The sequence below is a fragment of the Lutra lutra genome, chromosome 14 (assembly GCF_902655055.1).
Source record: "Lutra lutra chromosome 14, mLutLut1.2, whole genome shotgun sequence".
Lineage (NCBI taxonomy): Eukaryota > Metazoa > Chordata > Mammalia > Carnivora > Mustelidae > Lutra > Lutra lutra.
The window spans coordinates 22,756,098-22,877,993 of NC_062291.1; the positions used below are offsets into that span (position 1 = coordinate 22,756,098).

General features: G+C 40.4%; 1 protein-coding gene across 2 annotated transcripts; it reads right to left on the minus strand.

Annotated features, from left to right (window-relative positions):
• Window positions 1-60,495: 60,495 nt before the first annotated feature.
• Window positions 60,496-114,509, minus strand: SLC16A9 (solute carrier family 16 member 9). Of its 2 annotated transcripts, XM_047702803.1 has the most exons (6): window positions 114,118-114,504; window positions 90,571-90,804; window positions 79,117-79,260; window positions 66,428-66,523; window positions 63,051-63,968; window positions 60,496-62,624 (listed from the first exon to the last, which is right to left on the minus strand). In XM_047702803.1, exons 2-6 carry the CDS (start codon window positions 90,764-90,766, stop codon window positions 62,446-62,448), a joined length of 1,533 nt encoding a protein of 510 aa, XP_047558759.1. In that variant the 5' UTR covers window positions 90,767-90,804; window positions 114,118-114,504; the 3' UTR covers window positions 60,496-62,445. The 2 variants fall into 2 exon arrangements, with proteins under 2 accessions (XP_047558759.1, XP_047558760.1); XM_047702804.1 differs by lacking the exon at window positions 79,117-79,260 and having other exon boundaries at window positions 114,118-114,509.
• Window positions 114,510-121,896: the final 7,387 nt, after the last annotated feature.

Here is a 121,896-nt window from a genome sequence, read left to right on the forward strand (position 1 = left end):
ACATTAAAAAGATTATCCACTATGACCAGGTGGGATTTATCCTTGGGATGCAAGGGTGGTTCAACATTTGCAAATCAATCAATGTGGTAGAACGAATCAAGAGAAGAGAGAAGAACCACATGGTCCTCTCTTGATGCAGAAAAAACATTTGACAAAATATGGCATCCGTTACTGGTTAAAACTCTTCAAAGAAGGGGTGCCTGGGTTGCTCAGTGTGTTAAAGCCTCTGCCTTCGGCTCAGGTCATGATCCCAGGGTCCTGGGATTGAGCCCCACATCAGGCTCTCTGCTCAGCAGGGAGCCTGCTTCCCTTCCTCTCCCTCTGCCTGCCTCTCTGCCTACTTGTGATCTCTGTCTTTCAAACAAATAAATAAAATCTTAAAAAAAAAAAAAAAACTCTTCAAAGTATAGGGATAGAGGGAACATTCCTCAACTTCATAAAATCCATCTATGAAAAACCCACAACAAATATCATTCTCAATGGGGGAAAGCTGACAGCCTTCCCTTTGAGATCAGGAACACGACAAGGAGGCCCACTCTCACCATTGTTGTTCACCATAGTACTAGAAGTCCTAGCAACAGCAATCAGACAATTTAAAATATCAGACAAAAAAGTCAGGCAATAAAGGGTATTCAAATTGGCAAAGAAGTCAAACTTTCTCTCTCTTCACCAAGGACATGATACTTTATATGGAAACCCAAAAGACTCCACCCCCAAACTATTAGAACTCATACAGCAATTCAGTAATGTGGCAAGATACAAAATCAATGTAGAGAAATCAGTTGCTTTCTTATACACTAACAATGAAAATATAGAAAGGAAAATTAGAGAATCAATTCCATTTACTATAGCACCAAGAACCATACGGTATCTTGGAATAAGCCTAACCAAAGAGGTAAACGATCTGTACTCGAGGAACTATAGAACACTCATTAAAGGAATTGAAGAAGACAGAAAAAGATGGAAAAGCATTCCATGCTCATGGATCAGAAGAACAAACATTGTTAAAATGCCTATACTGCCCAGAGCAGTCTACACTTTCAATGCCATCCCAATCAAAATTCCACGGGCGTTTTTCAAAGTGCTGGAACAAACAATCCTAAAAGTTGTATGGAAACAAAATATCCTGAATTGCTAAGGAAATGTTGAAAAAGAAAAACAAAGCTGGGGGAATCACGATACCTGATTTCAAGCTTTACTATAAAGCTGTGATCACCAAGATAGCATGGTACTGGCACAAAAACAGACACAGGGACCAGTGGAACAGAGTAGAGAGTCCAGATATGGACCCACAACTCTATGGTCAAATAATCTTCAACAAAGCAGGAAAAATATATCCAGTGGAAAAAAGACAATCTCTTCAAGAAATGGTGCTTGGAAAATGGGACAGCTATGTGTAGAAGAATGAAACTCGACCATTCTCTTACACCATACACAAAGATAAACTTGAAATGGATAAAAGGCCTCAGTGTGAGGCAAGAATCTATCAAAATCCTAGAGAAGAACATAGGTAGTAACCTCATCGACATCAGCCACAGCTACTTCCTTCAAGACACATCTCCAAAGGCAAGGGGGGAATAAGTGAAAATGAACTTTTGGGAGTTAATCAAGATAAAAATCCTCTGCACAGCAAAGGTAACAGTCAACAAAAAAAAAGAGGCAACCCACGGAATGGGAGAAGATTTTCACAAATGACAGTACAGACAAAGGGCTGATGTCCAAGATCTATGAAGAACTCCTCAAACTTAACACCCAAAAAAAAACAGATAATCATGTCAAAAAATGGGGGCGCCTGGGTGGATTAGTCATTGAGCGTCTGCCTTCGGCTCAGGTCGTGGTCCCGGGGTCCTGGGATCAAGTCCCACATCAGCTCCCTGCTCAGCAGGAGGCCTGCTTCTCCCTCTCCCACTCCCGTTACTTGTGTTCCATTCCCCCTCTCACTGTCTCTCTCTCTCTCTTTCTGTTAAATAAATAAATAAAATCTTTTTTTAAAAATGGGCAGAAGACATGAACAGACACTTCTCCAAAGAGGACATACAAATGGCTAAGAGACACATGAAAAAGTGTTCATCATCATTGGCCATCAGGGAGATTCAAATCAAAACCACATTGAGATACCACCTTACACCAGTTAGAATGGCCAAAATTAACAGGACAGGAAACAACAAGTGTTGGAGAGGATGTGGAGAAAAAGGAACCCTCTTATGCTGTTGGTGGGAATGAAAGTCAGTGCAGCCACTTTGGAAAATAGTGTGGAGATTCCTCAAAAAATTAAAAATAGAGCTTCCCTATGACCCTGAAATTGCACTACTTGGTATTTACCCCAAAGATACAGATGTAGTGAAAATAAGGGCCATCTGTACCCCAATGTCCATAGCAGCAATGGCCACAGTCGCCAAACTGTGGAAAGAGCCAAGATGTCCTTCAACAGACGAATGAATAAAGATGTGGTCCATATCTACTATGGAGTACTATGCCTCCATCGGAAAGGATGAATACCCAACTTTTGTATCAACATGGACGGGACTGGAAGAGATTATGCTGGGTGAAATAAGGCAAGCAGAGAGAGTCAATTATCATATGGTTTCACTTATTTGTGGAACATACGGAATAACATGGAGGACATTAGAAGGAAAGGAAAAGTGAATTGGGGGAAATTGGAGGGGGAGACAAAGCATGAGACACTGTGGACTCTGAGAAACAAACTGAGGGTTTTGGAGGGGAGGGAGGTGGAGGGATGGGTGAGCCTTGTGGTGGGTAGTAAGGAAGGCATGTATTGCATGGAGCACTAAGTGTGGTGCATAAACAATGAATCTTGAAACACTGAAAAAATAAAATTAAATTTTAAAAATGTTATTGATCCATAAAAAACATAAGTAAATAGATAGAGAGAGAGACAAAATAATGGATGAAAGAGGAGAGATCACAACCAACACCAAAGAAATACAAACAATTATAAGAATATATTAGGAACAATTATATGCCAACAAATTAGGCAATCTGAAAGAAATGGATACATTCCTAAAAATATGTAAACAACCAAAATTGAAACAGGAAGAAATAGAAAACCTGAACAGACCCATAACCACAAGGAAATTTAAACAGTAGTCAAAAATCTCCTGACAAACAAGAGTGCAGGGCCAGATGGCTTCCCAGGGAAATTCTACCAAACATTTAAGGAAGAATTATTGCCTATTCTTCTGAAACTGTTTCAAAAGAATCAAAATGGAAGGGAAACTTCCAAACTCTTTTTATGAGGCCAGCATTACCTTGATCCCAGAACCAGTCAAGGATCCCACCAAAAGAGGAGAATTACAGACCAATATCTCTGATGAACATGGATTCAAGAATTCTCACCAAGCTACTAGACAATAGGATCCAACAGTACATTAAAAGGGTTATTCACTATGACAAAATGGGATTTATTCCTGGGCTGCAATGGTGGTTTAACATCCACAAACCAATCAATTTGATACACTACATTAATAAAAGAAAGGACAAGAGCCACAAGATCTTCTCAATAGATGCAGAAAAAGCATTTAACAAAGTACAGCATCTCTCATGATTAAAATTCTCCATAGTATAGAGATAGAGGGAACACACTTCAACATCACAAAAGCCATATGCAAAAAGCCCACAGCAAATATCATTCTCAATAGGGAAAAACTGAGAGCTTTTCCCATAAGGTCAGGAAGATGACAAGGATGTCCACTTTCACCATTGCTGTTCAACGTAGTATTAGAAGTCCTAGCCTCACCAATCAGACGACAACAACAACAACAACAACAAAAAGGCATCTGACTAGGCAAAGAAGAAGTCAAACTTTCACTATTCACAGATGACATAACATTGTATGAGGAAAACCCAGATGACTCCACCCCAAAATTGCTACGACTCATACAGGAATTCAGCAAAGGGGCAGGGTATAAAATCAATGCACACAAACCAGCTGCATTTCTATACATTAACAATGAGACAGAAGAAAGAGAAATTAAGGAATTGATCCCAGTTACAATTGTGCCAAAACCCATAAGATACCTAAGAATAAACTTAACCAAAGAAGCAAAGGATCTGTACTATGAAAACTATAGAAAATTCATGAAAGAAATTGAGGAAGATACAAAGAAATAGAGAAGCACTCCATGCTCCTGGATTGGAGGAACAAATATTTTTTAAAATGCGTATGCTTCCCAGAGTAATCTATACATTCAGTGCAATCTTAACAAAATACCATCAATATTTTTCACAGAGTGAGAACAAATAATCCTAAAATTTGTATGGAACCACAGAAGACCCCAAATAGCCAAAGAAAAGTTTTTAAAAAACTAAAGCCGGTGGCATCAAAATGCCAGACTTCAAGCTATATTAAAAGCTGTAATCATCAAGACAGTATAGTACTGGTGCAAAAACAGACACACAGATCAATGGAACAGAATAGACAACCCAGAAATTGACCCTCTACTCTATGGTCACCTAATCTTTGACAAGCAAGAAAGAATATCCAATGGAAAAAAGACAGCCTCTTCAACAAATGGTGTTAGGAAAACTGGACAGCCACAGGCAGAAGAATGAAACTGGACCATTTCCTTATACCACACACAAAAAAATAGACTCAAAATGGGTGAAAGACCTAAATGTGAAATAGGAATCCATCAAAATCCTTGAGGAGAACATAGGCAGCAACCTCTTCGACCTTGGCCACAGCAACTTCTTCTCTTGGTGATCACAGCTTTGTAGTAAAGCTTGAAATCAGGTAATGTGATGCCCCCAGTTTTATTTTTGTTTTTCAACATTTCCTTAGCGATTCGGGGTCTCTTCTGATTCCATACAAATTTTTAGATTATTTGCTCCAGCTCTTTGAAAAATACTGGTGGAATTTTGATCGGAATGGCATTAAAAGTATAGATTGCTCTAGGCAGTATAGACATTTTAACAATGTTTATTCTTCCAATCCAAGAGCATGGAATGGTCTTCCATCTTTTTGTGTCTTCTTCAATTTCTTTCATGAGTGTTCTGTAGTTCCTCGAGTACAGATCCTTTACCTCTTTGGTTAGGTTTATTCCCAGGTATCTTATGGTTCTTGGTGCTATATAAATGGAATTGATTCTCTAATTTCCCTTTCTGTATGTTCATTGTTAGTGTATAAGAAAGCCACTGATTTCTGTACATTGACTTTGTATCCTGCCATGTTGCTGAATTGTTGTATGAGTTCTAGTAGTTTGGGAGTGGAGTCTTTTGGGTTTTCCATATAAAGAATCATGTCATCTGCGAAGAGAGAGAGTTTGACTTCTTCATTGCCAATTTGGATACCTTTTATTTCTCTTTGTTGTCTGATTGCTGTTGCTAGGACTTCTATTACTATGTTGAACAAGAGTGGTGAGAGTGAGCATCCTTGTCGTGTTCCTGATTTCAACAGGAAGGCTGTGAGCTTTTTCCCATTGAGGATGATATTTGCTGTGGGTCTTTCATAGGTAGATTTTATGAAGTTCAGGAATGTTCCCTCTATCCCTATACTTTGAAGCATTTTAATCAGGAACGGATGCTGGATTTTGTCAAATGCTTTTTCTGCATCAATTAAGAGGACCATATGGTTATTCTCTCTTCTCTTATTAATTTGTTCTATCACATTGATTGATTTGTGAATGTTGAACCATCCTTGTAGCCCAGGAATAAATCCCACCTGGTCATGGTGGATAATCTTTTTAATGTGCTGTTGGATCCTGTTTGCTAGGATCTTGTTGAGAATCTTAGCATCCATATTCATCAGTGATATTGGCCTGAAATTCTCCTTTTTGGTAGGGTCTTTGCCTGGTTTGGGGATCAGGGTAATGCTGGCTTCATAGAAAGAGTCTGGAAGTTTTCCTTCTGCTTCAATTTTTTGAAACAGCTTCAGGAGAATGGGTGTTATTTCTTCTTTGAAAGTTTGGTAGAATTCCCTAGGGAATCCATCAGGTCCTGGGCTCTTGTTTTTTTGGGAGGTTTTTGATCACTGCTTCAATCTCGTTACTAGATATCGGTCTATTCAGGTTGTCAATTTCTTCCTGGTTCAATTTTGGGAGTTTATAGTTTTCCAGGAATGCATCCATTTCATCTAGGTTGCTTAGCTTATTGGTGTATAACTGTTGATAATAACTTCTGATGATTGTTTCTACTTCCTTGGTCTTAGTTGTGATCTCATGGAGAATCATTTTTAACAGATGTTACTTGATATTACAACAAAATACATGCTATGCACAGATTAAATAAGCAATGTTCACATCAAATTTCAAAGCATTTATATATTTTCAAAAATATTTCCTTGAGCAATCAAAGGAATGATGTGTTTATCACTGCAGAGCTTCCATTCTAAAGAGTTTACACCACTGAAGAAATATGAAGAAAGAGGAAGGAGAGAATATGGATTTAATATTTAGTAGTCAGTAATATGATGTCACTATATGCTATATGTATATAGCACATCACTTTATACTCTATGTATAGACTATATACTATATTTCATATATATGAATATACATATATACATATATGACTACATAGTTATTCCACAGGGTCAAAATCTTCCCTAGAAAAGCTCCATATTTTTCCAGTTCACCATTGTGCTGCCAGTCCCTAGTACTGCACCTGCCATGTAAATAATAGTCACCCAGTGAATATTCTTATAATACTACAGACTACTGCAGGATATAACTGAATGCTAAATTCCAGCATATAGCTTCAAGTGATGGAGAAAGACTAGGAAATAGGAAGATAAATATAGCCTAAATAATGAGAGAAGTTTTGAAAAGGAAGTTGGGCTTAAACTGAGTTTTTAAGAATTTTAAGCCCTTAGACAGCTTTTCTTCCCTCTCCTCCCCTTCTCGTTCTTCCTTTTTCTCCTCTCTCCTTTGTTTACAACCACTCCTTGGTAACCTCATCCAGTCCTATGACTTCAAATACCATCTATACTATACCAATTCCACATTCCTATTTCCAGACCTCAATTCCCTTGAGAAACCCAGACTCACATATCCAGCTACATCCATGACATGTCCATGTAGAGATCATTCATCATTGAACCCTTAATATACTCCAGCACCCACCAGCCCTGGCAACCCTGCTCCTGTCCAATCTTCCTCATCTTGGTAAATATATTCTTCAAGTTGCTTAGGCCCAAAACACTGTAATCACCCTTGACTCCTTTCTTCTCTCAATCCCCACTTCCAAAGGCAGGTCTTATCGGTTCTATATACATAACAAATCCATAATCTGACCACTGCTTACTAACAAAATCATCTTCTGTCAGGATTTCTTCTGTGACATCCTGACCAGCCACCTGTTCCCAGTCCAGCCCATTTTCTACACAACAACCAGAGGAACTCATTAAATATCTCACAACCATGGAATTCCTCTGTTCAAAAGCCTTCACTGATATCTCATCTCATTCAGAGCAGAGGAACACCCAAAGTCTTTACCATGATGCCTATCTGATCTCACTGACCTGTCTCCTTCTACCCCTTAATTCCTGGATAAGTTCAAGCCATGCTGACCTCTTTCTTATTCTTTGACTCTTCCAAGCACACTCCAGGGTATGGGTCTTTTTCTTGCCATTCCTTCTGCCATATAGATTCCTCCAGATAGCCCGTTGCTCACTCCTGACCTCTTTCGGGTTTTTCCTTAAATCTCCCTGAGCACATTATTTTAAAATAGCACCCACTCACCACCATGACTCTTACCCACTTATCAGGCTTTTACCATCTCACATTTTATGATTTGTCCACAGAATTATGAATCCACAAGAGCAGGGACTTTGTTGTATTCAGTGCTGTGTACCCAGCCCCAACAGCAGCACCTGGCTAGCACATTGTAGGTCCTCAATAAATATTTGTGTAAATAAATTAACAAAGGATGAATATATGATTGAAGTTTGGTGAAAAAGAAGATAAAGCAAAAGTCACAGGATGGGACTATGAGTGATATGGGGAACAGATGGGGAAGAACAAGTCTAGAATGTGGTGGAAAGTTTACATTAATATACAGCTGAACCTGGTTGAGTTTAAAATAAAGTTCTAACAAGATATATTGAGATAAACACTGTCTAGATTATCAAAAAGATTACTGCAATATACACATCCTAAGCAGAAAGAATGTGTATGATATACATAACTGCACGTGAAAAGAGAGAAAAACTTGCAGAATATTAATAAAAGTTACCTCTGGGGGCACCTGGGTGGCCCAATTGGTTAAGTGTCCCACTCTTGGTTCCCACTCAGGTCATGATATCTGGGTCTTGAGATTGAGCCCAGGGTTGAACCCCACATGGGGCTCCATGCTCAGGATGGATTCTGCTTGTCCCTGTCCATTTCCCTCTGTCCCTCTCCTTCTCCCTGTCTCCCCCTCGCACATGTATGCATGTGCACTCTTTTTCTCTCTCTCTAAAATAAATAAATAAATTCGTTTTAAAAAGTTACCCCTGGTAGATGTTGTTATGGGTGATTTTGGTTATCCTCCTTTTCTTTCCCATGTTTTTCAAATTTCCTTAATAAGCATAAATTAATTTTATAACTAGAAAAAATTTCTAAAGTTGCTTTTGTTTTCTAAAGTGCTGAAGGATAAAGTCCTCTGGAAAATCATTATTCTCCGTATGAAATATGACCATTTAGGGAATACCATATATATTTATTTAAAAAGCAAAGATGGAAGAAGAATTACAAGATAAAAAAGATTTCAGGATTCTCTAAGAGGTAACTTTTGAGCTAGTCCTAAGTGATAACATGAACCAGCCATCAAAGGGTGAAGAATTTTCCAAATTTTCCAGGCAGAGGGGGTAACTGGTACAAGGCTTCAAGGCGGAATGAACTTGGAAGTGTTTGATGTCCAGTGAGCTTACAGGATCCGATTTACATTCTTGTTCTGCTATGCGAAAAAGGAGAGGAATGAGGGTGGGAGGGGATGAAAGGCAAAAGTAGAAGTGTGGAATGCAGCTTGGAAGTGATTCTGTAAACATAAAATGTTGACTTGGTCTGGGTTAATAACAGTAAGGGGGCACATGGGTGGCTCAGTTGGTTGAGCAACTGCCTTCGGCTCAGGTCATGGTCCTGGAGTCGTGGGATTGAGTCCCACATCGGGCTCCCAGCTCCATGGGGAGTCTGCTTCTCCCTCTGACCTCCCTTCTCATGCTCTCTCACTCTGTCTCTCTCTCTCTCAAATAAATAAAATCTTTAAAAAAATTTAAAAAAATAATAACAGTAGGGATAGAGAAAAATGGAGAAAGTTGGGATATATGTTAAAGGCAGAGCTGACCCAACTTGCTAATGGATTAGTTGCAGGAGGTAAAGAAAAAACAGAAATGAAATTACTGCCAAGTCATATGGAAGCTATCCTAAGCAACCAACAGTCTCTGAAGGCATACTGAGTAGTGTATGAATAGAGCATGACATTGAAGCACCCACATTATTCCCCCAAAGACAGCTACACCCCAAAGAGAGAAGTGTCAGTTACTCATTGTTATCAAGCATCCAAGTGCTAACATTCTGCTAGGAGGTCCAGTAAAACATAGTATAAAAGAAACAGAAAGGATGAATCTTTTTCTCTTAAAGTTTATGAATTTATAGGTGAGGAAAAATAAGAATAGATAGATAGATAGATGTCACTTTTTCACATGCTTAAGCACTGACATGAACACACTCTGACTAACCAGAGGCTGATGTGCTTATGGCAAGTTCATCAAGAATTATGGCTCTAAAAGACAAATATCATATGATTTCACTCACATGTGTGATTTAAGAGACAAAACAGATGACCATAGGGGAAGGAAAGAAAAAATAAAATAAGATGGAAATAGAGAGGGAGACAAACTGCTAAGAGACTCTTAACTCTTGGAAACCAACTGAGGGCTGCTGGAGGGGAGGTGGGTAGGGTATGGGGTCACTGGGTGATGGGCATTAGGGAGGGCATGTGTATGTAATGAGCACTGGGTGTTATATGCAACTGATGCATCACTAAATTCCACCTCTGAAACTAGTAGCACACTATGTGTTAATTAATTGATTTTAAACTTTAAAAAAAGAATTATGGTTCTAATAAATTACACTCAAAAATCCAAAAATTACAAGATCAGGAAATGATCACAGCTAAAAATATCAATACATAAATGGAAGTCAGTTTCACATGCGCATCTTTAGCCTTCATATTTATATAATAACATGTCACTGTGAATGACAGGATCATTAGTCTATTTTATTCTACAGCTGTACTGACCCAGCACCAAAAAGAAAAGGCCATCTGAAAGATAGGCTAAGTTTTCACTTGTCACACAACTGTTTTGAATTCTGTAACATATTACTTTGTTCTGTAACAGAGGGAAATATGAGAAACTTGCCTTCTGGGGAAGCTACTAAAGACTAATTTTCCATCAAATGAACCAAAGATAGAATTGGAAGAACTTTCGATAATTAGGTGTCACCTGGAGCTTGTCACATGTAAACATAAACTTAGAATAGAGCAAATGAAAAAAGCCTAGGTGATTATGGTATTGTTTCTAAATTGAGAACCATTTGATACTGATAAATCATTAGATTCTGGGAAATTTTATTTATGCCCATAATAAAACCAGAGAATGAAAATAATCATCAGATCCAGCAGATTTTTTTCTTCTGCGTAATTTATACCTATTGAATCTCAACAAGCTTCGACAAATGACTAATCAGTTTATAACTTTTCTTTTTCTCTCTTGGATTAAACTATGATTGCTAACTTTATTTTTCGTGTTTTCATTCAGTACTAAGAAGAATAAGAATTTGTCAGCTTGTTCAGTTGCCAAAGAGCCTACAGGCCGATGTATTAATTTTATCAGGAAGATTTCCTTCCTGGAAAATAAGTGTCATACAGCCTTTGAGGAATTGCATTCTGTCAAGTAGGAACTGCTGACAAAGGATCAATGCAGAGCAATGGTTAAGAGTACAGGAACTGAGTCAGATACTGAGTTTTGTTTGTTTCAAGTTTTTATTTAAATTCTAGTTAGTTAACATATAGTGTAATACTGGTTTTAGGAGTAGAATTTAGTGGTTCATCACTTGCATACAACACCCAGTGCTCATTACATCAAGTGCCCTCCTGAATAATCATCACCCATTTAGCCCATCCCCCACCCACCTCCCCTCCAGTATCCCTCAGTTTGTTTGTTCTTCATAGTTAAGAGTCTCTTATGGTTTGCCTCCCTCTCTCTTTTTTTCCCTCCCTTCCTCTATGTTCCTCTGTTTTGTTTCTTAAATTCCACATATGAGTGAGATCATATGGTGTTTATCATTCTCCGACTAACTTAGTTCACTCAGCATAATGCCCCCTAGCCCCATCCACATTACTTCACTACAGATGGCAAGATTTCATTCTTTTTGATGGCTGAGTGATATTCCATTGTATATGTATATATGGCACATATATATACATATACCATATACCACATCTTCTTTATTCATTCATCAATCAATGGACGTTTGAGTTCTTTCCATAGATTGACTATTGTTGATAATGCTGTTATAAAGATCGGGGAACATGTGCCTCTTCAAATCAAATACTAGTAGTGCGATTCCTGGGTCATAGGGTAGCTCTATTTTCAACTTCTGAGGAAACTCCATACTGTTTTCCAGAGTGGCTGCACCAGTTTGCATTCCAACCAACAGTCTAAGAGGGTTCCTCTTTCTCCACATCCTCACCAATATCTGTTGCTTCCTGCATAAACTACTGAGTTTTAAGCCATGCTACTCTGTGAACTTAAAATGGAAACATTGCCACATTACTTAAACTCTCAGATGGAAAGTGGGAATTCTAAAACCCAACCCATAGTGATTAAGTGAGATTATGTATGGCATACATGTAGAAAATGTTATAAATTGAATAGGATTATTCAAGAAGCTCTCAAACTATGTAGTTTACTATTACTACTGCCTTCTCCAGGCTACCATAGCTCTTTTTTTTTAAAAGATTTTATTGACTCATGAGAAAGAGAGCAAGAGAGAGAGAGCATGCACAAGCAAGGAGGGGAGCAGAGGCAGAGGGAGAAGCAGGCTCCCCATTGAGTAGGGAGCCCAATGTGGGCCTCAATTCCAGGACCCTGGGATCAGGACCCCAAGCCGAAGGCAGATGCTTAACCAACTGAGCCACCCAGGCTACCACAGAGCTTTAAAACATGCTCATCTCTGTTCCTTTGTTTATGTTTTCATTTATTCAACAATTGTTTGTTGAACAAATAATCATGCCAGATAGTGGGTTAAGGGCTAAAGACATAGCTACAAACAAGATAAAAGAGTTCTTCTGGTTTTACAGCCTTCTTAGGGTTTGAGTCAATATGATATACTTGCCGGGGCGCCTGGGTGGCTCAGTGGGTTAAGCCGCTGCCTTCGGCTCAGGTCATGATCTCAGGGTCCTGGGATCGAGTCCCACATCGGGCTCTCTGCTCAGCAGGAAGCCTGCTTCCCTCTCTCTCTCTCTGCCTGCCTCTCCGTCTACTTGTGATCTCTCTCTGTCAAATAAATAAATAAAATCTTTAAAAAAAAAAATATGATATACTTGCCTTGGTGTAAGAAATTTAAGGTACACTTAGATCCCCTGGCACAGGTAAAGTTGAAACCTGTACTTGAGAGTCAGGAAGATTTTCTTGTGGACAGAATATTTAAGTTGCAAATAAAAGGGGAAGCAGGAATAACAAAGGAGAAGGGAAGAAAAATGGTATTTCAGGTGGAAAAAATCATTATGAGCAAAAGCCCATGGATGAAAGATGTTGGTAGAGTAGTCATAGTGGTAAAAGTGCAAGAAAGACCCTGGAGATGGCTCTGGAAAGACAACAGAGCCCAATCACAAAGGCCATTATTGGTTTTTTTCTGCCTAGGGACCACCCACCTGCCTCCCACTCTACTTACATGGTTTTCATAGGGACCACCATGTTTTCACCAGACCCCACTCCCGTTCTACAGCTTATTGGTCCAGGAGTAAGGATCTGACCTGAGGGCTGCTGGTCTTGCAGGTGATCAGAATAGTGTTGTTCTTTCTCTACTGGACGAAATAGTAAGATATAAATTTAGGAGCCCCCAGCTCTTGTTTTATGACACATGGAGAAAGCCATGCTATGACAAGAGAAAATGTTGAGAGCAGAGATACTCAGAGATGGAGCAGAAATTGAGTCTTGATTATGTTCTAGTCCCTATTTCAAACTGTTAATCCTAAGGCTCGATGGCCTTAGAGGTGCCCCGATGTTACCTCTATTATCTACATGGATGCCTCTCTTCATGAGTACCCCAATATCTTCCAATAAATGTCACTTTTTACTTATCCCAGTTTGAATTGGGTTTCTTTTGTTTTGTTTTTTTGGGGGGTTTTTTTGTTTTTTGGTTTTTTTTTTAGCAAACGACAGTTAAACACATACACATTTTAAAAATTGTTTTGAGGCCAACGACCATCGGATGGACAGGGTGGCCGGGGGCAGATGCTACAGCTGGTGGAACTCTGTGTGTCCCATAGGGATGATGGGCCCCTGGTGGAACAAAGATGTCTTTCCCACTGCCCAGAAGACCAGAAAAAGGAATACCCTATTTGCCTTCTGCCTACCTTTCCTGTCCCCTTTGGAGGCAGAGATCACCTGTGGGTCCCTGACCTCAGATGCCAAACCCCACAGAGGGGCTGTTCAGAGGTAGCTCACAGTGAGTGGCAGCGACCTGGCCATTGGCTGGAGAACTGAGGGTCCTCACCTCCTTCAAGTTTCCATCATCAACTTTCTTGACCAGCTTTCCCTGGTGATGCCGACCGTGCAGTGCTAAGCCTGGGCTGGGGAAATGGGGCTAAGGTCGAACTTTGTGTCCCTTCCTAGAACAGTGATCCTGTAGTAGCTGCCACGTTATTACAGGGGCCTAATCTTCTGCCTGTACTGGCCCTCAGGCACTCAGAGTCTAATTATTTTGCTTAGCACTTAAATCTTGGTTTCTGCAGAAAATGAAACTGACCTTCGCTTTTACAAAAATTGATTTGAGAATTTTTAAATCCAGTTTTACCACTCAGTTGTCTATTTCAAAAGAGGTCCCATTTTGTGTTAAGGTCATGGACAGTTCTTGTTCAATAATGGAAGTAAAGTATTAGACAATAGGAGTTTTCTCTCCAGCCTGACTTATAAAAATAATAGAGATCAGAACCAATCTCCACTCCCCATCCTCTGAAAAAATTTCTTAGGGTGAAGTATGTTAGTTTGTATAAAACTAGCTAAAACTATTTCCTCAATTATCTGAGTCTCTGATATATGTATGGTTACATATATGGTTATGAGAAAGGATACATTTTGACTAAAAGATTCTCTGACAAATTGTCCACTATTGATATCAGTCATCATAAATTATAAACTTTGAAAAATGAATGTTGTTAGGAAAAGACTGGGAAATATATCCTGAGAGCTTGAAGTTCTGATAGATTTTTTTTAATGTATTCAAAACTCTGATTAATGATTTTACTTACTCTTGTTGCCTTCATTTTATAAAGGCCTATAAAAATTAATTTTCTAAAAAAAAAAAATTAATTTTCTATAATGCTCCAAAATCAATTGTTTCAATCCCATCCAAACTCATTCGAAGGAGAAGGCAGGTGAACCTTCCTTCACAAATTCCCTGTCATGTGTTGGGCACCTGACTCAGGGCTTCCACAAATATTATTACACTTAATCCTAACAGCTCATTTATAGATGAGGAAATAAGGATTCAAAGGCATTAATCTGCTCGTTGAAGGTCATCCAATTGTTTGAATGGGGAAGATAGAATCTTTCAGATTTCAAAGCTCACACTTGAAATAATAAAGTCCTGATCATTGCTCAATTTCAATTCACTAATTGTCATTCAAAATAAATGAGTCAGTTTTCAGGTCCTGAAAAATATTTAAGAATAAAGATGGTATAGGGAGGAGTCAAGATGGCGGAGAAGTAGCAGGCTGAGACTACTTCGGGTAGCGGGAGATCAGCTAAATAGCTTATCTAAAGATTGCAAACACCTACAAATCCAACGGGAGATTGAAGAGAAGAAGAACAGCAATTCCAGAAACAGAAAATCAACCACTTTCTGCAAGGTAGGACTGGCGGAGAAGTGAATCCAAAGCGACGGGAAGATAGACCGCGGGGGGAGGGGCCGGCTCCCGGCGAGCGGCAGAGCAACGGAGCAAAATCAGGACTTTTAAAAGTCTGTTCCGCTGAGGGACATTGCTCCAGAGGCTTAACTGGGGTGAAGCCCAGGCGGGGTAAGCGCGGCCTCTGGTCCCGCAGGGTCGCAGAAGGATCGGGGGTGTCTCAGTGTCGCAGAGCTTACCGGTATTAGAACGGGGAAGCCGGCTGCAGAGACAGAGCCGAGGAGTGACTCTCAGCTCAGGGTTGCCTTGAACCAGTCGCAGGCTCGGTCAGCTCGGAGCGCGGCCGGAGGCCAGGGTGACGGGAGTCATTTGGCGCTGTTCTCTGAGGGCGCACTGAGGAGTGGGGCCCCGGGCTCTCGGCTCCTCCGGGCCGGAGACCGGGAGGCCGCCATCTTTATTCCCGTCCTCCGGACTCTACGGAAAGCGCTCAGGGAACAAAAGCTCCCGAAAGCGAACCCGAGCGGATGACTCAGCGCGGCCCCGGGTAAGGGCGGTGCAACTCCGCCTGGGGCAAAGATGCTTGAGAATCACTACAACGGGCCCCTCCCCCAGAAGATCTACGGGAAACCCAGCCAGGACCAAGTTCACCTACCAAGGAGAACGGCGGAATTCCAGAGGAGAAGAAAGCAAAGCACGGAACTCATGGCTTTCTCCCCATGATTTTTTAGCCTTGCAGTTAATTTAATTTTTTTTTTCTTTTTCAATTCTTTTTTCTTTTTCTCTTCTTCTGCTAAATTTTTTTTAACTTTTACCGTTTTCTTTTTTTAACGTTTTTTAAATAGTTTATCTAATATATATATATTTTTTCCTCTTTTTATATTTTTTCTTTATCGGCTTTCTTTTTTTTAATAGTTTTTTTTCTTTCTTTCTTTCTGAACCCCTTTTTATCCCCTTTCTCCCCCCTCACAATTCAGGATCTCTTCTGATTTGGCTAAAGCATATTTTCCTGGGGTTCTTGCCACCCTTTTAGTATTTTACGTGCTCCTTCATAAACTCTTATCTGGACAAAATGACAAGGCGGAAAAATTCACAACAAAAAAAAGAACAAGAGGCAATACCAAAGGCTAGGGACCTAATCAATACAGACATTGGTAATATGTCAGATATAGAGTTCAGAATGATGATTCTCAAGGTTCTAGCCGGGCTTGAAAAAGGCATGGAAGATATTAAAGCAACCCTCTCGGGAGATATAAAAGCCCTTTCTGGAGAAATAAAAGAACTAAAATCTAACCAAGTTGAAATCAAAAAAGCTATTAATGAGGTGCAATCAAAAATGGAGGCTCTCACTGCTAGGATAAATGAGGCAGAAGAAAGAATTAGCGATATAGAAGACCAAATGACAGAGAATAAAGAAGCTGAGCAAAAGAGGGACAAACAGCTACTGGACCACGAGGGGAGAATTCGAGAGATAAGTGACACCATAAGACGAAACAACATTAGAATAATTGGGATTCCAGAAGAAGAGGAAACAGAGAGGGGAGCAGAAGGTATATTGGAGAGAATTATTGGAGAGAATTTCCCCAATATGGCAAAGGGAACAAGCATCAAAATCCAGGAGGTTCAGAGAACCCCCCTCAAAATCAATAAGAATAGGTCTACACCCCGTCACCTAATAGTAAAATTGACAAGTCTTAGTGACAAAGAGAAGATCCTGAAAGCAGCCCAGGAAAAGAAGTCTGTAACGTACAATGGTAAAAATATTAGATTGGCAGCAGACTTATCCACAGAGACCTGGCAGGCCAGAAAGAGCTGGCATGATATATTCAGAGTACTAAATGAGAAAAACATGCAGCCAAGAATACTATATCCAGCTAGGCTATCATTGAAAATAGACGGAGAGATTAAAAGCTTCCAGGACAAACAAAAACTGAAAGAATTTGTAAATACCAAACCAGCTCTACAGGAAATATTGAAAGGGGTCCTCTAAGCAAAGAGAGACCCTAAAAGTAGTAGATCAGAAAGAAACAGAGACAATATACAATAACAGTCACCTTACAGGCAATACAATGGCACTAAATTCATATCTCTCAATACTTACCCTGAATGTGAATGGGCTAAATGCCCCAATCAAAAGACACAGGGTATCAGAATGGATAAAAAAACAAAACCCATCTATATGTTGCCTACAAGAAACTCATCTTACACCCGAAGACACCTCCAGGTTTAAAGTGAGGGGGTGGAAAAGAATTTACCATGCTAATGGACATCAGAAGAAAGCAGGAGTGGCAATCCTTATATCAGATCAATTAGATTTTAAGCCAAAGATTATAATAAGAGATGAGGAAGGACACTATATCATACTCAAAGGAACTGTCCAACAAGAAGATCTAACAATTTTAAATATCCTTGCCCCTAACGTGGGAGCAGCCAACTATATCAACCAATTAATAATAAAATCAAAGAAACACATCGACAAGAATACAATAATAGTAGGGGATTTTAACACTCCCCTCACTGAAATGGACAGATCATCCAAGCAAAAGATCAACAAGGAAATCAAGGCCTTAAATGACACACTGGACCTGATGGACATCACAGATATATTCAGAACATTTCATCCCAAAGCAACAGAATACACATTCTTCTCTAGTGCACATGGAACATTCTCCAGAATAGATCACATTCTTGGTCCTAAATCAAGTCTCAACCGGTATCAAAAGATTGGGATCATTCCCTGCATATTTTCAGACCACAATGCTCTAAAGCTAGAACTCAATCACAAGAGGAAATTTGGAAAGAACCCAAATACATGGAGACTAAACAGCATCCTTCTAAAGAATGAATGGGTCAACCAGGAAATCAAAGAAGAATTGAAAAAATTTATGGAAACAAATGATAATGAAAACACAACGGTTCAGAATCTGTGGGACACAACAAAGGCAGTCCTGAGAGGAAAATATATAGCGGTACAAGCCTTTCTCAAGAAACAAGAAAGGTCTCAGGTACACAACCTAACCCTACACCTAAAGGAGCTGGAGAAAGAACAAGAAAGAAACCCTAAACCCAGCAGGAGAAGAGAAATCATAAAGATCAGAGCAGAAATCAATGAAATAGAAACCAAAAAAACAATAGAACAAATCAACGAAACTAGGAGCTGGTTCTTTGAAAGAATTAATAAGATTGATAAACCCCTGGCCAGACTTATCAAAAAGAAAAGAGAGAGGACCCAAATAAATAAAATCATGAATGAAAGAGGAGAGATCACAACGAACACCAAAGAAATACAGACAATTATAAGAACATACTATGAGCAACTCTACGCCAACAAATTTGACAATCTGGAAGAAATGGATGCATTCCTAGAGACATATAAACTACCATAACTGAACCAGGAAGAAATAGAAAGCCTGAACAGACCCATAACCAGTAAGGAGATTGAAACAGTCATCAAAAATCTCCAAACAAACAAAAGCCCAGGGCCAGACGGCTTCCCGGGGGAATTCTACCAAACATTTAAAGAAGAACTAATTCCTATTCTCCTGAAACTGTTCCAAAAAATAGCAATAGAAGGAAAACTTCCAAACTCATTTTATGAGGCCAGCATCACCTTGATCCCAAAACCAGACAAGGATCCCAACAAAAAAGAGAACTACAGACCAATATCCTTGATGAACACAGATGCAAAAATTCTCGCCAAAATACTAGCCAATAGGATTCAACAGTACGTTAAAAGGATTATTCACCACGACCAAGTGGGATTTATTCCAGGGCTGCAAGGCTGGTTCAACATCCGCAAATCAATCAATGTGATACAACACATTAATAAAAGAAAGAACAAGAACCATATGATACTCTCCATAGATGCTGAAAAAGCATTTGACAAAGTACAGCATCCCTTCCTGATCAAAACTCTTCAAAGTGTAGGGATAGACGGCACATACCTCAATATTATCAAAACCATCTATGAAAAACCCACCGCAAATATCATTCTCGATGGAGAAAAACTGAAAGCTTTTCCGCTAAGGTCAGGAACACGGCAGGGATGTCCGTTATCACCACTGCTATTCAACATAGTACTAGAAGTCCTAGCCTCAGCAATCAGACAACAAAAGGAAATTAAAGGCATCCAAATCGGCAAAGAAGAAGTCAAACTATCACTCTTCGCAGATGATATGATACTCTATGTGGAAAACCCAAAAGACTCCACTCCAAAACTGCTAGAACTTGTACAGGAATTCAGTAAAGTGTCAGGATATAAAATCAATGCACAGAAATCAGTTGCATTTCTCTACACCAACAACAAGACAGAAGAAAGAGAAATTAAGGAGTCCATCCCATTTACAATTGCACCCAAAACTATAAGATACCTAGGAATAAACCTAACCAAAGAGACTAAGAATCTATACTCAGAAAACTATAAAGTACTCATGAAAGAAATTGAGGAAGACACAAAGAAATGGAAAAATGTTCCATGCTCCTGGATTGGAAGAATAAATATTGTGAAAATGTCTATGCTACCTAAAGCAATCTACACATTTAATGCGATTCCTATCAAAGTACCATCCATTTTTTTCAAAGAAATGGAACAAATCATCCTAAAATTTATATGGAACCAGAAAAGACCTCGAATAGCCAAAGGAATATTGAAAAAGAAAGCCAAAGTTGGTGGCATCACAATTCCGGACTTCAAGCTCTATTACAAAGCTGTCATCATCAAGACAGCATGGTACTGGCACAAAAACAGACACATAGATCAATGGAACAGAATAGAGAGCCCAGAAATGGACCCTCAACTCTATGGTCAACTCATCTTCGACAAAGCAGGAAAGAATGTCCAATGGAACAAAGACAGCCTCTTCAATAAATGGTGTTGGGAAAATTGGACAGCCACATGCAGAAAAATGAAATTGGATCATTTCCTTACACCACACACGAAAATAGACTCAAAATGGATGAAGGATCTCAATGTGAGAAAGGAATCCATCAAAATCCTCGAGGAGAACACAGGCAGCAACCTCTTCGACCTCAGCTGCAGCAACATCTTCCTAGGAACATCACCAAAGGCAAGGGAAGCAAGGGCAAAAATGAACTTTTGGGATTTTATCAAGATCAAAAGCTTTTGCACAGCAAAGGAAACAGTTAAAAAAAACAAAAGACAACTGACAGAATGGGAGAAGATATTTGCAAATGACATATCGGATAAAGGGCTAGTGTCCAAAATCTATAAAGAACTTAGCAAACTCAACACCCAAAGAACAAAGAATCCAATCAAGAAATGGGCAGAGGACATGAACAGACATTTCTGCAAAGAAGACATCCAGATGGCCAACAGACACATGAAAAAGTGCTCCATATCACTCGGCATCAGGGAAATACAAATCAAAACCACCATGAGATATCACCTCACACCAGTCAGAATGGCTAAAATGAACAAGTCAGGAAATGACAGATGCTGGCGAGGATGCGGAGAAAGGGGAACCCTCCTACACTGTTGGTGGGAATGCAAGCTGGTGCAACCACTCTGGAAAACAGCATGGAGGTTCCTCAAAATGTTGAAAATAGAACTACCCTATGACCCTGCAATTGCACTGCTGGGTATTTACCCTAAAGATACAAACATAGTGATCCGAAGGGGCACATGCACCCGAATGTTTATAGCAGCAATGTCTACAATAGCCAAACTATGGAAAGAACCTAGATGTCCATCAACAGACGAATGGATAAAGAAGATGTGGTATATATACACAATGGAATACTATGCAGCCATCAAAAGAAATGAAATCTTGCCATTTGCGACGACGTGGATGGAACTAGAGGGTATCATGCTTAGCGAAATAAGTCAATCGGAGAAAGACAACTATCATATGATCTCCCTGATATGAGGGAGAGGAGATGCAACATGGGGGGTCGAGGGGGTAGGAGAAGAGTAAATGAAACGAGATGGGATTGGGAGGGAGACAAACCATAAGTGACTCTTAATCAAACTGAGGGTTGATGGGGGGAGGGGTTTGGGAGAGGGGGTGGGGTTATGGATATCGGGGAGGGTATGTGCTATGGTGAGTGTTGTGAAGTGTGTAAACCTGGCGATTCGCAGACCTGTACCCCTGGGGATAAAAATATATGTTTATAAAGCTGTAAAAAAAAAAAAAAAGAAAGAAAGAAAGAAAGGATGAATCCCCAAGTTTTGTAGCAACATGGACGGGACTGGAAGAGATTATGCTGAGTGAAATAAGTCAAGCAGAGAGAGTCAATTATCATATGGTTTCACTTATTTGTGGAGCATAACAAATAGCATGGAGGACAAGCGGAGATGGAGAGGGGAAGGGAGTTGAGGGAAATTGGAAGGGGAGGTGAACCATGAGAGACTATGGACTCTGAAAAACGATCTGAGAATTTTGAAGGGGTGGGGGGTCGGAGGTTGGGGGCACCAGGTGGTGGGTATTGTAGAGGGCACGGATTGCATGGAGCACTGGGTGTGGTGCAAAAATAATGAATACTGTTATGCTGAAAAAAAATAAAAAAAATTAAAAAAAAAAAAGAATAAAGATGGTATAATATTCTTCAGTAAAATGAGATGGTTAAAATATGTACAATTTGGGGATGGCTTATTAAGAGCTCTAACTAATAAATCAGAACAGTTAAGACCCAAAATGAAGAAAATATTTAACTTACCTAATGATGGCTTTTTTTTAAATTGAAGTATTGAGGGTGGAGAGGGTTAGTGATGAGGTTTTTATTTTTATATTTTTAATTTTTTGTAGCTTGCTTTTAGGTTATGATACAAGCTTTATTAAATCTGCTTTAAAGACAAAGATTTAATCCTAACAAACCACAAAAAGAAATGTGTTCATTCAGCTTAAATTTTACTTCCATCTGCTCTGTCTAAAAGTATTGGTGTCACACTGGGAAGGGTGAAACTACTATTGTTAAGAGGGAATTGGAGCCAGAGATAGATAAAGAGGTTGTAACTGGGGACTTGGTGCTCTACCTGAATTTCCAGCTGGAGAAAACAAGTACAGGGATTGCAGAGAGAGTTGTTGTTAGTCATCTGTGAGGAATCGGAGAGAAGAAAATCATAATTGTACTCCCCACTCTCACGAAATAGAAGAAAAAAGTGGATTCTACAGGCTCTGAACATCCAAGAAGAAATAGAAGGCCAAATGCCATGTACCAATGGTGCTAATGGATATGTGGCTGGCTGGGAGGTGACAGAAGGAATCAAACCCTTCCCTTTCCCCCCAGTTAATTTTACCTTTGTATGTCTTGAACAAAAACCAAGGATTTGGAGCAAAGATTCATAAAATGAGCACCTGAAACTCCCTGGGAATTGAATGATTACAAGCATTCAGTCCCAATCTTTCATCTATAAGTGAAGTACACAGTAGATGAACCACTTGAAAAATCAGGTTTTTATTCACATATATATCCCTTCCCACCAGTATCCTGCTTTGGATACTGAGAGTAAAGGTTAGACACTCCCAGTTCACAAATCTGCCAGCATGCTGCTTGGGAATATAATTGAAAGTACATTACAGAACCATTTGATGTAAAATACCTCTGAAAGAGAAATTTCAGGAAGAATACGCTGGGTATGAATTAAATTAACAGGAAGGTATTACGTCAGGCTACGCAGTTTTGGAGTTCATTCCTCCAACAAGAGGTCCCAAGTTCCATGCTTCATTTGTGGTAGTGGGTCCAAGATATTTACAATGTATGAGATGAATTCTATTGTGTCTCTGCTTCATGCTGGAGAACTGTCAACCCCGTTTCAAGTGAATGTTGGCACATGGAGTCTGACTCATGCTAAGAGAGTTGAAAATTATAACCTTTCAGTAGCACATTAGTCTTCATTTCCCAGTTTATTTGTAGCATTTTCAAACTGCAAGGCATTTTTACAGCATACATATATTACTGCAGTTACATAAAAGTCACATTTCATTCTAAAGCAAAGATGGATGATAGATAGGCTGTCATTCCCCATTCCCCCAGAGAAAACAGATTGTAGAGTGTGAACTTAACAGTATAATTTGAGATAGCAATTGAAGTGAGATAAAGAGTAGTTTAGGGAGTATCCGAATTCTAAACGGGAATCAAGAGGCACAGTTGTATTCCTAAAATTCACGGTGTAACCTTGAACGTGTTAATTTTTTTATTATTCATCTTCCTTTTTGTTGAAGTGAGAATGATATTCAAATTGTATCTGTCTCATGGGAATGTTCTGATGCTGCAGGAGATGAGACAGAAGACAAGGGAGTCAGCAGAGATGCTCCAGATCTCTGCCTGTTTCCTTCCCTTTACTCTCCCATCAGAATAGCAATTTTCTCTTCAGCATTCCTATGATTCTTACTCCATGCCTTATGTTACAACATTTTCTCAGTGATTGTCTGGGTTGGTTTGATAATGTTTTGTGGGGTTTTTTCTTTTGTTCTTGGGTTTTTTTATTTTTTAACCAATGAGCTTTGTTTTTTTTAATTTAAAGGGGAAAAATAAATACTAGCCACAGTCAGTTTATAAACAGATTGTAGGGGAAAATAAACCCTGCATTTAGCTGATGCAGAAATCCACTGAACTCTCTGATACCAGTGGTAATACCATAACAAAATTGTCTCAAACTAGTGGGTTTGTCAACAACACAGTTGACTGCCCATGCTCAGTGATTCCCTGGTGCTTACCACTTCTGTGCATGTCTGCCCAGTACCTGCAGCTCATTCTAAAGAAACCCATTTTGCTCCTTCTGGGCTTACCAGGAATACCAGGGAAATGATGCTCCTCAGGACAGCTTTCAACCAATGACTGACAGGAGCTGATGAATAAATACCCCACCTCTGGCCAGAATCAGCTCTCACACCCAGAACCAATCAACTGAAGCCACTGAAGGCTTTTTCCTGTGACACTACAGTAAGTATATACAGCAGAACTTAATCCTATTCCAAAAGGACTTCTGGCCATTTACCCAGGTAGTTATACACCGAAGAGAAGATGACCAGCCCACTGAGGACTGTTTGATGCAGGGTCTGAGCAGTTCACTCAACAGCACCCATGAGAGTGATGGGAGCAAAGACTGAGCGATAAATGGAAACCCAGACCAAGTTTGTCCCTCAGGGGACATTCTCTCAGTTCCTTCATGCGTAATTAAGATATTCTTACCCCAGGTAGAACACCTACATTAGTTTAGGTCTGGGGAATAAGAATGTGGATGGCCCTATGCTGAGTGAAATGTTCCACCCGAGAAAACATTAGGAGTCCTGCTGAACACTCTTTTCATCATAGGCAGGTAAAGAAAGGCATTGCTACATTGCCAGAAATCATTGTCTCTGATCATTCTAAGGAAATAGGTATGTAGCTATATAACGAGGCAAGCAGGAGTAGATCCGGAACCCAGAGAATTCACTGGAGTCCCTCTACTTGATGCTTGCATGCCTTCCTGTAAGTGCACTTGAGCAACGGTAATAACTTCAGCATTGCTGAAACACTAACCAGGGGCTCAGGCCCCTTGGAGATAAAAGCGTGGGTTATTGCACTGCGTTAGCAACCTCCTGGCGAGCTGCCATGCCAGCTGAGCGTGGAGGGATCTAAGATGGATGGAGGAGAGAAGGATGATAAAAATCAATCATGTCTTTGAAACCGATTAAAATTTGAAACCAAATAAGTGGGGAGTGTAGCTTGTCTACTAAGTCCTTGTGACTGGCCCCAAACTTGAAGAAATGTAGGACACAATGTGAACATGGGGCCTGGGTGGATGTGTGAGGGGCAAAGAAAAGAAGAAACCATGAGTCTTATCTCTGTCCCTCAACACTTACTCTTTCCTTACTCACCTTCCAAACTGCCAGCACCTTTACTTGGTTTTCAAAAGCCCTTTTTGTCCTGGAGCTGATGGGAAGTGCCAAGAAACTTCCCCACCCTGGAATGGGGAAGTGCCAAGAAATCTACCCCACCCTGGAGCACCCATCCACCAGTAGCAAAGGGAACTGGTAGAGAAATAGCAGAACCCCTCCCCCCTCTGGTGAGATAACGCTGAGTCATGTCTTCTCCCCTGTCTCCCAGACTTCTCTGAGGGATTAAACTCCTGCTGCCATAGAGGTAGCCTATTATTAGCACATCCCTTTTTTGGCTGCCTTTTCTTCCCTGTTTCATTTGCCTGCTCTCTATAGTGATTTCTTTGACCCTATTTCAAAGAAACTTGCATCCTTGCCTCAAATTTGTTTTTGAGGGAACACAACTTACCTGAGATGTGTTTTCTGCTATACACTTGCAAAAGCAGAGGTATTTACTCTCCTATAAATAAGCAAAGATGTGCTCTTCCCCCAGGCGCAAACCCACTGTTTTTGATCTCCTGTTAGGGGATCAAAAGGAGCTATGGATTTTCCCCTGAGACCTTCATGTTTTTCTTACAGGTCTTAATAAGGAAACAGGAGTGTCTATTGAACTTTGAAATTCTTCACTTTAGGTGGAAATAATCTGAGAGTGTATGCATTCAGAAATGAAAAGGTTATGATCTTAACAAGTAATATTTATTCAGCACAAAATGTACAGATCATCTGTAAAGGGCCTTGCATACATCTTTTCTTTTTATTTTCACAGCAACTTCATGAAATACTTAGGATTGTTATCCCCACTTTACTGGTGAGAACATGAAGCATGGAGTGTTCTTATAGCTTAGAAGATTCACCTTTGGGCATGGCTGCCTTGAAATTTCATGCAGGTACTTTCCAGTCCGCTACAGAAACTCCCCGCAATAAAATAAAACAGATTTTGTACATTTCCTGGGCTTGGAGCTTGGAGTACATGCTGACTAGTGCAATCTCCAAAAACCATTAAAAAACCTGAAAAAGAACATCAATTCTCAAGACAAGGAAAATGCCTTAATAAATGCAGTTTGTGCTTACCAGGACTTTAGTTACTGTCTACACTTCTAAGCTGTACAGCAAACAGTGAAGCAGACGTCCAAGTTCACCCAACATGAGTACATTGCCCCAAGTGTGAAAACATAGGGAACTCACAGCAGTGCTCTACACAAAAAGTTTTCCTTTTAGCTGCAAATAAGCACACATCAGGAAAATAGAAAGGGATAAACAAAGTCAGACACCAAAAATGAGATTTATTAGAGAAAAAGTTAATTAAAATTTTTTATTTTATTTTTTTAAAGATTTTATTTATTTATTTGAGATAGAGCAAGAGGGAGAGAGACAGAGGGCAAGAGCAAGAAAGCACAAGCAGGGGGAGCAGCAGAGGGAGAGGGAGAAGCAGACTCTCCACTGAGCAGAGAGCCCAATGCAGGGCTCAATCCCAGGACCCTGGGATCATGACCAGAGCCAAAAGCAGAGGCTTAACCGACTGAGTCACCCAAGTGGTCCGATTAAGAAATTTTTAAAATGACTTCATCAAAAGCAAAAACAAACAAACAAACCAAAAACAAACAAACACAAAACAAAACAAAATCAACAGACAAAAGAATCCTCACTTTTGCTCTGTGAAATGTCCTATGAAAAGGAAAAAAAGAAGCTACAGACTGGGATAAAATATTTGAAAACCACATACCCAACAAAGGATTGTACCTAGAATACATATAGAACACTCAAAACTCAATAATAAGGGGCGCCTGGGTGGCTCAGTGGGTTAAGCCGCTGCCTTCGGCTCGGGTCATGATCTCGGAGTCCTGGGATCGGGTCCCGCGTCCGGCTCTCTGCTCAGCGGGGAGCCTGCTTCCTCCTGTCTCTCTGCCTGCCTCTCTGCCTGCTTGTGATCTCTCTCTGTCAAATAAATAAATAAAATCTTTAAAAAAAAAAACTCAATAATAAAAAAAATGTAAATAATAAACAATTAGAAAATGGGCAGAAGACATGAACAGACATTTCAATGAGGAGGATATACAGATCGAAAATAAACACCTGAAAATGCTCAACATTGGTCACCAGGAAAATGCTGTTAAAACCACAATGAGCTATCACTATGTACTTATGAAAATGACTAAAATCAAAAATAGTGATAACACCAACAGCCAGCAAAAATATGGAGATGGTAGATCACTCTTACATTACTGGTGGGAATGCTAAGTTGTTATATACACTCTGGAAAAGAGTATGGCAGTTTCTTACAAAACTAATCATGCATTTACCATGTGATCCAGCAATTAGTCTTGGGCACTTATCCCAGAGTAATGAAAACTTACATTCATGCAAAACCTGCATGCAAATGTCCACAGCAGCTTTATTCGTAATAATCCAAAATTTGGAAGCAATCCAAATGTCTTTCAGCCAGTAAATAATTAAACAAGCAATGGTACATTCATATGATGGAAAAATACTCAAAAATAAGATAGGATCAAAACATTGATACACGTAACAACCTAAATGGATCTCAAGGGAGTTATGCCAAGTGAAAAAAAAAAATCTCAAAAGTTTATGTCAGAAAATGGGCAGAAGATACGAACAGACACTTCTCCAAAGAAGACATATAAACGGCTAACAGATACATGAAAAAATGTTCTTCATCACTAGCCATCAGGCAGATTCAAATCAAAACCACATTGAGATACCACCTCATACCAGTTAGAATGGCCAGAATTAAAAAGACAGTAAACAACATGTGTTGGAGAGGATGTGGAGAAAGGGGAACCCTCTTACACTGTTGGTGGGAATCAAGTTGGTGCGGCCACTTGGAAAACAGTGTGGAGATTCCTTAAGAAATTAAAAATAGAGCTTCCCTATGACACTGCAATTGCACCATTGGGTATTTACCCCAAAGATACAGATGTAGTGAAAAGAAAGGCCATCTGTACCCCAATGTTCATAGCAGCAATGGCCACAGTCGCCAAACTGTGGAAAGAACCAAGATGCTCTTCAACAGACAAATGGATAAAGAAGATATGGTCCATATATACAATAGAGTACGATGCCTCCATCGGAAAGGATGAATACCCAACTTTTGTATCAACATGGACGGGACTGAAAGAGATCATGCTGAGTGAAATAAGTCAGAGAGAGTCAATTATCATATGGTTTTGCTTATTTGTGGAACATAAGGAGTAACACGGAGGACATGGGGAGATGGAGAGGAGAAGTGAGTTGGGGAAATTGGAGGGGGAGATGAACCATGAGAGACTGTGGACTCTGAGAAACAAACTGAGGGTTTTGAAGGGGATGGGGGGGGATGGGTGAACCTAGTGTTGGGTATTAAGGAGGGCATGTATTGCATGGAGCACTGGGTGTGGTGAATAAACAATGAATTCTGGAACACTGAAAAGAAAAATAAATAAATAAATAAATAAAATTTTTTAGAGTTTATGTGTGGGTCCATTCATATAGCATTCTTAAAATGACAAAATTGTAGAGATTAGTGGTTGCCAGGAATTAGGGAATGGGCAGGGAAAGAAGAAGCTATGGCTATGAAAGGGCAGCATGAGGGTTCCTTGTGATGAAACTGTTCTGTACCTTAAACATAGCCGTAACCTTGCTATTCTACACATATGATAAAGTACATGGGACGAAATATCATACACACACACACACACACACACACAAACAGTGCATGTAAAACCACTGAAATCTGAACATGGTCAACAGATTATATCCATGTTAATTTCCTGGTTGTGATACAGGACGTAATTGCACAAGACGTGACCGTTGAGAGAAGCTGGGCAAAGATATATGAAAACTCTGAATATTTTTTACAAGTCCATGTGAATCTATAATTATCTGAAAATAAAAAATTTTAAAAATTTAAATACAGTGAAAATGGACAATGTAACAATTTTTGTGTTTATATATTGACTAAAATGGAGTTTTACTTTCACAAAATGATGGGTGGGGAGTTTATTCACATTTTTGATGCCAAGGTTGATCAGTTATTTCTCTTAAGTAAATAAAGAAAAGAAATTCAGCACTGAATTAAAGCAGACTTGGATCTCAACAAGAATTCTTAGTTTTTCATACCTCACATGTCAACACAAGAGTGGTGGAAATTTGCTCTAGGTAGTTTCACCATAAGCATCTTCACCAAAAGCATTTTTGCTGCAAATATTTTCTCCACAAAACTAATTGGCCAGGGCACCTGGGTGGCTCAGTAGTTAAGTGTCTGTCTTTGGCTCAGGTCATGATCCCAGGGTCCCGGGATCGAGCCCATCAGTCTCCCTGCTCAGCAGAAAGCCTGCTTCTCCCTCTCCCATTCACCCTGCTTGCATTCCCTCTCTCGCTGTCTCTCTTTCTGTCAAATAAATAAAATCGTTTAAAAAAATAATAATAATTGGCCATAAGGGAATTTTGACATAAAAGATAAAATTACAAAAAATAAAAGGACATTAAAAAGACCATAATAAAAAAGGAAAAAAATGATTAATAAAATTGAAAAGATTTCTTTGTGAAATACCAAATATTTGAATACATTCAAAATGTGTACCGTAGATTCACAGCAATACTGCACAAATAACTGATTTCTTTTACAAATTATACTTAAACACTTACCTTCAAAATCTTTCATTCACAGTATTATACTTTTTTTTTTTTTTTTTTGGTTGTTGATCATCTCCACCTTGGGCATCTCATTTTTTCCTTTTTTTGCTAAAATTTCTTCCTTCCTAAAAAGAGGCATTCATTTCTAATACCAGGATGCATATTTCTAACTGCATTTTGTATTGTGTGGTGAAAGCTGTTCTTAGCATATCGTCATGTGTCTGTCGATAGCCATTCCAAACTTACGTGGGAAATGGGGTTCAAAACTCTGTGCCACTGTAGAGACCATTACAAGGGCTAAGACCCATAATTTAGAAACCGAGTACTGCATCAAGGGAGAAATGAAACCAAACTCAACTGGCTGATGAAACCAACAAACTGACAGCCAAAGTGTCAGACATTTATTTTTTTATCTTTCATGGCAAAAGTGCCTTACAACCAATTAGTTATGCAGTGAAATGTTTGCAACAAAAATGCTTGCAGGAAAGAGGCTTGCGGTTAAAATTCCAGACACGGTGGAAATGCTCCTAACACAGTAGTTAGGAACCCTGTGCTCTAAGTCTGATTTTGCCTCTTTCAAAGCCTAAGCCATTTTGACCTTTAGTAATAACACAACACAAACACAATTTCCTTTAAAACATCAGTATTTGGAATGTCCCTCTTTACTAAATACTGACTCATACTAAGGTATCTTAAAGCAGGTAAGAACAATTTTTTTTCCTATTTCTCCTACTTATACTCTATGACCCAATCTTTTTTTTTTTTCCAAACAAATTTATGGAGGACCTCAGTCATATTCATAAAATTTTAGACATCTGTTCAAATAGCAAAATGTCCCAAGCCAGAAACTCAGAACTTCTCAGACTTCATAGCAGACCTCATCCCTTTATACACTACTGCTAACCTAGTAGCACAGACTCTTCCGAGCAACTCAATCTCCTCAGCCAAAATCAAACTTGAATTCATTCCAAATGATTGTGTCATTAGAACACTTCTTAGCTGCACACATTGATCTAACTACCCTTCTTTTTTTTTTTTAAGATTTTATTTATTTATTTGACAGAGAGAGATCACAAGTAGAGAGGCAGGCAGAGAGAGAGGGGGAAGCAGGATCCCTGCTGAGCAGAGAGAACCTGATGTGGGGCTCGATCCCAGGCCCCTGAGACCATGACCTGAGCTGAAGGCAGAGGCTTTAACCCACTGAGCCACCCAGGAGCCCCGACCTAACTACCTTTCAACAAGAGCATAGCGTGATTAAAACAGAGAAGGAGGCACATACTGACATGGTTTCGGTTTGTTTTTGTCTTTGGCTTATATCTGGATAAAAAGTGATGAGCTTTAAAAATGCCAATCTGTGACTTTATCTTGCAATTAATGTTACTGTGTCCACACTCTTTTTTAAAAGTTTTTACTTAAATTCCAGTTAGTTAGCATAGGGTGTAATATTAGTTTCAGGTGTACAGTATAGTGATTCAACACTTCCCTACATCGCCCTGTGCTCACCACAGCAAGTGTGCTCCTTAATCCTCATCACCTGTTTCACCCATCCTCAACCCCCCCCCCACTTACCTCCCCCCTGGCAACCATTTCTTCCCTATAGTTAAGAGTTTGGTTCTTGGTTTGACTCTCTCTCTTCCTTTTGCTCAATTATTTTGTTTCTTAAATTCCATGTATAAGTGAAATCATATGGTATTTGTCTTACTCTGATTTATTTCACTTAATACACTCTACCTCCATCCACGTTGTTGCAACTGGCAAGATTTTATTCTTTTTATGGCTAATATATTATTTATGGCTAAATGATATTCCATTATATAGATAGATGATAGATAGATAGATAGATAGATATCTCACATCTTTGTCCATTCATCAATGGATGGACACTTGGGCTGTTTCCATAATTTGGCTATTGTAAATAATGCTGTAATAAACACCAGGGTGCTTATATCCCTTGGAATTAGTATTTTTGTATTCTTTGAGTAAATACCTAGGAGAAGAATTGCTGAATCATAGGGCAGATGTACTATTAACTTTTGAGGAACCTCTGTACTGTTTTTCACAGTAGCTACATCAGTTTGCAGTTCCACCAAGAGTACAAGGGAGTTTCTCTTTCTCCCCATGCTCACCAACACCTGTTGTTTCTTGTGTTGTGGATTTTAGCCGTTCTGACAGGTGTGAGGTGACATCTCATTGTAGTTTTGATTTGCATCTCCCTGATGATAAGTGATGTTGAGCATCTTCTTGTCCGTCATCTGTATGTCTTCTTCGGGAAAACATCTATTCATGTCTTCTGTCCATTTTTAATTGGGTTATTCATTTTTTGAATGTTGAGTTTTATAAGTTCTTTATATATTTTGGATACTTTATCAGATAGGGCATTTGCAAATATCTTCTTCCATTCCGTAGTTTACCTTTTAGTTTTGTTGATTGTTTCCTTCATGGTGCAGAAGATTTTTTATTTTTATGTAGTTCCAGTAGTTCATTTTTGCTTTTATTTCCCTTGCCTCAGGAGACCTATCCAGAAAAACAGTTGCTACAGAGATGTCAGAGAAATTACTGCCTGTGCTTTCTTCAAGGACTTCCATGGTTTTAGGTGCTGTGTTCATGTTCTAATACATATCTGACTGATACTATTTTTTCCTCTTCAATGTTGAATGTTGAATCATCTTGTTGCAATGTCAGGGAGATACCTTATAAGGTGGGTGCCCCTACCTCCAACACATCTTGCTTGTGATTTTAAATCAGGTAGGTTTCAAAGGAATTTTGGAAAAAGAGATGGCCATCTCTAGCAAATATAGGCAATAAATAGAGAATATAGTAGAAATCTCTTTGGATAATTGTTCCAAGAGAATATCTGTAAAATAATTTGTAGCAAATATTCTTTAAGGGGTAGCAAGCTTTGAACTTGGGCAAATACCATTTGAAACTTATGAGTAAGAGGTGATAGAAAGTGATCATTAAATTCTGAAGATCACAATCAAATTGAGATTATGTAGGATTGTATAAATAGACAACATTTTAAAGCTACCACCATAAAGGAAATCAAACTTTTAAGTCATACTGTGGTGTTTGATGGTCCAAAACACAACAGTAACAACAAAAATTTCTTGGTGTGTTGGCCAAGAATGGGTCGAATATTTTGAAGGAGCTAATACAAAGAAAGAGCAAATAAATAACTACCCAGGTGTTTCCATGTCACCAAGCACCCCAGGTAAGTCAAGCCTTAATGGGATTGTAACTTCCCCAGTACAGAATTCCTGGGGTTCTTAGCACTGGGACTTTATCAGGTAAAGGGCAGACAAGGTCAAGTCACTAGAAGAAATATTTACATGTATAAATTTCTAATCATTCTTGTCTAATCTTCTCAACACTGAAACCATTACTCTCCCACCCCTGCCATGTCAAAAATAACAACTCAGAAACAAATAAAAACAGGACGTTGACTGAAGAAGTAAAAGCAAAAAATTCCCTGGCTTTATTTCTTTAAAAGAAAATTAAGTGAAGTTGACACATAATGTTACATTAGTTTCAGGTATGCAAAGTAGTGATTTAACATCTTTCTATGTTACACTATGCTCACTACAAGTGAACCTACCCTCTGTCATCATATGCTATTACAATACTGTTGACTATATTCCCTATGCTGTGCCTTTTATTCCCATGACTTATTCATTCCTATTGGTTGCAAAGCCTGTCTCTCCCAAACCACTTTGTCCACCTGAGCCTTTCCTCTGGCAACCATCAATTTTTTTCTCTGTATTTATAGGTCTGACATTACTTTTTGTTCATTTATTTATTCATTTGGGTTTTTTTTTTAGGTTCCACATAAGACTGATATCATATGCTTTCGTCTTTTTGGTCTTATTTCACTTAGCATCTCATTCTTTTTTATGACCATGTAATGTTCCTTTGTAGATATACCACATCTTCTTTATCCATTTGTCTATTGATGAATACCTGGATTACTTCCATATCTTGGCTATTGTAAATAATGCTGGAACAAACACAGGGATGCATATATCTTTTCAAATTAGTGTTTTCATTTTCTTTGGGTAATTACCTATTTGTGCAATTATTGGATCATATAGTATATCTACTTTTAATTTTTTAAGGAATTTCTATACTGTTTTCCACAGTGGCTACACCAAGTTACATTCCCTCTTACAGTGCACAACAGTTCCTTTTTCTCCAAACCCTCACCAACACTTGTTATTTCCTATCTTTTTTATTGTAACCATTCTGACAGGTATCAGGTGATATCACACTGCGGTTTTGATTTGCATTGGATTTGCATGATTAGTGATGTTCAGCATGTTTTTATGTGTCTGTTGGCCATTTGCATGTCTTCTTTAGAAAAATGACTGTTTGGGTGCTCTGCCCATTTTTTTTTAATTAATTTTTTATTTTTTCAGCATAACAGTATTCATTATTTTTGCACCACACCCAGTGCTCCATGCAATCCGTGCCCTCTACAATACCCACCACCTGGTGCCCCCAACCTCCCACCCCCCTACCCATTTTTAAATATTATATTGTGGTTTGTTTATTTTGGGGAGTTTTTTGTTTTGTTTTGTTTTGGTATTAAGTTGTGTAAGGTTTTTGTATATTTTAGTTGTCCTGGCTTTGTTTCTTTTTCTGCAGCCCCCACTACTGGAACTGTGCAGAAATGCCAACAGCTAAACACAATTGCACACTCAAGAGGGGCCAGATTCATGGTGGTGTTTCTAATATATTTCCCTTTTGCAATCCTCTAAACCTTAGAATAGTCTTCTTCTGACTGCTGCAGCTGTATCTCACAGGTACTGTGAGAAAAAAAGGGAAGAGTCAATTGTCCATGGTGAGCTGGAATTTTAAAGAGAAGTTGGAGAGTAGTGGGAATTAGACATGATCCTAAGAGGAACATAAACGTTTGGGAAGAGTTGGGGTCATATGCTCCTGCTGCCCCATCCCACTTAAAATATTTATCATCTGATCTTTACAGAAATATTTTGGGGTGCCTGGCTGGCTCAGTCAGTAGAGTATGCAACTCTAGATCTTGGGATTATGAGTTTGAGCACCACATTGGGTGTGGAGATTGCTTAAAAATAAAAGCTTTAAACAAAATAATTTTGTTGCCCCCGATATAAATAGCAAAAAATAAAAAATAAAAAGAATGCAAAGAAATGCATACAAAGTATTCTTTGTACTAGATTTTTAAAGCTCCTTTCGTATACATAACCCTATTGATCTATCAATATATTCTCTTTGGTTTTCCCACAATAACCCTGAATGTGGAAAAAAATATGTTTTTTAAAAATATCCAAATAAGAATAGGGCTTTAGAACAATGTGTGAAAAGGGGGCGCCTGGGTGGCTCAGTGGGTTAAAGCCTCTGCCTTCAGCTCAGGTCATGATCCCAGGGTCCTGGGATCGAGCCCCAGATTGGGCTCTCTGCTCAGCAGGGAGCCTGCTTCCTTCTCTCTCTGACTGCCTCTCTGCCTACTTGTAATCTCTGTCTGTCAAATAAATAAATAAAATCTTTAAAAAAAAAAACAATGTGTGATAATTATCTAATTTACTATCATTTTCACACATTCCATTTGCTAGGAAGAGCAAATGCTAATCATGTTATTAGTTCTTGACCTTCTCAGGTCTGGGGTAAAACTAACTGCAGATAATTTAACTAGCAATTCTCCTCCTGATGGCTAGGGATGTGGCAGTGAGAGTTGGAACTGGGACCTTCACACACTGGTGGCTGCTGGCCATCTTGCCATCCCCAACCTTTGAGAAAAGACACATGTAGCAGCTACTTCAGATGGAAATCATCCATGGGAAAAGTTACAGCTTCCTATCAAACATCTTCAATGTCTTGTGCATCAAGAGTTTTTTCTTGAGATTGTTTGAAATTTTTCTTCTTTGAGCTTTTTCATATTTTTAAAATCTTCTAAGATAAATATATATTGCTTTTGTAAGCAGAAAAAAAGGCTATTTAAAAATAAATTACACAGTATCCCATTGTATTCATGTGCACTATTTAGATTATATATATGTCTTCTCAAGGAATAGCCACTGAAAAGGGGCTATGTTGTCATGCATGTTGTTCTATGGCCACCGAGGTATGTAGGGTCTACTCCAGCACAGTTGGCCCACAATGCACCTATAAGATCTAATACAAGACCTCCCAAACTTTGTTGTGTTTTTTAAAAACAGTTTATTTTTAGAGTAACTTTATATTCCCAAAAAAATTTTGAGAAGGTAATGCAAAGTTCTCATATATCCACCCCACATATAGTTTCCTCTACTAACCTCTTACCTTAGGATGGTTACCTTTGTTACAATTAATAAACCAGCATTGATACTTTATTAATTAAAGTCAAAGCATTTCAGACTTTCTCAGTTGTGGGTTTTTTTTTTTAAGATTTTTATTTATTTGTTTATTTGACAGAGCTCACAAGCAGGCAGAGAGGCAGGCAGAGAGAGAGGGGGAAGCAGGCTCTCCACCGAACAGAGAGCCCAATGTGGGGCTCGATCCTAGGACCCTAGGATCATGACCTGAGCCGAAGGTAGAGGCTTTAACCCACTGAGCCACCCAGGCACCCCTCTCAGTTTTTACCAAATGTTCTTTTCCTATTCCAGGATCTCGTCCAGGATACCACATTATATTCAATCATTATATCTTCTTAGGCTCCTCCTGGCTGTGAGAGTTTCTCAGACTTCCCGTGTTTTGATGACCTTGATAGTCTTGAGTACTAGTCAAGTATATTACAGGATGTCCCCCCCATTGAGATTTGTCTGATGCTTTTCTTTTGATTATGAATTATTTTTTGGAGAAGGATCAAAGGGGTAAAGTAGCATTTCTCATCACATCGTACAAAGGTATATGCTATTAACATAATATATAATTACTGATGTTGACCTTGATCAACTGGATAAGTAGTATTTGGCAGTTTTCTCCATTGTACAGTTATTTCCTTGTCCCTCTCACTTTCCATACAGTACTCTCTGGAAGAAATTCACTGTGCGTAGCCCACAGTTAAGGAACTGGGTGCTTCACCTCACTGAGGGTAGGATATCTCCAGAAAGTATTTGGAATCTTCCTGCATAGGAGATTCGTCTCTTCTGCCCCATTTATTAATGTATTCAATCATTTACTCATATCCATATGAACTCAAGAATATTTATCTCATATTTGAGGCTCTATGAAAATGTACTTTCACAGAGCTATAAAATAGTGTTCCAGAGGAACATAGGCCCTGCCTGTGCTGCTCAAACAATTGATTCTATATATTGGAACAATCTATTTCCAGGTCCAGCTCTGTCCCTCTGGGGATGGTTCTTCACTACAGAAAATAGAAAGGATTAAAAGTGAAATGCTGAGCCCAGCCTTTCTCATTCCAGCCACAACTGACTGTGGCTTCTGCCTGCAGCATTCATTTAAACAGTACTTGCAAAATGATTAATCAATGAAAGAGTGAGGCCCTACATCTTTCAAGAGGGCGGTCTGAGTGTCAGAGAATGCAGTAAATGACATTTTCCCTACGATGCATGGTGGTTCAGACAGAAGCCTTGACTCTCCATAGAATTCTTTTTTATTTTCCCATATGTAGCCATTAGATTATTGCCTCTCCCAGCAAAGAAAGAGATAGCATACTTTTGCCCCTGTGATTGAACTTCGATGCTGAACTAAGAATCTCACATCGATCATATGAATATTCATAGAAGCACATTTAGGTCTTTAGTTCATTACCAAAAACCAGGGATCTCTTGAGCTCAGAGGATGTCTTTCCCAGAGAAACAAAGCCTTCCTCTAAGAGGGGGTCAGGATTATGGGCAGACACAGCACCAGTACCACTAGTACCCACATACAATAAATGATAAATAAATATGTGATGAATGAATGAATGAACTCAGGGAAGGAAACCAGGAGACCAGTCTCCCTGGCCTCTAACTGGCTATCTGTCCTTGAGAAATCATATCCTTGCTCTGGGTCTCAGTTTTTCTTGGCCTGGGATCAGGAAAATCTATTCATTCCAACTGTTAAAAAGCAAAAGTATTCGAAATACTTTGTACAGGAAGTTCTTAGGCTTAAAAATATGTTCCAGGAACCCTATTGAGAAAAATGCCTTTGCTGGGTGGAAAGTAGCTAGATTGATTACAATTGTGTGACAGTCACAAAAAAATGTTTAAGCCAGCCACTTCCAGCAGCTTCAACAATTGCTCCTGAGATGAAAAGGGGAGTGAGAATAAACAGTACACCTAATCTTCATAGCTATTTCTCTAGATCAAGCTGGATTTCAACAAAATTCAAAATTAAACAGTTTGTCCTTTTTCATTCTCTCCCTTCTTTGTGTGTTAGGTTTAATATTTTTTTAAATCTTTTAAAATAACCTGTTATTGCAGAAACAGAACATATGATAAAAATGCAAACAAGTGAAACATAAAAAATAAAAACATCACATTTTTATTATGCAGAGATTTCCACTGTGAACACCTAGTACACATCATTCTGGGTCATTTTCTACATATGTATGTACATATGTGTGTGGGTTTAACTGAAATGAGATCATATACTTTTTTATGATCTATTTTTCAATCAACAAACTCTACATTATTTCTACTAATATTGACACAATATTCATATTTTCCCAACTGACCGCAAACTCTCCTCTAGCTGGCTTGTTCAAACTAATATCAAACCCAGGACAGTGGTCACATTTCATCTTTTAACTTTTCCCTTCAGTATCTTTTAACCTAGTTCGCTGCCCTCCTCCTCCTCTGAATTTGGATTTGTTGTTCCCTTGCAGTGTTTTTTAGCTGTTCTCATACAATGGAAATTCAGTGTAAAGAAATCGCATCACATGAGAAGACGTAGTATCTTCACACACCATTGGAATGCTCAGCCTGACCCCTGGATTAGTGTGATGATGGTCTCCTGTCACATCGGACTGGAAAGTATTCCACTTGCCTCTGAGCATGTGACTCTGTGCTGTTGTTCTGGCACTATAGGGACATTCAATCATCCTTCAACCATCTGCCTAATGATTTTTAACATGTCGATCTTGACTACCTGGGTCAATACTTTCATTATGGTTTCCAAAATGACATTTCCCTATTCCTTTCCTTTTTTGCACAACGTCCATTCCCCTTTGAGCATCACAATTGTCCCAGACACTTGTGGATTCTCAGGGTGCCACATCAATGTATACCCTATGCCCTTTCCGCCATGATGACCATACATGAAGGTGCAAGTGCCCACGTTTGTATCATACTGTTTAGCATGGAGAAGGTTAACCCTGGTCACATCCTCATGAAAAAGTGCCTGATACTTCTCTGTTTTATAACAACACTACTTGAAATGACATCCATGTAAGGAAGTTGGGATGGGTCATCAACTTCCTACGTGGGATCATGAATTAGATATTAAAAATAGGCATACTCTAAAGTACTTTGCCTTTGTATAGGAAATATTTAAAAGCTGGGGGGGGGGGCAGTTCCCTTATGGAGTTTACCCTCTTCCTCTCCCTCTCCCTTATCATTGACCCATCAGGCTCCTCTGTAATCTTTAGTAGAAAGGAACCAACCCTATCTAAGTCAAGTTCACTTGCCCCCATCAGTTGTCCTGTATGGCCCCCATCACCCCACTACACCTCACTACACATGTTGGGACAATAGGTTCCTGAAATTCTTGAGTTTTGGATACTGGAAGGGAAAGAACACAGTTTTATTGAGTTTATCTTGTACGCCGGGCATCCCGCTAGGAACATATCTTAGGTGAGGCAGCTATAAGAGAATACCACGCTGTCTGGGTATCTCATAAACATTAATTTACTTCTCAGTTCTGGAAGCTAGAAGTCTGTGAGCAGGATGCCAGCATGGTCAGGTTCTGGTGAAGACCCTCTTCCAAGCTGCAGGCTGCTGACTTCTCTCTGTGCCCTCACATGGCAGAAGGAGTAAGGAGCTCTCTGGGGTCTCTCCTGTAGGCATGGATGCCATTCATGAGGGCTCTGTCTTCATGACCTAATCACCTCCCAAAGGCCCCACCTCTTCCTACCACCACACTGGGGATTAAGTTTCAACATATGAATTCTGGGGGAACACACACACTCATTATACAGAACATATCAATTTTATGGATAATACCAATTTTATGGATAAAGGAACTGAGGATAGAGATATTTAGATTTCTGACCTATGTTTCAGACTTTGAGTTGAGTATCTGACCACATCACCCTTACTTCGTCATCGCTAATAGAATCTACCACCCATTCTATAGGCTAAAAATGGCACAGCTAGGGCATGGGCATGTGACCTAACCAGGCCAGTGATACTTAAGAAGTGTTCAAGGGGCTTCTGAAGTCAGTTTCCCGGGCTCATAGAAAGAAGTCCCTGAGAAGAATCTGCCCCTCTCCACTGTTTTTCTTTTCAGCCATAATCATGAAAGAATGAAACACCTGGAGCTATGGCGGCCATCTTGCTCCCATTAGAGAATACGTCTGAGGAGAAGCAAGCACACTGATGGTGGCAGAGCAGAAAGATGGACAGAACTGAGTACCTGATGGAATCAAGCTGCCTTACAAGCCTTGGAATTGCCCTGGATCCCAACTCCCTCTTACAGGAGATCATAAATATCATCTAAATAGCCTACTAATACACCTAAGAAAGCCAGGAGTGAGGGTTTGAACCCCACCCTGTCTCCTATGAAGATAGAAATTTCAACTCCCTGGTTCTCCTGGTTTGTTTCTAGGCCCTCAAATTCATAGGAGCCTCAGAGACTGCTTCCACGCCAAATTCCACCCAGCTGCCTGCAAATATGCAGCGTGACATTCAGCTCTCTACGTGACTTTGGTCTCTTCCTGAACTAGGACTTATTTTCCAATGATTTGGTCTGTGACCTGCTGCCAACATTGGCCTCAAGTCTGCCCCTCCACTGAGGTTTGAACATGCCCTTAGGATCCAGCTCTGGGAAAGGCGTCTCATGCACTAAACCTCTTCATAACTGCAAGGGCCAACAGAGGAGTTTTGTTGCTGCCTGGTAACCCCAGCCAAATAAATGCTGGGCAAATGCTTTCAGTATTCAGAATTCATTGGCCTTGCAGCTGTGCTTTCTGCTTACAGATTTGTTATCTATCCTCTATAACATATATACATATATATATATATATAAAATATATGATATATAGTCAGATATCTTTATGTCACTATATGTATAATTATATACTATATATGTATAATTATATATAATTATACACTATATACATATACATATATATGTGTGTGTGTATATGTGTATACACACACACATATATATATATGAAGGAATGTTCCTACCCTCTGCAATATTGTTTTTTGGCAAGTAAGTGCATACTATTTACCCACATCAAAACTCACCTTTCACAAAGGCCATGTAATGTACTTTTATACTAAGGTTAAAGTGGCAGATAAAAGCTTAAATCTAGGGGCGCCTGTGTGGCTCTGTTGATTAAGCGACTGTTTTTGACTCAGGTCATGATCCTGGAGTCCCGGGATCCCATATCGGGCTCCCTGCTCAGCAGGGAGTCTGCTTCTCCCGCTGACCTCTCTCCTCTCATGCTCTCTCTCTCTCTCTCTCTCTCTCTCAAATAAATAAATAAAATCTTAAAAAAAAAAAAAGCTTAAATCTACTCCCTTAGCAGAATTGTACTTTAAGGTTTTTCACTGCCTTAACCCAAAGGAAAAATTCACATAGGAACTATAGCTACTGAGGCCACCTGGTGGAAAGGAATTTTTAGTTCCGAGGCCCCTTTCCTGTGCCACCTACATCCCTCCCACAGATAACGTTGTGACTGGCATGGCAGTCCACAAGCTTTAGCAAAAAATTAACAGTGAGCCAAGAGCAGAACTCCACAGTGTTGCCTGATCCAGGAGCATTCAAAGGCTGGAGCTTGTTTCTGTTTTTATTTAGTATCTGGAATTGCAAATGCCTTCTGACCCCGTTTGGTTGGAGACTGGAGGGAGGTGGAGTAATACATTCTATGGCCCTGTTAATTACCACCATGTTCCTTGCCTTTGTTGGAACATGTAGTTAGAATACTATAGGCAGATGTGCATTTCTCTTTTTTTTTATGTTCAGTTAGCCACTGTATAATACATTAGTTTTTGATGTACTGTTCAATGATTCATTAGTTATGTATAACACCCAATGCTCATCACAACACATGCCCTCCTTAATACCAAAGCCCCTCCCCTCTGAAACCCTTAGTTTATTTTCTGTGGTCCACAGTCTTTCTTGGCTCATCTCCCTCCTTGATTTCTCCCCCTTCAGATTTCCCTCCCTTTCCGCTATGGTGCTCCGTGCTATTGCCTATGTTCCACATATGCATGAAACCATATGATAATTGTCTTTCTCTGCTTGACTTACTTCACTCAGCATAATCCCCTCCAGTTTCATCCATGTCAATGCAAATGGTGGGTATTCAACCTTTCTGATGGCTGAGTAACATTCCATTGTATGTGTCTACTACATGTCCATTTCTTAATATGGAAGGATCTCTCTGGGTCACAGGATTCCCAGCTTACTTGTCAGAAGGAAAGGGTCAGCAAGGCAGCACTCATTCAAATGTTGGGAGTCAGAGAAGCTTGGGTCCAAGACCCTGCCATCTACCACTTTTTGCCCCCTTTCCTCTCAATTAGAAGATTATCTTTCAAGGCTCTTGCACTGTTTTTCTCCCCAGTAGTCCTTGTTCAAACATCCTCAGTTAAATCTTGGGAAAATGTTAAGATAAGAAAAGATAGGATAAGCTTACCCTAGGAACAAAGCCTTAGGGTGAAATCCCAGAAGGCTGACACAGAGATGATGGGATCAGGGCTGTCCCGCTGCTCCTCAAAGTGTCCCCCCCAGCCCACTTTGGACACAATGACATTAACATTCCAAATAATGCTGTTATGGGCTGAATGTTTGTGTTCTCCTCCACCCACCCAAAATTCATAGGGTAAATCCTAACCCAAGTGATGGTGTCAGGAGGTGTGGTCTTTGGGGGGTGATTAGGTCAAAAGAGCGGAGCCTCCATGATGGGATTAGAGTCCAGATAAGAAGAGGAAGAAAGCTGCTTTCCCTCTCTGCTCTTTGCCAGGAGAGGATATGACAAGTCAGCCATCTGCAAACCAGATGGCCCTCACTGGAACCCAACCATGCTGGTACCCTGATCTTGGACTTCCATCCACCAGAACCATAAATTTCTGTGTTTATAAGCCACTCAGACTATGGTACTTTTATATAGTGACCCAAACGGACTCAGGCAAAGGCCATATAGCTACCAGCAGCCGCATCATCCCCATCAGCATCATTGTCATCACCATGGCGAGGACTACAGGGAGACCAGGGAGGCACTCAGTACCCAAGTCATCTTGCACTCTCACTCAGTCCCAGCTCAGATTACTGTCATAGTGAATATTTAGGTTGCAGACCCAATTTAAGGCCTGTAGATGTTATTAGTTTAGTGAATGAAAAGAGGAAATCGAATCACAGAAATATGACCAATAGACATTCTGGACAAGCTACATAGTTAATGAAGGGTAAAGCTTGCATTTGAATAGTTGACAATAGAGAGGTCCCCTAGGTTTTTTGTCACCACCCCAGGTTTATTGAGATACAATTGACAAATTCAAAATTGTATATATTTAAGATGTAATGTGATAATCTGACATGCCTATGCATCGTGAAGTGATTGCCACAATCAAGCCAAGGAGATGTTGGGAGACAAGGAGACTCAGGATATACACTCTATCCATTACTGAGTACAAATGCATCTCTGCAAAAACCCAATGAGTTATTTTTAATAGGAAGTTTGTGGGAGGAAGCAATGATTAAGAGTGGTAAGTTAATCAAGAAGGTTTTGCCAGTACCTAGTGGTATGACCACAAACAAGTCAATCGGCATTTGTGGACCAGTAAGGAAACTGCAAACTCACATCTTTCCAAGAGAAGTAACCAATAAAGGGATTAAGGAATATGGGTGCAGGATAATGGGAAAGCATGTGAGGTTATGGATATCAGTAAAGCTTCTGCCCCGTCTGTCGGTTTTCTAATGCCACTTACTTTCAACCTATGCTGGCCAAGCCAACATGTCTGTTGGTGAAATTCAGCCGCAGGTCAGGTTGCAGATCCATGAAGTGAGTGCAATTTCCAGGGTGCATCGTCGATGGCCAGAAGCTAATCCGTAACTTGGAGTAACTGAAGGCATTAACTCAACATTTTACAGTAACAGCTGATGGAGATGCCAAGCTCTCTGGCTGAGCCAAGTCATCTGTGAAATGTGGACACCGTTCAATTTAAATAATAGAACAGGAGCAGCCTGGATTTGTGATTCTGCATGACTCCCTGCTTCATTCAAATTGGACCCACTACACCGCCTGATTTCTCAGCGGGTGGTTTAGCCTCTAGGAGACATTCCACATCCAGCAATAAATCTTATTTCCTCTCAGACTGAAGAAGACAGCAAAAGCCAGATGGCCTTCAAAAGCTGTTCACAACGCTGGATGATCCAAGATGGATGTGGCCGACTTTTGGACTTCTTTTCCTGCACCACAAGGTGGGGCTGAAACACAGGAAATGCTTCTTAAGTGGGCAGGCGTCGCCAACTTCCAGGAGGCAAAGATTATTTATCTCCAATAGCTGAATAAGAAAGGAAACCACAGGCCTCAGATGGGCCCTGCGAGGAAGGCCTCCATGCACAGCGAATTCCTACTTCTTCCTAGCAAACCCACAGATGCCTGAGTTCCAGGAGCTCGAGGCTGCTGGTAAATGAGGCCTGAAAATTCAAAGGAGCTGAAAGAGCAATTAAGTCACACTTCGATTTTGGTAACGAACCCAGCACTAAGCAATGGGCTAGGTAATTAATATAATTGAGCTCAGAGCTGAAAAAGCCACCAAATCTATGTTGTAGATTCCACACCTGTTAAGGGCTGTGTGTGTTTGCAGGTGAGCTAAGCAGTGAAGGAAACCCTAGGAAGATCCTGCAGGAAACTGTAAATGGCTAGTCTCCTCCCCAAAAGCCAGGAATCAAAGAGAAAGAAAAGAGGACAACCTTCCCCACAGTCCTTCTAGAACAGCATTGTCCACTTGTGGCTGTTGGGTACTTCCTGAAGAGAGATGAGCTTAAGTTTAAAATACCCTAAGTTTAAAATTCACACTGAATTTCAAAAAAAAAATGTGATCCCATTAATCACGTTATATATTGACTATATGTTGAAATGACAATATTTTGGATCTACTGAGTAAAATAAAATATTAAAATTAATTTCCTGTTTCTTTCTTTTATTTGGTTCCTAGAAATTTTTAAACTATATATGTGGCTCATGTTGTTTTTCTATTGGACATTGCATCTTGGGATCTAGGTACTGGCATAAACGCACCACTTTTAAAGTAAAGTACTTTGGGGGCACCTAGGTGACTCACTTGATTGAGTGTCCAACTCTTGATTTCGGCTCAAATCATGATCTCGAGGTCATGACATAGAACCTGGCCCAGGGCTCCACACTGAGCATAGAGCCTGATTATGATTCTCCCTCTCCCTCTCCCTCACCTCCAACCCCCGCTAGCAGGTGTCTGTCCACGCATTCTCTAACTTTCTCTAAAAAAATAAAATAAAATAAAGTAGAGTAAAGTAGAGATAAAGTAAAATATTGAGATACTTCCATACCGGAAGGATGAGAACACTGCTCTAGTCCCTAAGCCCTTCCTATGTCCCCGCTACTCTGGCCTCTCAGTCCCTCGGCCCTGAGGTGCCCACCACTCCATCCGCTCAAAATTCTTCCATGGAATGTAAAATGAAAAACTGGGCGTTTCTTATAACAGAAAAAATGCATTTCTACCTCACGACCTAGCTACTCTTCTTCTAGGTATTTCTCTCAAGAGAAATAAAAACATATACCCACAAAAAGACTTGTACAAGAATATTCATAGGAGCTTTATTCATAATAACCAAAAACAACCTAAATATCACCAAACTGTGGTACACTCATACTACTGAGTACTAGTCAGCATTTAAAAAAAAAAGAACTATTTTTTAAAAAGAACTATTAAAAACACAATATGGATCAAAGTTACCAGATTTAGCAAATAAAAATACAAATATTGCATGGGATATACCTTTACTAAAAATTATTTGCTGTTTCTCTGAAATTCAACTTTAGCTGGTCATCCTATCCTTTATCTGGCAAACTTAACAGGGCTTAATCCTAAAAACATAATGTTAAGTAAACGAAGTCAGATGCAAAGAGTAGATCCTAAATGATTCTTTTTCTATGAAGTTCGTCAATAGGCAAAATTATTATTTGCTGGTAAAAATTAGAACAGTGGTTGCCACTGAGAGGTAGAAATTAAATGGAGTAGAGTCTCAAGGAAATTTCTAGGGTACTAGGAATGTTGATTGGGCTACATTTAGCGGAAGTCATCACTTTGGACACTTCATTTTACCTTAATTTAAACAACAACAATCTTCCACGGATTCTCAATACCCAAACTTGTAATAATGGCTTACAAGGTCCTTCATTCTCTTGCCATTATTTACCCATTAACCTTCCATTATCTTTAATGAATCCTACAGGTTAAGTGTGTTAAAACTTTTACTCATTTCACCCTCTGCTTTGGCTCTGTCTCCTAGAAGCTCAAGACTTGCTAAGAGACATAGACCATTCTTCTCTGGTAAATTATACCTTGCAATCTACCTCCATGATACCATTGTCCCATTGCATTATTGCCACTGCCTACACCACACTAAACTGCAAATTCCTGGAGGGCCGGGACCTTTCCTCTGTATTCATGCAGCACAAGATAAGGCACTAGTATCAACCATAACTGGAGGAACAAATCATCCAGTCTAATCTCTCTCCTTAATTCCCTATACCTATTGTATTTTTTCCAAATACAATATTAAACACATGTGCATGTAAAAAATATTCAAATGGTCAGAAGTGAATGAATGAAGGGCACAGTTTCCCTAACCAGAAGCAACCACTATGTTTTATTCTAACTCATTCCATAAATGTTCTAGTCATAAGCAAGTGTGTGCCATTTCTGCATATGTGTACATATTTATATATCCCTCCTGTTTATATAAGTGGGAGATACTGTGCACTTATTTCAAATTTGGTACTCCCATTCCCCATGTATTTTTTGTCCTATTCTTTGCCCCGAGAGGTGGCCCCTGTATACCTCATTACCCAGCCTCCTTGGTTGGCTGGTTTCCAGTTGGGTTTACCCAGTGAGAGACAATGGAAAGGGTTTAGAGGATAGGAGAGTGAAGTTTGGGTATCTCTTCTTGCTGCTTTAGCCCCATATTCCTGGTGGTAACAGCACCCTTCCACACCATAGCTCCTGCATACAGCCCCTACCTCAGGCTCCAGCACCTTCAGCCCTTTCTCTAGACTAGGTTTCCTGGAGACACACTGAGACGGAGAGGTGAATGCAGATGGCTTATTGAGGAATGCTCTTTGGATACACACCTATAAGGAAAGGAGGAAAGCAGGACTGACCAGAAGGAGAAGCTAACATGAAATGCATTTCAATGAGAACTCAGATGATACTACAAAGAGCTCTGGAGTTGGGATGGCCCTTCAGAATTGTCCCAAATTGAGAAGACGGGGCTGGGCTTTTGCATCCCTATGTCAGATAGTCATTGACCATAGCTGCTCCCAAGGGGGAATATAACCTGAATGAAGTTGTCCCCAATGAGGCTGAGGGCAATCAAACGAAGGGTCATCTGTGAGTCAACAAGGGTTGGTATTTTCAGCCCCTGTGAATGGATGCCTCAGCCCTGAAAAGGAGACCTGGATGGAGACCCTTAGGTTCTGCTCTAGGATCACAGCACCTTCCCACTGGTACTGGTACAGCGGCTAATGCCTCCACCGACACTTCTGTACATCACCCACTCATTTGTCCCATCAGGGGCAAAGTCTGTCTCCTGATGGGATCCTGACTAACATATTTACAATACACACACACACACATACTCATACTTAATGTGTAGTGAAACACATTACATCTCAGTCAGTTATTGCATATTTTTTTGCTTTTTTAAGATTTTATTTATTTATTTGACAGAGAAAGAGAGAGAGCACAAGCAAGGGAAGCAGCAGGCAGAGAGAGAGAGGGGGAAGCAGGCTCCCTGCTGAGCAGCCAGCCCAATGCAGGGCTCCATCCCAGAACCCTGAGATCATGACCCGAGCTGAAGGCAGACACTTAACCGACTGAGCCACTTAGGCACCCCAAGTTATTGTCTTTAATGGCTGCAGAACAACTCACTGTATCAATATAAATAATGTAGTTACCAAGTTCCTTTCTTAGACACTGAGGTGGTTTCTGGCTTTGTTCTTACAGACAATACTTCAATGAGCATTTGTGTACATCTTTGTACACTTCTATAAGATGAAGATACATTTTAATTGTGAAATTGCTAGATCAAAGACATGCACATTTGCGATAAATGCTATCAAATTACCTGTGAACACCATGGTGAGTATGTGAGAGAGGCTACCTCCACACTTGCTGACTGGGTGCATGCTCCCTACTTTCAAAGCAGCCTGTTTGGTTCAAGTTCTCCCCAGCATGAACAGTCCTCTCATCTGTCTCTTCTGCCTTCCCCCAGCCCACCACACCCCACCACACACACACACACACACACACACATACACACGCACACACACAGGCATGCACACATCTCTTTGTATACAAACTTACTGCTGGACTGGAGGAAGACCTCTCAGACCATGTGTGGCTTCACCCCCTTATTTCCCTCACGGTCTTTCTGACTTTCCTTCACGTAGATGGTCTCATGATACTTGCCTCTGAGGGCTATAGTGGCAAGTTGATAAGTGGAAGATTGCAGATTTTCTATCCGTCCTCTCTCCCTCCTGAGTTCAGGATGTCCTTAATAATTCCATTAAGTGTCGAGAACCAGAAAACTAGAGGTTAACCTAGAAAAATGAATCCTATCATAGGTGAACGCACTTTACTGTGTAATCAGTAATCAGACCAGCGTCTTCCATTCTGCAAACATTCAGACACTCAGTATGTGTTTGCTGCTGAAAGATACTAGTAATCTCACCTTGACACCCCTTTAAAGCCATTACAACATCTCAAAGGAGGACCGATCAGATTTCAGACTAAATTCAGCTTCATCAATTTTGCCCCCTCAGCTCCAAATTCTCCCTCGAATGCCCTCCCATCCAAGCATAACATATAGATACAGTTCATTTGTTAATTAGTATGTCAACTACACTCTCTAAAATTAGTTCTGGAACATTCTTGGAAATGGAAGAGAAGTTATATAATCTCAAGAACACAAAATGTAGGGACACCTGTCATTTCATCTAATGCTTTAATCTCTTGGTTTTAAAAGGAGCTACATTTGATTTTAACAGAAGTGGAGGTCATCCAGCATGATCTGATAGGCTTGTCACCTCCCATCACACTTCGAGGCACAACCTATGAAAAACAGACTGACTGAAAGGGCCCAGGAGAGGAGAGCAGAAGTTGCGGCACAGTCGACTTCCAGAAACTGAGGCAGGGCCGGGTGCCTCAGGCTGCAGAAGTACCATGTGAGGGCTCCATGCCATCCTGTCACCAGGAAGACATGACCCTGGGAAACAGAGCAGCTGCTGCTCTCTGGAGCCAAGTGCAGTAGGGCTAAGCTACCAGGAGAATCTGACTGAATGGGAGATAGGTGGTCAGAAGTTTTAGGTGCCCATCCCAGCTCTGTAGCCTAAAGCAGTTCCTTAGATGCTGGAATCCTCAGTCCTCTCCTCTATAAAATGGTGATAGAATCACTGCCTGGCCTACACCATGTGGCTTTTATGAGGATCAAAGGAGATATTGGATAAAAGGCACTTTGTAAGCCAAGCAGGGCTGAAGAATCAAAGGGGGTTATTATTCCCACCCTCCACCACCCCCCATAGCACCTGCCAGCCTGCAGGCCCAAGGGGAATGGCTTAACCCAGTGTGCTCAATGCAGTAGAGATAACTTCCATTGGAAATAAAGCCGGGGCTCACTGTGAGTCAGAGATCTCAAGCTCTTCTTCCAAGACCATGGATGAGCTTATAATCATCTGCCCACACTCTCGTGGGTCATCCTCAGAGGTGATTACTCCAGATTATCAAAGTCAGGAATTCATTTTTGGCCAGGAGACAAAGCAAACCAAACTGACCCTGTATTTAAACCTGACATAGAAACAGAAATAATAATTTGGGTTTAATCAGCACAGTCCCAAGTCAGTCAACAAAGCTAATGACATTTTCATCACACAGAAGAGTAAAACTGCTTAGGAGTTGTTTGCATTCATGGTCCCCCATCACATTTCCCATTCCTTGTTGAACCCACTCTAACAAGACACTTGTTAGACGGCTCCTCCCTCCCACTTATCAAGCACCAGTTTGTCTCCACACTGGGGAATCCTCTCACTGGACCCACCTGTCAGATGGCACAGGGGACTCTCCCCTCTTCCCTGAATCACCTTCTCCCCTGGGCTTCGGGGACGCCATTCTTTGTCCTCCTATTTATCCATTTGCTTGTGCCTTTTTGGCCTCCTTTGCTGGTTCCATCTTATCTTCCAGATTCCTAAATGACTAAATGCCCAGACTCAGTCCCTGCCCCTCTTCTCTATGGACAATCACTTCCTAGTGGTCTCCCCAGACTTGAGGCTTCACTTTCTCTGATGACTCCCGAGTACGTGCACAGAACTCTGACTTCACTCCTGTGAATCCATTGTCTGCTCCATATCTCTACCTGGACACTGAATAGATATTCAAACTTAACACACCTATAGCAGAACTTCTATTTTACAACCTGCAAAATTTCTCTCATCTCAGCAAATGGCAAATCCATCCTTTCAGCAACTGAAGCCAAAAGCTTTGGAATCACCCTCGCTGCTCTTTTTAATATCCCATGTCAACCGTGTCAACGGATCTTCCTGGCTCAACCTTCAAAGTATATCCAGAATCTGGTTACATGTCATCACCCCTGATCAGTTCCAATTCACCCTCATTTTCCAACTAAATTACTACAATAGCGTCCTGCCTTGTTTCTCTACTTTTTCCCTAGTCTTCCATAGTCCATTCTCAATACAAAACCTGGAATAATCTTCTTAAAACACTAGTCAGATCTTCTTCCCTCCCTCCCTCCCTTCCTCCCTCCCTCCTTTCCTTCGTTCCTTCCTTCTTTCCTACTTTCTTTCCTTCCTCCCTCCCTCACTCGGCCTCTCTCCCTCCTCCCCCTCATCACTAGGTGTTGTCAGCCTCATTTAAAGGAAAAGCCAACATCCTTACAATGGCATATAAAGCCCCATACATAAGCCTATAAACCCCTTCACTCTCTGATCTCATGTCCTCATCATTCTCTCCAGTCCACCCACCAATGCCAAGCACAGTCCTGCCTAAGGGCCTTGGCACTTGGTTCCCCCACTTTCTTGTTTGCACCATGCCTCTACTCACAAGTCACTCCACCAGTGAAAGCTTTCCCAACAATCAGAGTTTAAAAACTCCTCATACCCTGGCACTCACATCCCTCTTACCTGCCTTTCTTCTACTGTATGTGTTTGTGTGTGTGTGTGTGTGTGTGTATACACACACACGTACATGTGCACACATACACATGCATGTTCATGTGTATATATGCGTGCATATACATGCACACATACACGTGTACACACATAATAGACATATACACATATGCACATACATACACACAGTATATTTGCTGTTGTCTCTCATCCTTACTTAAAATCTAAGCTTCTACAGGATACTATGTGCCTGGCAGATAGTTGACATCTTGTTATTTTTATAATAAATAAGATATAAGTATATTTAAACATTCAACTTTCAAAATAAAAATATTACTAGCATTTCACATGACTTCTCAGCATAAGAGTCATGATTTTTAAGTTATATTCCATATAGTTATCTAGGTTTCAGATGGAGAGACAGAGAGCATCTCTGGCTTTCATAGTATGGACCTGATATATGTGAGCAATGCAGTTTCAACGTTCTATCTCACAGGAGTTTATGCGACATCACAAACTTAAAAGGCTTTATCAAAAATTCCCAAGACATGAACAGATGTTTTTCCTCAATATTTCCTTTTAGAAACTCACATGAGAGAGCTGATTAAAAAGATAAAGTATTGGGGTTCCTGGGTGGCTCAGTTGTTTAAGTGTCTGCCTTTGGCTCAGGTCATAATCCCAGTGACCTGGGATCCAGCCCAGAAATGGGCTCTGCGCTCAGTGGGGAATCTGCTTCTCCCTCGGCCCCTCCCCCTACTCGTGCATGCGCACATAGGCGTGCACACGTTTTCTCTCTCTTTCTCAAATAAATAAATAAAATCTTTTTTTTTTAAAAAGCAGATAATACAAGTTTAAAAACATGCACGTAGCTCGTATCTAAAATATATAAATTTGTATTTAAAATCAGTAAGAAAACATTCAATAAAAAATCTGTCAAACACAAAAAGATTTCAACAGGATAAAACAGATCAAAAACCACAAAGAAGGGGCGCCTGGGTGGCTCAGTGGGTTAAGCCGCTGCCTTCGGCTCAGGTCATGATCCCAGGTCCTGGGTTCGAGCCCCACATCGGGCTTTCTGCTCAGCAGGGAGCCTGCTTCCTCCTCTCTCTCTGCCTGCCTCTCTGCTTACTTGTGATTTCTCTCTGTCAAATAAATAAATAAAATCTTTAAAAAAAAAAAAAAACCACAAAGAAAAATGACAAACTGGGAAAAATCACTTTAAACTTATAGTACAAGGGGCAGATACCCCTAATATATAAAGAGTTTCTAAAAAATAGAGAATAAAAACACCATTAACCCTAGAGAAAAAGAGTTTACAAAGAATTAAATTCAAATGTCCCCTAAATATATGAAAAGATGCTTAAGCTCACACATAGTAGGAGAATGCAAATTAGAACCGCACAAATAAGCCTCAGTGAGTAGCAAGTAGGTGACTTAGTCACACAGAGAGGAACGATTTCCATGGGCTAAAATACAATAATCTGAGTGCACATCCTGATAAGTGACCTTCAGATCAGAAGAACTGCAAAGTAGTGTTTCAGTAAACGTATTACCAGTAATAATAGTAATATCATTATTTTGAAAATGTTAAACACAGGGCATGATAGAGCAAATGCGGTCATTAGCAAATCAGGATTTCCAACATCAAAGAAAAGAGTTTAAATATAAAATCAATGAAGTTAGGTTAAAAAATGTGATCCTCAATTTAAATTAGAATTATCAATATTAGCACATGATGCATTTTCTGTTGAAAAAATAAAAATATCTGTGTGGGTTTTTTTTTTTTAAGATTTTATTTATTTCTTTGAGAGAGAGAAAGATCGCATGTAGGCAAAGAGACAGGCAGAGAGAGGGGGGAAGCAGGCACCCTGCTGAGCAGAGAGCCAGATTGGGGGGGGTGCTGGATCCCAGGATCCTGAGATCATGACCTGAGCCAAAGGCAGAGGCTTAACCTGCTAAGCCACCCAGGCGCCCCTAAAAGTATCCATTTTGTAGAAACAATCCCAAGTGCCCAGATTGTGGTCTAAAAACCATCCCCTTGTGGGGCGCCTAGGTGGCTCAGTGGGTTAAAGCCTCTGCCTTCGGCTCAGGTCATGATCTCAGGGTCCTGGGATTGAGCCCCGCATCGGGCTCTCTGCTCAGCGAGGAGCCTGCTTTCTCCTCTCTCTCTCTGCCTGCCTCTCTGCCTACTTGTGATCTCTGTCTGTCAAATAAATCAATAAAATCTTTAAAAAAAATAAAATTAAAAAAAAATAAAAAAAATAAAAATAAAAACCATCCCCTTGTGCTTCTTGGAGGAATAGCCAATTCCAGATCTGGGGCAGAGAATGTACAAAATGAGTCAGGCTAAAACTTTTTGTCATAAGAAGAAGTAAAGAAACTAGCAAAGACTATGAACTTGTATCATTAGTACTTAAGAGTCAACTTGATGGAAAAATTTGGGCATCAGAAAATACCTGTAAATGCTGAAACCACCTCCTCCATGCCCCCAGCTTAAAATCCATGACTTCATGATGATATCTTCTCCAGAGGCTGGGGGTGGGGGAGGATGAGGGAGGGTGGGGGGGTGGGGGGGGACGACGGTGACTCATTGGTGACATCTGAAGGATGCCAGAAAAACCAACTTTTTTTCTGAAACTGATAAAGAATTAAATAAGAAAATAAGTGTCTTGCTTTTCTGTTCCTTGGGGGAAAATGATAGTTGACAAAAGGAAATTTCTCTTTAAAGAAGTATGTCTATATGAAGGAATGATAGAATTAGAATATCACCATTTTGCACCCTCTAATGTAATAATGAGCATAGGTAATGCTAATAACTAGCTACAAAAAAACATCAGGTGAAGAAAATATTATGGGGAAATTTATAATGGATAATCATACTGGACCTACTCTTCAATCTTAACACACAAAAAATCAGACAACAAAATATTTAATGCATCTTGACGGAAGTACACACAACCAATGAATTTTTTCTTACCAAAACAATCACACCTGAATGTGATCAGGCTCTAGGTATAACTATGTGTTTTCAGATAATACAGGGTACAAAGGAATATATTAAATAATACCAGGGAGTTACAATCAGCAAGAGAGGATATAGGATACAAATCTGATTTCTTTAACAAATAAATCAAAGGAAAAGAAAATTGAGATTCCTATCAACCAAATATAATGCATGTAAGAATTTTAAAATATATTTTTGGATAGCAATATCTACAATTGCACTGTCCAATAAGTATACAATGGGAACCATATGTAGAACCTTAAATTTTCTCATAACCACATTAAAAAAGAAAAAGAAAGAGAAATTAATTTTAATAATATATTTGATTTAACATATCCATAGTATCTTCTAATCATTAAGTGATCATGAGGTATATGATCAATATTTAAAATTATTCAGTTATTTTACTTTTTGTACTAAGCCTTTGAAATCCAGTGTATTGTACATTTTATACTTAAAACACAGCTCAATTCAGATTAGTCACATTTCAAGTGCTCAATAGCTACAATTTCTAGTGCCTACCCTGTTGGGGGTCAATAAAAAAGAACGTTTTTGCTAAAAATAAAGTTCTGCTTACATATTAAATGCCTGTTTTCAAGGGGCAGGAGTGATGTCATGAATTTCTAGATATAAATAATGATGCAGGAGAGTTCTGTTCTGAACCTGTCTCCTTCCGGCCCACAGTGTTTTCTTCTGTGAAGTCATGGGGTTGGATCAGATCATTTCCATATGTACATTCACTTCTCCATCTCCATAAAGAGGCAGGATCTGGGCCTGTGTCTGAGACACTGGCTGGGTGACCTTGAGCACATTGCATGGCTCATTTGAGTGTTTGGTCTCTTCATCTGTCCCATGGTGATGGTGGCTCCCTCCGCAAAAGCACCGTCCACCTAAACTGCCTTCCGAGCAGTAAAATAGCAATCGAGGGAGCAGGTATTGCCCAGAGGTTTGACCGGTAGCACTAAGCTGTAACCCGATCAAAGACAGTAACACACTGGGGAGAGAACAGGGGTTGGTCAGCCGTAATCCATTTACAAGAGGATTGTCATGGAGGTAAATACTGTCTGTGCCCAAGTCCGCACTGTCTAGAGGCAATTCCTTAGAGTGGCAAAGTTTGAACCAGGCTGTCTTCTCAAATGCTATTACACACACATTACTCAGTGAACTAACATGGTGCCAATCCCAGGAACCTCAAACGCCTTCCAATTAGTGGCATTTGGCTTTGCATTGGACTTAGCTACAGTTTGGAAAGGAAGACTACCAGACGAGCTGGCAGGTCCAGTCCTCTTGGCTGTTTTATTGCCCATACAAATCAGTATTTGCATTTTGGCTCCTATATCCATTCTTTTGGGAATTTTAGCATGAGTCAGAGGTGACAACTCCACTGGGACAATGCTAAGGGGCCATGCCAGCTCCAGAGCTTCCCATAGGAGCTGAGGTTTATGTTGGAACCAGCTCTGGAGCCCAGACAAGCCTCTCAGAGCCAGACTCAGCTGTGAGCTCTCAGCAGCCAATCCCAGTCCCCAGGGGAATAAGAGTGCTCAGGTCCTGAAGGGTGTCTGGGTGGCACACTACAGCATCTACTATGATAGCAACCATATATGCATACGTTTCCCTCTCCCTAGGACAATCTTAGAGAGAGAAATGGCCTTAAAGCACAATTACTAGTTAGAATACTGTGGGACCTAATTTTTGCTTTAAAACTCTTTGTCAACACAGGGACCCCATTTGTCTTGCTTATCGCCATCACCTCAATGCCAGGATACCTGCCACATGGTGCGTGCTACATAAAAATTAGTTGAGTGAATACATAAATTAACAAGAAAATTCTTAAAAGTAGGTTCTGAATTTATACTTAATTGGATATCAGTTGGTCCTACTGAACCATGAACTTCTCAGAGCAAGAACCTTTCTTACTTGTTCCTGTATTTCTAGAATCTAGGACAGCCCCTGAGAGTGATACACCCCCCCCACCCTCACCCCCCCGCCACCATACCACCACTAAGCAAACATTGTTTGCAGAATAGTTTGATTACATGCCCACATCATAACAGCAGTGTGGTAAGAATCTAATCTACCAAATACATTGTATATCCAAATTTTACTATATACTTCCTACTTGTTTATAATACTGGGATTCACTTTATGGGAGCAGAGGTTAAAAATAATCTCTATTTTTTTTAAGAAACTACTACACACTGGACATTTTGCAACTACTATTTCTAAATCTTCCAACAATACAGTTCACTAATAACAAAAATGAAGCTAAGAAAGTTTAACAAATGAAACTAAGTTTACTCACCTAGTAAGATGGTAGTTGGAGGAACCAGAGGGTCAAGCCTGCTCTGTTGGACTCCAGATGCCATGCTTTCTCCTGTATTCTGGTCTGTTTTCTTGTTAACATCTATCCCCACTGTTCAACTTACCAGGCCCCAGGTAGTTACAACAGCCCTTAGTGCTCCATGGACTTCCTGGGGCACGTTCCTATTCATAGAACTGTCCTGGCTAACTATTCGCTGAGCTGCCATCTCCTTCACTGAGAGTCCCCACCCTTCCCAAAGATTTCTTGAGGAGGGGTGGGAGAGGGGAGAAAATTCCCCTAAGGCAAAGCCAATAATCCACAAAGGAAGTTTACCTCGAACTTCCTCAAGAAGTCCAGCTGAGAGGAGGCTTCCTGTTGCCTAAAAACAACCTGGGGATTTTCAATTTTCAGGTCTTTCTGGAAAAACCAGGATGCCTCAGGTCCTGAAAAAAGGTTTTCCTCTGAGATATTTCATAACTGTCGCCTCAGTGGACTTAGGCTAAGGTAATGAGGAGAATCCCTGTCTTGAACACCCACAGCTTTACAGCTCTCTCTCTTTCTCTCTCTCTCTCTCTCTCTCTCTCTCTCACACACACACACACACACACACACACACACAAAACACACTTACTCTCAGATTTCTTTACAACATCGATTCCCAGTTCCGTCAGAGCTGCCAGCCAAGGATCCTTGATGCTTCTGTTGAACCCTTTCCTTGATTCACACCACTTCCCAGGGCTTTAAGAACAAAGCACAGAGACAGCTCTTATCCCAGCTCGTGCTTCTCTGCTAGTGACGGCTAAAATGCCACATGGAGGAAGGTCCTGAGTCAGTCTCATAAAATGCCACTTGGAAGTCATAGCTGTTTTCAATCTTAAGCAAAGGGGGGGTCCTCATATATTATCCCATTTTATCAGACAAACTGCCACTCTATAGTTGCATCCAGAAACCTTAGCTCATTCTGTCTCTGTGTGTAGCTTGGCAGTCTCCTTGACTTCAACTGATTTCTCCATCAGTCCTTGTTCACACTTGACCTTCAGAGAGAACTTCCTTCAAGACATGATCCTGCCCAGGAGTTCTCAAAATGGCACCCTCCCAGCAACCATGAACACTATATGAAACTGGACAGTTGAGCCCGGCCCCTCATCTTTTAGTGGTTAATATAACCAGTTCCATCTGTTCTTCTTTGTTGTGATGTCCTAGGGTCCTTTGGGCTACACTTAGAAATGCCCTATTAAAGCTATAGATATTGAGGTCTTTCAGATGTAAGCTGGAGGAATAACAGCTTGTATTATCACTTTAGGCATTTTCTAGGAAGGAAAAACATGCATGTCTCCATGGGTTTGTAAGTTTAAGGTGACCTACTTGACCACAATTAATTATTTGTTATAGAAAATATGCTGTTGGGGCACCTGAGTGGCTCAGTCGATTAAGTGTCCAACTCTCAGATTTTGGCTCAGGTGGTAAGTCAGAGTCATGAGAAGGAGCCCCACACCGGGCTCCATGCTGGGCTGAATGTGGAGCCTGATGGAGATTCTCTCTCTCTCTCTCTCTCTCCCACGTCCTCTGCCCCTCCCCCGCCTTAAAAAATTTGCTTTAAAAAAAAAAGAAAGAAAATGTGCTGTTTACCAATGTTTGTAGACTATCACTTAGAAAAATTTATTAAATTCTTTTTTTTTGAAAAATTTATTAAATTCTAAATATATATTATAAATATATATTTTTTTATTTTTGCAAAGAGAGAAAAAAAGTAAATGACTCTTTAGGACAAAGAATGCATATAGAAAGAAGGAACTAATGTGACAAACCTGCTAGGAATAGATTCCCAGAAGACCTGGCAAGGAATTACCCTCCCCCAAGAGTAAATCTGAAAGAGGTCGGGGGAAGGCAGAGGGAGGTGAGAGCCCTGAGCTGAAGCCAGTTAGTGTTCAATAAACAAATGCGAGCATTTCGCTTTCTGCCGAATTTCAGGCCGGCCTTCCAAACAGCTCAGATGATGAGTTCTTAAGGAAATAAATAAAAATTCAAATTCCCATAGCAATTCAATTTACAAAGTGAATTCTATTTGATTTGTGGAGGAACAGCTTGTGTTTTGTTTTGTGTCAGAGCCTCTGAATGGCAATTCCAGAAAAAATGTGCTGAGTCATGAATCCCTAAGGGTAAAAGATTTTGACAAGAACATGCGTGGGGGAGGGCAATATTGTGAGAGCTATTACCAGTTAGGGATAACAGAAGGCTCATTCTTCTACCAAATGAGGCCCTAGGAGACAAGCATTTACCCCACACCTGTGCCCAGGAACATTTGACACCTCCGTCAGATACTGAGAGGCCACACACTAAGGAATACAGATAGCAACAAAAATAATAATAGCTAATATTTACCAAACAGGTGCCAGGAATGTACATGGGTTATGTTATTCAGTTCCCCTAACAGCCCTAGGACATGGCCCATAGATAAGGAAACTGAGGCTTTGAGATGTTAAATGATAACGCTCACAAATCACCTAGCGCAGGACCTGGGCTGGGATTAGAACCCAGAAACCATAACCTTGACAAATATGTGTCCTGCATCTCTGAATATTATCCATGTACTCATACATCTCTGATCATTTTAACTGATTGTAGTTAAACTCTTGACTCAAAGAGGCATTTTATTAACTGCCATCCTTCAGCCACAATTGACTGCAGACCAAAAGGTCCTAAGATCGTTATTAATGAGGGAAAAATTGTATGGCCCTGCTCGTGTAAACTGTGTACTTGATGTGTTTAAAATAATACTTCTAAGTAAGAGAAAAAATGAGGCATTCTTTCCTTCAAAGGGGGGCTCTCCTTTATTTCCCAGAACATTTCAAGTTAAGATAATCCCAGATTGATTGCTAGAAGTGGAGGCTTTCTGAGGTCAGTGGACTTTTCCAGCCAGCAGGACACAGCTGACAGCCCCCAAGGTCATGACCTCCCGAAGCGTCAACGCCTGGTTCCTGGGAACGGTTCCTCATGGGGCTTTGAAAAGTTGGTGGCTGAAACTTCTCTCTTGATGACATGGTCACCCTAGAGAAAATTGGATAGGCGACTGGCTCCCGGGAGGCTTCTCAGAGACAGTGAGGCAGAGGCTGAAAGGAGGAGGAATTCTGCAACGTCCCCAGCACAGCTCCAGGCACTTGGAAGTTTAAAAAATACCATTTGAGTCACAAAGAAAGATCATATTCTAATCAACGTAATTTCACTGTGTTTTTTTCTTCTTCTTTTTTTTCATTAAGTGTGTTTTTAAATGTTAATTCTTGGGGCGCCTGGCAGGCTCAGTCCAAAGATCCCAAGGTTATGAGTTCAGCCCCTAACACAAACAGATACTTCAATTTTTTAAAAAATGCTAATTCAGGGCACTTGGGTGGCTCAGTGTGTTGGGCCTCTGCCTCCGGCTCAGGTCATGATCTCAGGATCCTGGGATGGAGTCCCGAGTCCGGCTCTCTGCTCAGTGGGGAGCCTGCTTCCTCCTCCTCTCTCTCGCTCTGCCTGCCTCTCTGCCTACTTGTGATCTCTCTCTGTCAAATGAATAAATAAATTCTTTTTAAAAAATTAATTAATTAATTAATTAAAAATGCTAATTCTTAGGAAATGGGCAAATCTTGAATAATTATTCACATAAACATGACTTTACTATTCACTAAAGGATTGGCTTTATAGTAACCCTCCCACTGAAGTCCCATTTCCTAGTGTGTTGGAAATCAGAGGGTTTAGTGGAAACTTTCTTCATTTTGCTTTTGGAAGCTACTTATACATGTTGTCCATATCATGATAATTATGTTTTGTAGCATATGATGAAGACTATAAAATCCCCACCTCACAAGGCTATAATGAAAGATAAATAATATAATGTGCCTAGAACTTATTAAGAAATCCGTTAATGATTGCCAAGATCATTATTAAGAATCTCGAAGAGAAATCTATCTGCTTTTCCTCAAAAGGATTCTGTAGTATTGGCATGTTAGCTTTCTGGAAGGCAATGGTCAAAATAGTTTAGCAGATTGACTTGAAAATGTTGAGGCCCAATCACCCAATTCTGGGGTCTGAAGTGAACATGTGGTAATTAATTTTTCTACATTCAGTGAAATGTCACTGCAATTTGGGGGAGGAGGATGGCCAAGAAGAGAAAAAGCAACCAAACCAATGCAAAACAAGCAAAAAAAATATTTTATTTTAACATAAAATTCATTCCCTAGACAATGGAAAATGCACACACTGGATGACATTAGTAGACAAAGGGAAGATGCATTTGGACAATTATCAACACTGATGAATGCGAGGATGTCATGAAAGTTAAATTTTTTCAGGTTATAGGATTTCCTGAATGCAGTGTTGGCAAAGAGGAACTTTCAACACTAAAACGTTCGGTTTAACTTTTTAAAATGTCACTTGTTTTATTTACTAACCTTGACAGTGACTAAAGAATGAGGTACAGAAAACTTTCCAGAAGTTTGAGTATGGAGTAGAAGTCCAAAGGCACTTTGGAGCCCCATTATTGCATTATTGAGTAGGATTAACTCAGTTATGAAATTCCCCCACACTCCAGGTTTACTGCATAGAAAAGTACTATTTACCTACCTCACTGAGGTGTGGTGGGGCTTCATGATTATAAAGTGCTTTAGGCGCCTTCCAAGAAAGGCAACATAGAAGTATAAAATCTTACATATTTCAAAAGAAATGAAAAGACAATTTTGGCAAATAGGAAGAGTCCTATTTAAAGAACCACAGTTGGCTATTTCTAAAAATCCCTCACCTCAATGGTTTATTGCTTTTTTGTGTTTTATTTAAGAGAATGACTCTTTCTCTATTGCCAGTCTTATAACAGCCATTGTCGACCCGGCTGTGTTGTAAGAATTCCTTGAAGAGTTCACTACAAATATTGATGCTTGGCCCACAGCCTAGACCTACAGAATTAAAATCTCTAAGAGTAGTTCTCAGGTATCTATATTTTTTTAAACCATCTAGAGGATTCCAACTTATAGCAAGTTTAAAAAATATATTTCTTTAGAAAAATGTCCATTTATTAAACATTGATTTTCTTCCAAAAAGTTTTTATAAGATTGAATAACGTTGGATCAGGGTATCAATTTCTTACTGCCTTTTTCTCTTCCCATATCCCACACAGACTTGGAGTACACACACACACACACACACACACACACACACACGTTTTAGTTCTGGCCTTGAATTAAAATTTGATAGTGGTAAAATCTGATAGTGGCAAGTAAATGCTTCATTGAGAAGTTACGCAAGGATTTGCAGTTCATTCCCACTGTGCCCGAAGCAAATGGATGTTGCCCCTTTGCCAGAATGGAATGGTTTACGCATTTCCAATTTGCAAACAGGTAAAATGAGCACTTCCTGGGAAACACTTCCTGGGAAACATTTGTCGCGTGGATGCTGACAGAGAAGAGTGAGCATGGTTCTGGCAGCCAACCATGACACAAGGCTGTGGGGAGGGTCCCTGTTTGGAGACTGCCTGCCTCTCAGGAAACACCTTAGGAATTGAAACGATTTAAGCGATTTAAGCGCAGTGGGTCCAAACAGGGGATGCCGCCTCAAGGTAAATAAAATCAAACAGTGAAAACTAGTGACTATAATTTAAAATATCTTTGGAAAAAAAAAAAAAAAAGATCGGCTTGCTCCACCACAATTCTTAATGCCATTGAAGTAACTGTTTTCATGTCCTAGTCGGTGTAACATAGAGAGGAGAGTGATTTAGTCCCTAATGGCCTTCACATAGATCTCATCATGCTGCCTGCATCAGGTTTAAAACAGAAGAGCCCCCTCTGGATTCCTTGCAGGGGAACTAATGTAGCCTACAGAGAAACTATATTTCTTTACGCAGAGAAAGCCTTCCGAGGCAGGCCCAAATTTTTACAACATCAAGAATCCATGAGTCATAGTAAAACAGAATAGTCCCACTTCTTGCAAAAAGAAAAAAAGGGAAAAAATATATACAAGAGATAGAAGCTACATATACAGTACATAGAGAACGGGATTTGTTAAAAAAAAAAAATTCTTTTTTTCATTCAGAGTCAGCCACAGTGAAATCTTGCTGTGAGAAAAGTCTGTAGTGCCTTCCAGCATTCCTCTAAACATTAGAGGTAACTTTGTACAGAAAGGTTGTTGGAGCCGGCTTGGGCAACAGTTTGTTGAACGTGACCCAGGAAGGCAGGGCGGCCAGCAGCAGGACGCAGCCTCCCAGCAGGACGCAGAAGCCACTGAAATAAAATGCAGTGTCATAGGTCTGGGTCCAGTCAAAAAACCAACCTGAAAAGAGAGTAAGAAAAAAGTGAATTGGATAGAAAGCGTATGAAGAGGAAGCCTCTTCCTCCACTAATTTCATCAGTCTTAGCTACAGTCTTAGCTACGTGGTAAGGACCAGGTTACACAGTACCCCATGTACTCTCTAATGGACTATTAGGAGTTAGCAGAGAAGAACCTCCCGAAAACTTTGGACAAGGATAAACAGGTATGTTGAGTTTCTCCCAAATAAAAAAAAGGAACGCAAATCCCTGAGCAAGTATGCTGGCCTTTTTGACTTTATCAAAGTGATGGTGAATAAATCATTACCATGAGACAACTATGCAGGTTTATTTTGTGCTAATCTGTGCTACTCTTACAACCTGGATTTCTATATCCAGGGATGTTACAAAGAAGAGCAGTGAAACAGGTTGACTTTAAGAAATATCTTACCAACAATTGGTGGTCCAAGGCTATTTCCAAGTCCAGCAAAGAACATTAATATCCCATAGGCATGGGCTAATTTTTCAATTCCCACAGTCTTTGTGGTCACATATGGGAAGATGGACCAATTACCAGTCAGAAACCCTAGAATCCCAGAAAGTATTGCCAATGTGACATAACTTTTGGCAAATGGAATTGCACACAAGGCCAGGCCCATGCTTATTAAGGTAGCTACGTAAAGATATAAGGTATTAATCCACTTGAAGTCAGCTAGTATCCCCAAGAGGAGTTTACCCACTGCTGTCATAATGCCAATAACGGAAATAAGAGGCATAATAAGCTCTTCTTCTTTCACATTTGAACTTCTTGCCACATCTTCCATAAGCAATGAAGGTGGGAATCCTCCGATGTCAAAAAGAAAGATAGCAATGAAGAGCGCTGAAAACACTTTGTTTTTAAAAAGAGCCACAGTTTCTCCGCAGTAGTTTTTATATAATTGCCACTTCCTCTTGGCAAGCTGTTTGCAAAAGTATGTCTGTTCTGCGACTTTCTTTTTGTACGTCTCGGCCTCTTTCGTATGCGCCCCTGTTGTTGGGTTTTTATGAAGTAGGCTCTCCTGCTTCTGGCCACCACTGGCTAAGGCGCTCTTGCAAGTTTCCTCAGCACTGTAGCTCCTTCCAGGAATGTTTGTGTTTTCTTCCAGGTCCTTTTCTTTCTCGCTGTAAATGGAGGATTGATCTGGTACACTTTCCAGAGCTGTTTTTTCAGGCAAAGGGCAATCAGAGGACTGGAGGGGTCTCATCAGGCTGCCGCAGGCTAATATATTTAAAGCTAAAGCACCCACAATCAGCAGACATCCATCCAGCCCATAGAACTCAATCAGCAACCTCTGCAGAGCAGCATATATAAAAAGTCCGACACTTGAACCTAAAAAGGAAATGGGAGCTATTCAGTCTTAATCTCTTACAATTTGAGACTCTCAGAACAACCATTATTAATACTGGTCAAATAAGAGTGGTAAAGGGAGGAGCACGGTTATATTCCAATAAACCTTTATCTATGGACATTGAAATTTTAATTGCACATAATTTTCATATGCCCTGAAATATCCTTATTCTGATTTTTTTTATTAACCAAAAAAATGTAAAAATCATTCTTGGCCCATGAGCTCTCCAAAAAGAGGCAGAAGACCAGCTCTGGGCTGTGGACATTCGTTACCAACCCCTGTGCACCACGGGATAAGATCGCTTCCCTCAAAACTTTGTTTCATGCACACCATGTTCCTTTTTGTCGATGAGGTCACAATATTTCACATACTTTTATTTTTGGTTTCTTTTCGATGTTTAAAAACTTCTGCTGTGATTTCTGCTTTGCTTGTCCTCTTTCACTGAATGTGGATGCTGTAGGTTGAATGTCCTTGTCCCCACCCCAGTTCATATGTTGAAATCCTAACCTCCAACATGGTGGTATTAGGAAGTGGGGCCTTTGGGAGGTGATGAGGTCATGAGCCCATGGAGCACTCATGAGCGGGATTAGCACCCACAGCAAAGAGACCTCTGAGAGACCACCTCCCCTTCCACCGTGTGGAGAAACAGCAAGAAAATGGCACTCTGCAGCCTGGAAGAGGTCTGTCACCAGAACCCCACCATGCTGGTATCCTGATGTCAGATTCCCAGCCTCCAGAATGGAGAAATACATTTGTGTTTTAGTCCATGGGACTTGTTATCACTCTAAGTAGATCCATGATTTCTCCCTAATTTTGCCTCACTGAGCTCCCTGTGAGTTGAAACTAAAAACTCCTTAATTCTGCCAATTTAGGTGTCCAGAGTTGATCCACTTTTACTTCAGTGTTCCATGGCCCAAGCCCTTAGGCCTTCTCTTCTAGACTGAGTGAGAACATACAGCATACAATTTCTGCCATGGTCGGCACACATAAATTTGGACATTAAGGGAAACCTAGGTCATAATTATAAGACTCCATGCGTTAGAGCCCTTGCTGTGTACCTTACACGAATGCTCCTTTAATATTCCCAATAACTTGATGTGATGAGTACTATAATTCCCATTTTACAGTTCAGAAAACTGAGCTTAACACAACAGTTAACTGGACAGAATGGTTAGATAACTTGTCTGTCACCAGACAGCAAGTGAATGACACAGGCAGGATTCAAAACCGGGTGGTCTGGGTCCGGGGTCTGTGCAATTGCTACACTCTAATGCCCCTACAAAAACAGACAGCAGATAAGCCCTATTGTCCTTCAGGCTCATGCCTGCCCTCACATTCCCTCCCATCCCTGTGCGACAGCCTGTAAGGTTCTTTGAACTGCATTCCAACTGCTTTGGGTTCTCCGTCTTCTGTTTTTGCTGTTTCTTCTCCCAGTCCAGCCTTAACCTTAACTGTGTCCTCAGACTCTGGCCCTGTCTCCTCTCAGACCATGATTCACATTTCTCACCTGGCAATGTTTCCTTTAACCACCTTCAGTAAATATCCCGCTCCATTTAATTCAATCTGGAATCACTTTGTTGCCACTGGGTTAGCCTCAGGAATAAAACATTTGTTTGGATTCTGCTGCCAGAAAGATCATTGAACTTACTCGGTTTCTCTGGAAATGTGACCTTCCAGGACTACGTGCTCATTAGCGAGTAAGTAGCATATGTAAATGTACAACTTTTACCAAACTTGGCAGCTCTGTCTCCAAAGCAGACTCATAAAGTTTTTGGCCACAGAAAATTTGGTAAGTTCCCTAAACACTGTAGGAAAAAGTCCATCTGAAAAGTACAACACGACTTTAAAGCATCAGAGGAACTCCAGAAGGCTGTTATATTTACATCCACCCCGTGCCCCCCAGTGATCATCTCTTGATTATTAAAGAACAAGAGTCAACAGCCTGTCCTGAGGATATGCACACGGCCAGGGAGATGCATTCATTAATCAGGACTCTTGAAAAAACTGTACACTCTGCAGTAAGTGGAGATGGCGAGATGGCGGCATCAGGCTTCCTGACAGAGCCCGGGGGTCTCCACTTTCCTGGCATTTCTGCTACCCCTCTCAGACAGAAGGGGCCTCACCCAAGTGCTCTCTGCTTCTCTGAGTAAAGCTCTCACCAGCTTGTGTCTCTCAGTTGACTAAGCCCATCAGCTTTTCTTTCCTTCATTATATTGGTCATCAAATTCCCCAGATTTTTGTATATGTATCCTAGGATTTTCTGGAAGCTGTACACTTATTTACAGTTGAAAATAACATTTCCTTCTGGGACTAGAGTTAAAAAATGGTGCTCCCTAAGGGGGAGCTGGGAAGGGGCTGGTTAAACATCTGTGTTTGGTAACTTTTGACTTTGATTAGAAGGATGGATGGTGATAATGTTATATTTATTTTGAAAATGTACCTGTTGAAATCAGGCCAAGGGCAAGGCCTCGATGGCTGTCAAAATACTGGCATGTAATGGTCACTGTTGCCGTGTATAATAATCCACATCCGAGTCCTAAACATAAGAAGACATTGCATAAATTCAGATGGACTACGGTTCTTCAATGAAAAAACAAAAACCGAGAAGAGTAATTAAGTATGTCCTGTAGGTCGTTCTGTTTGTGACTGGCTAAAACTCTTCGGAGCATGGACTCCCAGATCCTTTACACTTAATGAATATATTTGGGTAGGCTCAGTTCTCACTCCACACCCATTGTAAGGTTGGGTTCAAATTAAAAAAATAAATAAAAAGTCCAATTGCTAAGGCATGAATGAATAATGCAAATTTAAATCAAGACATTATGGGCAGAGAGAGAAAATGGTTACGTTACCAAATAAAAAAATTTTATCCAACATGCCCCTTCTGTCTCTCTTCCAAGTCCTCGCCCTGAGCTCAGCATCCCTTCCTCCTCAAAGAGCTCTAAACAATTTAAGAAATTTCCCTTCACTGGTCCAAGCTATTTTAGGAAGGCTTATAATTTGCCCACCCCAGTATACAAAACAAAGGCCCCCCTGCAGGTCCTCTGGGGTTCTCAGATCATCCCAACACAGTAAAATATGTGTTTGTGAGTTTTTTCCTTTCAGAGATGCAAACTACCTTATTTAGGAGTAAAATGTCTTTAGTTTAAGATATCTTTGGAAAAAAAAAAAAAAGGAAGCAAATAAAATAAAATATTAACAACTGTCAAATTTAAGTGGAGCATACAGTTGCTATATGATTCTCTACTTTTCTGTAGATTTGAAATTCTTTTATAATTAAAAAGAAAATACCTTACCAAATTTCCCTTTCTTGAGATCAAAGGACAATACTTATCTCTAGATCTTCTCCAAGGCTTTTGTTTATTAACTTCATCTTTTCTTCCCTATTTAGCACCTGATAAACCCAGTTTGTCTTTCATAAAATTTTCCTCTGCCTTCTAACTTATGACTTTTTGCCTTTCTTCCACAACATTATCTGCTCTTGGGGATTATTCTATAAAAAACACATAAGCCATAGTTCAAAAACTGGATTTTAACCATTGCCCATTTAATGAGTTAGATCATTTTCAATACTTTTAATTGGTACCTAAACTATGATTACAAAGAATACATGGGCTTCGCAAATATACTGTATGTTTTAGGAAATTAAGACTTTAAACAACCTAAGACCTTGAGGATCGTCTGGGATTCCATAAAAAGTCTTCTTAAAGAAATGAGATAAACTAAAACAATTACACTTTTTTTTTTTTTAAAGATTTTATTTATTTATTTGACAGAGAGAGATCACAAGTAGATGGAGAGGCAGGCAGAGAGAGAGAGAGAGGGAAGCAGGCTTCTTGCCGAGCAGAGAGCCCGACGCGGGACTCGATCCCAGGACCCTGAGATCATGACCTGAGCCGAAGGCAGCGGCTTAACCCACTGAGCCACTCAGGCGCCCCAAACAATTACACTTTAAGTAAACTTTTTATAACAAAGTGCCCTTTTTATATGATTTAAAGGAAAAAATATCAACTAAAACATGAGATGGATTGATTTACACAGTTACTACGTGTATATGGGACACTTTGCGATATGAAATAAAACTGTTTCCAAACAACCAATTTCAAAACCAAAAAATATCACCCTTAACTGAGACTATATGTCAGAAAGCCTAGGGAGGGCGAATGAATTTACTTTTCTGTGATTTGCTTGTTAGGGCTCTGTCAAATGTTAGGCATTAGAGACAAGGGGAAAAAAAGACATTTCTGATTGCTAAATGTCAATGTCAGAAAAGTTGAAGCAGCAACTTTTAAACTTTTAGCCTGAGACAAAAAAAGCCGTTTTTAAAAATTATGTCACAGCCATGGGTTTCAGTTAAGTTTATTTCACTTTTTTTTTAATGTCGCAGAAATTTGAAATGCTTTCTCCTTAAACTTTTCAAAAAGGTAGCATGATAGGGCACCTGGGTGGCTCAGTGGGTTAAAGCCTCTGCCTTTGGCTCAGGTCATGATCCCAGAGTCTTGGGATTGAGCCCTGAATTGGGCTCTCTGCTCAGCAGGGAGCCTGCTTCCTCCCCTCTCTCTCTCTGCCTGCCTCTCTGCTCACTTGTGATCTCTGTCTGTCAAATAAATAAAATCTGAAAAAAAAAAAAAAAAAAGGTAGCATGATGCTTTCCTACACCTGAATCAGGCTGACCTTAAACTGGAAATTATTGAAGAGAGGTCCCTAGAACCTCTAAGATCTTTCCAGGAGTCCATAAAGTCAAAACTATTTTCATCATAGTCATAACTAGTCTCCCACTTAACTGCAGTTTTGTTTTCCATCGTTTCAGTTACGTACAGTCAACCGCAGTCCAGGAGCATGTGATCCTCCTCCCATACCATCCGAAGGTGAGTAGTAGCCTAACACTACATTGTGGTGTCTATCTCATTCACCTCACTTCCTCTCATCACACAGGCATTTTATCATCTCACATCATCACAAGAAGGGTGAGTACAGTTCAGTAAGGTATTTTGAGAGAGAGACCACTTCACATAACTTTCATTACAGTATATTGTTATAATTGTTTTATTTTATTATTAGTTATTGTTAATTTCTTACTGTGCCTAATTTATAAATTAAACTTTATCATAGGTGTGTATGTACATATAGGAGAAGACATAGGGTTCATTACTATGCATGTTTTCAGACATTTGTTGGTGGTCTTAGACTGTATCTCCCATGGATAAAGGGCGACTACTGTAATACATGATCTCTGCTTTTTTTTTCACTGTGTTTACATTTATGCTGAGGGGGAAAAATAGAGGGTGAGTATAACCACAAGGGCCTTAGCACAAATCAAGGTATTGGTACCAAAATTTGGTATCAGGTTATGCTACCTAACCACATACTCACAATAAAAACAAACAAAAATTTTTTAAAATGCTTCATTTGGATGACAATTGTTATAAGGGAAAGCCCTTATGCAATTGTTTTAGTTGCCAGCTCAAAGAGCCCGCCCCTCTTCTCCTGTGTAACCATTTGTATTTGAAAGAATGTCTAACAGAAAAACTATGGTTACTCAGACTTGCATATTTGGCAGACATCTTTTTGAAAACAAACTAAGAAGGGAGACAACTGGCACTAACTGTTACCAATGATAAAATCCAAACATTCCAGGGGAAAAAAAATAGAATTTTAGAAAATTTGTATCCATGACCATGAATTTGGACAGCTTCCCAATATATAAAGTTTTCTGATGAGTCTGTTGGTGATAGTAACAAAAGTGATTCTTGATGTTTTATAATGAAATTTGTCAACACTTACAAGTTCTTTCATAACTCAGTGAACCAATATATTTCAAATAACCAATTCATGTTATTATAAAATGAGGCTTGAATGAAGATCTGTTAAAAGTACAGAACATGGGCGCCTGGGTGGCTCAGTGGGTTAAAGCGTCTGCCTTCGGCTCAGGTCATGATCCCAGAGTTCTGAGATCAAGCCCCAAATGGGGCTCTCTGCTTGGTGGTGAGCCTTCTTCCCCTTCTCTCTCTCTGCCTGCCTCTCAGCCTACTTGAGATCTCTGTCTGTCACATCAATAAATAAAATCTAAAAAAAAATTGTTTAAAAAGTGCAGAACATGTCATTTGCAACGATGTAGATGGAGCTACAGAGTATTCTGCTAAGTGAAATAAGTCAGTCAGAGAAAGACAAATACCATATGATCTCTCTCATATGTGGAATTCAAGAAAGTAAACAGATGAACATATGGGAAGGGGTAAAAGAAAAAATGCAGAGAGGAAAACAAGCCATAAGAGACTCTTAACTCTGGAGAAAAAACTGAGGGTTGATGGAAGGATGTGGGTGCAGGATGGGCTAATGGGTGATTATTAAGGAGGGCACTTGTGATGAGCACTGGGTGTTGCGTAAGTGATGAATCACTGAAGAAATGAAAAAAAGAAAAAGAAAAATGCAGAATAAATAAGTGGGCTTAATATAACAGAGTATGAAAAGTATGTTGATGTGGTACCAGGTTCCACATTACAATTAATGTTGAAAAACCATCCCTCATCAAGTTTTGATATAGTACCAAAGAAGAATATCTATAATTACCTGAAAAGGCTATTAAAAAATCCTCCCTTTTCTACGTACATCTTTGTATGTGACTAGATTTACTTCATACACTTCAATCAAAAAAACAGATTGCAATAGATTGTGTATAGAGCCGATATGAGAATCCAGAAGTCTTCTAAGAAGCCAAACATTAAAAAGAGATTTGCAAAACTACAAAATAATGCAGCTCTTTTCACTAAATTCTGTTTTTCTTTTGAGAAAATAGGGGTATTTTTCATAATAATTACGTTATTTATGTTATCATGTACTGGATTTGTTATTCTCTTTAAATGAATTACTAACCACATATTTCAAATTCCTCAGCTTTTAATACAGTTAATTTTAACAGAATAAATATCTACAAGTATAATTTCAAAAGCTCCATGGGGTCCAACAAAAAGAATGAGACTAGAATGAGTGAAGACTATCTTAGGCATCCGCCTGCAGTATAATTTTTAAACTAAATACCTATATTAGCAATTCAAAGCACGAACATTACTGAAATATTATCATTTCCCTTTACTTAAGTAGGTAAAAACAAAATGTACTTACATGTTCTGACATTTCCTTTCCACACCTTATGTTCCATTTCACACACCTCTGGGCAAGACCACAACTTCCGAGGCCTCTTTTCCCTCATCTCCTCCCATCAAACCAGACCCGTGCTCTTCATCACACTCACTACCTAAGTTATCAGCCTTTCTCTGGGCCCCGCCACTGCCTCCATTCACCTCCTCATCTTTTCTGAGCCGAATCCCCGCTTCCTCATCGCTATCTCAAACGTCCAGTACTTTTTCCACCAATCTGTCTTCTTTGTTTTTTCTTTTTCCAACAATCTGTCTTCTAAGCCGCTGTTATACAATTATCATTACGTCACACTCCTACAGTCAAGTCTGTATAAAAACATTTTGTCGTCCTTTGGTGCATACCAGGCTTTGAGGTGCTTGCTCCTATCCACATGACTTCTGTAGTCCTTAAACAAGTATCTGTAAGAACACTCTTATCCACCCTATATCACACCTCTGAGCATTTGCACTCCTGCAGCTTCCTCCTTCCACCCCCCACCACTCCCCTTCGAAACCCATGCCCACCTGACCGCATCCTACTTGTCTTTCCACACCCAGCTCACACATAAACTCCTGCATGAAGTCTGCTTCAGCACCCCCTCCCCTATAGGTACGTACGACACCAGCACGGAATATTGGTTTCATCCACAAGTGGCAAAACTACAAGTTTATCCCCCCAACTAGACAATGGGCTATCTGATGGTAGGCTGTGTCTTATTCATCCAAGTATCTTGGTTCCAGGTCCAAGCCCGGCACAGAGTATTTCTAAAATCTGATGAATAGGGGCATCTGGGTGGCTCAGTGGGTTAAGCCTCTGCCTTCAGCTCAGGTCATGATCTCAGTGTCCTGTGATCGAGCCCCACATTGGGCTCTCTGCTCAGCGGGGAGTCTGCTTCCCCCTCTCTCTCTGCTTGCCTACTTGTGATCTCTCTCTCTCTCTCTGTCAAATAAATAAATAAATCTTAAAAATATATATATAAAAATTAAATAAAATCTGTTGAATGAACTCCCCATAGAAGTTAGTCTACTACCTTTTCCCATAAATCTCATTTGAGCTCTTAAATTTTTCTCTTCCTGTCTGTGTCTCTATACATATAACAAACACAATCACTCTATATGTATGTACGTGTGTATTATATGTATTTTTTATTTTATTTTTTTTTTAAGATTTTATTTATTTATTTGATAGAGTTCACAAGTAGGCAGAAAGGCAGGCAGAGAGTCTTCACCCTGGGACCATGACCTGAGCCGAAGGCAGAAGCTTAACCCACTGAGCCACCCAGGCACACCGTATGTATTTTTTAAATAATTTCTTTATATCTGTTCCCCATTTCAATGATGCTGATTTTTTTTTTACTTTTTATTTTAGCCAGAAACTAAATCTTAGCTTAAAAAATATTAAAGATTTTTTCTTTTACATTAATTAATTCATTAGGATAGCCTCATTAGAAAGACAGAATTAGAATTATATGGTTTGAAAAAAGATACAACTAATTTGCTACTTCTATGCATTAAAGGATGATGATGCTTTGGGCAAATCACACTAAACTTCCTCATTTTCTCATTTTTCTCAATCCTTACATATAAACTAAAAAAAAAAAAACCCACCTACATCAATTAAACTAATAAGAGAGCTATGAGGAGAAAATATAACTGAAGTAAAACACTCTGATATAAAAAAAAAACCCTCTGATATTATAAAACACTTCAAATTTAGAATAAGTAAAGCAAGCATCTCTAAAGAACTAATATGTGAATGAAAGCATGCAAAGTAGAAGTCTGATCTATTTTAGGAAGACAGGCAATAGAACATCTGAAATCATATATGTATTTTTGAAAATGTCCATGAATTTGTTTTAAATATCCTGCCATTATATACATATTTTTGCATGTAACTGAGTGGATATCTATCAAACCCCTACATTTATATTTGAAAACTTTTCCCTGCAGTATTACTTTAATGAGAAGGAAACATTTTAGTAACAGTGCACTTTAACATGGCAATCTTAAAAAACAACATGGGTGAAGCTACAGAATCTGACACTGTGTGCTGTCGGGGGAAGGGCCAGTGCCCAGGACATTCCCTGTTTGGCTACTAGAAGTCTCATATCCTGGAAAACCCAATAGTCCTGGGCAAACCAGGATAGTGGTCACTGTAGTGTAGGGACTTGTCTCTCACTTATTTGGGGAGAATTCCCCTTCTGTATGTTTTAAAGCAAGTATTTGAACCACCTCTTGGAATAGCTGAGCCAAGATGATTTATTATCCTGACCAAAGGTTAGGACAGGCAATTGCATATAGTGTTCCAGAAAAATCTACTTCTAGAAATGAAACTGTGGGAAGGTAACTTAAAGCACCAAAAAAGATAAATAAATTTAGGATATCCAAGTGCAGCCCCTTTCTTAAAAAATATTTTATTTATTTATTTGACAGAAAGAGAGATCCCAAGTAGGCAGAGCAGCAGGCGAGGTGGGCAGAGAAAACAGGCTCCCCGCCAAGCAGAGAGTCCTATGCGGGGCTCAATCCCAGGACCCTGAGATCATGACCTGAGCCGAAGGCACAGGCTTAACCCACTGAAGCACCCAGGTGCCCCCAATGCAGGTACTTTTATGCTACTAGCTTTAAACATCTGTATGGATGGAGAGCTTAAAAGTGCAAGCGGTTGGCTGGCATTTTTAATAAACAGGCTCTGATTTTTGTAGCTTAGCATGAGTACCCTTAACATGACATTGACTAGTTATGAGCACAGGCTTGGCAATCAGGCAGGCTTGGATTCCAATCCCAGCTCTAACTTTGCTGGCTGGGCAACTTGAGGACTTGAGAGTTTCCTTAATCTCTAATTCTTAGTGTCTTTATTTTTAAAACAATCTCCACAAGATAGCTGTAAAGGTTAGGAGACATAAAAAATGTAAAATATTTAGTATCTGTGCCTGGAATATAATAAGTACTAAAAAATAAACCATTGTATTGATAATATATTTTCACTTTTCACTGAGTGTTATGGCATTATATCAATAACAGCCTCAAACTAATCAGAAAATCACAGTTCCTTATTACAACTAAGCATCCGTGAAACAAAAAAGAACATCATTAATGATATAACCATTAAAAACAAAACAAAACAAAATGACTTATTAAAACTCTAATGGCTAAAATGAACCTCAGGAAATGACCTTCATTACATTTGCCATAACTGAGCAAACGTGGTCTTTTCCCTCCTCAATCTCAATAACCTGAGCAGATTCAGGACATACACAGATATATACACAGATATTACCATGAACATACAGGAGGAGAAAATTGAATTTTTCCAAAAACTGAGAAGGAATAGTAAGAAAACACTACCCAGGTAGCTAAATAACAATATACTCTGAAGAAAAGAGACAGAAGACATTGATTTTGAGTTGTGCTTTTCAGAAAAGCCAAAATAAATTATTGGGGAGACACTTGAACAACTCAGAAAAGCCAAAAGAAATTATTGGGGAGACACTTGAACAACTCATTCAGCACATATTTCCCACCCCCCATCCCCCACCCTGCACCCGACTTCATTTTTCCTGATTTAATAAAGTAATTGAGAAAATAGAAGCCTGAATTCCCAGGTTTGGCAGTGTGGCTTGCAGTCACTTGAAAAAGGGGAAATGGTCATTCTATGGTAGCTATTAAAAACTGGGGGCACCTGGGTGGCTCAGTTGTTAAGCATCTGCCTTTGGCTCAGGTCCTGATTCCAGGGTCCTGGGATCGAGCCTTGCATCAGGCTCCCTGCTTAGCGGAGAGTCTGCTTCCCTGCTTGTATTTCCTCTCTCACTGTCTCTCTCTGTCAAATAAATAAATAAAATCTTAAAAAAAAAAAAAGAAAAGCTGAACAAGATGATACTTTTTAAAACATCAGTTAAGTGGTAAAACAGAATTATGCCCGTTAATACACTTTAGTATCTTTTTTGATATTGTGTATTATAATTAAACATACTAAAAAGCTTTAATTTCTTTTTCTATCTTCTTAAATCTGTCATACAAATATTGCTGATTCAAAAAGCTTCCTCAGTAGCAAAAAAACTGCTGCTGTGGTCTTGAACTAAGTGTTCAGAAAGGAATTTAAGGGAAGGGATGTATGAAACACCTCCTCGTGCTTCTCTATATACATTATCTCATGAAAAGGCGCAATAGCTTCATGAAGTCATTCAATAAAAATAAAAAGAAAAGCTCAGAGATTAAATAATTTTCCAAGATCACAAAACTAATAATAACGGTTATGCTAACTAATATTTTTAAATTACATCCTCAATTCACAAAACCTGAAGGTGGATGTCATTATTACATTGTTTTAAAAATAAGAAAATAGGGGGATCCTGGGGTAAGCTTCTGCCTTCAGCGCAGGTCATGATCTCAGGGTCCTGGGATCGAGCCCCATATCAGGCTCTCTGCTCAACAGGGGGCCTGCTTCCCCCTCTCTCTCTACCTGCCTCTCTGCTACTTGTGATCTCTCTCTCTCTGTGTCAAATAAATAAAATCTTTAAAAAAAAAAAATAAGAAAAGAGAAGTTAAGTGACTTGTCTGGAGTCACACAGCTGGCAAGTGAATAAGATAAGTTTAACCCACATGGTTGGAGCCCAGAGACTGTCTCTTGGTGTTGGCTCCTTCCCTCCCCATACTCTCGCTCTTAAGTGACCATCTAGTTCATCCTAGGCAAATGAAAATGCTTAGTATACAATTCTGCATAGAACTGGTGCTCAATGAATATTACCATTAAAGTGAATCTTTCTGGGCACCTGGGTGGCTCGGTGGGTTAAAGCCTCTGCCTTTGTCTCAGATCATGATTCCCAGGGTCCTGGGATCCATCCCCACATCGGGATCTCTGCTCAGCAGGGAGCCTGCTTCTCCCTCTCTCTCTGCCTTCCTCTCTGCCTACTTGTGATCTCTGTCTGTCAAATAAATAAAGTCTTTAAAGTGAATCTTTCTTATTTTTTCTAAGAAATTCAATACAAAAAGGAAAATGCATTTAGAACATAATTTCCTGTCACTTCCTTTTCAACTGGAAATTCTAAATGATGATACAATGGAAGTATTATTCAGTATTATCTCATTTATTTATCCCAGAAATATTCAATGAGCCCTGGATTATGAGCATACCGATGAAAAAAGGAAAGAAAGAAACACAAAGATGTTGACCATGGCATTAAGGATTAATTATCTGCTGGCTAGGAGTAGTTCACAGGGCCCCAATAATTACCAGTGGAAGCGATCTCTTTATTAACTGAAATCCAACCCAATTCTTTTATTTGTTTTATTTGTATTTATATTTCACTTGACTTTATTTAGTCCTCACAAAACCTGTGTGAGGTAGGTTTCCCAGCCCGCCTTCACAGATGAAGGGACGGTCATGTGTCATTTAGCTTGCTCAGGCTCACGGAATCTCAGTCTCCTAACCCTAAACCCAGCACTCTCTCCAAGAGCTGACAATTGCTTCTTAGTTTCAGGGATTCAGAACCTATTGCCAAATCAGAGTCTTCAGACATGAGCCTGTTTTCTGACCCAGAATCATTAAGTGGAAGAGAGACCAGCATTCCAGGAGGAAAGACATTACAGTAAATGCTATGACAAGTATGTAGGTAATGGTACTGTAAATGCTTCCCTAAGTTAACTATGGCCACTTATTTAGGTAATTGTACACTAGTGAAAGTGGGATACCTTTTGATCATGGTTGGACACAGAACATGAGCTGGCAATGTTAACCAGGGGCCTCAAGCATTTACATGGCCTTAGGATCATGGCCCGGGTCTGGCCCACAATGGATCCACTGAGTCCATGGACCCATCCAAGTTCCTGATATTTCATTGGCTCACCCATTCATGGTGATGGGTATAACCCTCTACACTGTTCCTTGGCCAATGGGGTATAAGTTACCATAGTGGAGAAGGCCAAATGAAAACCCTATAACTTCACCACCAGACAAGACAAATCTCAAGTCCTATCTAATTAATTGAAAATCATGGATTCACGGAGGTGGGAGTGGGGGGCACAGTTAGTTCTCAAAAGGTTACAACAACATAAGCCAAATCAAAAATAACTTCACAGGTTGATAAAGCTCCCTCCATTGCTAGAGAAATTGAAATTTAGTTATGGGAGTTAGCTAATATTGTCTTTTTCTTTCTATGTATCATTAGATATTCTTCCAACACAATGAAATGCATATAATTCTTAGACATTGCAAACAGATTTTTTCTTCTTAGAAATTTATTTTTATCGGGGCGCCTGGGTGGCTCAGTGGGTTGAGCCGCTGCCTTCGGCTCAGGTCATGATCTCAGGGTCCTGGGATCGAGCCCCGCATTGGGCTCTCTGCTCAGCAGGGAGCCTGCTTCCTCCTCTCTCTCTGCCTGCCTCTCTGCCTGCTTGTGCTCTCTCTCTGTCAAATAAATAAATTAAAAAAAAAATAAAAAAATAAATCTTTAAAGAAATTTATTTTTATCTATAGGTAATGCAAATGCTATGGTATCACTCACTGATCATCAGTTTTTAAGTCCGTAACAACTTCATATGCCTTGATTAATCTTGAAACCATGTGGAGGAGGAAAATCCCAAGAAAATTTAAATGTGGAGTCCAGAGTTTGGGGAAAATGCCCAAGTCATATCAATGGCATCATCATTCAATTTTCTATGTAAAAAGGGATTTATCCTAAAAAGAACAATCCAATATTCATGCATAAACACAAATACCTACATTTTTATTTTTATGACTTTAGACAATAAAGCAAAATGATTATTCAGTGGAACTCTCAGATTTTACACAAGAGACTAATGTATTTGTACCCACAGTCCAAAACTATATTAAACACTACAGGAAATATAAAACGCCAAAAATGTACTGCATCCTTTCAAAGAACTAACATGGAATTCAGGTCTCAGCAGTATTAGAGTATGTAGTTAAATTTAAAATAGACTTCAAGGACTGGAAAAGCACCAAAAATAGTTAGAAAAATGTGAAAGAGATTGGTATCTGGCGTCAAACTGAGTGGATTCAACCCCAAATCTCCTAGTTCTATAGCTTCAGTTAGTAATTTCCCTTCTCTGAGCTTCACTTTCCCTCTCTGTAATGTGAGTTCTTATGAAGATTAACTGAGGTCAGAGAAAGAATTCAGCACAGAGCCAGGCACATAGGAAGTACTCCGTGCATATTAGCTGTTCTTATTTCTATTATGTATTATTCAGGAAACAGTTCCAAGTGAAAAAGAGGAATATCGCTCGTCAACAAAATTAGGTTCTTCAGACACTAAGAAAACCTTCGGCAGTTGGCATCATCTTTCCAAATTCCCTACCAACAGCCCCTAGGAATAATCTGATGAGGTTGAACATTGAATACAATTAGTACAATACATCACAAAGGCGGCTGCCCCAAACATGTGCTCGCAGGCCCCGAGCCCTTTGTTTTTCCTCTCCTGTAACCAGGATCATCATCATTTATCCCCACCATTCAGTTTTTCTTCACTCTTGTCTTATCTTTTTAAAAAATTATTAATAATAATAATAACAGTAATAGTAATAATAATAATAATATGTTTTAAAATCTACTTTTTACTTCTGTGGTAACTTTGCGATATGGGCCATGGAAGCACAGGATGTTTGGAACACAAACAGCTCAACAGAGCCCTGCCGAACCAGCCAATATGAAAGGGACCACTCCCTAAGTCAGTTAAGAAGTGCCGTTAGTCTCATGCTCCCGCCCCCTGCCTTTCTTGTGCAGTGCTGAAATGAAAAACCTTCTTGCGCCTTGCAAGAGAACATAATGTGCATTGATAAAACATGTTTATGCTTTCAAATATTTTGATTCACTGGGCAGACATGTTACTAAGGCAGTAATTTTTAGTGACATGTCATTGAAAGTAAATTATTTTCAATCATTTTCATGCCGCATATTAACTGAATAATAAACCTGACGTTGGTAAAATGATGTTTAACTCTTGAACCTTAGAAAAATTATAGTGACCAGGTTTCTTACCTACAACAATGCCATAGGAAAAAAACAGAAAGTAGATATTGGGGGCAAAACTGCTCAACATCAGGCCTCCAGCTACCATGAAGCCACTGAAGATTGTCACAGATCTTGCTCCAAAGGAGGAGACACAGAGGCTGCAGACAGGACCTAAAATAATAAATGAAACCTTCACTTATTTAACAATAACCTCCTTCCCACAATCATAAGATCCATCCCATCATAAATTCAAAATGATTCTTTCCATCATACAATAACACTAAAGTAAACATCTACCGTGTGTTTACTACTTGCTAGACACTCTGCAAGATACTTCATATAAGCAATCACATTTCATTTCAATCTCACTGCAGCCCAGGAAGGTAGATACTACCTCATTTTTTGATAAGGAAATTAAAGTTTCCGGATAGTAAGTTTCCACATAGTTAAGAAATGGGCATTCCGGAGTCAGACCTTATTCAAATTTGAGTTCTAATATTTGCTGGCAATATGATCTCAGGCAACTGTTCTGATCTCTCTGTGCCTCAGTTTCCTCATCTGATGACTGTAATGACTGTAATGACAGTACCACCTCATAGGGTTACCATGATGACAAATGAGAGCACAGATGTCAAGCTGATCCCAAGGCCTGACACAAGGACATCCCCAGTCACTGCCAGCTCTTCAGTGATGTGAACAGCAGCAGCCACCAGAATAGTAACAGAAGAAGACGTAAAAACCCATGCAGTCTGACTCCTGAGTCCAGCATCTTATCCATCATATTATGCTGAGGATTTTGCCCCCTGAATGTTCCATGCATTTTTACTACCCAGCGCTCCTTTCCAGCACAAGGGCGATTATACACTGATGAGGAAAACAAGCTTGATGACTGACTGAACACAGCCAATCATGACCCTATAGAGGGATGCAGGGGGTGGTTATTCATTTCCTAGAGAATATTCTGGCAGGTGAGGCCAAATGGAGAAGCACCACCCCCCCATATTCCAGTATGAGTCCATCAGTACCACTGTCCTACAGTCTATGTGCAACCCGGAATTTGTGAGAGGAAGTACACTGTTGAGTGACAGGTAACAGTGACACTACCTGGATCTTATGGAAAAGTGGGCAACATGGATAACCATGGTAAGTAATGGGACTTAAGTGATAGTGAAATTCTCTCCCACTAGAAGTGTACCTAGAAAGCACCTACAACTACAGAGCTGAGCTTATCAGAAATGAAAGGACATTAAGGATTATTCAGCCCATTAGTCTCATTTACATGGAAGGAAACCGAACCTCGGAGAGGTTGTCTAAGCCCATGGCAGAAGAGAGATCCCAGGATTTAAAAGCAAAGAAAGCACATCTTAATTAAGTTGACAACAACCTTTCAAGATACAAATTATTATTCCCAATTTTTAAAAAATACAGTCACCAGGATGGCTAAGGACAGACAACAGTAAGTGTTAGCAAGGATAGGAAACGATCGGACCTCTTATAAAGTGCTAGTATTGTCTCCTGAAGCTGAATATAGCATATCGTATAGCCCAGAAATTCTGCTTCTTTGTATATACTCTAAAGAAATTCCTGTACTAAAGTATATAATGTTCATAGCAGAACAATTCGGAGTTGCCTAGAAACCCAGGTGTTCATCAGCAATAGAACACAGAAGTGAATTCTGGTATAGTCATACAATGGACTATTATATGGCAATGAGAACGAATGATCTGTAGCTACACATACAGAAGTATCTCATAAACATATGTGGAGAGAAAGACAGTCAACACAAGAAAGAATACCTTGTATAATTGCATAATTTGCAAAAATAGGCAAAATTACTCTATGATTAGAAGTCAGGATAATGGTTATCTTTGGTAATGGGTAGGAAGTTTAACCAGAAGGGGGCACAGCCCCACTTCCAGGGTACTACCAACATTCTGTTTCTTGATGTGAATGTGCTTATTACATGGGTATAATTTGTTTTGTGAAAAGTTCACCAAGCTGTACTCATGATATGCACACTTTTCTGTATATATCTTTCATTTAGTAACCTCAAACAGAGAAACGAGTTTCATTGTTAGTAAGTGACAGAGCCAGGATCCAGCCACCCCAAGTCCAACATTCCTGCCAATACCAGAGAATCTCTCAAGTGCATACTTAAGACCAGGATATGACCACTGAGATACCACAGAGCTCTCAAAACGTACAGCTCTCCCAAATTTCTCCCTGGTCATGAACTGGCCCCTGACATTTCAGGCCTTCTGTGAAAGCCGCTACGGAAGGACAGACTGATACAGTTATACAGTACACAGAAGAGAATACTCCGTGCCAGTGTTTTAAAAGGAAAACCCACTTGAAAGATCAAACTTATCCAGTATTTGAGCTGTCTGTATACCCAATGAGAAATACTTAGACACTTCAAAAATAGAAATGATTTTAAGGGTCAAATTTCATAAATGGATGGGTGACATCATTAAAGCATGATCCTTCCGTGTTGTTTACGAACCTCGTTGACACTGAGAGTTAGTGTCAACAAATTCAATAACACAAAGGAATTAAAACACAGAGATTATTATTATTGGCATACCTGAAAAGTTTCAAGTTCCATCCTCAAAGACTGTAAATCTATGCTCTTTGATGCATGATAACTCCACGAGGAGATGCAAAGTATGGGAAACTAGGGGTGTGGATGAAGGGTAATAATTTTCATAGCATGTACAATTACACTGTGACTATTACATGCTAAAAAGTACATAATTATTATCAGTTATGTGATAAGTTCACAAATCATTTGGGTCTAAATACATGATTCTTTGAAAAAAAATTAAGCTCAGGGAAGACATGAGCAGAATTTCTTTGATGAAAAGAGCAAATTGAAAACTCTTTTTAAAAATTTCTCTACTTTCATACTGCCATCTGCTGTTTACTTAGAAAAATATCTTGGTCTCAGAGATTTAAAACAGAATTTTAGAGCTGAAAGAGGCCTTGGATAGAGTCCAAACACCACATTTTTAGAATGATAAAACTGGAACTCAGAAAGATCCTGCAATTTGACCAAGAATCCATAGCCAATCAATGTGAGGGCTAAGGCCAAAGTCAGCTTAGCATTCTTCCCAACTGAGAAGTATTTCAAGTGACACCTAAAAATCAAAATATTAGTAAAAACTCCAATGTACATTTGTTAATATCTTACAGCTTAAGAGGTCCTATGAATTTATGGCAGATGAAAATGTAACATCCATGCTTATTTTGGTGTTTAAAAGTTCAGAGCAAATTATTTTATTCTCATCCTAGAACCACAGTATTTCTAGATTCTGTTTATATGGATTTAAACCATAGTAGCCCCATATTTCATCAATAACAATCAGGGCAAAGTATAACTGGAATTGACCACTAAGTCACATCTGCAAGACACGACACACTTACGTGTTTAGCTCTTAGTAATAGCAGGCAAGTTTCCCAAGATGAGAAACCATAGAGTACTCCTCAGTGCTGGACGAGTTTCAAGAGATAAATACAATGGAAGGACAACTCTCAGGGGAGATTACTTACAACGCTTCAGGTCTTGTACTTTACAGAAGGCGCCTTTGGAACAAAAGTTAGTTTACTCATAATTTGAGCCAGTGCTTCCCTCTATGGAAAGTTGTAAAATTTTAGAAAAAAGGAAGAAGGAAGCTTCATCATCTGTGTGCCAGTTTTTAATTTTAACAAGCAAAGTCAGTTTTTAAAATGCAACAGCCTTTTATCTCTGCCATTTCATTTAAGAGAAAGAAGGGATCTTTTAATAAGGAAATAGTGAGAATACATCATTTGCGAATAAAATGGAAGATAGTGAGAAAATAGTGGGAAGCTAATACACAGCAAGGATCAATGCCTTCACATTCATTTTGCCTTCAGTGAAAATGTTTCTCGAAACTATAATTGTGTGTATCCTGGTGTTTGGGAGACATTATTACTATTACTACATTCCTTCTGGGAGATTAATGTTGACAAGTTGGGGGAACTGAAAGTTCTTTAGTCCTTGGCTAAATGTTAAGTGACGGAGCCTCCAGTCAGCACAGAATGGTCTCAGGATGGTAGATGGCGGTGCGGGGCACTAAGAGGGGAGCAGCTCTCTCCTTCCGAGTGTACGGTATTCAGGGCTCTTAAAGATATTCTATTCTCCTAGCAACATTTTTGGCACAGTGGGGACACGTTCACTCAAAAAAAGTAAGAACCTGTATGTTAGGAAATAACCGTACAAACTGAGGTAAGGAGCAAAGAAAGTGAGGAAGATAAGGATGGGATTTTGAGCCCTGCAACCTCGTAAGTACAAAATGAAACCAAAAACATAAAATAATTTGTTACTAGTCATCTGCAAATCAGACTGATTGAGGTAATTTTCAGCCAATGAAGGGAATAAAAAGGGAAGTGAAAGTGAAAATTCTAACTGAAAAAGTGTTTTGTTATGATCACGGGTGAATTAAGAAAATGAGAAGAATGAATTATTATAAGGAAGTCAGAACGATCTACAAGTAAGTGGTGAAATTGTTTCCTTCAGCCCTCAGGGTAATTTAGGAAGAAACAACAGAGCTACATTTTTGCTGGCTGTTCAAAGTCGCATGGAGGAAGAATCCATTTCTTAAAATTTTAAAGTATGTTGGTAACATTATATTTAGGTCTGCATTCATTAAACGAAAAACTAAGTATTTGCTCACTGTCTTCCCTTCACTATTTACCAAGTGTCCTCTCGAGCAACTCTACACAATAGAAATACAAGGACTCGGACACATGAGCCACCATATGGAACTCTAAACTCCCTCGGAGGCACATTAGAAAAATAAAAAGAGGTAAAATTAATTTAAGTAATACATTTTATCTCACTCAATACATCTAAAGCCTTATCATTTCAACACTGCAATATCATTAATGAGACATTTGATATTCTTTTGTTTTGTAGTAAGGTTTTGAAATCCAGTGTGAATTTTTTACACTTAGAGTACATCTCAACTTGAACTTGCCACCCACAAGCCATATGTGGTAGGTGGCTGCTGTGCTGGACAGCACAGCCCTGGAGTCTCATATCATGGCAGAAGTACAGAGAGGAGGACACACAATCTAAGACCTAACCCAGAAGACAAAATAAACACACAAGGGTTCAATTAAAATCCAAGGTCACAGACAAGAGGCACCGAAAGAAAGGCTCAAATCATGTGTTTAGGGATTTCAGAAAAGGGAGAGCGCCATGGGCCAAAAAAAAAAAAAAAAAAAAAACCTGAGCCTTGAACTGGGCCCTAAAATGTGGTTATATCCACAAAGGGATGAAAATCCTAAATGGAGGAAAACCGAAACATAATGTGGTTTTCCAATTTGTCATTATTATAAGATAGCTTTGGGAAAGAAAGCATGCCTTTTGGGAAACAAATCACTTCCATGCACTTATTTCTCCTAAAAAGTTTCAGAATCCCAAGAGTGGTCAGATGGCGAGGCCTACCGCACTGAAGCCATAAGTAGGCTGACAGCACAGTGAGGAAAAAAAAAAAAAAAATAGAGCTGTAACCAGGTTGTATGCTGCCAGCAGAGCAAGCATTTCCTAAGAGAGCAGATGACGGAGCCAGGAAAGTCTTACCCCGATACCCACAATGCAGGGAGCCCAGCAAACTCTTGTAGGTTCTCACCCCTTGTTCCTGTTGAGACCAGAATTTCAAGTTCATCTCCCTAAAGGAAGAGAAAGGCACTAAGCAGCCAAACCCACTCAAATCCTTGATCATGCATACGGCTGCCTTGCTTGCTGGTTGGTTTGCTGATCTATAAAGAGCACGGAAAGCTTAAGCAAAACCTGGAGTTATTCTCACCAATCCTGGAAATGCCTAGCCTCCTGGGAACTGGCCCATGCAACAGAACCCTTGTAGGAGGCAGAAATTCAGTCCTACTTGAAGGAGTAACAGTGCCTGGGAGTAAAATCGTCCAGATATCCTCTAACAGCACTCTGCCAGCACTCACAACTCATTCAGCAAGGCCAATTGGCGATGCTGAGTCACTATATTAAGCTGAGCATAGATTTATTGACTTATTATCAGTTTGCAGGCCTTTGGAGAAATTAAGGAGAAAAGGGAGGGGAGAGACTGTTAAATCTGCTTAGAGCACAAAAATAGAGAACAAAAGGTCTCCCTGCTGTTTCAGCAACACTGTTGTCTGAAAAACGGCCCCACCCTTCTTGAATTTGAAGAATGATGTCTAAACGAAAAGTGTTTGAGCTCATCAGAAAACAATGCAGGGCCATGATAGCCCCTGAGTTCAGTTAAGTTCCTTCCCTCCTGTATCAGTCACATTTCAACCAGAGAAACAGAACCAGAAGATGTGTGTTGGGAGATTTATTGCAAGGAACAGGTTCATGCGATTGTGAGACCCGGCGAGGCAAGTACAAAACCCATAGGGCAGGCCACCAGGAAGGGCAGCTTGACACTCTCTGGCACAGGCTGAAGCTACAGCCTGAAGAAGGAATTTCTTCTGGGAAAGTTCATTTCTGCTCTTAAGTCTTTTTAAATGTACTGAGTCAAGTTCACCCAAATTATTTAGGATAATCTCCCTTACTTAAAGTCCGTTGATGGTGAACTTGAAGCACATCTGTAAAATACCTTTACAATAACACCTACACTGGTGTTTGACTAACTGGGGAATACAGGCTAGCCAGGTGGATACTGACCATCACATCTCCCAATGCAAGGCCTCCTTCTGCAGCCGGATTTACTCTACCTGGCGTACCTGCAGTGCAGGCTGCAGGCCTTTGCATAAAGGGACTTGGTGTGGATGGCCTTCCACAGCCCACCATGCACAGCCGGTCCTCCCATCTGGCCCACCTAACAACCCATCTCTATAAAACTCCAGACATTGCTTTGCCTTTGCATTTTCGAAGTCTGAAATTATCAGTAAGCCTTTTTTCTATCTCTTCCCTGAAACTAAAATCCCTGATAAGCACAGAGGATAAGCTTTGGAATCCTGAGCACCGAGGAGATACGGATGTGTGTAACGGAGGTGAGCTCGTTTACTATGTAATCCCAATTCCCAGCTTTATTCAACGCAAGGATCATCTGGATAAGCAAATAATTCAGACGAGAGGAAGAAGTATTTTCCTCTCAATTGCTCAAGTTTCAAAGAGAAGGAATGAAGAATTAAGATGATGAAGAGTGTGAAGTAAAGGAGTGCATGTCTTGCATGGTTCGAATATTCTACTGTTAGCTATTGTCCAAGTCTAGGTTTGCCAGAGAAAAGGGGTGGGCCTTTACATTTGAGATGCTCAGGCACAATCTTACCAAAGTTCCAGTTCTCCCTCCAGTCCATAGCCCAGAAATATCTTTGTCTCTCACTCTGAAGGGTCCCTTTCTTTTGCGGCTTCCACAGTTTGGTCTGAATTGCTTGTTAAAGTAATTTTATTTGTGGCTGATTCTTGTCCTCTAATAGCCAATATTTGTTGAGCACCTGCATCTCAGTCATACCAAGCACCATCTCCATTATTCTACACAACAATCATAGAAGGTAATACTTTTATTGTCCCCAATTTAAAGATGAAGAAATGGGTTGGACACGTTAGCAAAACTGGAGCCTGGGGGACCACTGTTCCTCCTAGAGGATGTGCTTTGTCTTGGGCGTCTTCTTTGTGTGGGCATCTTAGGCTCTATATCTTAAGGACAATAATGCCTACATCAGTGCATTGTCGGGAGAATCAACTAAGATCAAGTAAGTGGAAGTGGCTGGTATTGAGCCAAGCACACAAAAGGGTGCTTAGTGAACGTAAAGGACAAGCACAAGAACCACAGAATTTAGATGCTGCTTGGCAAAAGTACTTACTCTTCTGTGCCTTGCTTAGTTATAAAGCTTCAGACATTGGATCACAGAACTGAGGATGACAACTACTATGTTTTCTCTGGACAAAACTGGGTAAAGGCAATGATTCATGTCTCTCGGATATAATATGACCCGCCTGCATTATAATCATCTGGGGAGTTAGTTAAAATGAAGACGCCCAGGACCACCCCTCCTCCCCCCACCCCACTGCACTGATAGGTAGGAAATTGCCTTTTTAGACAAGCTTGAGTAATTTATATACACTCCTGAATTTAAAAGCAAATATACACACACACACATACATATATGTATGTGTATAAATCCCATCTTTATCAAAAAATGTATGAATGTAAATATATATACACATATGTATACATTATATTTTATCAAAGATGCAACGACGTCCATTTTTGTGGGGTTTCTTTTCACCAGAATCAGAGTCAGTGGACACTATTTTTCATGTTTTATATAGCACGAACAGTGCTACAACCAAGCAGAAACCTACAGTAGCTCCATTTACAAATAAGTCAAAGCAAATCATACATTGGAGAATTCTCAAAAAGGGCAAGATTGAAATCTAAGTCAAGAGGGTCTAAGCCAATGGTAGTTCCCAATTGAAAATCACTTTTCAGGCTTACAAAAATTCATGTATGTGGGCCCCATCATAGATTGACTGAATTAGAATCTCTGAGGGTCGAAGAGAGTAAACTTGATTGACTCCTCTGCTGTTGTTGTCTCAAAATTCTTAATTTTTAACAAGGGGCCTTGCATTTTTATTCTGCAGTGGGGCCTGCAAATTATGTAGCTGATCCTGCCTACAGATGAACGGGGTGCCCTTAAAGCAGAGGGAAGTTGGAGAAAGTGCAGAGCTGCAGTTCAGTTTGAGTCTCAGCCTGAGTTCTGACAACCAAGGCCCCATCCATCCCTAAGGAGCTCTCAGATTCTCTGAACCCTCAACTCCTACCTGGACAGACTTTGTGAAAAAATTTGTTCTCTGAGTATGTGCTAACTGAGGTATATATCATTTCCATCATCCTTGATCCTTGCTGGAAGATGAGGTAATGGCATTTCTGTTTAACTTAGTATTTGCTAATAGAAATGGTGACTAATTGGAGAACATTAAAAAATTCTGTCCTACCACAGACAAAGGGCTGATACCCAAGATCTATAAAGGAATCCTCAAACTCAACACCCAAAAAACAGAAAGTCATGTCAAAAAATGGGCAGAAGACATGAAGATAGACAGACAGACAGAAGACTGATACTTCTCCAAAGAAGACATACAAATGGCTAATAGACACATGAAAAAATGTTCATCATTAGCCATCAGGGAAATTGATCAAAACCACATTGAGGTACCACATTACACCAGTTAGAATGGCCAAAATTAATAAGACAGGAAACAACAAGCGTTGGAGGGGATGTGGAGAAAGGGGAACCCTCTTACAATGTTGGTGGGAATGCAAGTTGGTGCAGCCACTTTGGAAAATAGTGTTGAGATTCCTCAAAAAATTAAAAACAGAGCTACCCTATGACCCAGCAATTGCCTACTGGGTATTTACCCCAAACATACAGATCTAGAGAAAAGAAGGGCCATCTATACCCCAGTGTTCACAGCAGCAATGGTCATTGTCTCCAAACTGTGGAAAGAGCCAAGATGCCCTTCAACAGACGAATGGATAAAGAAGATATAGTCCGTATATACAATGGAGTATTATGCCTCCATCAGAAGGATGAATACCCAACTTTTTTATCAATGTGGCTGGGACTGGAGGAGATTATGCTGAGTGAAATAAGTCAAGCAGAGAGAGTCAATTATCATATGATTTCACTTACTTGTGGAGCATAAGGAATAACATGGAGGACATTAGGAGAAGGAAAGGAAAAGTGAATTGGGGCAAATAGGAGGGGGAGACAAAGCATGAGAGGCTGTGGACTCTGAGAAACAAACAGGGTTTTAGAGGGGAGGGGGGTGGGAGGATGGGTGAACCGGGTGGTGGATATTAAGGAGGGCATGTATCGCATGGAGCCCTAGGTGTGGTGCATAAACAATGAATCTTGGAACACTGAAAAAATTAAATTTTTAAAGAATTATTTCCTCTTCATACCAGATCATTTTCGAGAAATCAGTACTTGCAAACCTGTATATTAACATATCAGTTATCATCCTTTTGTACTTTGACAGCTTTGCAAACAATCCACGTTTTGAAAAACTCTTTCAAACAAATCTTAAGCAAACTTTTCCTGTTTCTCTTGAGTTCATAATGACAGTATTATTTTCATTTGTTTAGTTATGTTTAGTTATCTTATCTGGCATGACCAGATGATCCAGGATTGTTTTTCAAGTCTTGCTTTTAATTTAACAAGGTAATACATTAATTGGAAGCAAATGTTTTTGTTTTGTTTTGAGAAATCCCTTTTAGGGGTACCTGAGTGGCTCAGTTGATTAAGCAACTGCCTTCAGCTCAGGTCATGATCCTGGAGTCTTAGGATCGAGTCCCGCATTGGGCTCCTTGCTCAGCAGGGAGTCGGCTTCTCCCTCTGACTTCTCCCCTCTCATGCTCTCTCTCTCTCAAATAAATAAATAAAATCTTTTCAAAAATCCCTTTTAGAGATCAGGAAAGACAACATACTCAAAAGAAAGTATGGCTAGTGTATTTTGTTTTCATGAAATCATTTCAGAGCTGAAAATTACCTTACAAATCACCACGTTCAATGTCCTTATTTTCTCCCTATGTTTCCACAGAACAGAGATTGTGATTTGTTCAATGAACCATGTCAACTTTGTAGCAATAGGAAGAGACTCTGGGGCAACTGACCCCAAACCATCCTAGCACACCTGTGCTTAGATAGTTCCAAGTAAATTACATGATCATTAAACACTGCTGCAGAGTTCAAACTATTACTTCAGAAATAGAAGTGCCATATGATTTTCATCCTTTAAAGGTAAATTAAAACCCTCTATTATTCTTTCTAAAGATGACAGGAATCACATTATATCATATATAAATGTTTATGAAGAACATTACTCTTGGAGACATTATAAAAAACCTTTGAAGACAAATATATCACATCTACGTCATGCATAACACTGCATTAGAATTCTGAATAGCATCACCATTGTGAGATGGGACAACCCCTTGCCATGTCACACTTCTCTTATGAAGGGGACACAAATGATGTTCATACAATTTGATCACAGTGTGCCTAAATTGCAGAGGACTAACTTTGAATTATACAGGATCTGCTTAGTAGTGCCCGACATCAGGTGGTCCTCTGGTTACCAGCATTCACTGGACATGCCTGGATCTACGCCCTCATCTCCCTGTGAGTCTCTTAAGGGCCGGAACAGTATGTTTACTGTTCATCTTTTTATATCCATGATCTATCACACTGACTGGCATATAACAGCAAATAAATGGATAAAGAGATGAATGACAATCTTCTAGATCCCTGTATTTTCACATAGATTTATTATAGTGAAAAGGTACTAAAATCTCAATGAAGGCAGGGAAATATGTTATACTTAAAATATATATATATATATATATATATATATATATATATATATATCTTTCTATGCCTTGCACAGTGTTAGTGAAGCAGCAAATTTAATTCAACGATCGGGAACTGAGGAGAAGCATACATTTATCCACTTACTTGCAAGCAAGCCAACTCCACTTGCAAGGGATCCGACCCAGGCTGTTTTTCCTTTTCCTTCACCAAAGATGTCCAGCCATTCTATGTACAAGACTCCAACAGCCAACGGTGATCCATAACACAAAAACTGAGTGAAAAAGGAGACAAGCACAATCACCCAGCCCCATCCACCATCAGGTGACTTTTTAAAATCCATCGTAGGTAAGAGATCAAGGAAGTGTTCTTCTGTAGGTCCTAAGTGAAAAAAAAGGAGAAAAACATATTTAGAGTGTGGTAGGGCACAGTATTTTGGATTAAAAATATCTCCTCCTAAATTAAGTCATAAAAGTCTTTTTTAAAAATACACATGGAAAAACATAAAATATCACTGACATATCAAGTTAACTTTAAAAAAAATTTTTTTTAAAGATTTTACTTATCTATTTGACAGACAGAGATCACAAGTAGGCAGAGAGGCAGGCAGAGAAAGGAGGAAACAGTCTCCCTGCTGAGCAGAGAGCCCGATGTGGGGCTCGATCCCAGGACCCTGAGATCATGACCTGAGCCGAAGGCAGAGGCTTTAACCCACTGAGCCACCCAGGTGTCCCAACTTTAAAATTTTTACTCTTGATTTGAGAAAAGAATACATCCACATGATTCAAAAGAAATTTTTTAATTGCAAAAAGACACAGTTTGAACACCTTGTCCCCATCCACCAGGTTTGGTCTCTTGCCACGTGTTGGCTCCCCCAGGAAGAAGATTCTTAGTAAGAAGAAAGTTTTTTAAAACTATTCTTTTCCATTGGAAGGTAATAGGCTGGAGAGGAAAAAGATAAGCAGCCATGTAGTGTCAAGGAAGGGGACTTCTAAAATGGGATGCCCTTCAGAGTTGCTCTGTTAGGCATAGAGAGTTGGCCCATCACACTCCCATGTTGGTCATTCGCCAGGTTCAGGCGATCCAGGGAGTGGGCATGACCATAGGTGACGGGGCTCCCTTCAAATGAGGCAATCATTTCTGTACGGCTGTCAGCTGAAGGCACCCTGCCAACAGTACTGTGTGCAGCTAGGGCAAGGAATCTCTCAGTCCCAAAGGGAGTCTGGAGGGGAACTGGCAGCACATCACAACACCCACCAACTTGAGTATCCTCCCAGACATTCTTCATGAATGTACAGGAAATTTCCTCTTTTTTGACAAAAAATAGCATATTGTACATTCTATTCCAAACCTTGTCTCATGCCCTTAACATCCCCAAGATTTTTCCCTATCAATACAGAGACAGCATCCTTAGTCATTTTTTTCTCAATTAAGCATGAAGTATCTCACTATATGGTTGCACACTTGTTTATTTAGTTACCAAATAGGCAAAACATTACACAGCCTTCTAGTCTCTTAAGGTGTTTGGCTATTGTTATCAAATATTATCTAGTTTATTATCTAGATTATTATCTAGAACTATTATCTAGTTCAAGAATGAAAAAGAGGGACCAAAGGTATATAATCCACACCTACCTATTTCTCACCTAACTCCCATATCCTCCACAGGAAACCAGTGCTTCTTGTTTCTTTCGTATCCTTCTAGAGTTTGTTTATGTATATATTGCTAACTCAAATATAGCTTTCCTCTATTTTTTACACAGAAAAATAGCATGATATATATGTACATATATACATATGTATCTGTATATGTCTCGCTTTTGTTCACTTAGAAAATATCCTGAAGATCTTTCCCATCGATGCATAGCGACCTTCCTTATTCTCTTCTTTGTGCTGCCCTGTGTTTCAGTATAGGGCTTTCTCTTAATTCAACCAGTTCCCTGTGGTTTACAATGAAAACAACACTGCAGTGAATAACCTTACATATACATATATCTTTTTGCATATATGCATATCTGTTAGGTAAAACATAAAAGAGGAATTGCTGAGTCAAAAGCTACGTACACTGTAATTGTAACTAGTATTACAAAATCGGCTTCAAGGGATTAAACCAATTTATGTCATCCCCGGCAATTTGTCCTGTGTCATAAAACTTTTGGATTTTTGCCAATATGGTAACTGTAGAACAATATTTCATTATAGACTTTACTTGCATTTTTCAGCTTTCCCTGAATGTTGTGTGTCATCTCATAGATGAAAAGCCATCTGTAATTCCTATCTAGTTCTTGGGTATGTATATATGGGTGTATTTCAGGATTTTCCATTCTGCTTCATTGATGTGCCTATTCATTCACCATTACCACATTAGTTTAATTACCAAGTTTAAGGTAATTTTAAGTACTCTATTCTTTTTGCTAATATTATAATTGGGGTTATTTCTTTGTCTTTTGTTTGTGTGCGTAAAAGTTATTGATGTCTGTATGTTAATTTTGTGTCCCACTACCTTACTAAATTCTCTCGTTTGCCTTAGATGTTTGGACAGTTCTCTTGGGTATATACAATATATAACACAATAAAGTTCCACAATCATCTACTAACAGTAGTAGTTTTACATTTTTATTTTGAACTTTTATACTTCAAATTTCCTTCTTTTGCCTTTGCATCAAACCAGGTATACAGGATAATGTCAAATTGAGGGTATATGTCTCCGTATGGCTCCTAACTTAGTCAGAACACCTTCAAATGCCAAGGTGCTGCCTCTGGGGCTTAAATCAATTTATTTCACAAAATTAAGAAAATATATCTATTTCCCTAACTTTGAGTGTTCTCATAAAGAATGCTTAATATGTTTTATCAAATGCATTTCTGGTGCACAGGGAGATGATTATGATCTCTTCCATAGAACTTTAAATATAATAAAATCTGTACTCTCTTTTCTTCTCTTTCCTTTCTTTATTTGTCAGAAAGAGAGAGAAAGCACAAGCAGGGGGGAGCAGCAGACAGAGGGAAAAGCAGGTTCCCCACTGAGCAGGGAGGCAAATATGAAGCTCAATTCCAGGACCCCAGGATCATGACCTGAGCCGAAGGCAGACACTTAAGCCAACTGAGCCACCCAAGCACCCCTAAAATCTCTATTTTTCTACCTTGAACCATCCTTGAATTATTGGATTAAATCATCCTTGGTTCATGCACTATTTTGATTATGTCAGCCTATTTGGGGGACAGGGGAAGGATTTTTAAATTGATAAGTGAGATTTTTCTTTTTGTTTTTAATTTTTACTCAGTTTTTTTTTAATCAAAGTAATATTTTAAAAGAATTTGAAAATATAACTTCTTCCAAAGTTCTAAAACAGTTTACATGGCTATGGATTTGGAGGGCCAAATCTCGACCTCCCTGCCCCCGCAAGGCTTCCCACTTAATCTACACTTCCCATGTCCCTGTACAATGTCAGGTTTACAGTTTCAACAGAGTCTTCTTTGACCACAGGTTTTTCTAAGCCATTCCCTTGGCTGTTGTTTCATCAGCTAATAGCTAAAGACAGTGGAAAATATCATTCAGCCATTCATGCATGTCCCTAATTAGATGGCGGAGCATTTGGCTATCTTAAGAGAGTCAGAGTTAGACCCACCAATTTATCTGGGCTTCAGTGAATGTCTTCATTCTGACATTCAGAACACTAGGCAAAAATCACATTACCACCTGCCACAGGCCTTTGTATAAATTAACTTTTAGTATTTCATAATTGAAAACTGGAAGATGTTACAATTTGTACACAAAACTGCAGAGTCTAAAGGCCAGCCTCTCAGACCAAATGATTGTGTTAGCAGACAGAATACTGCAAACTTCCAAATATCTAAATCCTTTGAAATAACCATCAGAAATTAACTCTTTCTAGTACCTACTCTACTATAAAAGCAAATAATATAATGCTGGTCATTCTAATGACAATTGGGTACTTTGCCATTTTTCTTGGTCAAAATTCCTTTTAAAGAAAATATAGTCTTGATTCCCTAAACTAGATACTATATGATAGCAATAGCCAAACAGCTAGAGAGACTAAAAGGCTATATAAGAACAAATGCATATGAGACTGTTGTTTATTTAAATCTTCAAATTACAGAACTTCAGGAAAAGTACACAATTACATAGGCAGAACACCAGAGTCGCGAATAAAGCCAGTATTTTCTGGAGGGTGGGCAAAGTGAAGGGGTGAGGAGAATCTCCCTTGCCAGTGTGCACACTTCAGGAGATAGAAATGCCTTTATACACAAAATACCTTGCTTTACTTTGCTTTGCCTAGGGTGACATTTCAACACATAGGACAAGAGCCAGAGAATTCTTCTCACCATAATATTTGGGAGAACAACCTTTGAAATACAAAGCTCCCATGTATATCAACTCTGACTAGAAAGACAAGTTTTTACAACGAGTTGGCTAACAGTTTCTAATCTTTAATTGTCTCATAGTTTGATATACATGTAGTCTCAATAGAACATGCTGGAAAATACCACTTCGTGATTTCTTGTTTCCTGTCAGGGTAATGAATAACTTCCTCCTACAGGTCCCTCTATTCCTTAGGTGTTTCTCACCTGCTATTTCTCTGACATTATATATTCTGCAAGTTGATTTCACAAATAGACTAATCTTTATTCCACCCCCCCCCCTTCTGTAATGGCTCCCAATTTCCTGTGGGAGACTTGGATCTTCTCTATAGATAGACAGTTGGTAAGACTGCTGATTAAGACTCCTTGATCTTGACCCATAGGACAGTACCTAACCCAAGCAAGGGCAACAGGACCTCTCTCCCAGGTTTCTGAATCTTAGGTGAAATGCCATAAGGAAAAAAACAGACATTCGAAGTTTATTGATTTCAAAGATAGTACACTGAAGAGATCTTCTGTCAGTTCCTACTACCTTGACTACCTAGGGGATACCCAAGATTGGTTTCTCCAGGCTTTCGTTTCACTCCATGAGCAAACCCAAAAGATTATTTGTGAAGTTAGCTGGTGTTTGTTTCTTTTACTTAGAATAGACTAAATAAATTTGAATGTGCAATAATTTCAAATTGATTATTTTAACTTTCTATACCCTACTTGGTTCCATTTGGGCCAAAGAGCAAGTTTGGGAATATAGTCTACGGCCACATAATATAGGAAATATAGACATGTCATATTTTTTTCTGAAATTAATTATCCTTCCTTCTTCATATCTTATGATTCCATATATGATAACAATCTCTTCTCTGGCATTATTTAAAAAAAAAACTTCAAAATAACTGAAATTTCCACTAAGCACACTTACACTAATATCTGCAGAAATGCAGCATTATAAAAGGGATTTTTACACAATAAGTTTTTTGATCACTTACAAATTAAATTATATTGCCCTAGATACCAAGTGAACTCAGAAGAAATATGACATGGCCTTAAGATAGCGTGTGATCTCTGAGTTTCAAAGAGGTGTCCGACTATTAAACGTTTGGGAGTCAGAGGGAAATGAAATCAGGAGTGGAAGGCCTTATGAAGTAGGTTCCTAAAGAACAATGGAGAGATTCAGGAAAGCATGGCTCTGGCTAGAAAAACAACATGCACCTGGGTGTGGAATCAGGACAGGCCTGCTAGGTAAAGAAGCAGGTCTTAGAGGACTCACAGAGGAAAACAAGATTAGAAAGGTAGCACTCTCAGTTGAAATTGAAGAAGAAAGTATCTCAGGAAGCCTATACTTACAACCCCAAGATAGGATTTTTTTTTCATATTTTACATAATGTATGCTGGCATTATTAACCCACTTATACAAATGATGTATAAATGATGTATTTTTTGTAATAAAAAATAATAAGTTCTGTAACATCAGAGAATGTTGTTTTATTTGGACTAGTGTGCCATGAGTATATTCAAAGTTTGGGGCTCTTACTCATATAACTGTAGGAAAGTATGCTTCTAGGAAACACACACATTGTAGCATATTCTAGTACATTCTTTGAAAATTTGGAATCTTTTTTAATCAGAGTGTTCACAAACCCAGACTTTGCATAACAAGACACCTTATAAAACTCAAAATTACAAGTCATTTTGAGAAGACCATTCTTTGTCACACTATAATCTAAGGGAACATCACAAAATTAATGTTAACTTATCATTTAAGTGCACTTCTTATTTTTAATTTAAACATTAAATATGTTCTACATATTATAAACCTTGTTTGGAGTGGAGAGAGGACAGCATGAAATAAAACTCACCATAGCAACATATTATTACTCAAGAAAATCAGATTATCATAGTATAAAGGATAGTGTATCTCTTAACTCTAGAATTTGTTTTGTCAAAGGCAAATTCCAACTGTTGATGAAAGTCTACATTTCACTCATGGTGATTAAGATCTAATACCTTAGACTGCATTTAGTTCTGTTCAAGTAATGCCAATTCTTTGTTATTTCCTTAAGCATCCACTGGCTGAAAATGTCTATTCTCCACATATAGGATCCCAGAACTGCATATTTGACATTTATGAACATTCACTGTTGACATAGAAGCTTTTTGTCCCTGAAATGTATACACACATACTATACTACTTTTTGCCAAATTGGGAGTGATTTACAATTGATCTTACTTTCAGTTGATAGTCCCTCTTGCCTTTGTTCCCCCTACGATAATAATTTTTAATAGCCCATTTTTAAGTTTTTATACCAGAAGGCATTTTATTTATTATTCATTCATTCATTCATTTTTTTTTTTAAAGATTTTATTTATTTGTCAGAGAGAGAGGGAGAGAGAGCAAGCACAGGCAGACAGAATGGCAGGCAGAGGCAGAGGGAGAAGCAGGCTCCTGCTGAGCAAGGAGCCCGATGCAGGACTCGATCCCAGGATGCTGGAATCATGACCTGAGCCGAAGGCAGCTGCTTAACCAACTGAGCCACCCAGGCGTCCCTCATTCATTCATTTTTATTAACATATAATGTATTATTTGCTTCAGGGGTACACGTCTGTGAATCATCAGTCTTTACACAATTCACAGCACTCACCATAGCACATATGCTCCCCCATGTCCATAACCCAACCACCCTACTCCTTTTGAGTGTTACCTATATCTCAGTAAAGATTTCTAGATACATTTTTCGCTCAAATCATAGGAGGTAAAAGAGAACTTTTTTTTTCTTTTGTTCAGTCTCAATCACTGCCAAATTACCTGATGCTGAAACACTTTTTTTGAAAATTAGGAGCATAGGATCACATGACTACATCCTGGTGGGGGAAATGATTGATTCCAGGTTGGTTTTGTCTTGACCTGGTCATCCATCAGCTATGTCAAAAGTCTAAGTCAACCTGGCCTTTGTGACTTTCCTCAGTTACATTGATGCTACTCTTGTTAAATGGAAGGCTCTAAACCAGAGGCCAGGATGAGGCAAACTGCAACCCTAGCACGTCACTGTTGGGGATGAAAACATGGCAGCCACTATTGAGAAGCGTTAGACAGTGGGCATGAGCATGGACTGTTCCAAGGTTCCAAGGGCCCAAGGTTTCTTTCTGGGGTAATGAAAACGTTTTCAAATTATTTTAAAGTATTTTAAAAATAGATTATGGTACACTTTGCACAACTCCTGGTTAAAATCAACGGACCTGTACACATTAAGTAGGTGAGCTTTATCACAAAGCTCTTAGAGTAAAACACATTCGAAAGCTACTGGATATTACGTTTTGGTTCTGACTCCAACGCAAGCAACAAGTTTCATAAACTACTGCTCTGTGGGAAGCAGTTCTAGCACTGAGAATGGTGTCTTCTGCCTTCCCAAACATCAGTCATGGATCCTCCACCACTGCAGTTTGGGTCCAGGGATGCTGGAAATTGAGGGGAAAAAAATGGGGGGAATTCTCATAAAAAATATGAGTAAACAAATCATTCTTTGTTTTAATAAAAATGAAGACAAGGAAATAATTATTTGGGAATTCTAAAAATATATAGGTAAAAAAAAATACCCTTTAACATATATTGAGGCTCATAATTCAAATGTAAGTTAATTAAATTCCATTTAATGGGACACAAGCACAAGAGAGGCAGTTCAGAGGTACAAGTAATTATGCCTGTGGCCAGCGCTCGAGTCCGCCTCCAGCTCGCCTATGACGCCACCTCTTTCACTTTCCTATTCTCAAGTAGCTTCGTTCTACAGTGTTTGAGGAGTAAAAAGTGCAGCATGTCTACTCATCACTTGCAAAAGAGTCAACACACTTATGACTGATTTTTGGTTACTTGGGAGTAGCATAAAGATTTAAGATAGTAGAAATTCCCTCTGAGCCAATAATATAAACTTTGAAGTGAGTCTACTCCACTTGGTGATTCATATGTTAGTGAACACAGACACATTAACACCAGTGTTAGTCCTTTAAACGTTATAGTCAGTGGATGAATTTTGTCACTTTCCAATGACATGTCATAATCAGTACAGCTTACGATTTCTCTTCTGAAGTAAAATAAACTTAGTTATATATCAAGGTCTTTTTTTTTTTACATATATAAACTTTTTTTATAAACATATAATGTATTATTAGCCCCAGATCAAGGTCATTTTTAAAGGAAAAGAAAAATAATCCACCTTGTTGTCCTTCTAGAAAACTATTAAAACTCTTTGTAAAGTCATATTGAGATAGCCTTATTTTATGCACACACAGACACACACAGAGATTTCTATATTTACAATTCTGTAAGCATTTTCTACAAAATGGCAGAGCTATAAAAGAAAGTCAACTCCAAATAACAACTTTAATACCACCGTGAACTTAATTGTGGCGGCCTTAATCGGACTGTCTCAGAAGTTAAAAGAAATAAGCCATTTCAGACTTCTGGTATATTAAATATGGAAGAAAAAAAGCCAAAATGAGGTTAAAGAAATCAAGATATCTGTTAGAAGTTTACACTTTAAAAATTAATGCTATCAGCCAAAAAAGTGCGAACAACCCAAATGTCCATCCACTGATGACTGGATGACTGAAATGTGGTCTAAAGGGGAGAAGCGCTGGTTCATATTCCCACATGATGAACCTTAAAAACATGATGCTAAATGAAAGGAGCCAAACACAAAAGACCACATATTACAGGATTCTCATTTATATGAAACTTCCAGAATAGGGAATCGAGAGACAGGAAGTAGATTAGGGGTTGCCTAGGTTTAGAAGGTTTGGTAGTGGGGACAGGAAGTGACTGCTAATGGGTATGAAGTTTCTCTCTGGGGTGAAGAAAATGTTTTAGAATTAATTCTGGGGCACCTGGGTGGCTCAGTGGGTTAAAGCCTCTGCCTTCGGCTCAAGTCATGATCCCAGGGTCCTGGGATTGAGCCCCAAGTTGGGCTCCCTGCTCAGCAGGGAGCCTGCTTCCCTTCCTCTCTGCCTGCCTCTCTGCCTACCTGTGATCTCCGTCTGTCAAATAAATAAATAAAATCTTTAAAAAAAAAAAAAAAAGAATTCTGATGATGGTTGCACAAGTCTGTGAATATACTGAAAACAATCGAACAAATTTTTTTAAAATATTTTTTTAAATATTTTATTTATTTGACAGACAGAGATCACAGGTAGGCAAAGAGGCAGGCAGAGAGAGAGGAGGAAGCAGGCTCCCCGCTGAGCAGAGAGCCCGACGCGGGGCTCGATTCCAGGACCCTGGGATCACGACCCAAGCCGAAGGCAGAGGCCTCAACCCACTGAGCCACACAGGCGCCCCAATCGAACAAATTTTAAATATGCATTATAGGGTATGTGGGTTACATTTTTCATAAAGCTTTATTAAAAACTTAATGTAAACTCCTACTGTATATATTTGCCAAAATTCGTTATATTATACACTTATAACCATCGAATTTTACTATAGGTAAAATTATACCTCAATAAAGCTGACTTTCTGAAGGAAAAAAAATAATTCTATAAACACACACACAGTTACAATCACCAGATATATGATCTGACCTGGAGGTAAAATCGACAATTTTTGTAGAAGGTCTTCCACCCACGGGAGGCCCCTCCCCCGGCGCCAATATAGTCCTTCTCCCCACACAGACTCCCCCAACACACGCCCAGACTTTTAACCTAGAAAACAGGTTATACTAAGGAAATGAAATCAGGAGATGATGTGTTGCTTATTTCAACAAAGCAAAGCTGCTTTCTGTTCAGGTGCAGGAGTGACCACACATCATAAAAGAAGAATCTAAGTGATGAAAATGAAATGTAAATTCAGGGTTTCTGGAGTACATCATGGTGTCTGGATGTTTTATGTCTATACACAAGAAGGATGTAAAGAAAATGATATGAAGCTAGTTAACATTTTCAATTGCATAACAGCTTCTCTTTATTCCTCTTAATTTTACCATAAAGATGGGGTAGAGAGGAAGAGGGAAATTTTTTCAATATGTGGTTCCAATTTCAGGAGCTTTGTTATTACACATATACATTTGGCTTCTAACCTAGTCTATGCTACTTACCATGTGTTTCTGAGCCAATTACTTAATATCTCTGAGCCCCACTTTTCTCATCTTAAAATGGGATAACAGTGAACTTTAAGTGCAAACCTCAGTGCCTAGCACGCAGTAAAAAGGTTTAATAAATGTTAGCCATTATTTTAAAAACCATAAAGGATTCCTGATCACTTGATAGCCTCTTCAAGAAGTAGTTACTAGTTACTCACGTGAGAGTTTCATAGCAACTAGTTACTGAATCATATTTAAATCTAGGATTTCTAAGACTTTTTATTTTTTTATTTTTTTTAAAGATTTTATTTATTTATTTGACAAACAGAGATGTAGGCAGAGAGGCAGGCAGAGAGAGAGAGGAAGGGAAGCAGGCTCCCTGCTGAGCAGAGAGCCCGATGCGGGGCTCGATCCCAGGACCCTGAGATCATGACCTGACCTGAGGTGAAGGCAGAGGCTTTAACCCACTGAGCCACCCAGGCACCCCTCTAAGACATTTTAATCTTTAGTTATCTCTTAATATTTAGAATATTTAAACCAAGATCTGGATATTACCAGATTCCAATTTGAATCATTCGAAAATCGTGTTTCCTACCAGATTTAGTTTCCTTTTATTGCAAGTTGAAGACCCAAAAATTTTTAGTGTGTTTTAGTGTGTTAGAACCTCATTAATTGCATTTTTAAAAAATCACCCTGTGATTCTAACGGACACACACATCCACATACACACTCTGAAAACGGCTGCCCAACCACTGTGGTCCTTGACTGGACTCATCTAGGAAGTTTAAAATATCTGTGATGGATGGCCCCCCACACACTGCTCTGGGATAGGGTCTGACCTTCTCTGTCCTTCCATTGTGCAGTCAGAGTTGAGAACCACTCTCCTACAAAAAAGAGCAACCTCTGACCAACCATCTCATCTTCTTTCCCAGCAGAGAAGGAATACAGGCGAAGGAGAGAAGAGGTTGAGAGCTGGGGATGAAGTGGGAGACAGGAGCACATGCAAACTCTTACCTGAGCCTGCTGGCCCCAGTGCAGCCGCCAGTACTTTTCTGCTCTTTCGGCTCAGCCCTGTCATCTATAACATGGCCAAGGACAAAGCTTATTTACCCCCAAAGCTCCATTGACCCAAAGCAAAAATTGCTATAGGAGTGATGGCCATGACAAAGGTATTTTCTTGATTTTCTATAAAATGTTTGAGAAAGCGCAAAAGGGGATCATTATCTATGATATAAAATTTAAAAGATGATTACATCCATTTATCTGAAGGTTCGCAAAAGTTTTTTTTTTTTTTTTTTTTTTAATGAAAACAGGAGAACATAGCGTCCGAGAGTGTATCGACTCAAAAAGCAACCTCCAACATGTTAATGTGCCCTAGTGAATTGGAAGGCTAGAGACAAGTAAGCATCCCTCTCCAAAGAATCCTAACTTGACAAAACAAGAGAACAGAATAATTGGACCTTCTCAGGAGAGCACGGTTTTTATTTTTCAACTACCCCAGCGTGCAGAGGGAGAACAAAAGAATGGACGGTTGCCTGCTCTCTCTTCATTTGTGACACTTGGCTCTGTCCCCACTGGTGGTGGCCATGCTACTAACCCCACACTTTGATGTGGCAACTCCCCAAAATCTGTTGGCTGGTTTCCGGCTGGAGAATGAGCAGAGTTCCACCCTTGTGGCTCCAGAAAGACCAAGCACCCATTGCCAGCCAGAAGAGAGAAAATTTTTCCTTTCTCCCTCTGACCCAAATGGCCAAGCCCGGGCACACTACTTGTAGAGAACACTCAATCACCCATAATGCCATGCTTCTCTAGCACAGCAGCCCAGCCAAAACCTGAGGAGAAGCAGCTCCAAAAACCTCCAGGCAGTCGATGCAAAAATGGTCACCCCACCTCTCTGGGTCCAAGTCACATGCCCCAACAGAGGGCATCTGCAGTCCCCAGCCTCTACAGTCCCCAGCAGAGCAGGCATGCGGTTGGCAGGTGAAACTCTGAGCAGATTCTAATGATGATGATGATGCCGCTGCTAGACGGTGATAATTCTAATAAATCTGCCCACAGAATGATGGCGTCACCTAGTGCTTTGTTCCCATTAGTCAAGGAATCTCTCAATTTGAGGAAGGTAGTGGGAGAGAAGCTGGGATCTTCTAGGAATGGTATTGTGAGGTCCCCAAAAGTGGTTAGTGGGATTTCTACTTTTCTGTTATGTCAATAGCAATAGCTTCATACAAGTACATACACAGATATTTATATCTAAAAATACAGGAAGATCTATATTCTAGAAGTTTTAGCGTAAAGGATAAGAATGTGGGCTTGTTTGCACATCCCATCTCTGATACCAGCAAGAGTGTGACCTTTAGCAAGTTCCTGCAGTATCTCTGTGCCTCACTTTCTCCATCCATAGAGGAGGGGATGATAGTATTTACTTCACCAGACTATTACAATGATGACATGAGTTACTTTACATCAAGCACTTAGCACAGTGCCTGGCACGTAGCAATTTTAATGTACATTATTATTTCTTATCCTTTTAAACATAATCATTTGTCATAAAAACGTTCTTTTTTTATCTTGGCAGAGATCCTCTCAAAATCTGAAAGTACTATCCCTACAAATACCGCCGACCAGAACAACCACAGCTACCCCTCCTTCCCCGCCACAATAGTGCGCACGCACAAGCACACACACACACACACACACACTCACTCACTCCACTACCAAATTCCTCCCTCCAGAAAAAAAAAAAAAAAAGATATGGAAATGACACAACATGGATAATTTCCTGTCAGTAAGAAAAATTCAGCAAATGGGAAGAAGGAAGTCTCAGTGAGGAAAGAACACAAGGACAAAGACAGTCTGCTCTTAGGTCACCAACAGTCAAGAAAAGACAAAACGAGGAGGTGCTGAAATCCAAACAAGGTTTGCTTTCATCTCCTTTCTTTTGTTCTCTTTCTCCCTTTCATTTCCTTCCTTCCTTTTCTTCCCAACTCAGGAAGCCCCACAACTTTCCAGCACCTTTTCCAGCCGCTGCTGCACCTGGTAGAGTGGAGGAGAGCACTGATCACCAGAGCGAGTAACTTTTAAACTCAGCTCCTTTGCCTCTCAAAGAACTACAAGAACTCGAGCTCCTCTTTGTATTCTTCACACCCCAGTTTTCTAATCTTCCCAGTTCAAAACCCCCTTTCCTATTCCAACGACTCCTAAGATCTTCCTTTCTAAATCAGTTCTCAAGGAAAGGCTGTGACTCTATGTGCATCCAAGGAGCAAATGCAGAATCCTATTTTAAGGTTGTATCTGCACTTGAGCTTGTTTCTAATCATCAAACCATCCTAAGCACACTTAGTAAGAAACACATACTTACATACTAAGCACTTAGCACACTAAGACCTGCAGGACTGACTACCGGGCAGAATCACCTTGGGAGCTTAAGAATGACCCATGTCTGAGCCCACCCTCCAGCAACGAAAACAGGATCTCTGGAGGGGAGACCAGGTTGTTAGAGAGCTTCGGGTGATTTTTAACATGTGATTCTGAGCAAAAGAAGGGGACAACAGCACTACAGGCCATCTTAAATAACTGCACATCCTAACATACAATCATACAATGAAAGGCATGGCTGCTTTTAGTTATTTAAACTGATTTTCTTTCTTTTTTTTTTTTTTCCCACTTCAATCACAGCTATGGAAAAATATTTCAAAATGTCCTTAATCCCAAAAATGATATCATACTTTGCTAGGAAGTCCCTAAACAGTGGACTTAAGAAAGTTTTCAAAGTTTTAAATGTACTATTACTTAGCCATATCATGGAATAATTTCTAATTGCCATTTTCTTTTAACACCTCCTGTATGTCAGACACAGTGCCAAGGTCTTTCAAATGTTATCTTTTTTTTTTTTTAAGATTTTATTTATTTATTTGTCAGAGTGAGCACAGGCAGACAGAGTGGCAGGCAGAGGCAGATGGAGAAGCAGGCTCCCGCTGAGCAAGGAGCCCAATGTGGGACTCGATCCCAGGACCCTGGGATCATGACCTGAGCAGAAGGCAGTGGCTTAACCAACTGAGCCACCCAGGCGTCCCATCAAATGTTATCTTTTTTAAAAAAGATTTTATTTTTTTATTTGAGAGAGGAGAAGAGGGAGAGAGAGAGAGCATGAGCACAAGAGCATGAGCAGGGGTGGGGGAGGGGTACGGAGGTGGAGAGCAGACTTCTCACTGAGCAGGAACCCTGTCACCCTTGCCGGGGTCTCTATCTCAGGACCCTGGGATCAGGACCTGAGCTGAAGGCACAGGTTTAACTGACTAAGCCACCCAGGCGCCATTCAAACGTTATCTTTTTAATCTGCATACAACTCTACATAAAGCTTAGGTAGTTATTAATAATTCCCATTCTACCCCAGCGTCCATAGGCTTTCTGTCAAATTCTATTTGAAGCCTCTCCATTCTACCTGAGGAGCTGTTGCCTAATGCAGGTTCATGAAGAATGCATGGTTGCATTCTTTTACTTTGGGAAGTTGATGGTAAACTTTTTTTTAACAGATGCTCTTTGATTTTAAAACGTTTCAGTGCATGTACTTTTTTTTTTTTTAAGATTTTATTTACTTTGAGAGAGAGAGAGAGCTGGGGGAGAGGGGCAGAGGGAGAGAAACTCAAGCCCACTCCACGCTGAGTGTGGAGCCTGACATAGGTCTCAGTCTCATGACCCTGAGATCATGACCTGAGCCAGAGCCAAGAGTTGAATGTTTAATTGACTGAGCCACCCAGGCTCCCCTTTAATGGATATACTTTAATATGACTGAATTTGCTAACATCATCCAGGGGCTTACACTGAACAAACAGATGTCTAGATAAAAATAATATTTTGACCACTTCAGGACTTTTGAGAAAAATACACAGAATATCATGGTCTTCAAATCTCCTTTGGCCTCTACTCTTAAAAGTCTTTACCAGAGACATTCGTATTCATTTCATAAAAGTTTTTTTTAATATTTTCATAGCACAGAAAACACTAGATACTACTAGTCAAATCCATACACATATTTAGAGCCACCATTAAGTGCCCTAGGCTTCCATGCGATGTTGCTTACACCACTCTTCTCTTCTTATTTCATTCTGGTGTGCATTATAGTTAGCCATTTACTCACTTTCTTCCCTTTCTCTTCACTAACAAAAATTCCTGGGCTAAGGGCACATCTTATATTCTTTATGTTCTTTCTGCATCTATGCATACAACAGGCACTCAATCAATGTTTGTTGAATGTAACAGAAAAGAGTATTAAGCAGCAGTTTGGGAAGCCCACCAAGCCGTGGGCTAGAGCAGTGTTGTCCAAACTCTGCAATGCATCGCAGGTCATGAAATCAAGTGTGGATTGTGAGTACATTTGTTTTTTTTAATTGGAACAAAACAGGTAAGAATCAAAAATGTAAGAACAGCTTCTGCATGGTGGTGAGGGCTCAGTGGCAGTCTGGGAAACCACGCCTCGGGGTGTGTGTGTGTGCGTGTGTGTGTGTGTGTGTGTGTGCAGGGCGCACAAACACATCGCACTGCGGGTCACTGTCAAACAGCCACAAGTCCCTGCGCTAGAACATAGACCCTGGAGTCATTTCTCTGGGGTTCGTGGTTGAAACCAGCCCTTAGCCCCAGACTCACGGCAAGTTCACGATCTTCCCAGTTTCTTCATCTACAGAATGGAAAGAGCAAGAACTCTAACCTCTCAGGACTTTTAGGAGGAACACAGGACACAATCCACGAAACCCAAAGCCCGGGGCTTGGCAGAGTGAGTGCGCACAGTTCTCCTCACTGTCGTTGTGCCTTTCACAGGTTTTCTGAGAAAAACTCGAAAGAACGTGCTCCCTGTCTCCACTTTCTCACCTCCTGATGATTCCGCAACTGTTGTCTGGCTCCCACGAGTCCACACAAGAGAAATGCTCCGGCGGTGGGGCCCCCACCGCCTCAGCGCGGAGCCAGGTCGGGCTTGCCTTCCACCACCCTCCTGACAGGGTCCCACCACCGCCCCCCCACCAACTCTTCTCTGCAAACCAACGCCCCCTGGTCTTCCATACCCACACGACCCCACAAGCTCTCTAGACTCACTGGGGGACCGCATGTCTGCAAAGGATGGAGTCCCAAGTCTCCATCCGCAGGACTGACCTCTCTCCAGAACTCCAAACCCACAGGTCCAACCCATTTATCATTTTCTATATCAAGATCTCCCCTGGCTGGGTTCAGGCCCCTCCCACTCCATCCAGCCATCAACCTCCTCCTCCTGAATTTCATCTGGAAAACCAACACAGCCAGGCTTTCATTGGACCAAGCAGAAAGTGCCGTCTGCATCCCGTCCCTGTTCCTCCTCCCCTGGGTCCCAGGTCAGCCAGGACCAGGCCTACCAACCAGGAGCTCTGCGGTGGACCCTCCCTCTACATCTTCTTTGCAAATCCCTTAAGCCGCCTGCTCACAGACCCTTCTGCTTCTGCTCTCTCCCTGCAGCAATGCATCTGCAGGCTGCGGCCAAACCAGGCTTCTCGTCATCTCAAATTCCGCCTCCAACTTCTCAGATCTCTCAGCCATTCCTCACCACCCACAGTGTATCCACTAGTAGGGCACAAGCTCTCTGTTTATTTCATTAGTATAAGCACATAAGAAAATCCAAGATTTTTCCGCCCTCATGGAGCTGACAGTCCCCCATCAATGAATAAGTATTCAAAACTTATAAATAAAAATGAAAAATTTGTTCTAGAAATCCATGTTTTGTCCATTCATTAGATATTTACATCTTTAAATACCCAGAGAGTTACTAGATGCCTTTTGTTTTCCTCTAAAAATCTGCAACAATCCAGCTCCCAACTACACCCCTTTAGGATGTCCCACAAGCCTGTGGTCCCCAAGCCATTGTCGCAGTTCAGCACATGAGCCCCGCTCCTTCTGTCCTTTAGAGAGGGGCCGTAATGCCTATTTCCAACCTGCCTACTGACAAGCTCCTTTTCCTCTAAGACTTAGCCTCAAAGGTCTCCTTCTACTTAATGCCATCCTGACTCTCCAACAGTCAATCTTCCCTCCCCTAGTATCTCACACCAATTTGGACAATATTGCTATTACAACATTCATCCCAATAAACTGTTATTATTTGTTACTATTTGTTAACTTACAAGCCTGTCCCACATCCCAAGCACTAAGAATTGTGTCGGACACATAGTAAAAGCTCAATAAATCTTTATGAAATTAATGAATGCAAAAAAAAAAAAAACCTACTTACCTAACTCTATTAAAATGATGAATCAAACATCTCTCATTCAACAAAATGAATTAAGTGCATTTAGAAGATAACATGCCTTTATTTAGAAGAAAATGAATTCGAAGGCATGGAGGAACCAAGACGGTGTGGTCCCTGCATCCCTGGAGATTAGAGGCTGCTTCCATCATTGAAGCTGAAGGACTAGCCAAACACGTGCGTAAAAATAAGGAAATTGTAGGGTTTTTTCTCATTCAAACTTTTTTTACCAATATAATATCAAATGCTATGTCTTTAACGGTCAGACAGTTACCTGATTCTCTCAGATTTGGTTTTAAATGTTAAACATGATTGACACACTGCAGTGCAACATGGTAGGGGGGCAGGGGCAGGGGGCACTTTGGGAGGTGAGGGTGGGTGACACATTCCTGGAGCCAGAACAAGGGCAAACTGTGGCTCACAACTGTCTTCCAGAGCTTTCTGTTTGTCCTCTGTCCTCTTGAAATCAGCTCTGTCACAAGAAGGTAAGTGGTTTCTCTAAACACACCGTTCTTGTTTTATTTATTCAAATGCTTCCGTCTCATTGTCAACATCTGCTCTGAACTTTTCAGTTAGAATCAGACTCTTTTGTTTGTAAAATAGCTCATTGACATAAAGTGAGGAACACATCTTAGCCAGTCAAATCCAATAAACTGACCTTTAAAAAAAATTTATATTAAAGAATTTTCACTGCAGAGGAACCAGAGTTATTAAAGGTAATTTGGGATTGGAATCAGACATAAATGCATTACTTTTTGTTTTCATTTTTACTTTGGGGTCCATATAAGAATGTTTAAAAAAAAAAACAGCAGCCCTAAACTGCTGAATTAACACAACTCAAAAGCTAAACCCTCGATTCAGTATGCAATTCAAGAACATTCCCAAATACTTCCAAGTTTAAAAGAGAGACAGACTACAACAGTGAAACTTTGCCAAGGTAAAGACGATGAAGATTTCTTTGTCCGAGGGCCATAAGTCAGACTACGGAGTACAAGTTGCCCAAGGGGGAGCCAGGATCAATTTCCTGACGGGTTATTATCTCACGTTGGAGTGAGAAGGAAAATGTTTAGAGAAATAGCTGTGGGCCCTCGAATTAAATCACATTAATCATCCCCAAAAGAGATAATTAACACAAGTAATTAACTGCTGGAACCTATGAATTATGAAAACAGCATGGCCATCAAAAAAGGACATTCTTTCTCTTTAAGGCCTTACAAATCGATCGCAGTCCAGCACTTAGCAAAGAGCTCCTCCAAAGCTAAGTTATCCTCCAAAGCATGACTTAGATATGGTGAGTGTTATGCTTCACCAAAGTGGAAGAAATAGGTTAGAGATAACACGGATTGAGTATAGGATCATGGAAGCCTGAAGCCAGAAGGAGCCTTAGGAATCATCTAGCAAATTGACAGCCTTCAGACCAGATCTGATCTCTAGATCTTCAGAGGCATTTTGTTGGCCTGCACAATTTTTTATTTTATTTTATTTTATTTTATTTTATTTATTTTTATTTTACTTTTGCAAATTCTGAATGAATTTAAAACTAAAAGATTTCACATAAAAATCAGACTTTTTGGATTCTCTTGAAAATCCATCAGAAGACCTGGCAACACTGGGCCCTTATTCCCACATAACAGTTGGCTGGAACTGAGTAGCTTTCATCGTCACGGAATGGACGTGTTCTCTCCAGTTCCTTCCACTCTCTAACATCTCTCTGACACAGGACCAAGGTTGACCTGCATTGAGAGTTTCACCTATGCTCTCCCCACTCTACCCATCATCTGCCTTGCCTGTCTCCCCTGGCTGAACCCTGTGAACTTGCTTCCACCAATCTGGGGGTAGTGTGGTTAGAGGAGAGGCCAGCACCTGGTCCCTCACTGACTAATCCAGTGAACAGTCACCTACTTCCAGTACTGCTCTCAGGCTCAGAAGAGAAAATGGCCGAATTTGTAAACCACACAGAGTCTGAGAAAAGATGGAAAGATGTAGATTTAACAGAGTTAAGAACAAGCAAGTGAGAGCCAGACACTTAAATTTGGTATAATCCATTTCCCGGCATCCCATACTCTTATCATGTGTCCTATGCTACTGGGCTCTTGTTTCAGCTTTTCCCTGAAGTGGTAGCTACTACTTGGGCCGTGCTTTGAGTGATATGGTTTGTGCAGTGATGGTATCTACACCGGTGTGTTCTTTTGCTTAGTATATGTTTTGCATAATTTGTACATGATTACATAGAGTCCAATCTGTTGTCTGAGCACACACTTGAGTATGTCATGTATAAACCAGTATTTTTGCTGTATCACTTTCAGAATAAAAACTCAAGACACAAGGCAACATATATGGGATGCTGAAACACAAAAAGGTCTGGTGCATTCAGGAGGGTTATTGGGAATAATGAGAAGGATATTTGAAATTGACACTCTCCCAGAGAATCTGGCAGATCTGGTCTTTGTGTTTAATGTTGTCATATTTGCTAATGTTTTACTCATCCATAACCTACCTCTTCTCAAAGTGCTTTAGAGTTTCTTTTGAGTGCGTCATAAAAGCACAAGATCATAGAACAGTTTGAAGATGTGTTAAAACATTTAAGTGTCTCGGGCTCCTGGATGGCTCAATCGTTAAGCGTCTGCCTTCAGCTCAGATCATGATCCCAGAGTCCTGGATGGGGTCCCACATGGATACCCCGTTCAGCCGGAAGATGGCTTCTCCCTCTCCCAATCCCCCTGCTTGTGTTCCCTCTCTCACTGTCTCTCTCTGTCAAACAAATAAACAAAATCTTAAAAAGAAAAAAGAATTTAAATGTCTCATCATTAATTTTAAAGTAAAATTAATCAGAATGATGAGTAATGTACAATATGATGACATAGTATATCATATATTTGAAAGAGTGGACCTTAAAAGTTCTCATCACCCAAAAAACTGTATGTGTGATGATGGGCGTTAACTAAACTTACGGTCATAATCACTTCACAATATATACATATATCGAATCATTATGCTGTACATGTAAAAGTAATACAATGCTATACGTCATTATAACAATTAAAATAATAAAATCAGAATGATGGGAATGAGGATGCAAATTTAAAAATACAGAAACACTTCTACTGGTAGCAAGCTCAATTTCTAACTTCTTTTAACAAGTTATCATGTATTATGCCCTTGTTACGTGACAGTCCAACAATAGTTCAAAGGATGGGCTTTTTTTTTTTTTTTTAAGATTTTATTTATTTATTTGACAGATAGAGATCATAGGTAGGCAGCGAGACAGGCAGAGAGAGAGAGGAGGAAGCAGGTTCCCTGCTGAGCAGAGAGCCCGACGTGGGGCTCGATCCCAGGACCCTGGGATCATGACCTGAGCCCAAGGCAGAGGCTTTAACCCACTGAGCCACCCAGGTGCCCCATCAAAGGATGGGCTTTTAAGAGACATTTTTTGGCTTCAAATTCTGGTCCCATCATCTGCTTAGCTGAGTGACCTTATTAATATTATCAGCCTAAGATCAAAATTATGCCTTCTTCCTCGACAAAATAAGGCATGTGGCTCACATGACATATCATCTTTAATAAACATTAATAATTATTATTATTGGCAGTGGAAACACAGAACAGACAGTGGCTCTCCTCTGCATATTGCTCAGGAAAGTGGACGTGTCTTCCTATCCGAAGTTTTCATCAAACTAAGAGTCAGTATACCATAAGACTGCAGACTTGGAGGAAAAACTATCGGATTTATATAAAGCATTAAAAGCTACTTGAGGGGCGCCTGGGTGGCTCAGTGGGTTAAAGCCTCTGCCTTCGGCTCAGGTCATGATCCCGGGGTCCTGGGATCGAGTCCCGCATCAGGCTCTCTGCTCAGCGGGGAGCCTGCTTCACTTCCTCTCTCTGCCTGCCTCTCTGCCTACCTGTGATCTCTGTCTGTCAAAAAAATAAATAAAATCTTTTAAAAATAAATAAATAAATAAAAATAAAAGCTACTTGAAATATATTACTCTTTTACAGTAATGTTTATAGGAAGTAAATACTATTGAGATTTTATCCCTTTATTTATTTTAGGATATAAACAAAACTGAGGGTGCCTGGGTGGTTCAGTGGGTTAAAGCCTCTGCTTTTGGCTCAGGTCATGATCTCAGGGTCCTGGGATCCAGCCCCACATCAGGCTCTCTGCTCAGCAGGGAGCCTGCCTCCCCTCACCCCACCCCTGCCTGCCTCTCTGCTTACTTGTGATCTCTCTCTCTGTCAAATAAATAAGTAAAATCTTTAAAAAAATAAAAAATAAACAAAACTGAACTTCAAGGTATAAACTATAGTTAAGGATGCTAACTTTGTTGGTATAAATAATAATAATAACAATATTAATGATGTTCAATCACATTTTTAATTTCTTCACATGGCTTGTCATATTCTCCCCAATCTAGCCCCATCCTACCTCCCAGCCTTATCTATCTTAAATTCCAGGCTCCAGCCACTCCAAACTACCCTGCTTCCTTCGGACACATTGGACTTCCAGAACTCTGTGCCATTTGCTTGTTCCAGCAAGGCTCCCTTCGGTGGAGGAAATCCTCTTCCTTCTTCAAATACCAGCTCAAACACTACACCTGCTATGTAACTTTTTTTAGTTCTTAACCTTGAATGAACCTTCCCTTTTCTCTGCCATGAACAGCACACTAATGATGTTGCTGCCATATGACTCCATTTGTACTATCTTGTATTGTAGATATTTGTAAACATACCCATTTCCCACTAGACTAAACTCTTTGAAGGCAGTGACGGACCATGTGTTCTTTGCTTGAACTCAGTTGTTAAATACTAGCTCAATCTCATTAGCTACAAGGAATATGCTGGTATCCGCAAAGCATCTCCCAAAGAAAAGGCCAACTATCTCAAAATACAAGTACTCTTGCGGTCAGAACAATTTCTCAGAGCTAAAACCAACCTGAATCTAAGAAACTATCAGGACATACTAAATTAACACAATTTTATGGAACAACTAAATATCCTACTGGGGGGGAGGAAGAATCCATCTGCGATCTGAACTACTACCCAGATAATTGGAGATTAAAAAAAAAAATACACCCAAACTAATTGTGACCCAGGAAATTGGTCCCCAAAATGTTATATGAAATAACTTACTGTTTAAGTATATTGTTTCGTGTAAATCCCGCCTAACGAGCCCGGATGGATTGACCTGTGCTGAATGAATTAGACCTGGCAACCAAAGAAGCATTGATTTGTTTTTGATGACCAAGTTTTTAAATGGTTGTCAGCTCTTTCCAGAGCCTCCCGCGCTGCTGACGGCTGAGCAGGTTACCCGCCGCGAACCACAGATGGAGCGGTAAGCAAATTCCCGCCCGTGTCCAGGAGGCCGAGGTGCCGTGCCTCCCGCGGCGGTCGCCCGGACTGACCCGGTGGTGCTGAACCTGGCGCGGCGGCGTAGAAGCAGCTAGCCCCGCGCTCAGCCTCCCGCCCGCCCCCGGGAGCCCTGGAGCACCCGGGCGCCCCGGCCGCGACCCTCCCCGGGGAGGCAGCGTGCACCAGCGAGGTACCTGGAGTCCCCTCTGCTCTCTGAGAAAGAGGGGACCACCCGGTCGCATTGCCCCCAACTCCCTCTCTGCCACCAGCTGCTGTCTCGGGAGTTCCGAGCCGGACCTCCTCCCTGAGCACGGTCCTTCCTCCAGGACCCCTTTCTTTCTGTGTCTCCCTCTTACACCTCCGCGAAAATGCCCCCCTGAGATTGCTGGGAAAACTTGCCCACCGCGGAGAAGCACCTTTCCACAGGGGCGGGTATCCAGGGCTGGGCGCACGGAGGACACTCAGCCCCCGGTACACACCCCAAACCAGAAACCTGTTCCAAAGTGCTTGGCCGCGGGTGACAGCGCCGCCGCCGCCGCCTCCCGCTCCGAGCCAGAGGAGTTTACTTCTCGCCTCTGGGAGGCAAGGCAGCGCGGGTGGCCGCCGAGCCTTGGCGCCCTCCCGCGAGCTCCAGCCCTTTACCTGGGTAGCGGCCTCGGCCGGGGCTCCCGGGCGCAGCTGCGGGCGCAGAGCCCCGGGCGAGCCGGGCGGGTGGTGCGGTGAGACCCGCGGCCGCCGCTCTCCCCGGCTGCTCCGGGCCTACAGGCAGTATTTATCCGGGGGCCCGGGCCCGGCCCCGGCCCCGGCCCCTGCCGGAGTATTGGGCAATCGGTCCCGCTATGCGCGGCCCCGGGAGCCGCCGCCCTCTGCCCCCGCCGAGCCCCGCGCCGGCGGCGGCCGCGTGCAGGGAGAGAGGGAGCCGGCCCCCTCCTCTGGGCTCCACCTTCTCTTCCTCCTCCTCCTCCTTCCCGGGAAGTTCTTCCCAGCGGTTTGCCCCCTGCCTCTCTCCTTTGCGGGGCACCCTGGCCAGTCTGAACCGGTTGTGACTGCGCGGATGGCTGGGGGAAGGAGGAGGAGGAGGAGGAGATGGAGGCGGAAAAGCGGGCGGTAGGGGCGCTGCTCCTGCTCTCGCGGCTCCGTCCCCCGCCCCGCCCGGGGCCACCAAGGCCTCGGGAGAGCCGGGCACCTCCGGCCAGGCGTCCTATCGGTGCGCACACGCGCGCGCCCCCCGGTGCCTCTGCGCCCCTGCCGCCCACCGCGTGCCCGCACCGGCTCGCCAAAGACCCAGCGTATTTGCGGAAGCCCGGGTCTAGCCGAGATGAGGTCGAGCCGCCTCCGGTCTCCTAGTCTCCTGGGGCCGCTGGGCGCCCTCCTGGCCAGAGCTGTATACCCAGATGGCAGCGATCCCAGAGAACCGGGCACCAGAACTTTGTGGAGTCGGTGCTCCTGGGCAGTGAGGAGTGAGGATGCCAAGTGCTGTCCTTTGTGACAGCTCCATGGGAAAGGAGGGCGACCCTGCAGTGCGCACGCCGTGCTGGGAGAGAGGGTGCATCTAAGTACAGTTCCGTCTGTGGGGCAGGTGCACTGCTTTAACAGTACACCTATCTGTGGCTGAAAGGTAATGGCCATGGGAGCTGAACTGGATGTGTGCTGTATCCCCACAGAGAGGCACTGCAGCAGAAGGGGGACAGTTCCTAAGTACCAGGGGCTCACTGGTGAGGGGACCCCCTAAAGTGATAGGCGCTTTCGGTGTATACATTTTTCCATGCCTTCCACCAGTTTCTCAAAGAGGCCTAGGGCCACTATTCATTACCGAGGTGAGAATTCCCCTTATACCCTGAAGCCTCTGGTTCTGACCTAGGCAAAGACTCCACACTTTGCAAAGGTTTCTTTTCTGAAATCGAGATTAAGCTGCCTCACCTTCCTGAGCCTCTGTTTTCTCATCTTGGCTGCATGGTATGGTCTCCCCGAAATGAGAGCTCCAAAAATCCTGAGGACCCTGACAGCACATACCGAGTTTTCTTACTGATAGGAAAACAGTGGTTCATCCCCTTTGCCCCCCACCATTCCTTTCGACCCAATTTACTGACTTTCAGGTTATGAGGAAGAGAATGACCAGTGCTAGTTGATACTGGGTGTTTTGTTTTGTCCTAAGAGGGCAGAAGATGGGGGGCAGGGAATGAAGTAACCGTGAGAATGAGAGGGAGGTGGTCCCAGGAATGGTTCTGGAAGGGAACACAGAGAGGTGATGCTGTCAATAAGATCATAAATGTATTCCTGAGAAGGAGAGAGGATAGAATAAGGGCTTCTCACTATGTTCTTTTTTGAGTTGGTTTGTGGTTACTCAATGGTTCACTTTATAAGAATGTATTGACCTGCACATTGTTTGCATGTGTCCTTTTCTCCATATGTTTTGATAAAAGATATTTTAGAAAGTTTTTTCTTTGATTCAAATACCCTGTAACCACCAAAAAAAAGTGTCATCTTGGTAGTTAGTTGGTTGAAGAAATCCATGTATATAAAATTATATTTTGAGGACAAGGAAACCCTGCTTGAAAAATATTTGTGTTCACCAGTTGGTTTCTGAAGGTGCCTGTCCCTGTTCTCATCTCCACCGAGTTTTCCCAGATTTTTTTTTTCCTAAGATTTAATCCTTTATTTCTAGAGAGAGCAAGCCCCAGCAGGAGGGGCAGAGGGAGAGAATTCCAAGCAGACCCCGGGCTGAGCATGGAGCCCGATGCGGGGCTTGATCCCAAGACCCTGAGATCACGACCTGAGTCGAAACCAAGAGGCGGTCACTTAGCCAGACTGCACTCTCCAGGTGCCCCTTCCAGATTTCTTTAACAGAGAGTCTATGACCAGAACTCCCATGTCTGCTCAGGCCAGTCCATACTTATCAAGTAAGAACTGAAAATGAGCTCATTCTTACACACGGGACCATAGTTCCAACGTTAGTGTAAGACTGGATCCCAAAGACTGGGTCCAAAACTCACATGGCTGGGGGTCCAGGCTCCTACTGCAATGAACAGCAGGCAGAGGAAGGCTGGAGGACTTCAGGAGTTTGGAAGGTGGCTCTGGGAGCAGTGGATGCCGGCTTAGGGAATTGCTACCATTACTAGAATATAAGAATTGCCCCTACCCACTTGTGAAGGTTCATTGTTCAGTCACACCTCAGCAGAGCAATTAGACATGCAAGAGAACTCAGAAATGTAGCCCAACCCTGACACTTTACCCATGAGTGGAATTTGACCCAGAGAAGCTGGGGATGTTCTGATCTCACCCACTCTCCCACTGCTTTCACAGTGCAGAGGGAGTGGAGAGCAGGTTGGCAGAGACAAGACCAAAACCACTCCTTATCATCCAGAATTTTCGTCCCCAGTGACTGGAAGAAGTAAGATTTGCTAGCGAGGTGAGGGTCAGATGAGTTTCAGTATTCTGTCTGGCTTTACAGCTGTGTGCAGGCCTTGCCCTTCGGGCCTTTCTTGGGCCCAGAAGCGTATGTACTTGCAAGACAGAGTAAGAGAAAAAGACAGGTCATCAAATAAGCTGGATTTAATAAAACTCCCTTGGGAAGAAAAAAAACCTGAATGTGCATTTAAAGAAAAATTGATATAAAGGCAGTGCCCTGGACTAAGAAGTTGGTCCTTTGTCTTGCATTATTATTATTATTGTTTGGAGTACTTATTAAGAAGTTGGTGATTTGTGAGACAGCCTAAGGCCCACCCCCCACTTAGACCATTTGCTGATTTAATCTTTTAGAGAAAAGACAGAGAAATTAACCCAAAATTGTTGTGCAGACCTCACACCAGCCAGGAAGCCAGAAATGTGGAGGGTGGATGGAGGCATCGGGGGTCAGGGGAGGGTGGGACACTTGCACAACACCTGAGTCATCCGTCCAGTGCCTGCCCAGCTGAGCAGCCTTTCCTTCCTGACTTACTACAGCAGGACATGTTTCTCTTCTTTTGTACATGCTGCTCTTCCCCTGTTTATGAATGATGGCATAGCTACTACATAGACACTACATTTGAAAATAAAAATAAAGAAAATAGAACTTAGAGTTTTTACAGCAGTTAGCTCAGATCTAGAGATCATTCTAGGAATTCCATTTCATTCACTCACACTCTAACAGACAAAATATCAAAAACAAAAACAAAACCCAAAAACAAAACTAGAAGTGGATAAGCCATTCTCTCACATACTTACAGAGATTTGTTTTTAAAGACACATTTTCAAATGTTAAAAATGACCTTAAAAACATACTACATCATATTTATACTTGTAATTCTCCAAAATATTGTTTCTTCTTTTTCTTGCCTTTACTTTCATCCCATTATTGGGCTCAAATGGTTTTTAATCTTGGGGGAGGGATAAAGAGGGATAAATGCTGTTCTTTGAGTGCCTGGTAATTGCCAAGAACTATGCAATCTCATAGAGTTATGTATTGTTATCTTTGTTTTACAGGTGAGAAAACTGGAATTCAGAGGCTGAGTTACTGGCTTGGTTGGTAAGTGATGAAGTAGGATTCAGGCCCTGGTCTGGCTGGTTATTAAACCTGTGCCTTCCCCACTCTACCTTATGAAAATGATCCAAGGCTGGTAGGAGCTAACATTGTGGACCATCAGCTCACTAAACTCACTACATTCCACAGTAAACCGAAGTACGCGCTATCATAATCATCCACGTTGGCTGCTAATGAAAATGAACCAGAGAGAAGTTAAATAATTTGCCTCTAATCACACAGTGAATGACAGGAGGGCTGGAGTTTTAATCTAGGCATCCATGCTCTGAACCACTACTCTATATCCTCATGGAAGTGGAAATCAGAAATGTAAAACTACATAGAATGTGTGTCCTTCTGTGTGTGTGTGTGTGTGTGTGTGTGTGTACACATATATACACTTTCCACTCCACATCCTTCTGCCTTGCATTGCATGGTTTCAAGGCTATAAAAAAAATAATTACATTTTTATATGTACCAGTTTCCAGAGCACCCAGTTTATATCCACATATGGGACTCCAGACATCTATAATGTACTCATTGTTTGCACAGAGCAACAATAAAATCCTGAAAGCAGGTACCTGGTCTGTCCTGTTCATCACTGCTCCCTAGGGCACAGTGACAGCAGTAGGGAAGCACTTTGCTTAATGAACTTTTGCTGATGAGTGAATAGCCAAATGAGCCGTGAATGCATGAGTGCATGCTCAAACTGTTAGTGACTTTTTTGCTGCAACAGTGCCCTTACTCTGCCAAGCTCTATTCTATTACTTTTTTTAACTGAAGAACGATAGACATGCAATATTATGTTCGTTTCAGGTGTACAACACAATGATTCCGTATTTACATACAAGTATGGGAGGGTCACCACAATAAGTCTAATTACCATCTGTCACTATATGAAGTTGTTACAATATTGTAACAACTGTACTGTACCTTAAATCTCCATGTCTTATTTATTTTGTAACTGGAAGATTGTACCTCTGAATCCCCTTCACTTATTTCATCCACCACCTCCCTCCCCTCTGGCAACCATCAGTTTGTTCTCTGGATCTATGAGTCTGTTACTGTTTTATTTTTTTTTTTTGTCTGTTTTGTTTTTAGATTCTACATGTAAGTGAAGTCATATGGTATTTGTTTTTTTCTGTATAACTTCTTTCACTTAGCATGCTACCCTCTAGTTTCTTCCATGTGGTCGTAAATGGCAAGATCTCACTCTTTTTTATGGCTTGGTAATATTCCATTGTGTATATACGCCACGTCTTCTTGATCCATTCACCTATCGATGGACACTTAGGTTACTGCTATATCTTGCTATTGTAAATAATACTGTGGTGAACACAGGGATAGCTATAGATAGATGATAGATAGATATTTCTTTTCAAATTAGAGTTTCCATTTTACAGATGGGAAACTAAGGCCCCATGAGGTTCAGTGAACTGCCCAAAGTCAGAAGGCACCAAAGCAGCAGAGATGGAAGCAGACAGGCAGCGTGAATGCAGAGGCCATGCTTGTGAGATGAGGCTATATGGCTTCCGCCTTTCCCCTGTTCACAGCATTATCTCAGGATCAAGCACCGTGCTTGTGCGTAGGAGAGTCTCCGAAACTGTACTGAAGGAGGGAAGGAGAAAATTCCCTCATGTGTCCAGGACAGTTTCAGACTATTTCTCACATTTTAATTCACTCACGGAATCGTGTCTGTTACAAATTCAGCTCGTATGATTTATGATGTAATCTTATTGGATAATAGATCACCAGAAAAGGCTTTAATCCCAAAGGCAGGCTGTCAGGTTCAAATGTACCAATGAATTCAGTGTCTTTTTTTGAAAACACAGGTGGAATTGATTAATGTTGTTTTAAAATAAACATAAGGCCACTGAACTGAACCTTTTTGTGAAACAGAGCCTATTTTGTTCATGGGGCTCTGCCTTGGTATCTGACTTACATGCTGTGTGCTTCAGACAGCCGTGAACAACATTTCAGCCCCTAGGTGGGAAGTTTTAGCCTTCCCTTCTTCACCACATGATGTAGGTGAAAATGCCTGACCTCTACTCTGTGCACAGGGTCTATGTGGTCCAAGACCGCGAACAATCCAACTAGTTTACCACATGGTTTCAGTGAGTAAACATTTGGGTTTTTTTGGGTTTGAAAAATGGTCACCTCTTTTTCTTTTGTCTTGTTGAGCCTGATTTCAAACATGGTAACTAACCTATGAAACTCGAAGTTATAAAGAAAAAAATACACCTTTGAGGGACAAAAGTGTACAGTCAACCAAGTTCTGTAAGAGTTTGGGCATAGGCGGAAAAAGTGCAGGTGGGATCAGCCCAACAGTGCGAGCAGACTGCTCCCACCACCACAGGTGTGCTCACGTGGGAAGGTGTGCTCGGCTCTCGCCCTCCTACCCACACACTGGACAGCTTCTTCAACTTTCCATCTGAGTACTTGGCAGTTGTTCCAAACCACAGGCAAAACAGCCAGCTGTACAACTGAAATGTGTTTGAAGTCCTCTGCTTTATTTTAAAGGTGTGAATCCTGTTTTCTACTCAATAGCCATAAATGTTTTATTATCATAACAATATTTAATATTTACAATAATCTATTCACAGCAACTTACCTATGTTCCATTAATGGTGTTTAATATTCATTTTAAAATTTCATAATTGAACATTTAATATTAATAATTAAATATAAAAATAGTTTACATTTTTAAGCAATTTATATACATAGAGTGTATTAGTCAAGATCCAGGCAGGAAACAGAAGACATCCCAGATAATCAAGTGAAGGAATCTTAAGGGAAATAATTTTAGCACTATGGGCAGGGTTAAAGGCATAAACAAGAGGTATCCAAAGACCAGACAGTGGGACGTGATTGCTGCTGCTGGGCCTTAAGTAACAAAGAGAAGACCTAGTGTTACCAGTACCTAGGAAAGCAGAGCTTGCAAAGGACGGACCCCACCCCCTGACCCCCCCACCGAAGGGAGCTGAGAGGAGACATAGTCTGAGTGTCAGAGACAAAGTGCCAAGACGAGTGTGGAGAGAATATCCCTGCCTCTCTCTGCTCTCACGCCTCTCGATGGTGCTCACCATTGGCCAAAGCCAAGCTCAAGCCATGCACCAAGAAGCCCACAAGTAGTCAGCCTCCTGGGTCCAGAGCAGGACAAAGAAGGGCAGAAACTGCATTGAATGGGAGAAACTGGCAAATGGAGATGACCAGAACCACTAGGGGCTGTGCTAAGCACTTAAGAAAATTATTTCCCCTATTTTATAGATGGAAAAAAAGAGGTAGTGGAGTTTAAATCCAGGCTGTCTAACTCTGGCATTCTGTGCTCTTAACGGCTACACTATTTAACTAAGCTGTATTTATTTATTTATTTATTTATTTATTTATTTATTTATTTGAGAGAGAGAGCATGAGTGAGGAGAAGGTCTGAGAGAGAAGCAGACTCCGCGTGGAGCTGGGAGCCCGATGTGGGACTCGATCCTGGGATTCCGGGATCATGACCTGAGCCGAAGGCAGTCGTCCAACCAACTGAGCCATCCAGGCATCCCCACTAAGCTGTATTTAAAATAATGTTTTAAAATTACTATCTAGTTAAAGAAAAAAAAAAAAGCTTAACAGTAAAACAAATGCTATCTATTTGTTGTAAGACTTAGTGATCACCACCCTTATTCTGATAAATTTATCTTAATCTCATCAGCAATTTACCTGATGGTTAATCTCTTGCAATTTATGTCGATTCTATGATCTAGAACTTGCAACCCATTTTCTGAAATCTGTTGTCCATAACACAAATCCCCATGCATGAATTACAAAATATATTGTCAATTCTTATTTATTCTTATTTACTCATTCATCAAAAATTCTTAATCATTTATTTTGCACCAGGCATTACACAAAACAAAGGGTCCTACTATCTAGGAGGG

Excerpts from the sequence above, each read along its gene's own strand:
- SLC16A9 (XM_047702803.1), bottom strand. The coding sequence starts at position 90,766 with ATGGATTTTAAAAAGTCACCTGATGGTGGATGGGGCTGGGTGATTGTG. Across the intron at positions 66,524-79,116 it reads TTCCTATGGCATTGTTGTAG|GACTCGGATGTGGATTATTA; the intron begins GTAAGAAACCTG and ends TCTTATGTTTAG. Across the intron at positions 62,625-63,050 it reads CCTTGGACCACCAATTGTTG|GTTGGTTTTTTGACTGGACC; the intron begins GTAAGATATTTC and ends CTCTCTTTTCAG.